Source organism: Hesperophylax consimilis, chromosome 19 (genome assembly GCF_061612785.1).
Source record: "Hesperophylax consimilis isolate HC1 chromosome 19, BYU_Hcon_1.0, whole genome shotgun sequence".
Classification (NCBI taxonomy): Eukaryota; Metazoa; Arthropoda; class Insecta; order Trichoptera; family Limnephilidae; genus Hesperophylax; species Hesperophylax consimilis.
The window spans coordinates 28,445,165-28,589,343 of record NC_142854.1 but is presented as its reverse complement, the minus strand read 5'-3'; the positions used below and the strand labels follow the sequence as shown (position 1 = coordinate 28,589,343).

The 144,179-nt window shown below is 34.7% G+C and overlaps 5 protein-coding genes across 8 annotated transcripts; 4 read left to right on the top strand and 1 right to left on the bottom strand.

Annotated features, from left to right (window-relative positions):
* Positions 1–20,922: 20,922 nt before the first annotated feature.
* LOC149415073 (differentially expressed in FDCP 8 homolog) lies at positions 20,923–25,007 on the top strand. The gene has a single exon (XM_089643080.1). The coding sequence runs from the start codon at positions 21,250–21,252 to the stop codon at positions 22,615–22,617; it is 1,368 nt and encodes a 455-aa protein (XP_089499206.1). The 5' UTR covers positions 20,923–21,249; the 3' UTR covers positions 22,618–25,007.
* An 11,631-nt stretch (positions 25,008–36,638) lies between these two features.
* On the top strand, positions 36,639–38,369 carry LOC149415072 (uncharacterized). Its single transcript, XM_089642923.1, has 5 exons — positions 36,639–37,116; positions 37,205–37,418; positions 37,511–37,594; positions 37,684–37,761; positions 38,119–38,369. Exons 1-5 carry the CDS (start codon positions 36,946–36,948, stop codon positions 38,367–38,369), a joined length of 798 nt encoding a protein of 265 aa, XP_089499049.1. The 5' UTR covers positions 36,639–36,945.
* A 42,250-nt stretch (positions 38,370–80,619) lies between these two features.
* LOC149415071 (glucose dehydrogenase [FAD, quinone]-like) lies at positions 80,620–125,497 on the top strand. Its single transcript, XM_089642880.1, has 5 exons — positions 80,620–80,859; positions 110,430–111,940; positions 116,915–117,117; positions 121,979–122,128; positions 123,161–125,497. The coding sequence occupies exons 2-5, from the start codon at positions 110,632–110,634 to the stop codon at positions 123,371–123,373; spliced, it is 1,875 nt and encodes a 624-aa protein (XP_089499006.1). The 5' UTR covers positions 80,620–80,859; positions 110,430–110,631; the 3' UTR covers positions 123,374–125,497.
* A 6,801-nt stretch (positions 125,498–132,298) lies between these two features.
* Positions 132,299–136,651, bottom strand: LOC149415070 (large ribosomal subunit protein mL51-like). Its single transcript, XM_089643225.1, has 4 exons — positions 136,439–136,651; positions 136,127–136,255; positions 135,484–135,631; positions 132,299–132,487 (listed from the first exon to the last, which is right to left on the bottom strand). Exons 1-4 carry the CDS (start codon positions 136,498–136,500, stop codon positions 132,344–132,346), a joined length of 483 nt encoding a protein of 160 aa, XP_089499351.1. The 5' UTR covers positions 136,501–136,651; the 3' UTR covers positions 132,299–132,343.
* A 1,398-nt stretch (positions 136,652–138,049) lies between these two features.
* Positions 138,050–143,742, top strand: LOC149415069 (uncharacterized). Of its 4 annotated transcripts, none has more exons than XM_089642886.1 (2): positions 138,050–138,135; positions 142,027–143,742. In XM_089642886.1, exon 2 carries the CDS (start codon positions 142,060–142,062, stop codon positions 143,233–143,235), a length of 1,176 nt encoding a protein of 391 aa, XP_089499012.1. In that variant the 5' UTR covers positions 138,050–138,135; positions 142,027–142,059; the 3' UTR covers positions 143,236–143,742. The 4 variants fall into 4 exon arrangements, with proteins under 4 accessions (XP_089499012.1, XP_089499014.1, XP_089499015.1 ...); XM_089642888.1 differs by having other exon boundaries at positions 138,062–138,135; positions 142,012–143,742; XM_089642889.1 differs by lacking the exon at positions 138,050–138,135 and adding an exon at positions 138,154–138,620.
* Positions 143,743–144,179: the final 437 nt, after the last annotated feature.

Genomic DNA, 144,179 nt, shown 5'->3' with positions numbered 1-144,179 from the left:
CCAGAACACTTTCGAAGATTCCTCTTCCTTGGGTCAACCCACCGTAGGTTTTCATGGATCGCATCAGTTTCTGCTCAATTGTTAAGTCTGACCACAACCCAGACCAAAACTTGTCAGACCGGCAAACGATGAAGGATCCTTTTGTGAACATGTCGTATTCACTTTTATCCATTCGATCTTATAGAGCCATCATATCCTGAAGATAGAGGTGCGCGCTCTTAGCATACAAAAAATGTCCAGCTGCGTGGAAAAAAGGTAGCATCTTGTGGACAGTGTACAAATGAAGGTTCCAATCACCAGCACGCTTTGCCTGGAAGAATAGTTTTATCAAAGTGGTCATACGAAAGTATTGGACCCACAACTGTGATGTTGGACCATTCGCTTTAATTTTCTCCAAGGCACTTTTAAATTTTGCCTTTAGTATTTGGTAGGTATCAATTTCTTCTGCTGATATAGTGAGAGACCTTTCAGTGTCTCGCAGCAATTTTTCAGTCTCGTCTCGCTCCTCAGGAGTTATGTCAACCTCATAAAAAACAATGCTGGCCAGTGTGAGGTTTGCCAAAATGTGGGCTCGAACAGCTCGTGAATATGCGTGCCCATTCATATGGGTACCCATGGGTATAGGTACTAATGGGTACTTGAAATTTGAAATAATTATATTATAACCCTAGGATAAACCCACGATGATTAATGGATTTACTTCACAGCACAATAAAACCATTAAAAGACGCGAGAACAGTTTATTTGCATTTCACCCAAAACCCACTTATGACTGTTTTTGGTTATTTGCCATTTTTGAGAGAACCGTTTAGTTTACAGATATAAATTTAGTCTCAAATAAAAGCTTATTAAATTTACAACAACTTTATTTCATACAATATTTGACGTGAGATGCGTATTTTAGAAATTATTTTACAAAATAAGTGACCATTTCGAAAAAATTTCATTTTTTGGAAAAAATTGCCTATTTTTGAAAAACTGTATCTTGAAAACCAATTGCTTTATATAGCTTGCTTTGGTCTCAAATTATAGCAAATTTAGTCTACTTTAAAAGTATGTATACAGACTACACCAGTCAGACCCTTTCTTTACTGAGATATTGAGCAAAAACTGAAAAAAATCCGAAAATTTCCTGGTTTTTTAGGTCCACCGCCGCTCGCACAGCACTTTCGAAGTTGCAAAATTTTTTTTTTAATACTGGTTTAGGTCCTAACAACATATAAAAAATTCAGAATGACTGGACCTTTTGCAAGCACGGATGTACATCTTGACTGGACTATTATACCTAGCTCTCTCATTCAAAATTTAGTCGTATTAGATCTATCAAAAAAATTATGTATAAAAATTCAGAAATCAGTCATTTTAAATACATGTAGGATTACGGAAGATTTTTTAAATATTTATATTGAGGAATCAGTAGGATTTATAGGCCCTGTTAGAAGTTCTACCGAGCCGAACCCTCTGATATGAAAATATCTGGAGTCGGTGAATTATTTTCCCATTTGATCTCTGGTGATTTGACGTGTTGTTTTTGTATTTATTATGCTTATATAATGCACTTGCATGATGTTGATCGACTAGATGATCATTTGTGGAAAAGTGTGTGGAAGGGTTTAGTTTTTCCTGTGGGGATGATTTAACTCGGACATAAAGTCTGAAAAATCATAATAGTGAATTATTTTCCCATTTGATTTCTGGTGAGTTGACGTGTTGTTCTTGTATTGTTTTGTATTTATTATGCTTATATAATGCACTTGCATAAGGTGGATTGACTAGATGATCATTCGGGGAAAAGTGTGTGGAAGGGTTTAGTTTTTCTTGTGGGGAAGATTTAACCCAAACATAAAATTATATGGGAAAAAAATATATATTTAGACTATATGGGAATGCCATGGTCTCGCTGGTGCAAGGTGGTCGGGAGTAGTTAGAGTCCCATAAAGTCTTGTGCCAAAAGATTGCAATAAAAAATGTTCCAGCGTATTCCGCGATATTAGAAGCCTTTTTTTATTGGCTACTGATACGAAACCATTGAAAGCGATTAAGTGCTAAGATTTATTGAAGTACACACTTAATCCGCAAATACCTATCCACTTATCTCCATTATCTACTGGCCTGATCATTTTACTGCTATGCCCCCTAGCTACATAATCTGCTACTCCAACCAAATACAAGCAAGTACAGTCTGTCAACTAATTCTAGAAATGTACTCAAGTCGAACTAAAAATTTCTTCATAAATAATTTCAAACTAAATTTCCCTTTGTCGCGTCATTTTAATAATAATAATAATAATAATAATAAATAAAAGTGCTTCTTCCGGTATGTGGGGAGGTTAGTGCAGTCCCACACATTCCATATAGAGATACAAAAAAATATATGATCAAAAACTAAAAAATAGAACAGAAAAACAAAGAAGAAAACAAAAAACTTTTTATAAAACCCAAGAAACATTGTGCAAATGGGTTGTTTTTTCAAAATCCGTTTATTTTTATTCTCAAGTCACTAAGTTCTAGTTTTGTAAATAAAACGCAATGTGCTGGGCATGTTCTTTATTTTTAAGATTTTACAATAAATTTAAATAGTTCTCTCAAAATGTAGTAACGAAATCAACTGTCTTTTTTTAGGGGCACACATAATTACATAAATACTTAGACGCTTTGAGTTTTTTAAGTGCTTTTAAGAGGAAGCTACAAGCCAAAAATGTGTCTATTTTTGGCATACTTTATATCGTAGGTAATAGGCATTACAATTGCTTGACAAACGGAGTCTAGAAACGTTCGATTTCAAGCACAAAACTGTTTTATATTTATTTTGTAATTAATTTATAAGAAAGCCAAAAAGTTAATCAAATGAAACTGTCACAGATAATCTTAGCTATAATAATGTATTTTTTAAAGTTGTTTCCTTTACGCGTTCATACACTTCTATTGATAAAATAATTTTTTTAGTAGTTTAAATTTATATTTTTTATTGAGTAAATTATTTTTTATTTGTATTTTAGTCAAGCGAAACGATAGTAAAACCTTCAATTTACATATAGCATATTTTTGGTATTGATAATGTACACCAATTCGTTATAAAGATTAATCAAAATAGTGAATTGGCATCAAGCTTCGCCTTAATGAAATGATATTTTGATGTTATTCAAGATCATTTTTGTCAAAATTTTTATTGGCAGACTGTACATTGAAACATTTGATTGTAAGTGAATCACATAAATATAAAAATATTTTTAAGAACACTATTTGTCCATACAATTGGCGAATGGAGTTATGATTGCTACAGTAATTATCTTTGTGTATGGACTATTAAAGATTAAAAAATATCTGATAGACCTTTGAGCATTTAGTGTGCTTGAATATCAACATGTTAGATGAACACTAGACGGCCACTATGCATAATATATATTTATTTAAATCCTGACTATTACCTACATGGTAAAAGTGGGTTATTCACATTCCTAGGGATCCCTATTCCGTGGCGGACTGTAGGTAGTTGTGTTTTTTTTAATTTTATTTATTTATTTATTGGCTCGCCAACAGAATACATCACATAATTTTAACAGTAATTTACATTTATACATGGTTATAATGATGTTTCTAATAATAGGTGAGCACAACATTCATCTCAATATTATTTGTGTAATAGTGATTGGTTAGTTACAGTAATAATAAATTTAATTACAAGAGTGTATATAAAAACAAGGAGGATCGAAATCAATTATTAGGAAGAAACTTATATACTTATTAATATATTATACATATATATATATACATGCATACATCTAAATACACATACATACATATATACACACATACATAGATGCGTACATACACATTTAAATACAAACACACTCATAAGTGTGTACACTGTACGCATATTGTATGCAAACATATATACACTTATGCACGCATGAATCATATATAGTGGAGCTAATGCATAAGTAGGTGATTGGTAAAGAAAATGAAATAATAAAATGGCTCTAAGTGAGGAGATCATCAGATATAAGTATGTGTAAGTTCTTTCTGAAGGTATTAATTGAGTTTGAAAATATATCTAAATCTAGAAGATTGCAGTATCTATTATACAATCGAGTCATTCTCGATGTTGGTTTGAAAAAACTTGTATTACTACGACAAGTATCTATCCAAAAGGTTACAGGGTTTCTTGTGGATTTCGGTCTTATATTGAGGTTGATTTGATTAATTAAAGATGAATCATACACATTGTTAATGATTTTAAACAGAGAGATTATATCTGATATGTTTCTTCTTTTGGCGAGTGAGACTTCTTTAAAGTGAGTAAGTCTTTCAGCATAGTTACTGAGATTACGATGTACTCCAGATTTGTAAGCTAGTATTCTTAAGTATTTTTTTTGAACGGACTCCACTTTCCTGCTATGAATTGCATAATGTGGTGACCAAATCACAGAGCCGTACTCTAAGATGCTTCTTACATATGAGTAGTACAAGATTCTGAAGCTACTGGTGTTCTTAAATGTTTTAGTGACTCTGGTGATGAAACCGAGCATTTTATTAGCCTGATTGACAATGTTTTGGTAATGGTTTCTGAAGGTTAGCTTCGAGTCAAGTAAGATTCCCAGATCTCTAATGGAGTCTACTCGTTTTAGGATTTCATCACAGATCGTGTAAGGGAAATCAATTTTACGGACATTTCTCGTGAACGAGATGATATTACATTTGCTAATATTTAATTCCATGTTATTATCTACACACCATTGAGACAATGTGAGGAGGTCTTTTTGCAAAGTTTTGCAGTCTTCTTGTGAATTCACGGGATGAAAAATTTTTAAGTCATCCGCATATAGTAAACATTTACAAAAAAGTTTTGCCGTTAGATCATTTATGAATATAATAAAGAGTAGTGGTCCTAAATGGGATCCTTGAGGGACACCAGATGTGACAAGTTTGGGAGAGGACTCATAACTATTAACTTGTACATATTGACTCCTGTTAGAAATATACGATATAATCCATCTCAGGAGGTTGCCATGGAAACCTGTTCTTTTTAGTTTTTGGATCAGAAGAGGATGACTGACTTTATCGAAAGCCTTTCGGAAATCAGTATAGACTGCATCTACTTGTGTTCTTTTGTCAAAATTGGTACATAAAAAATCTACATATTCAATTAAATTTGTGGTAGTGGATCTTTTGCATACGAATCCATGCTGAACAGAACTTAAAATATGTTTAAAATGTGTAAAAATGCTTTTATAGATTAAGGATTCGAAAATTTTCCCAAAACATGAGAGTATACTTATTGGGCGATAATTAGAGATGTCACTTTTATTCCCAGATTTGAAGATAGGAGTGATACGTGCTATTTTCCAAAGATCAGGAAAAACACCTTCTTTAAGAGATTTACGAAATATAACATGAAGAGGATAAACAAGAGATTTAGCACAGTTTGATATAAATAATGGTGGAATGGCATCTGGACCTGGGCCTTTGTTTGAGTTTAGTGATTTCATAGCGTTTAATATTTCAGTCTTTGAAATTTCGACATGACTGAGCGCGTAGGTACTTTCTTGAGAATCACAATTTACATGTTGATTTGATACATCATTTGTATTAAAAACAGAGCAGAAGTAATTTGAGAAAAGTTCACTAATTTCATGACCATTGTTTGCTACAGTTTCATTTAAGTGCATTATTTTAGGAATTAAGTGAGTCATACCTTTTGATTTTGCATAAGTCCATAGTGGTTTTGTACTATGATGTAAAGTGTCTTCGATAGAATTAATATAAGATTGGAAGCATTTGTGAATTCCAGTTTTGACCCTTGATCGTAGGATTGTGAAACTATCATAGTCTCTAGGATTCCCAAACTTTTTGAATTTTTTTCTAAGTTTGTCTTTTTCTTTGATTTGATGGATAACAACACTGGAATACCAGATAGGATATTTGTTTTTATTCACTTTTTTTGGTGTGTGTTTCTCTATAATTGGCCAGATGCTATTATATAGGAATTGAAGAGACTCATTGCAATTTAGTGTTACCATTGGGGTCCAGTCGATTAGGGATAATTCTTTGGTACAATTAAGATAATCAGTTTTTTTGAAATTGAATAAAGGACGTTCAACGTTATCATTAAGATTGTGCATTGTATTAATAGTTAGATCCATTTCAATTGGTGGATGGTGCACGTCAATTTTAGAAAGAGCGAGGGCAGGTTGAACATTGAGCGTAAAATCAGAGAGAGCTAGATCAAGTATTCTACCGTTAACATTTTTTGTATAGTTATACTGATGTAAGTTAGAGAAATGTAGAAATTCTAATAACAATGAAGATTTTTGATTACCAAATGATTCAAAATAATTACTATCATTGTTGGCGTTAACTGACCATTCAATGGAAGGAATATTAAAGTCTCCCAGTATTAATGTATGAGAATTGATGTGTGATTTAATACAGATATCTTGGCACTTGTTGATGAAATTAGTAAATGCGTCAGTTGCAATATCTGGTGGAAGATAAGCTATACAAATATTTATAAATTTTTTATTTGATCCGTTTGATTTAATTCTTACCCAAATATGTTCAATATTAGAGGGTTCATCATATATTTGATAGGCTACAATGTTTTTCTTGATAGCTATTAAAACTCCCCCTCCGTCTTTCTTTCTGGATGTTAGTTTTTCTCGGTCTTGTCTGAAAATAGTGTATCGTTTATCCAATATCTCTGCATCTTGAATTGAGGAATTTAGCCATGTTTCTGTTAAACATATAACATCATAGTTTGAGGAGAGAGTGTTTATAGAGATTTGATCTAATTTGCTTCTCATGCCTCTTATATTCTGATAATATAAAGACATTTCCATTGTGATTGTCAGAGGGATGTAGAAATGTGTATATGTATGCAGAAATTAGATTTTCTCTAACACGTCTTTGCTACTTGCCCATATTGCCGGGGAATTCTCATTTTTTCGAATAAATATTTTCCCATTCCGTACCCAAATGAATTTAATGTTTTTTTCCTTGGCTGCGTGACGTACTGCGGCATGAAGTTCTTTATTGTTGGGAGTAAGTTGTTCCGATACATATACAGGGGTTTTTCCAGTAATCTCCAGATGTTCACTGTTGAGTTTGCAATTTGGGTATTTCTTATTGTAGTTTTTTACTGCAGACAGTAAAGCATCTCGGGTATAGCTGCTAGGTAGTTCCACTACAATATTTTTAGGTCGAATGGAATTTTTGTTTGATTGAGGGACACGATGACAAGCTAATATCTCTTCCGTCCGAATTGGGAATGAAACTGCTGAACAAAGTTTTTTAAACAGGTTTACTGGATTTTCATTAGATTTCTCAGGAACCATTTGTATTTCTATATTATTTTTCCGATTAAATTGTTCAAGAGAATCAGTTTTCTTCGTAAGAATATCATTGTTTGTTTGGAGACGTTGGTTATCAACACATAATTTATTTATTGTTGCGGAATTTTCTTTGGCTTCTTTGCATAAGCGATCATATTCTGTAGATAGGAAATCCAGTGAGGTCTTTATTTCGTCGAGCATGACAAATTTTTCTTTTATTGAGTTCAATTCCATTGTCACTTTACTTGAAATTATATCACTAAATTTTTGAATTAGGTTATGTTCCAGAGCTGCCGTCAGTTTTTCGAGTTTATCATCGATGTACTTGGTGTATTGCTGAAAGTCATCTTTATTGAGTGGTTCGACATTGATATTGATATTCTGATCGGCTTTTGTAGAGCACGCATCTGAACTTTGCTTCGCCCTTGTGTTTTTCATGTTGATGTTTTTAAAAGTTGTCAAAAGTGACAACACTATTGACCAATCACGAGGCAGATGACGACACTATTAACCAATCACGAGGCAGATTACAGTGTTGGTATTACTTCACGATTTCCTCAGCTTCGTGTTTGCTGATTTCTTCATCTTCATGTTTGAAGTAAACCAACAAACATGAAGATGAGAAAATCATGATGTAATAACAAAATTTGTGCTGATTTCTACATGTTCATGTTTGTTGACTAAGTTTGTTTATTTGATTTCCTCACCTTCGTGTTTGTTGACTTCTTCATCTTCGTGTTTTATACTATGTTTATTGATTTATTCGTTGATTTCCTGATCTTCAAGTTTGTTTGGAAGGGCTTTATATAATCTTGTAGCATGGAATTGATAGTTTTCTGGCCAAAATATGTTTTTAATTTTGGGATATTCAGTATCTTTGAAGTTTTTGACATTGTTTATGTTTAGGTATGTAGGTCAGTAAGGTACTCACTTATTAGAAAAATTTTGAGTAGAGCATTTTTCGAGTAGATTTTTAAGCAACCGTACACCCAATTGTGCAAAAACTGTTTTGGACAAATTAGCAAAAGCTCAAAAATCACTACTAAGGGTAATCCTCAAAAAACCATTTAGATATCCTAGCGATGCACTATTTGAAGAATTCCGAGTTCTGGATGTTAGACAACTATACATGAGAAAATTAATTTTAAACACCCATCAAAAACGCCACCTCTACCCATCTATTAACAACTCTCACGACACCTGCCACTCACGGAGAAATCCAATTGTACCACTCACAACTAAAACATCTCTCGCTCAAAGACACTTCTCATTCTTAGGTCCAAAACTATACAACTTCATGCCTGATGCTTGGAAAAAGTAAAACACAGCTATTCTTCATTTTTTTATCAAAAAAAAAAACGTTACCGGACAGCAAAGTGCCCATAATATAAGTGCCCATAACATTTTTTACTCCAAATGTGCTAAGGAATAGCTGGTTAAAGTTTGTCGGGTTAGTGCCGATACATCCTGTATATATATATAAATATATAAAATAAATATTATAGTTGCTAAACTATATACATATATTCGCCGCAAACGGAATTTAGCTTTTTTATGAAAATACCGGACAAGAGTCCCAATTGCTCCCAACCGTCTGGAGCCAGTGAGACTACGGCATCCCAAATTCGGGTATGTTGTGAGACTGAAGGTAGCGGGGAGGCGAATGAGTTGTGGAAGAGGAAGTTGGGGGAGCATCTGGGGCTCGGAAAACCCAAGAGTTATTGTTTAAAAGCCTCTCTATCCTCAACGTGTGACTGTTTGGTGCGGTTTATGGTCCGGCGGAGCCATTGGACCTTACTTTTTCGAAAATGAGGCTGGAGCAACAGTTACTGTGAATGGATTGCGCTATCGAGAGATGATTAATAGTGTTTTATGGCCGTTATTGGATGGTATTGATCTGGACAACGTTAACTTTCAGCAAGACGGCGCTACGTGCCACACATGCAACGATTGTCTATCTTTTACGACTGAATATCAAAATAACACCTCTTATTGGAAAATCCTGTATAAAGTGATGAAAAGTGAGTTACATAGGTTAAAATATTATGTTAGTTTTTATATGGTTTTTAATGACTCTTTTTAGGTGTGTTGAGTTAGCATGGAACCGAAAAAACCATGCATAAAAACATTGGTACAGTGTTAAAGTCATGTTTGGGGTATTATGCCGTGTTACGCTACCTGCTTCTTTAGCCAACCTTTCGGAAAGCACTACAGTGTCCATCGTCAAGGCCAAATGCCGGTCGGATAGGATCGACATTTATATCGTATGTTAACTGCTGTAATGTCACCCAAATTTCAGAGAAATGCGTTAATGTCTCGTGTGCGAGCGTGACTGCCACCAAAAGTTTACAGAATGTATTGTCATCAAAAAAAAATCTGCCGAGTTTCAGTTTTTTTTAATATTTTTTTTATACGTAATTCGCACAAGAGTCCCAACTGCTCCCAACCCTCTGGAACCAGTGAGACTATGGCATCCCCAATTGGGGTATGTTGTGAGGCTGAAGGTACTGGGGAGGGGTAGGAGATGGGGAAGAGGAAGGTGGGGAAGTACCTGGGTATTAAGATCTGGTTACCAAACACGGCTAAAGCCATTTCAAGCAACGTTTCTTATTATACCAGGGCGATGCCGAGAGTATCTTCCACTCTGGAACTTATTTTTGGGGTATTATGCCGTGTTGGGCTACCTCCTTCTTTAGCCAACGTTTCGGACAGCATTATAGTGTCGATCATCACATCTGCCCTAATGTGAACTACAGTCCCTGATGATGGACACTGCAATGCTGTCCGAAACGTTGGCTAAAGAATGAGTTAGCGCAACACGGCATAACACCCCAAAAACAAATAACAATAATACTTTTGGCCGTGAAAATCTTAAATCATATTTATATAAATACATTCTTAATTTGGCATTTCTGCGAATAGCGCCATCTACTGAAGTATATTTACTTTAATGTTATTTTAGACGCAAACCAACACCATTGATTTGACCCAATAACCTGTCACACACACGACATGTCAAAAAGAACATTCATAAACTGCTCGTTCATAGATGGTGCTATTTTCGATATTTTATATTTAAAAAAATATATTTTTTCTGTTATTATTGTTTTTTGGAGGGTGTACAGTGTGTACACACAGAATATGAATATAAATAAATAGATTTGTCACTACAAACCACAATTCTATCAAGAAAAATACAAAAAAATTATATTTTATTGAATCAACAACGTTTAAACGATATAATTTAGTCTATAATAATATCACAGCATTTATATAGCGCAGTTTAGTGTTATTTCAAATCAAATGCGATTTACTATAACAAAATTAAAAATAGTACTTTATTATTCGTGGTCATGTTATTTAAAACAGTGTCAGAATCAGATGCCAAATAATGTTCGCCATCTTAAACTCTATGAAAATCGTTAGTAAAATAGGGTTATAACAAAATGATTGTAATCAAATGATCGTAAGCCAAATGATCGTAAGCAAAATGATTGTAATCAATTGATCGTAAGCAAAATTATCGTAAGCAAAATGATTGTAATCAATTGATCGTAAGCAAAATGATCGTAAGCTAAACGATCCTAAGCGAAACGATCGTAATCAAAATGATCGTAAGCAAAAATCTAGAAAACAGTTATTATTATTATTTATTGGATAATTTGTATAGCGCCACTTTTGTGAAATATCACCTCAGGGCGCTTTACAGTTGGTGCAGGTATTACAAAAAATATAAATATTACAAAAATAGAGTGAAGTTAAGTTAAGTAAAATGAAGTATAGGAACAGGTGACACGAAGATAGAAGATGGAGACTCTGCAGCAAGAATCCTAACAATAAATAGTTAACCTAGTTAACTAGTTATCCTAGTTAACAATAAATAGTTAACCTAGTTAACAATAAATATTTTTTTTTAAATGTAAAAAAAACATTATACGTATTGCTTGTTGTTATAGTGATTTGTTTTTGGGGTAATATGCCGTTTTACGCTAAACCCTTCTGTAGCCAACGTTTCGGACAGCATTGCAGTGTCCATCATCAGGGCAGATGTCAGAATACACATTTGCCCTGATGATGGAAACTGCAATGCTGTACGAAACGTCGGCTAAAGAAGGAGGTAGCGCAACACGGCATAATACCCCAAAAACAAATCACTATATTACTTTTGGCTGTGAAAATCTCAAATCATACCACATTGCTTGGTTTTTATAATTGCAATAAGTTTTTTTTTTGTATTTTTTTATTAAAATTCGTTTAATTTACATAATTTCAATACAGTCCATTCTATTTACATACATAATATTGTAAAATGGGGGCCTCAGCACTGGTAAAGCACTTAGTGAAGCTCACACTATCAAATGATATTTTATTTTTTAAAATACTTAAAATACCATAACAGTAAACAGCCTTTGAATGTTTACAATAAAAGAAAGATTGGAGTTGTTCTCATTGTTCTCAAGGGCATTGCTGCCACAATATTCACTTGACAAAAGTACATGTTAAGAATTCTGCACTGTGCGAATGTTGTCTTGATGAAAAGAACCTCAATCACATTTTTTCAACAATTTATATAAATATTTTATCCCTGATAAGATCTATAAGCACTTTGCCCCTCTACAACATGGCATATTTGCTGTCCTCTCTCGACAAACGTGTATATAAAGTAATATCTATCATATTCCATATTTGTATTAAGCATTTACTTTGTGTCTCGTCATAATCTGGCACAAAAATTTCAAAGAGAGCAACTCTATCTCAGACTACAAAATATTTCATAAATATAGAACTGACTGTAAAAAACTCTCCAAAAAATTATATCAAACATACATACTCAACACAGAAAAGTCTATTCCTTCAAATACCAAAAACTTTTTTACACATGTAAACTCACTAATAAAAAACAAACCTAGCCTACCAACATACATGTATTTCGAAGGGAAAAGTAGTAGTGATACTAATGACATCGTTAATTTGTTTGCCGACTTCTTCAAAAATGTTTACGATAATGATATCCCAAATGTTCAACTTCCACCCTTTCATCCAAAGGAATCGGTCCACATTCCCGCTTTACATATAAATGTTCCTGATGTTATACGCAAAATAAAAACACTCGACTTAAAGAAAAAAGCGGGTCCTGACAAAATTAGTCCTGCCTTTCTAATTAACTGTGCATCAATAATAGCCAATCCACTATGTCATATATTTAACCAATCATTAAATTCTGGCTGCTTCCCCGACCTATGGAAAAATTGCTATCCAACACCTGTATTTAAAAAAGGCGATATTCATGATGTCACTAATTACCAACCCATCTGCATGCTCTCAACTATCCCCAAACTGTTTGAAAAACTTACCCTCGATAAAATCTCCATACATATTAACAACATCATTGTAACTAATCAACATGGATTTATGCCAGGCAGATCCACACTAACAAATCTCTCCTTATATGAAAATTTTATAGCATGTTCACTCGAAAACAAAACCCAAGTCGACTCAATATATACAGACTTTGTAAAAGCGTTTGACAAAGTTAACCATAAAATTCTTCTCAATAAACTTAGTCAAATCGGAATTGAGGGTAAACTATTGGAATGGATAAAAAGCTACTTAACAAATAGAAATCTACAAGTAAAAAATAATTCTAACCTTTCACACAAATTCATAGCTACTAGCGGTGTACCCCAAGGGTCACATTTAGGCCCAATACTGTTTCTCCTTTTCATAAACGATATTGTTACTGTATTTGATAAAAATGTTGAAGTGCTACTTTTTGCCGATGACCTTAAACTATTTAAAATTATAAAAACAATAAATGACTGTATTCAAATTCAATTAAATTTAAATAAACTTCAAGATTGGTGCAAAACTAACAAACTTTATCTCAATATTAGTAAATGCCACATTATAAGATTTTTTAGAACAACACAACCCCTTAACTATCAATACAAAATTAATAATGTTTCTCTCGCCTCTGTAAGTGAAATTAACGATCTCGGCATTATTTTCGATTCAAAATTTAACTTTCTTTCACATGTAGAAACAGTCACCAACAAAGGATTAAAAATGCTCGGCTTCATTTTCCGAAATGGCAGAGACTTTAAAAATATTTCAACACTAAAAATCTTATATTCCTCACTTGTTCGAAGTCAAATCGAATATAATTCTCCTATTTGGTGTCCTTACTTTAAAATCCACTCCGACTCTATTGAAAAAATTCAGCATAAATTCCTTAGATACATTAACTATAAACTCGGTCTACCTATAGAATCAATAAATTACAATCACTTGATGAAAGAATTAAACTTACTTAAACTCTCAGATAGACGACTTATTTCCGATTTGACTTTTATTTTTAAAATTGTCAATGGTATTATAGACAGCCCTGATATATTAAGCCTAATTACCTTCCATATACCCACTAGAACCACTCGATCCAAAATTCTTTTTAATTTCAATAACAATATCAGGACTGAGTCATTTAGAAACTCGCTTATACTTAGATTGCATGCAGTTGGCAATGCTTTCTCAGAAGTAGTAGATGTGTTCAACTGCACGGAATATAGTTATAAGAAGGCTATAATAACATACCTCTGTCGTAATTATCAATGTTATTAGGCATAATACCATTCTATTCATAAGTTATCACAGAACCTAAACTATGCACTTACATCAGATATCAGACAGAAGTGTGTTATCTAATAATTTTATATACTTAATCAAAACTATAATTTTTCCCAAAATTGTTATGAGATGTCTTACTGACAGCCCTGTTTCAATAGAGCTAACTCTTAGTTCTCAGCAAATTCAACCAAATTCAATATTGAAGGTAACAATAACCTCAATACTAAACTACTGTACGGATTGAAAATAAAAATGCTATTGTACCTATGTATACCAGATGTTATTCTTGTTTAATTTTCAACATAATTTCTCAGTAATTATTCTGTTTAACATAATACTGTTTCGCTCCTGTGAACCACTGTAATCATAAATCATGTATATTGTAAAAGCCTTTTACGGCGTCTAAATAAATAAATAAATAAATAAATAAATAAATTTACAGTAAAAATGTAAAAATTTGTTTCAGACCACTTTAATTCGAAAACAAAATTAAAATGGTCTAAAACAAATTAATGTATTTTTATTGTCTATCATATTCATTTAGTATGCTTAGTTTCATGCTTTTATTTTATTTGTTTGTATATTTTATATGTTCAACGAATTATATCAACATTCATTATTGCTTCAACTTATACATAACCACAATCGTGAGATTTCCAAAACAATTGTAATATTACCTCTAAATTTAAAATAAAATGACATCCGTATTTTGTGTGTTTAGCGTATTTTAGATATATCATGTAATGTATTTATTAATTTGTAAATACTTATAAATTTAAACCTGCACTTACAAACATTCCACAAACACCTTAACTTGACACTGGGGTCAAAATTGTATGGGCCATTACACGTCAATCTTTTTAAAACGTAAAAGTACAACCAATTTCATATAACATTATTTTCTCATTTATAAACTAATTATACCTCTCCACGCGCACCTGTTGCTCAGTCTGTGTACAGTACAGTACATTAATAGAGAAACAATAGCGCGTGTTGATTTACGACCAACAGATGACAGCAATAATATTTGGCTGATTTATATGGCGCCGTTTTCGTAAAAAAATCACATCAAAGGCGCTGTTTTTTAAAAAAAAGGGTGTTTGACCTATAGATGGCGCTGTTTTCCAAAAAAAAGCATGTTTGTCCAACACGTACATCGCTATTTTTTTTTGAAAAGCAAGTTTTTACCTGTCACTGGTGAACTTTTATGATATATGTATATAAAAACACACGCGTATTCGAATGCAACGTAGTGTCAAAATTTCAAAGCAATCTGTGAAGAACTTTCAAAGATTTAAGATTTTGAACAAACGAACATTTTATAGATATAGATAGATAGAAGATGATCGTTAATTACGATCAAATTTTAATTTACAATTAAATGCGCTTACGATCAAATGACAATCACGATCTTTTTTGCTTACGATCATAACGTCAGGATACCCTAAAATAGACCCGAATCAGTAATGGAAAATGTACGAACAAGCATCGTTGATATGACGTCCATTAATAGGTGCGTCATCTGTACCTACTCGATAGAGAGGTAGTGTCATGTCAAGTAGATATATTATGTGATGCGGGCACTCCTCGATTCCTAAGGTCCTTAAGCCATCTCATAAAATCGGTGTTGCAAAACCATATTAAAAAGTAGCCAAGTAGGTACCAACTTATCTGGCATTATAGTAAGGTGAACACTCACACTGGATTTTCCAGTAAAGTACTGGTTTTTTGTTCTCTTTTTTTATTTTACAGGAGGCCCTGGAGAAAATAATTTCCCCCGAAGCTTATGTCATCTTTGGGGTGATTCTGGAAAGGAAAAAGAATGAGTGGTGTGGAGGTTTCTCAGGGCCATTTTAATGTGTTCAGGTGTGATGAATAAATGCATCCTTTCCACTGCGGTGCAAAGGATGCCTGGCAAGGCCAAACCGCCGCGATCATTTAGCGTCCGCGATGGCGTGCACGGTGAGCGTCCTGTGTGCGTGCAGAACCGTTCACCGTTAGATAGTTGATTTATGCCGTTCACACCAAACTAGCGATCAACTAGCGATCAGCTGGCGTCCGTGGCACTCGTACGTTCGTGTCGGTTGTGTGGTAGGTATAGCTCGGAGCGGGAACCATTTAAATAATCATAATCATGTTTGGAGACGAATCTGAAGAAGAATTATTACTTCTAGCGGCTATTGCAGATGATGAAGATAGTAATGCACGGTATGATTGTGTCAGAATATTATATTTATTTATACTTAATATATGGGCAATTTTCAAATATTTTGTACAATGTATGTCCTATAAAAATAAATATATTTTTTCTAAAACTTACCACTTAATCCCAATAATTCTCCTATTTCTTTCCAAACTTGATACTTCTTTCTATTATTTGTATATTCTGGATGTGAAGTGTCATAAAGTAAACGATGCTTGCTAATTTCGTTGATCATTCTCTCTGTATTTGTATCCGACATCATGAGAAATACCACAAACTCAGAGATAATTACGTTGCGTGCAGCGTGTAGATCATAAATGAACCACTCACTAGATCAATATCTTCGGGTTTTTAGTACTGAGCCCATGGGTCCTAATGTTTGCCATAGATAAAAGTCTGTAACTGAAAAATATACGTCACTACCAGGGCCGCCGAGAGGGCACGTTAGCCAAGTCCGAAACTTGGGGCCCGGGCCTAAGGGGGGCCCGGGACGGGGCCCGGATATTTTACTAAAAAATGCCAATGACACTAGGAACGGACGTGGGCCGGGCGCCCAGGCCCGCACGCTCCGTAGGCCCAACTGTCAGAGCGTGTTCACACACAGCACACAGCTATAATATGCGAGGGATAGCGTATTTCGGCATAACGTTCGCCGTACATTCCAAATTGGAATATATGGCGAGCGATATGCTGAATTACGTCATCCCACGCATGTGTGTGAACACGCTCTCAGAGCGTGCCACTCACAGCTCAAGCTACATAGCCGAAAATTATTTAAAAAAAAGAACGTTTTCCACACGAATGACACAGCAGAATAACGAGGCATACCAAAAATATTACATCTCATAAATATTTTTTTCCTTGATCCATCTTATTGATCATAAATCATTATAATGTACAACGTCTATATTAATAAATCCAATGTAATATACTTGTACTTGTAAATTATAATAATAATAAGAATATTATAAAATTTGATTTTGATAAAATCAGCACCATAACCATTATACCTCTAAAACACGTACCGACATCTAAATTATACGGGGTTCTCTTCACATCTGTCAAAAATTCAAACCAAATGAAAAGTTCGCAAAGAACAAACAATAAATCTAGTGAACGAATTCAAAAATTCGCCTGAAATCAAAGTGATGCCATATAAAAAAATTAAATCAGTGTGGAATTTTACAAAATTAATAGGAACATTTTCAGTAGACGGGACATTTTCATGTAGTGACGACACGAGCCCAAATAATGGATTTATTTATTTAAAAATAAAAATAAATGTACATTTCTACAAAATTTTACTAACATTTTCGTAATCTTAGTAAAAAGATCTATCCACACGATTTTTTCCAAGTCGTTATGAAATCCATGCAAGTGGCCTATTGAATTGTAAATGGTGATGGCGATTTTTCTGGAAATTTTAGGCCGGATTCTTCCCAAAAAAGATATCTTTTTGCCAATTTTCTTTTGGGTATATTCGGCATGTCTATTGAAGTTTAGTTTGGAATCTAATATAACTCCTACATACATAAAGTATTTGATTTCAGTAACATTTTCAATAATTTCACCATCAATTTTAATTTTGCTTTCACTGAATGTCTTCTTATTTCCAATCACCATACATTTTGTTTTTAATTTAAGCTTATTTATTTTTAGCCATCTTGATACATCATCTAGTTCATTATTTAAAATATTTATTAGTTCTTTATAGTTATCTCCAATTAAGTATATAAGTGTATCATCGGCAAATAGTCGTACTTTGCATTTTGAAAATATTTTCACCATGTTATTAATATAGACTTATAGAGTATGAACAATAGGGGTCCAAGGATCGATCACTGCGGTACTCCTAATTTATTTTCCATTGGTTTTGAAAATTGATTATTTATTTTTGTTACCTGTTTTCTGTCTTTCAAATATAATAATTTAATTTAGCCTCAAGATATCTTGATTAACGAAGAATATGTAAATACACACAAACAAGAAACACAAGTATTTTATTTTGAGTATTCACCATAACTTTTTAAACATTTCCATTGAATAATTATGCTAAATTCGAATGATTGGTATAATGGTATAAGAAAAGGTAATGAAGTAGTATTCCTAGCAGTAGCAGGTAAGCATGAACTTATTAATTGTTATCTCACCCCCCCCCCCCCCCCGGTAAGTTGTGGGGAGGGGGCCCGGTATAGTCTACTAGACTTGGGGCCCAGATTAGCTGTCGGCGGGCCTGGTCACTACTACACATACTCACCATCGACTAGGATAGAAACTATAAAAAAGGCGTAACCATAGACAATATAATTCTCATTCGGAGCCAACCCATTGGCTAGCCTAAAATCGGTCAATGACAGCGGCCTATAAACATGCATGAAGTTCGTATAGGAATGTGGAAAATATACGTCACAAGTCACCCATAGAGATTACCGTGTCTTTTTTTCTGACCCACCTTTTTCTCGGAGTTATACCCCCCTGGTGTAGATCCTGCAAGCAGCAACTGATCGCGGACGCGAGTGATCGCCGCGTCCAGACGCTGCACAGGACGCCGCGGCCAATCAGAGAACGCTTCGATGTGAACACGTTGCTACAAGTTCATACACAACATCTGATCGCCACCGTGCACGGGATCGCGGACGCGCTTTGATCGCGGCGGTTTGTTCGGGCCTTTAAGAAATCTAACAAAAAAATGTGATTTTCAAATTTCTTTTTTTTTATTGTTCTTTAGTTTCTTTCCGTTAAACCACAATTAAGCAATTTGTCAAAAGGATGTACATGTTCAATTACAATGTAAATATGTATACATAATATTATTTGTAATTAAAAATATACATAATGTTCTTGCCACGAATGAGATATTCAGATTATTATTATTGGTACACATAATCTAAAAAAAACTAAATCTACACGCTAATTATAACAAATATTGATTGATACAAAAAGTATTTCTACTTATGAGCAATGTTTTCAGCATAGGTGTGTCTGAATCTATTTGGGAATTTACCATTTTTATGTTACTTGGCAACATGTTATTTCATTTATTTTTTCTATCAAAAAATTACAAAGTTAGGGTTGCTCTTGACAGTTAAAACTATTGCGCGACATTGACAAACCAGATATGTGCAAAATGGGTACCAAAAACCATTTGAAATGCAAAATGGAAATGGGTCAAAACTTTTCCATTTGAAAATGCAAAATGCAAAATGGTTTTTAGAAAAGCATTTCAAATGCAAAAGCAAAATACCTATTTTCAAAATGCATTGAAAATGCAAAATGGTTTCTCAGGTCAAACAGTTAAAATAATTATAGAATTTTTTCATTTAATAATGGACATCATTGTAGAACAAACATATTACATGATGGTAAATCCAAAAACACCACGACTACAGATTATGAAACCACAAAAAAATTGCGCGGGACTAATGTTGCCTACGTAAAAACATAGAAGCTGCTATCTAACATTTAATATTACAGCGTCATGGCCCCATGTTCAGTACTTGAATCAGTATTTTTTGTAATGGTATCACTCAATTGCCAGGGCTCCTACCAGGGAGCAACTAGACAAATGAAATTATCTCTCATAGCGAGGTTGAGGACCGACTGATATTTGGGGCTTATGAAAAACAGATGAGTGGATATAGTAGGAAGAATGTTGCAAAAAAGCATTTAAAATGGAAAATGGATTGAGAAAAGCATTTTAAATGCAAAATGGTTTTTAGAAAAGCTTTTAAAATGCAAAATGGAAAATACCCATTTTGCATTTCCATTTGAAATGGATTTATTTGAAATAAGCACATCTCTGCAAACAACGACGAACAAACAAACATCAAAATTGTCGTCTTTGGTTCTTCTTATGTCTGCCTGCAAAGTTGTACACATAAATAAACCAATAACGCTTTACACGTCTAACCATAAATCACGTGTCTAACTAAACTAGGTACATATTTATATCTTCATTATTGTAAAAGAACTTAGTTCCTCTTTTGACCGCATATAAAAGTAACAATTCGGCACTGGTTAATTCTGTAATAAATAATTAAGTACTTACCTACCATGAAATGCGTTTTGTTACAGCAAGAATGCAATACCCTCACGGCTAGCAGGATTAACTACCATATTGTGAAACAATCAATGCGTCGTAAACAATGTATTTCACAGTGCAGCAATTACAACTTACCATTGTTATTAATTCGCTAATAACACTAATAAATTGTACATATTAACATACTCAATTATTATGCGGTCAATGGTGTCGCCACTGGAGATGATATGAAAACCGGTGCTTATTTATCGTGGACTAAAACGCCCTGGACAGAGCATTACTACGTTTTTGTATGAATAGCATTGAAGCCAAATCTGTGTTGATGGGGAAATTGCCTGACAGCCATCTTGCATGACTAACTTTTGAACTAATTTGTTTGCAAAGTGGTGCATAATGAACTATTATTATTTTTTTGTGTTGTTGATGCAGTTATCACGGCTTATGATTTTTGTGGTTTTTGATGAGACAAAAAATTGGATACCTCATTCAAAAAATTATGTAGCCTTTGGCCTTTTCTATATAACTTCTCCCTCACCCCGCTGCTTCAAATTGTTCTCGAATTGCTTCGTCCAGGGTTTTTTAGATCCATGTTATTTATAGAATATGTCCAACACTATCGAGTATGTAAACGATTATCTTAATTTATCTGTGGTTAAAAGCAATCTGCTCATTTGCACAACACTAAAGAAAATATATTTATTTATTTGTCTGTGGTTAAATATGTCGCTAATGTCAGAATGACAAATGACATTCTGCGAATAACAAAACGTCGCAGAAGTTAATAATAGTAATATTTGGATAATTTAAATAGTGTTATGTGATATTTGTGACATGAGACAGCATTTGACAGCTGTTTATTTTACAGTTATAACCTTCACAAAACTATTCTACGAAAGTTTCAAGTTTGTGAATTTGTTTTCAACTTTTTTTAGCAGTTTTGCACTTTTTAATAACAAATACACATCGTTGTAGCGAAAATATACAATATTGTCGTTCCGATTTCCCGTCAACTGAATAATTTTGAACTGATTTTTAAGACATCATAAAAAATGGCTTCCATTACCGGAGAAGTAGAATGCGTCGAATCGATGATAAACTCGACACATATAAGTATCAGTGAATTACCTTCCATAGCATCGTCTTCTACATCTTCCACGTCAGGCTGTTTGTCCGGAGACATCTCCCTGTGCGAGTCATCCCAAATGCCCGTCGGTCTTCGGAGCAGACAGTTGATAGTCAGCCCCGACGCCTCGCTGAAAACCGTTCTAGAAGCCATCGAAAAGTGCAAGGAACTCGTGCTGAGCTGCGACCAATGGTCCGACGAAAGGAAGTGGCTAGTTCGCTACCTAGTTGAGCTCCGTTACCGAGCGCAGGAGCTTCAAGACCCTGAAGATGCTCCCACCGTGTTGATATTCCCGATTGCTGGCCACCATTTTCAGAATCAACCTCACGTCAACACAAACGTGAGGCAGTACTGCGATCACTGTAGCGGAGTTATCTGGAGCGTTGTCCAAGGCTCTTACAAATGCCAAGATTGCGGATCCATCTGCCACAGCAAGTGTATCAGAAAAGTGTCACGTGTTTGCGCGCACGTATTGTCCACGGAAGGCCGTCTGAACACCGCCATCTGCCCGCAGAAAGGATTAGCCGCCCAGTTCTACAAATGCGCCGAATGTCAAAGCGATCTGAGCTTCAAAGGCTGCAGTAGCAGATGGAGCGAACCGCGTCTGTGCGATTACTCCGGCCTTTATTTCTGCACGACGTGTCACTGGAACAATACTGTCGAAATCCCGGCGAGAATCGTTCACAACTGGGATTGGGACAAGCAATCCGTATCCCAATCGGCTTACCAATTGCTCATGCTTACGAAGAAACGACCGCTTATCAATCTGGAAGAAGTGAACAACAAACTGTTTGGATTCGTTGCGGAATTAGATTTTGTGCGCAAGATGCGCGGAGATCTGAAGCTGATGCATCGCTATCTTGTGGCGTGCGGTGACGGGAGACTCCTGGTCACCGGAGACTTGCAGCACATGGTGGAAACTGGTAACCTGTACAGCGTGGCAGACTTGGAGATGGCGCGAGACGGTTTGTTAGTCTCGCACTTGAGTAAGCTGGTCGAGAAGTTCCGTAGTCACATAATGGGTTGTGCCGTGTGCTACGGAAAAGGATATCTATGCGAACTATGCGGAAACAATGAAGTGATCTTCCCTTTCGATTCGGGATCCATCGACTGCGAGAAGTGCAACTCGCTGTTCCACCGCGTGTGCTGGACCAAGAACCTGAAGGCATGCCCCAAGTGCAAACGCATCGAGCGCAGAACTCAGACCCTGTGCTCGCTCCCGGCTCCGGGAGAAGCGAATGAAGAATTGTCCGCCCGAAGTGACAATGAAGACGAATGGATGCCGGTTGTGTAAATGTAGAATAAACTATTTACTGATAATATTAATATTGTTACAAGATCTGAGGATTTGCAAAAATATATATTAAGGACATATTGCCGTATTTGTTTTTATGACAGAGAGGAATACGGAGGGGTCATTTTTTTAATGCTTTCTACTCAAGAATAAGGAATTGTCCTTATCATTAAAATTAGCAACGTTTTCACTGTCATTCGAGAGAACTGGAATCGTAATTAACGAAAAACTCTTTAATAAGGGTTAGGACAATTCTTTATCCTTACTCCCCCGCATTCTGAATTTCTATCGAGTTATAACATATTGCTCCTAACCTTTCCTTATCTGTGGTGTGTATTTACTACACATTGCTTCTAATAACTTAAATAACTCTATAAATATAATAAATTCTGGGTTAAGATTTTAGGTATTCCTCCGTTACACATTTATGCACTGAATTAAAAAATAAAATTTTACATAGTTTTCAAATTTAATTAAAAATCAGAGATTTTTGTTAAAAATCGGAAACAAATACACCAATAAATCAACCGTGTGATACTGCTACGCGAAGAGTGAGGAAATGACACGCTATTGATGTCCCGCTTTAATTCGCTACGCGGGAACATGAGAAATCCACACGTCCGCAGTTGTATTTTGATTTAGACCATCGATACCTACGACCGCACAGCTGTATGTGTGCCAGCCGCCAGCCATTCGGACGCGGACCGTCGTTAGATGTGGACCTCTCGCACGTTTTTTTAGCATCTGCCGATGGTTTTTTCATGTTTTCAGCAATTAAATTACAATTATTTTCACTTTTGATATAAAATATAATAAAAATAAGCGATTAGTTATGAATATTCATATTTTTCCGATATTAAATCGCTTATTTTGAGATGTGTATTGACTACACAGCACCGGAACGCGTGGATTTTTTTAGCACAGTAAAGGAAAGGTTAAACACTTAAAATTTTTAATTTACTGAAAAATATAATTATGTTATTTTTGAAGATAATATCTATACCTTTGTAGAGTCGAACGGTATTTATATGAAATTGAATTGCCTCGAAAATTCTTAAAAATACATTTGTTCTGTTATTTAACATGTTACAGGTATGAAAAAAATCACAGTGTATCTTTAAATGTTGCTTTCGACATTAGTCGAGAAATTTTTACTTAATTTTTAACGAGTCATGTTTTATTAAATATTATAACAATTTTCATTTAATTAATATCGTTTTTAATATTAGCATCCACCCTCTACCATTTGTATTTACATAACTCCATTTCAAATCATTTTCTATATAGTTGCACTCCCACTGGCCATTAGATAGAAGACAAATTATTATAAATTTAAATTGGACCTCAAGTCGTGTATTGTCAGTCAAGACAGATCAAAATCAACATTTTTTTTAAAACCTGTTTATAAGTATATTTTGACGGTCTTCGTGGTCAAGGAGTAAGACTCTCAACTAGCAAGCTGAAGGATGCGGGTTCAAATTCCGGCGTGCGCAAGCAAATTTTATTTGATTGTTTTGTGTTATTTCACAAGTTACTCATTTAAAATAATATATATTATATTTGCGGCACGTTCTAGAGTGGAAGATACTCTCGGTATGCGATGTGGTTTGTTTGGTGACCAGATCTGAATAGCCAGGTACTTCCCATCTCCTTCCCCTCCCCTCTACCTTCAGCCTCACATTGGGGATGCCATATCCTCACTGGCTCCAGACGGTCAGGAGCAGTTAGGGACTTTTGTGAGGCTTCAACCAATTTTCAACTAATGTATGTTGAAAATTATTTAAAAAATAAATGATCTCTTCGGGAAAGTTAAAACTCTAGCTTTAACAATTTTTATGAGCCAGGGTTTTAGCAGCAAATCAGCGTTTCTACATCAACAGTCGACTGTTTGCTCAGTCGAGCTGTGTTACCAGTTGGCACCACTTGTGTGTAGCCATTTCAAATGACTAGTCCATATCCATAGATAACAAAAACAAAGGATGATACAAATAAAGACAAAAGAAGTGTTATTTACCTACCAAAGTCATCGTCGCTCCCTTATCAGGAACTAGAGCTCTTCTTTTCTGATAAGATAACATGACCGAGGATGTCCTTAAATGTCATAATTGTGTAAAATGTAATTCGTATTTATATTACAACTAGCTGAAGTCTCCGGTGTTGCCGCGCTTTACAGTGTTGCTTACTGAATCGATTGGTACTCGACGAATGCACTGTAATTTTTAACAAGAAAATAAAAATTAACAACTGTGTTTATCACAACAAAAAATAAGAGTGGGAAGAAGGGCTTTACCTTGTGAATTTCGCTGCTTCAATTGAAAGTTCTGATGTTGATCTTGAAAGTTTTGTGGGCACTATCTCTAAATAGAGGGTTTTCCAATAAGAGGTGTTATTTTGATGCTTGTGTGGCACGTAGCGCCGTCTTGTTAAAAGCAAACGTTGTCCAGATCAATACCATCCAATTCCGGCCATAAAAAATCTTTAATCATCTCTCGATAGCGCAATCCATTCACCGTAACTGTTGCTCAAGCCTCATTTTCGAAAAAGCAAGGTCCAATGACTCCGCGGACCATAAACCGCACCAAACAGTCACACGTTGAGGATAGAGAGGCTTTTCAACAATAACTCTTGGGTTTTCCGAGCCCCAGATGTGACAATTTTGCTTGTTGACGAAGCCACTGAGGTGGAAATGGGCCTCATCACTTAAGATGATTTGCATTTGATTCACTCAAGTGAATTTTAATAATTTCAATGCGTCGTTGAAGCGTGTATCGTTCCATTTTTATTAATGGCGTAGTTTCTACTTGTCAAATGTCAAAAAATGACAGCTTCAAAAGTAACATCTACCGAAATAGCGGGCTATTCAAAATAACACCTCTTATTGGAAAACCCTGTAGTACAAAACAAAGTCACTATCCGCATCTATCTGTCGTGCGCTTAGTTCTTCTAAACAATGCAACGGAGTTTGATAGGGTTTTCACAATCATTTAGAGATTTTCTTCCGGAAGGTTTATATATATATTATACATGGATATTATATTTATTGAAAGTAGAGAAAAGTTGAGAAACGCCGGGTACAATAGATGTACATCTAGTATTGCTTCACCACATGACCGTTCTTTGATCTTTCTCGATAACATACAATATTTATTAAATGGGAACAAATATGCAACGACGAAAATAACATCAATCAACAAAAAAACACTTGCTTTTGGCCTTCAATTTTTCAAATCTTTTTGCTTCGTTAATCAAAGGTTTTTTCGACTGCAATTTAGGTAGGAACCGATCTTTGGAACAACCACAAAAGTGTTTCAATATTAAACACACAGTTTTTCGAAATCAGATGTAAACATTGATTTTCATCTTTTTTGAACGTGAAGTGTTTACAATTTCAAAATTCTGTTTTAACGCCTGTTGTGTCGCTGCAAAATTTTCGCCATGCGCCATCTGATTCTATTTTCATAATAACTAATTTTTTGCAAAATTATGTTTTTTGAAATTGTACCGTCTTACTAGATAATGTGTTTATATGTTAAGGTGATGCTATACGTAGTAATGCAAAATCATGCGTTTTTGGTTTGAATATTTGGTCGCCTAGAAATGTTTCAGATGCTTTAATTAAATACTGCGAGTAGAATACATCTTTGCCTTTGAAATAATCGAGTATTTTTTACATGAGTATTTTTTTAGCCCAGAAAAAAATAATTTAAAGGCCTATGAAATCTGCTTTAAAGTTCAAAATCTCCTACTTACGAACCCATTTTCGGTTATGATTTTATTGTATAATGTGGCAAATTAAGTTATTTATAAAATGATCGAAAAAAAATTAAATATTTATGCGTGAACACCCACAAAATAAAATAAAAGGCACTTTTTGGCCATGTTTTTTTCTTGCATAAATCAAAACAGCCGGATGGTGTTAAGCGGGAATTTAAACCTTATCGCCATCTACGTAAGAGTTGTTATTGATAGCGGCTCAATTTAAAATATTACACGACGTAGTGCATCGCCTTAATTAAAAAAATTATATATTCTATCTTAAATAATTTCTCCAGAATATCTATTTGTATTCAGAGAAATGATTTTTTAAACATGTCCTTATGGATATGCTTGTGTTTAAAAGGTTAAGGAGTTGGGGTTTTTTTTAAATCTCATATATACAGTTACCTTCCACCTCTTTTGAAGATCAAGTGTGCGAAATTTCATCAATCTCGGAATAAAACTGTAGATTTGTTTAACCCATTCACTAACACAACATTTGTTGACATCGTTTCAGAGGAGACGTGACATAAAGACGTATGTATATGCAACGTGCATATACGTCTTTTATCAGGGATGCGATACGACACATAAGACTGGGAAGTCAAATAGGTAGCCAGTCTATTTGCAGGTGGTTACATGATAACTCAATATAATGAGAATTGAACACACCTTTGAAAATTGATATAAAGTCATTAAAAGCGATTGAAAAAACTAATCTATTTACCTTAACTGAGTAACCTTACCTAGTTTTTGTTTCATCGCTTTTCATGACTTTATACCACTTTTTAAAGGTGTGTTGAATTGTTATTTCCATGAATTATGCAGAAAACCTATTTCAGTCACAATACGAACAATTCTATACTTAATAGTGTCACACCAGAAGATTTTTATTGAGTTAACAATGTGTTAAAGCAAAAAATCACACTCTTCTTAACGCCAGGATCACACTATGACAATGCAATATTGTCGTGTCCCTGCTCCGTAAACAGCCTTGACCGCGTAGGGCAGAACAATGGGACAATACAACAATTCTACAGTAAAGTTAAAGTTCAAACGTGGAATGCTGCGAAAATGGATAAAAAACAACGCTCGTTTATACCAAGATGATACAACATTTTTAAGCTGAAATGTGAGATTCGAGTGCTGTAATATGTACGCGTAGAGCGACAGGCTATTGTCCAAAAGTGTTTACACTCAGACAATGCGACCGCGCGAAATGGTAGGGATTAGAAACTATCCTCGGGAAATAGCTTGCAAGTCTATCTCTGGTTTATTATCCAGTCCTCCAAAATACTGTTCACACTAAGGCAATAGGTCCGGAACGGGTAAAAAACAGTATTGTATTGTCGTTGTGTGATCCCTGCATTATGTTTGTAGGTATGTGTTTACAATCTCATTAATTCTATGTTATACAATAATAATAAATAAATCAAATATGCCATAGAATTGTGCCGGCTGTTGCGGAGTTAAAACCAAACTGCACGGATTATCAAAATGGCAGAGCCAAAGAAATATACGCATTTGGTGTATAGGTAGAAACGAAGGCGAAGTGAACGATGTTAGCGACAAGTGTCACACTAGTAATGGTTCATGGCCAAACTACCTTTCTATTTCGATATATAATTTTATTCATCTATGATTATTAACACACTGTAGTCGGGCGCTTCAAACAATAGACTCTAGCATTTAGCGGGTGTTTTTCACGAATAGCGCAAAAATATATCGCTTCAGCTAAATCTTCACCAGAATGGGCAGACAAATTATCGGTGAATATTTCCTCATGACTTTCGTTATTATCTGAAGACATTTTTGAAGGGTAAAAGAAAATATCAATTAAATAAATTCCACTAAAAAAACACGTCTGTTTTGTAACTCTGTATATCATAACTAAAGCACGTGTATATTAGCGCCACTCTATCTTCACAAGTAACGAGTGCCGGGAAAAGTCATTCAGGAAATGATTATTGTAATAACATCCTCGGGATTATCTCATAAGAGAGGTCCAATGAATTTATAACACGTCATAAAAATATAATAGGTACTCATATTCCCAGTACAACTAACAAACAATCTTTGAAATTTAACACGATAAAATTTCCTAATTATTGCAAGAGTATGTGTGTACATAAAAGAAACAACGGCTTTTTTTTTTTGTTATATGAATGTGTGTGTAGTTTGTAATGTCTTCAAGCGTTTAGATTAAATAGTCACGGGAAATAATAATAATAATTTTCCTTCCTCGCCTTTGAAGTGGAGCCGGCGTAAAGGGTATTTTTACCCGTCCCGCGGATAAGCACCAGTCGGCCGCGCGGGTAAAAATACCATTCCCGCTCATAGTGTGTTAAGATACTTAGAATATGTTTTGCTGGAACAAAAAATTAATAATAAATTATACAGTAATGTTAATAATTACCTAAGTTAATAGATTTTTCCTCTTAGTGACATTTGTTGTTTAGATTTTATATATGTATTTTTTAAATTAAATATATTATTAATTTATTAAAAGAGTTTTCAATATTACTCCTGACTACCTAGATTTTTTGTATATGTATTAAAATATTTATTTTCATTTATTTATTTTTGTTGCTCTGGGACTTAACCAGTGGAGCATTTTTGGACAGATTTTAGCCAATAAGCAAACACTTAACTGGGTAACATTTAACTGGGTGGTAACATTTAACTGGGTGCATTTTAAAAATAGAAATTTATTTATTTATTTTAAAGAACATAAACAATCTTAATATTAATTTAATATACAAAAGAGGATGGAAAAGAAGCAGACCAATTATAAATGTTCACAGATGGTTGAATTGGTAATATACAACTAAATAATTAGTGAATGTAGGCTAAAATATAAAAAGCAGAACTAAGTAACAAATTTAAAAGTCGAACTAAGTAACAAGTATAAAAATGAAAGCAGAACAAATGTAATAAACTTATTGTTAAAAATGTACGAACTATTAGCAAAGTTCACCACCAATTACTTTACAGGCTCTTGCATAGCACCTAGCGGTCAGAGGTAAAACTAGGGCTACCAGATAAAACAGATGTTTTGCCTTATCAATTGGCTTTCTTTGACAGTGTTTGTTTACAATTAGCTTGTCAATGTGTTTTACTTGGTTAGATTATAAAAAGCCTCGCCGACTGGATTCCTTCTTCTCTCCTATAAAATAGTAACAAGCAGTCATTATGGTCTACAGACCATTAGTAAAAGTGTTTTGTCCGAGTCGGGAATAATTTAACTCTTTGTAACATTAAATAAAGTGAAATGCAGTTTTGTGCAGTAAAAACAATAAAACCATGCGTCTGTTATTGAAGACTTCATCAAGCCCAAACAAATCTTAACACTTATATAATGCATTATACAAGAATATATGTGTTTATAAGTATACAAGATGGATGTGGAAGTGGGAGACAGGTTTTGGTGTTGTGGCGGGATGGGGGAGTAAATGGAAAAGGGAATGTTGCCGCGCAATTAAAAAAATAATGAATTAACAATTTAAAGAAAAGATACAATTAATTTAATCATCATGATTTTGTGCTATTTACACCTAAAATGTGATACAATCAGAGATGTGCTTTATTTCAAATAAATCCATTTCAAATGGAAATGCAAAATGCAAAATGGGTATTTTCCACAGACATAGGAATTAATAGACGAGAAGATAATGGCGAGGAGTAAAATCAACTGTTGAAGAACGAAGGGAGTGAAGCTAACTGTGATTCGTCAATAAATCAATCTGACAGTAAATAGGCATCTCGCATTATAATATCACCATTTACTTCTTAAAAGTAAAATCTGCTTTTGAATGAATAGACATTTTTACATGGGAGCGCAAATTACTCGCCACGTTATGAACAAATTTGCGAAGTCCAAATTCGGCAAAAAAATTCGGTTCTATGTTCAGAGTAGAATATTTCGTTTAAGTATTTAGTTAAGACACTTTTATAAATGTTCATAATTTACTTCCCAGCAACCAACCAGCTTTGTGTTTCGCGTCCAGACGTTTCTCGATGTGATAGTAACAACTGATTCATATTATACGATGTGAATATGCTTAAAATAAAGTACAATAATGCTTATATATGGAATGTTATACGACAATTGGGTTTATTCTCTTTTTCACATCTATTTTTACAAGTTTTCATAGTACAAGTCAACATTTTGCCGTGTTATTTCGTAAAATGAACCGATGATGCCTCGACCATAGTTCGCACAAGAATGATGACGTCACGTTTTCAAATTTCACTTGAGGCCATACGCGAGCACAGCCGGCTCCAATGGAACCGGTATGGGGAGTGGGGATAATACGCTTTTAATCACTTAGGGCAGGTCTACTAATATTCATATGTCTATGATTATAATAAGTATTTATTTATTTATTCAAACGCCATAAAATGGCTTTTACAATACAGCGATAATTGAATTACAAGCGTACAGTGGCACACAGAATAATAATAGCAATAAATTAAAGAACAATGTACACAAAAACACTATTGCAAGTGATGCAGTTATTAATATAAGTGCAGTAAGACAATGCGTAATTCAAAATAAATATATACCAGTGTAACAATAGTTGAACTAATTTATACTAGGATTGTTCAAGACCTGTCATAAATCGAAGTATGAGGTGTCTATGATAATAGTCAGTAGTGAGTTTATTGTTACCCACTAAATTAATTGTACTTGGAATAGCTGAGAAGGCATCGCAACTTGGTATTAACAATTCAGGGCTGTCAGCGATTCAATGATACTTATGGATAAGAAATAATAATTTTTAATAAATATTTTTTTTAGTATTTGTTCTTCGACTTATTCAAACATTAACTCATACATTGTCCTCACACCTCTTTCTCTGTTCATTACGTACGTCTGTTTACCACAAATAATTATTTGATTTGTTTCTTTTATACAATTTTTTTTAAATGTAATATCATGAAATCTACATGTTTACTGTTAAAAAATGACATTTTATCATATATATGTATTTACAGCATATATAATTAAACTCTATATTTCATTCCAGTGCAGAAATAGGAGGCGAAGCTTAGTGCTAAATCACTATTTTGATTAATATTTATAACGAATTGGTGTACATTATGAATACCAAAAAATATGCTTTATATAAATTGAAAGTTTAGCTATCGTTTCGCTTGAGTAGAATACAAATAAAAAAAATAAGTTACTCGATAAAAATATAAATGTAAACTACTAAAAAAAACATTTTTTCAATAGAAATGTATGAACGCATAAAGGAAATTACTTTAAAAAATACAGTATTATAGCTAAGATTATCTGTGACAGTTTCACTTGATTAAATTTTTTCCTTTCTTATGAAATTATTTACAAAATAAATAAAAACCAGTTTTGTGCTTGAAATCGAACTTTCTAGACTCCGTTTGTCAAGCGATTTTAATGCCTATTACCTACAATGTAAGGTATACCACGAATTTACACATTTTTGGCTTGTAGCTTCCTCTTAAGTCTTCTTTGGACGTCCCCGACTTCTTTTACAATTTAAACTACTCTCTAAACACTTCTGGCACTAATAAGAACAAACTTTGAGATTTTCAGCGATATCGGTTGAATACTTTCCGGATAACGATAAGCGATTGACTTAAACAATTTATTATTTATTTACCATTGTCTTCATAAAACAGTTAAAAACCAATTTAAATTACAGAGAAGATTACAAATTAAAATCACAGAAAGGTGCAGTAAACATATTAAAAAATCATTTTGTGTGGCGGGTATGGGTACCGTCGCCCCGGGAATTCATTCTATAACCAACACCTCTGCCGTAGATCACCCCAAGTGGCAAGCATTCATGGGTGAGGTTTGTCCAGGTCTTGGTGGCGGATGTTTCTGCCCATCAGCTGCATGGTGGGAGATGCCAGATCGGGAGATGCCGGTTGAGGGAGTCCCTTCTACTCTCACCACATCGTGCATCGCCTTGTACCGCAGTGGAAGGGATGGATTTATATAGTAACTCCTGAATAACTACCCACCCCTCAAACCATCTTCCTTCCCAGAAATTCCTCTCCTTTATTTCCTTAAAAAGGTCCCCCATATCCCCAAAGATGACATCCACCAAGAGCGCGGTTGTTTTCATCAAGGCCTAAAGGTAAATAACATGTAAATTGAAGATTAAAAACAAAATGAAATGAACATGCAAGGGGTAACATTATTGGGTTGTTACGTTGGTACAACTTGAAAAGACAAAGAGAAATAGAACAAAACTTAGAAGTATAAAAAGGTCATTGGGAGCAACTTGAAAAGACAAAGAGAAATAGAACAAAACTTAGAAGTATAAAAAGGTCATTGGGAGCAACTTGAAAAGACAAAGAGAAATAGAACAAAACTTAGAAGTATAAAAAGGTCATTGGGAGCAACTTGAAAAGACAAAGAGAAATAGAACAAAAATTACAAGTATAAAAAGGTCATTGTGGACAGTTTTACTATTTTGTGATATATGTCAAAAGAACTGTCTGTAAGTGAGTCTGTCTGTAAGCCAATGCAGCATCATTAAATTGTTGATTATCGTGTTCTGATAGGCAGTTGTCCTCGCTTTTAAAACAAACAAAAAATGCACAGGATCTCCCAGGTGAGGCATGTTAAATGCGACGTTCGTTATAATCAACGAGTTCATAGATGGCGTTAATTTAATTATTTAATTACTTTTGCGAGATGTTGTTTACAATATTAAGACGAATTATTTGTTTGTGCCCGTATATACCTACGCAATATTAATATGAATAAATAGTTTTTTCCTTATAAAAGTTGATTCTTTCAAGAAAGGCATACAAATACAATATTGGATTGAATCACCGCTACAATATTGAATTTGTTTTCCTTTCTTGAAATAATTGAGGTCCGTATTAATATTGCGTGTGTACCGGCGCACACTAATAAATAATTAATCAGTATTTTGATTAATTTCTATAACGGATTGGTGTACATTATGAATACCAAAAAATATGCTTTAGATAAATTGAAGGTTTTCCTGTTGTTTCGCTTGACTAGAATACAAATAAAATAATAAATTACTCAATAAAAAATACAAATGTAAACTACTAAACAAAAATTTATTTCAATAAATATATGAACGCGTAAAGGAAACAACTTTAAAAAATACATTATTATAGCTAAGATTATCTGTGACAGTTTCATTTGATTAACTTTTTTGCTTTCTTATAAAATTATTTACAAAATAAATAAAAACCAGTTCTATGCTTGAAATCGAACGTTTCTAGACTCCGTTTTTAAGCGATTTTAATGCCTATTACATACAATATAAGGTATAACCAAGAATATAAACATTTTTGGCTTGTGCTTCCTCTTAACGCTATCCATAAACACGTTCTTTCTCGACCTCTTGACAGACTGTAGGAATCACAGACATAGGAATTAATAGACGAGAAGATAATGGCGAGGGGTAAAATCAACTGTTGAAGAACGAAGGGGGTGAAGCTGACTGTGATTCGTCAATAAATCAATCTGACAGTAAATAGGCATCTCGCATTATAATATCACCATTTACTTCTTAAAAGTAAAATCTGCTTTTGAATGAATAGACATTTTTACATGGGAGCGCAAATTACTCGCCACGTTATGAACAAATTTGCGAAGTCCAAATTCGGCAAAAAAATTCGGTTCTATTTTTAGAGTCGAATATTTCGTTTAAGTATTTAGTTAAGACACTTTTATAAATGTTCATAATTTACTTCCCAGCAACCAACCAGCTTTGTGTTTCGCGTCCAGACGTTTCTCGATGTGATAGTAACAACTGATTCATATTATACGATGTGAATATGCTTAAAATAAAGTAAAATAATGCTTATATATGATATGTAATACGACAATTGGGTTTATTCTCTTTTTCACATCTATTTTTACAAGTTTTCATAGTACAAGTCAACATTTTGCCGTGTTATTTCGTAAAATGAACCGATGATGCCTCGACCATAGTTCGCACAAGAATGATGACGTCACGTTTTCAAATTTCACTTGAGGCCATATGCGAGCCCAGCCGGCTCCAATGGAACCGGTATGGGGAGTGGGGATAATACGCTTTCAATCACTTAGGGCAGGTCTACTAATATTCATATGTCTATGGTAGGAATCCATTTTTTTCCTATTCCTATTAACTAAATATTCCTGTTAACTAAAAAATATATAATATAGTTAGCGACGCATTTACTGCACAGATAAACTTGTAGACCTCTAAATATCGGTGTGTCCGATGTACCAATTTCAATATTTAAGTTAAAATTAGCATTTAGAAGCAATAAACGCACGCTCTTTAAAACTATTAACATTGACTTGAAAAACTTGACCTAATATTTATTTCAACAAAGAATTACATCGAATCGTATTTCTGTATTGGTTTTATAGCGGCTAGTTTCACAATAGATCGATTGTACGGCCTTCGCAGTAGCAATCTTATCTTCTTATAAATTCTACATCATAAACCTAAAGTCCATGTTCTACATAATGCATAAGTACTTACTATTTATACTCGTAGTAGCGATGAGTCGTTTAGGAGCGAGCCGCACAATAAGGAATTTGAGAAAAAAATATATTCATGTAGATCAGAGGTTCCCAAAGTGGCCTATATGGACCCCCAGGGGTCGATATCGGCATGCTGGGGGTCTATGTCAGCAAGATAAAAAAATGGGGGTCCACGAGATTCAAATGGGGGTACATACAAGCGGATTCCCATTTACCTCAACTCAATATTTAGGAGTTCCGTAAATGACACAATAATAATAGTTTAATATATTACTTATTTGATATTTGTATGTTTATATATCTTAAGTTGTTTATTGGTGTATGAATAGAGTCTACGTTCCTTTTCTCGTCAGAATTAATATATTCAAGCAAAACATTGCACATTGGAAGCCGCGAATTTCGTAGTTCCCCAACTTGTTTTTGAAAAATGTCCAGCGTAATAGTGACACTCAACATTTAGATGTACTTCACACAGACTTCAAAATTAAATTTGAGGACATTTTGACCGTGGAAATGGAATGTTGAAGAATCGGATATCATACGACAAGAATAACTGATCGGAATAATCGCTAACAAAGAACTTAAGGGGCAGTTCTGTAGGGCCAGATAAAGAAAGAAATTCCCGTTGCTTATCCTGCTTCATTCTCATTTGGTGTAATACCTCACAAGGGTGCCCCTGTCTGTATAATGCAAAAACAGAGGAACTATACCGCCACCCGGTTGTTGGGCAGGCAAGGGTAGGGAATCTTTTTACGAAAAAAATAAATGATTATCACATGGGGCGTTAATAGTTTTAGGAAAATTCAATATTCGGCAGACAGGGGGGTCTACAGAAAAAATAATATTTGGCAAGTGGTCTACGGGGCAAAAAAGTTTGGAAAGGAACCTCCGATGTAGATCAAAGAACACCGATTGTGAATATAATTATACTGGCTTACATGTACCCGGCGTTACTGAAGATAATCTTTAGGGGATAGACATATACCATTGCGGACGTTTCTGTATGCCTTTTTAAGATATACAATTCTGTAGTACATTATTTTGATGTATCTCATAAGGTTTAGCCAGCATTACAATGTACATAAGCGCCCGAAAAGAAATTTTACGACTCGATTACAAAACATCGACTTTTCTCGTACTTTTTATAAATAAAGTATGCATGTATTGTATATATAAACCTTCAGAAAGAAATTATCTAAATGATAGTAAAAACCCTATCAAGATACGTTGCGTAGTTTAGAAGGACTAAGCGCATAAACAGGCAGACGCGGAATGCGAATTAGTCGCAATATTTTTACTCTCATCGTTCTTTAAAAATAATTTAAAAGCTTTACTATGTATACGCTCCATGATTGGTCGAATGAAATCTGATGTCAAATGTACTCCGTGTTAAGTTAGTAAACATCTCCTTCTGTTACATGTATACTTTGCTAATAAGAGGGAGAGATCGCTATACAATTTTGTATTGTTTAGTTAGGTATATTGATCTAAGTTTTTAAGATGATTTGTGGGTGTCTTTTTAGTTTTATCGATTGTTTTAACTTACACCGTATATCTTCTGACATTTTAGAAGGTTTTGTTGGCTAGTTCTGATTGATTGAATTGATCAATTGAAATACACCTAATAACTACCAAGCATCATATTTATCTCGTGTTATACGAGGCGGCGTATTGGTACTAACACCCATATGCATAGTCGGTTCCTCGAGACCTCCTCCACTCGACCTTAGTCGAGGTCACCTCAAGGAAATCTTAAAAACTCCCTCGAAATCAGTATGTTCAGTTACGGCTTCACCCTCCAGTGAGGAACCTCCAGTAAGTCGAGTTGAGGTTGAGTGAAGGAATGACGTCATTAAATTTCTTATTTTTATGTTGGCAAACTGTAGAGAATATGTTTATGGTTCACTTTTTTTATCTATGGGCTGTCTTCCTCTGAGATTGTGTTCTGTTTCTGTGGTGCTATCTGTCAATTCTGTTATTCAACTCAACGAACTCAACTGTCGAGTGCGAAGATAATTTGGTTAATTTGATTTCGTTCGTTTAGTGAGACAATTGTTATGGCCGGGAGGCAAGTTTTTAGTGAAATGGAAAAGGCGTGCTTGAGGGAATTAATTATTAAGTATAAATTGAACACCACGGGAACAATCGGGGCAGGAAATCCGAATGCAAACAAAGTAGCATGGGTCCGGCTTACCGAAGAATACAATTCTATTGAAAATAACAGCAAAGTAAGTAGAATACTTTACAATTTTATTTATATATTTAACTACTACCTATAATCTTATAGCCTAACCTAAATAATGTTGTTTATTTTAGAGAACAGAAGTCCAACTTAAAAAATGCTGGGATAATTTGAAGACAAGGAGGAAGCAAGTCCTAGCCCTAGAAAAAAGGGAACGAATGAAAACTGGAGGCGGGGCATACATACCTACACCGAGTTCCCAGGACATTGACGATGCCCTTCAAGACCAGACTGATGTGGAGATGCAGTTTGTCCGTGACAGTGACTCTGTGCTAGATGAAAGTCAATGTAATTTGTGTTACTTTTCTCCCTGTAGAGTTATTAGTTCCCTTGAGATAAACAAATTTTAGCTTCAATACAATATCATTAAAATATTTCAGGTATTGAAGTGGTGGATGAAATGCAAGATTTCCATCATGTTCAAGCTGCAGGTCAAAGTCTTGAGCAAGAAAGCATCGAACTTGGTTAGTTTATTTATGCTTATATTTGTCATTAGTACCTAATACATAAATTTTTAAACTTTTGGATAAACATGAGATATATCTTTTGACAGGACGATCTGTGGAATCTCCTCCTCGTCGACCAGAGTCACAATTACCTGACCATGGTGCTCAGGCAACTCAAAGACAAGGTGAGGTTTTGGATTTTATTTTATATTATACAGTGTGTAACAAAAAGGTAGTCATATTTGAGGGCATGATCCTGCTAGGGTCATATGTTTGTATGATGAATACTGACATTTTTACCTGACTTATGGATGTTTATATTTATAATGTGTTTATATCAAAGAAAAAGTATTTATGTAGAAGGTATATTAACCATCCAGAATCTACAACACAAGCATGTAGTTGTTACAGTAGAACTGATGGCGCTCTGTGTACAATTTCCAAAATAAAAAAAGTATTATTTATTTATTAATGTACATTAGTAATTAAGGGAAACTCATTGGTACGTGATCAATCTGCAATTGTGTATTTACTCATTTCAGGTGCAACAAATACACGTGCCCGTGTTATTACGGAAGAGTTCAACCTTAGAAAAGCTCAATATGATAAAAATCAGCGAATGGATGAAGAGCTACATAAATTGAAGGTTGCTGAACAAGAGTGGTTAGTAAAGGCGGCACAAGAAAGGTACAATAAGGCTCGCCTGGAGAGAGAATGTGCAGAAGAGCTTCTCCGTTTAAACCAGGTCCAACGGGAGGAGGCTGAACTTAGGTTACAAAAGTTAAAAAAATGATTTTTAAAATTTTATTTATGTTTTTGTGTTCTACAGAAAAAATAAAAAAATAAAACACAAACCATTGTGTTTAAATTTTATTAAAAATAATTAAGTAAAATGTCTTATAATAAAGTTATTTCTAATAATGCTACCACGTTCATTTTCCTGTACCACAGGTAAGGCAATCTCTGGTTCTCTTAGTGGCTCTGGCAATTCTTCATTCGTTTGTATACTAATATTATGCAAAATAGCACAAGAAACAATAATATTTGGAACAGTTGTGATTTTGTTTTGCAGTTTCCTGCTTAGGCATGCAAATCGCCTTTTCAAAACACCATTAACCCTCTCTATGATGTTTCTTGTGCTGATATGTGATCTATTATAACGCTGTTGTGGTGGTGTTTGAGGATTGAGAATCGGGGTAAACATGTAAGATGTTTGGGCATATCCATTGTCACCTAACAGTATACCACTATTTCTTAGGTCACCCTCTTCAAATCGCATCCTGCATCGACTGTTGGTAAATATACGCGAATCATGTACAGAACCTGGCCATCTTGTCACTATGTCATATATTTCCATATGTGGGCCGCACACAATCTGAACATTTAAAGAAAAAAATCCTTTTCTGTTTCGATAAACTTCTCCATTTTCCCTCCTTGGGTTCTTGATTGGTACATGTGTACAATCTATAGTACCAACAACGCCAGGAAATCCAGCCTGTTGATAAAATTTTCTTTTAACATCTGACCTCTCGTCTACATTGGGAAATTTAATGTAGTGTCCGATTTTCAATGCAAGTGCTTTAGATATTTTAGTAACTATTCGAGATACCACAGCTTGACTCAGTTTGTGGAGATCTCCACATACAATCTGCAAACCAAACAAACAAAATCATATAAATTGTTTGTGTTAAAAATAGATTATTAGAAGGTAGGTATACATATATTTGCTTGCATCACAATACCTAGGTAAATAAATAAAGTTGTACCTAGCCATGTGTATTGTGTACTCACCTGAAAGTTCCCTGTGGCATAAAATCTCACTGCTATGAGAAGCTGCAACAGAGGTGGTATTGGAAGACCTCGGTTATTGGCACTCGGTGTTAAATTCAAAAGTGGCAAGAGGACATTTATGATTGTATCTTTTCTAAATCGAAATCTTCTTCGGAATTCCACATCATCAAAATATTCCAGCGGATTTTCTGCATCCCGTAAATACCGCTTTGTAGGACGATATTGGTACAAATCTTCATAAATGTAGTCAATAAAATCATGGAAATTATTCATTATGCTAATTAACCTCAGAAATAATGTGGTTGCGCGCTGTTAACAAGCTTTGAGGAGGCCTCAAGGTAGATCGCGATGTACCTTGAGTTTGACAGTTCATTACTCGACTCGACTGAGGAATTTGCTCAAGTCGAGGATAGTTTTTTCAATTCTGCATACCAACTTTATCCTTGAGGTTGAGTCGAGTCACAGTCGAGTGGAGGAAATCTCGAGGAACCGACTATGCATATGGGTGTAAGAGTCGTACGATCATTCATACCCTGGGAGCAGTATCGGGCGAGCACAGTATTATCATTGCTCATACGCTCTGACCTCACGGATCCCGATCAATCGAGCGGTCGTTCAATTGAGCCGTCGTTCAATTTAGCCGTAGTTCAATTGAGTCGTCGTTCAATTAAACCGTCGTTTAATTAAACCGTCGTTCAATTGAGCCGTCGTTCCATTGAGCCGTCGTTCAATTGAGCCGTCGTTCAATTGAGCCGTCGTTCAATTGAGCAGTCGTTCAATTGAGCCGTCGTTCAATTGATCCGTTGTTCAATTAAACCGTCGTTCAATTAAACCGTTATTCAATTAAGCCGTCGTTCAATTGTTCCGTCGTTCAATTGTTCCGTCGTTCAATTGAGGCGTCGTTCAATTGTGCCGTTGTTCAATTGAGCCGTCGTTCAATTGAGCCGTCGTTCAATAGAACCATCGTTCAATTGATCCGTCTTTCCATTGAGCCGTCGTTCAATTGAGCCGTCGTTCAATTAAACTGTCGTTCAATTGAGCCGTCGTTAAATTGAGCCGTCGTTCAATTGAGGCGTCGTTCAATTTTGCCGTTGTTCAATTGAGCCGTCGTTCAATTAAGTCGACTCCCGTTCTAAATATAATAAGTCAAGACCTGTCGCTACTGGTATGAGTCTTGTATTGCAGTTTGTTACTTGTTGCGTTACTAGTTTAGCACTGAACATTGGTTTTTTTAAAATAATAAATACTATAAAACCATCATTCAATTTCAATGTAGCGTTGGGCAGAAAAGATGGGCCGCCATGCTTTTTTTGTGGAAAATATCCACGTTTTCTATGACGTAGTTAATAAGGTAATTTTCATTAGGTTTAGGAATCAAACAGTTCTTTACAAGATAACTAGCTGAAGTCCCCGGCCTAGCCCGGGCTTTATACAGAGTTTATCGAAATCAGACTTAGACAGTGACCTTCCTCTTAGCTTTTTTTAAATAAACAAATTACGCATAGGTACCTTGCATTATAATATCTTATCAAGTACCCATCGATAGGTAGATAAATACCCGTGGATATGTGGTTGACGCAAATACCCTATAGTAATAATAATGACATTTCATTAGATTTAAAGAATTTGGCATCTCAGACTATACAGTATACTATACTATATACTATATACTATACTATACAGACGGCCGGCATAGTCCAGTGGTAACGCATTGGACTGCCATTCCGAAGGTCGCGGGTTCGAACCCGGCGTGCGCAAATAAATTTTATTTGATTGATTTGTGTTATTTCACAATTAATTAATTAAAATAATATATAGTATATTTGCGGCACGTTCCAGAGTGGAAGATACTACCAGTATCGCCCTGGTGTAAGACCACCATTCAGAATTGAAAAGTTGCTCCAAATGGCTTTAGCCGTGTTTAGTGACTAGATCTGAATAGCCAGGTACTTCCCCTCCTTCCTCTTTCCCTTCCCCACTTACCTTCAGCCTCACAACATCCCCCGATTGGGGATGCCATAGTCTCACTGGCTCCAGACGGGAGCAGTTGGGACTCTTGTGAGGTATTCACTATAAAAAAAAATACAAATATTACCGTTCGTTATTTCGGCTACTGGCACTATACCTAGCTCTCTCACTAAAAATTTAGGCGTATTAGATCTGTCGAAGAATTTGTATATAAAAATGCATTGAGTCATTATAAATACATGTAGGATTACGAAAGATTTTTTAAATATTTATGTTGAGGGATCAGTAGGATTTATAGGCCCTGTTAGAAGTTCTACCGAGCCGAACCCTCTGATATGAAAATATCTGGAGTCGTTGAATTATTTTCCCATTTGATCTCTGGTGAGTTGACGTGTTGTTCTTGTTTTGTTTTGTATTTATTTTGCTTGCATAATGTGGATTGACTAGATGATCATTTGTGGAAAAGTGTGTGGAAGGGTTTAGTTTTTCCTTTAGGGAAGATTTAACCCGGACATAAAGTCGGAAAAAATTCGTCCAACTCCAGTGAAATAGGACAATATCAACAATTCAAGCCGCTAGAGGCGCCAGTGAAACATACGCCTTTGACATTCCTTTCAATGGCGGCAAATTGAATTTATTTAGTACTTAGCGATTTCTAATTTGCATTTTTAATAAAAAATTCTCAAAAAGTAAGTTTTATTAGTGTAGTTTACAGATGTAACAATTACAAACAACAAAATCACTCCGTTGTCGAATCAAATCGTTTTCAGGATGAAAAAAAACGTTGTTTTGTTAGTTGGTGAAATATAATATGAATTCATTAAACCCTTCCAAATAAAATAACATAAAAAGTTCTTGATTACGTAAAAAGTGGATTATACAATGAAAAATATATATTTTAAAATGTAAGGTTAATAAAGGCGGTGACAGATTACGCAAGTTCAAAGCGTTCAAATCCCATACAGACCTGTCACACCTAAAAAGATGATGTGTTATAAGTGTGGGCGTGGTGTCGATACGCGTTGTGATCTGCTAGCCAGGATATATTTGAAAATTATGCGACCCCCTCTCCTACCTACAGCCTGAGAAAGTGTCAGAACAATTTACGGAGCGCCGTAATTACGCGACTTTCATCTGTCAAAGTGACAGATCCCATACAAAGAAATCCGTTTAAAATCTCAATTCATTCGAGAAAAGCATACAAATACAATAATATTGGATTAAATCATCGGCAAAATATTGTATTTGTAAAAAATTGTATACCTTTCTCAAAAGAATTGAGTTTTTAATCGGAGAAAACTATTTTTTCATATTAATATTAAAGTAATTGTAAAGCAATACCTTACAAAAAGCGTATTTTACTAAAATTAATTAATTAACGCCATCTATCTAACGCGTAGAATATAACGAGCGTCACGTTTAACCTTAAGGCGATACACCACGTCGTGTGATATTTTAAATTGAGCCGCTATCAATAACAACCCTTACGTAGATGGCGATAAGGTTTAAATTCGAGCTTAACACCATCCGTCTGTTTTTATTTATGCAAGAAAAAAACATGGCCAAAAGTGCCTTTTATTATTTTGTGGATGTTCAGGCATAAATATTTATTTTTTTTTCGATCATTTTATAAATAACTTAATTTGCCACATTATACAATAAAAAACATAACCAAAAATGGGTTCGTAAGTAGGAGATTTTAAACTCTAAAGCAGTTTTCATAGGCCTATACATTATTTTTTTCTGGGCTTATAAAAAGACTTATCTAAAAAATACTCGATTATTTCAAAGGCCAAGATGTATTCTACTCGCAGTATTTAATTAAAGCATCTGAAACATTTCTAGGCGACCAAATTTTCAAACCAAAAACACATGATTTTAAATTACTACGTAGTGCATTGACTTAAGGCATTGTATTTTTAGGAGCGATGAACCAGAATTGTCGTTGAGCGAATGTGGTTCTAGTTTTAAGAAGCAAGCATCCCAGGTTTGATGCAAAGCAGGTGTGTGCTTGATGTTGTGGAGACACTGGCAGGTTATTTTTCCCCTATGTAGCACAAGCTTGTCTTAGTAAATAATTTTTGCAAAAACATTTTGATCGATCACTTGCCACAATTTACCAAATTTATAGAACCTTAACTTCTGAGATAAACGGTGAAATCTAAGTGGATAAATTGACTTTAAACCGCAGAAAGTATATTTCCCATATTAATTAAATAATATGTTAAAAGTATGTACAGGGTGTCGGGGGTAAAGTGCGCTAACTTATGGAGTGTTTCAAAATTATTTTAAAAGTAAAAAAGATTAATAACTTTTTAGAAATTCCAATGTTTTAAGGTAGTTTTTAGGTTAAAAATTTGATTGTTTTGTATGGGAAAATAAATATAAAACATTAGAATTACATACGTTAGGGCACTTTACCCCCGGAGACCCTCTATATGTCAAAAATCTAAGACTAAACAGCTGATTGATTAGTATAGATTACCAACACAAACAGATTATTACATTTTTTTATGTTAAACCGCACAAGAGCCTTAACTGTCCGCCTGGAGCCAGTGAGACTCTGGCATCCTCAGGTAGCGGGGAGGAGAAAGAGATGAGCAAGAGGAAGGTGAGGAAGTAGCTGGCTATTCAGATCTGGTCACCAAACGTGGCCAAAGCCATTTCAAGTAACGTTTCAAAACTGAATGGTGGTCTTAAACCAGGGCGATACAAAATGAGTTAATTAATGAGTAATTAGTAGATAAACGGTGAAATCTAAGTGGATAAATTGACTTTAAACCGCAGAAAGTATATTTCCCATATTAATTAAATAATATGTTAAAAGTATGTACAGGGTGTCGGGGGTAAAGTGCGCTAACTTATGGAGTGTTTCAAAATTATTTTAAAAGTAAAAAAGATAAATAACTTTTTAGAAATTCCAATGTTTTAAGGTAGTTTTAAGATTAAAAATTTGATTGGTTTGTATGGGAAAATAAATATAAAACATTAGAATTACCTACGTTAGGGCACTTCTACCCCGGACACCCTGTATATGTCAAAAATCTAAGACTAAACAGCTGATTGATTAGTATAGATTACCAACACAAACAGATTATTACATTTTTTTTATGTTAAACCGCACAAGAGTCTTAACTGTCCGCCTGGAGCCAGTGAGACTCTGGCATCCTCAGGTAGCGGGGAGGAGAAAGAGATGAGCAAGAGGAAGGTGAGGAAGTAGCTGGCTATTCAGATCTGGTCACCAAACGTGGCCAAAGCCATTTCAAGTAACGTTTCAAAACTGAATGGTGGTCTTAAACCAGGGCGATACAAAATGAGTTAATTAATGAGTAATTAGTAGATAAACGGTGAAATCTAAGTGGATAAATTGACTTTAAACCGCAGAAAGTATATTTCCCATATTAATTAAATAATATGTTAAAAGTATGTACAGGGTGTCGGGGGTAAAGTGCGCTAACTTATGGAGTGTTTCAAAATTATTTTAAAAGTAAAAAAGATAAATAACTTTTTAGAAATTCCAATGTTTTAAGGTAGTTTTAAGATTAAAAATTTGATTGGTTTGTATGGGAAAATAAATATAAAACATTAGAATTACCTACGTTAGGGCACTTCTACCCCGGACACCCTGTATATGTCAAAAATCTAAGACTAAACAGCTGATTGATTAGTATAGATTACCAACACAAACAGATTATTACATTTTTTTTATGTTAAACCGCACAAGAGTCTTAACTGTCCGCCTGGAGCCAGTGAGACTCTGGCATCCTCAGGTAGCGGGGAGGAGAAAGAGATGAGCAAGAGGAAGGTGAGGAAGTAGCTGGCTATTCAGATCTGGTCACCAAACGTGGCCAAAGCCATTTCAAGTAACGTTTCAAAACTGAATGGTGGTCTTAAACCAGGGCGATACAAAATGAGTTAATTAATGAGTAATTAGTAGATAAACGGTGAAATCTAAGTGGATAAATTGACTTTAAACCGCAGAAAGTATATTTCCCATATTAATTAAATAATATGTTAAAAGTATGTACAGGGTGTCGGGGGTAAAGTGCGCTAACTTATGGAGTGTTTCAAAATTATTTTAAAAGTAAAAAAGATAAATAACTTTTTAGAAATTCCAATGTTTTAAGGTAGTTTTAAGATTAAAAATTTGATTGGTTTGTATGGGAAAATAAATATAAAACATTAGAATTACCTACGTTAGGGCACTTCTACCCCGGACACCCTGTATATGTCAAAAATCTAAGACTAAACAGCTGATTGATTAGTATAGATTACCAACACAAACAGATTATTACATTTTTTTTATGTTAAACCGCACAAGAGTCTTAACTGTCCGCCTGGAGCCAGTGAGACTCTGGCATCCTCAGGTAGCGGGGAGGAGAAAGAGATGAGCAAGAGGAAGGTGAGGAAGTAGCTGGCTATTCAGATCTGGTCACCAAACGTGGCCAAAGCCATTTCAAGTAACGTTTCAAAACTGAATGGTGGTCTTAAACCAGGGCGATACAAAATGAGTTAATTAATGAGTAATTAGTAGATAAACGGTGAAATCTAAGTGGATAAATTGACTTTAAACCGCAGAAAGTATATTTCCCATATTAATTAAATAATATGTTAAAAGTATGTACAGGGTGTCGGGGGTAAAGTGCGCTAACTTATGGAGTGTTTCAAAATTATTTTAAAAGTAAAAAAGATAAATAACTTTTTAGAAATTCCAATGTTTTAAGGTAGTTTTAAGATTAAAAATTTGATTGGTTTGTATGGGAAAATAAATATAAAACATTAGAATTACCTACGTTAGGGCACTTCTACCCCGGACACCCTGTATATGTCAAAAATCTAAGACTAAACAGCTGATTGATTAGTATAGATTACCAACACAAACAGATTATTACATTTTTTTTATGTTAAACCGCACAAGAGTCTTAACTGTCCGCCTGGAGCCAGTGAGACTCTGGCATCCTCAGGTAGCGGGGAGGAGAAAGAGATGAGCAAGAGGAAGGTGAGGAAGTAGCTGGCTATTCAGATCTGGTCACCAAACGTGGCCAAAGCCATTTCAAGTAACGTTTCAAAACTGAATGGTGGTCTTAAACCAGGGCGATACAAAATGAGTTAATTAATGAGTAATTAGTGAAATAACACAATTTAAAAAAAAAAATTATTTGCGCACGCCGGAATTTGAACCCGCGACCTCTAGCTTGCTAGTCGAGAGCCTTACCCCTCAACCACGGAGGGCGTCAACAATTACCGGTATTTAGACACATGAGATCTGGCTGCAATGTTATCTGTGTCAACCTGTAATCCAGTAAGTAGGTACAGTCTGCCCAGCGAGTTTACAATTCCTAGGAATATGTTGATGCGATTAACACTTACCAGTTTGGCTTGCACTTGCGGATTTGCCCTATCGGTGTTTAACCCAGATACTATGAAGGCCTTCAGCTCTCGGCGCTAGAGACAAAATATAGTAACAATACAGGGTGTATCGGCACGTACCCGACAAACTTTAACCAGCTATTCCTTAGCACATTTGGAGTAAAAAATGTTATGGGCACTTTGCTGTCCGGTAGCATTTTTTATTCAATTAAGAACAAAAAAATTAAAAATTTCCACACTACATCACTGTCATTGGCATTGCTTTTCGTGTTCAACAGCTGTTATAAGCAAGTATGTCGAAAAACGTCTTCGCTCTTTCGCACACACTAAATAATAATAAGGTGAGTTGGGGTAAGTGAATTTTTGGGGGAAGTTCATCCAGGCCTTCTACCTTCTTTGAATACCATATTCAAGCGCTGTCATCTGTGAGAATGTAATATAATTAGCTAAATCCTCATTCTGACATATATATAGAGCTGCTTCATAAACACAGAGATTTGTTAGAGCGCTTCAAATTTTGGCAGTTGGTTTTAGTCTGCGTGCGAGTTGTGGGCGCTGCCTTCATTTATCTATAACTTGACAAAAACTTGTGCTAGGAAGTTACAAATTGGTGAGTACTCTATAATTGAATTGAGGTTTGATGTGTATATATTTGCATTATGAATATCTTAAAGAATTGTGATTTATGAGACTAGATTCACTTCCCCCATAAATTATCATGATGGGGTAAGTGCTACTAAACTGTAGATCCACTTCCCCCTGATATTTTTGTATGGACACAAATGTTACTAGTGATGTGCATACTACTTTAAAAAAACGAAACATAGGATCAGACATAGAAATAATAACTACTACTGATTTTGAAATGTGTATTGATGAGGAACACATAAAAATAGATAAACCAAGTCACAATTGGAATGTGCAACCAACAAAAACATTACCTGAAAATCCACTATCATCAATAGAAAATATTGAGAAATTTTATGCCATACCTTCCACATCTAAAGAAGTTAAACCTTTTATAAAACAATTTGTATCACATGTTGGAAATGACCCAATTCAGTATTCCGAGTCTTCTACTTGTACTACCAAAAATCACTCCCTTGACCCTTTGAAGAAGATTACAATTTTAGAAGACCGAATAATTAAAACAGCTAATTCAGATTTTCTGTGTTCTGTAAAGGTCAAACAGTCATTTGAAGAGCTTATGCTGAGATCTATACAAAAAAAACGAGCCTGTTAAAGTAAAAAAGACGAAAGTTGCACTTGGTGCGGAGGTTATAACATATGATGATGTCGTAGAGCGTTTAAAAAATAAACTAAATGATTCGAAGAAGAAAATTTGTTCAAGCAAGAAGTCTAAAGTGATTAATAAAAAATTGAATAAAAAAAAACACAAAAAAACGCCTAGCCTGGCGTCCGAAACATCTGTCAGCGAATATGATTGGGAGTCTAGTTCTGAAGATGAATGCGACTATTTCCAAAATCTATTAATGGAAGACGTGGAAGACAATCAAAATAACGTACCTTTAGATGATGTTCTGTCTATTGACATTAATGGCATTTTGCAAGAACTGGATGTACAACCAAATTTAAACGTTGAGACAAAAGTTGGTGATTGGATACTTTATACTAAATTTATAGCGAAGAAGAGCCTCAAACATTACATAGGAAATATTATAAAACATGATGAATATAAGAAGACAGTCAAAAATGTACGAAGGGTTTCACATTTAACCAGAGAAAATCGTAACGTATTTTCATTCCCGAAAGTTGATGACGTATCCGATATTTATAATGCAGATATTATATCTGTTTTGCCAAACCCCTTAACTGGGAGAAGAGGAGAATTCGTTTTCAAAATGTCCTTTAATGGTTTTAATATTCAATAAGGGATTTTGTATGAGATAAACTCTTACCTGTAAAAGAAATGTTATGTTTTTATTTTTTATCATTTTAATGTCGGAAACAAAAGGTTCCGCAAAGGCATTATTATTTCCATATATTGTGTATTTTTTTAAATCTAGTAAACAAAATATTAGTTCCTATAAAAACATATTAAGTTCAGTTATTAGTAGTAAATATATATTATTATAATAAAATTGTTATTAAATATTGTGAAAAATAATACTAATACATATAAAAAAAGTTTGTGTTCGTTGCCCCATCACTAGTCATAAAATGTTGCACTTACCCCAATCTGACAAATAATGTTTGATTTATGATGTATATTCCACTATATTCAATATTTTTAAATGGCGAAATTGTGTGTTTAGTGCGTTTGATTGGATTGGCAATTAAACATTTTTATTCGTTTAGCCAAAAATCAAAATATTGAGGTTAGATCCACTTACCCCGCCTCCGGGGTAAGTGGATCTATCAAGACCTTTTTTTTTTGAATACTTAAAAATCTAATAAAAACAGCAGATTAACTTCTTGCGATAAAACAATTTGATTAAGGAATAGTTGATATTCCTTGTGTAAAAATTTGAATGCGATGGGATAATGCTGTGACGTATGGGATTACTTTAAACTTCATCTATTCATTTTATATAGTGCTCTTACCCCAACTCACCTTAGTTAAAAATGAGACGATTTCGTTGTGATTGTAAAAGCGCGCCAATATAGGTACACACGTACATTATTCAACGGAATTCGAATAAAATATTGCCAGATGGGTTTTCAAACTTTGACAAAGGATAAAACAGTGGTGACATGTGGTGAAAATATGAATAATATTTTTTTTATTAAAAAAAACGTTACCGGACAGCAAAGTGCACATAAGATTTTTTACTCCAAATATGCTAAGGAATAGCTGGTTAAAGTTTGTCGGGTACGTACCGATACACCCTGTATAGTGAGTTCTAAAACACAAACTCACATATCTAATATGAACTAATTAGTGTTTAATTTTTAAAAAAAATAGTTTATTTAAGTACTTAGATAGAAAAAATATAATAGCGTTGATAATATTATGTTAAATTTTATTTTTTATCTTCCAAAAGGCTGTTTTATACTTATGAGAGATAACGATCTAAAGTCACTTTTTATCTAAATCAGTTATTGCACGAATGCAATGTTCGAGCGTCTGAGTTGAAACAAGAACATTTGCAACATTCAATGTACCTACCAAGAGCTAATGCAGAACAAACTGAATGCATTATCGGAAGAATGAAAAATTCAAAGACACCGGGCGTGGATCTAATTCGCATGTATGATCTAAAAAAACATGTTAAATTATTTAGTCCTATAATTACTCACCTAATTAACAGAATTATTGACACAAGTCACATTCCAGCTGAACTAAAATGCAGCATCATAAGGCCCATTTTTAAAAATGGAGATCACACCGTAATAAATAATTATAGGCCTATTTCCTTATTACCCGCATTAGAAAAAATATTAGAAAAATATATATCTATAAATTTGGATAAATATTTAAATAATTTGGGCATTATTGATGAATGTCAGTATGGCTTCCAAAAACAAAAAAGCTGTGATAAACGGCTCGAAAAATTTTCCAATTATATAAATTCAGAGCTTAACTAAAAAAAACGATACACTCAGCCATACACAATTAATCAAGGTACTCGAAATCATAGGAATCCGTGGTAAACTCCTATCATTTTTCAAAAACTATTTAACAAATAGAAAAATGTATGTAAAGATTTTGAATGTAATGAGTAATTTTAGATTTATTAAATCAGGGGTGCCACAAGGGTCAATTTTAGGACCAAAATTATACAATATTATATGTAATTGCCATGTCTAAACTTTTTAAAATAGCCCGTAGATTTATTTTTGCTGATGATACTGCACTAGTTGTCTCTAATGAAAACCCTGAAATAGCTATTCAAGAATTACAAATTGACTTTAACGAGCTTGTATCAGACGTAATGTGTGACACACAAGACTGTAAACAGGGCGGTGATCCCAATCCGTGGAGGCGTGAGATGTCTTCCTTCAGTGGCGTGGAGGGGTAGAACGGGGCCGTCTCTGAAGCCGTTGTAGCTGGTCCGATGCTGATTCTGGTCCTTGTCGTAGAGTCCGGGTCTTGTTGTAGAGGCAGAGAGGTCCGGGGTGCAGTACGTCCGTAACAGAGCTACTTAAATGGTCTCATGATGTAGGATTAATTATTAATGTCAAAAAAACTAAATTCATGTATATAAGATCACCGAGCTTGAAAATGTGGAACTTACCTAAAATAACTGCACATAATTTTGATTGTATACATAAAAAAATTGATAATATTTGCTGCTGTGAAAAAATTGATTTTGCAAACGAATATACTTACCTTGGCATAATCGTAGACAATAACTTTAAATGGGACAAAAGTGTGATCAAAATTTGTAACCAGCTCCGATGTTTGGCGAGTAATTTTTATAAATTAAAATTTGTATTGCCTCGATGTACTCTCAAACTTATATATCATTCTATGGTCGAATCAATACTTAGATATGGAATTCGAACTTGGGGACACTCGAGTAATATTAATATTAAATACATTCAAAATTTACAAACTGCTATAATTAAAAAAATTGTTAAATCTTGCATTTACAAACAAAGAAACAACTTAAAATTACTGTATGGCTCTGAGGGCCTACTCCCAATTAAAGGGCTTCTCTGGTTTATTATAATTATGGATAATGCGGGAGAAAATGCGTACAAAAAGCCATTGGTGCATAGTCACAAAACAAGATTTACTGAAAGAAAGGCCTAAAAATTCCACTAATATCAAATAAGTATGGTAGCAGAAGACTTGACTATTTGATACCTGTGATTTATAACAAATTTAACGAAAACTTTAACTTGAAAAATAATGAGGAACCCTGCCCTAAACTGACAAAAAAGTGGTTAATAAATGAACAAAACGTTTATCTATCCTAAACATTATATTTGGTATTAATATTTAAACTTAAGCTAATGTTTATTAGGTTATAACATTAAATGGTAGAACCTACAGACAAGCTGATTGTCACAGCTTTGTGGGACTACCCATATCTTATATTGTATTAAATGTAATTATATTAAATTTAATAAATAAAAAATAAATAAATAAAATAAAATTTCATGTTTAAAAATGGTTATTTTTGTTCCTAATAATTGATCTTCATTGTTGTTATTATTTAAATTTACGAATCTGTATAATACGATTACGGTATAATAATGACTAGCCATTTAATAAATAAAAATTCGAAATTTTAAAATTGGAAATTCATATGTCATACGGCATATATTCTGGTCTAGTAATGTTTAATTTCTATCACCTAAGAAATTCTAAAAATATAGTACTATAGGATTCATATGTATTATACTGATTTATAAATGTGGAAATTAGAACTATACAATTGTCAATGTTCACCAAAATGGCCTGGAAAGAATCTCAGACTTGTGATGTCCCGAAAGAAACCATTCACCTGTTCTGAATGCAATTACTAATGTTATTCAAATTGACCCTGGTAATAAATTACATTTTTGCGATTCTTTCAAGGATAATGAAACCATCCTGTCACTTCGAATGCAATCAACAACGTTCCCAAAATTCGTTTTGACAACATCGCTATTCCATTGTAAGAATATTATGTACTAAATACATAATTTGGCTGTCCTGAAACGGGAATCCTTCCCAGTTGGACAGACAAAGGTTCATTTTGTTATGTATTGTTTGTTATTTACATATATAAAAATAAATTTAAAAAAAATAAAAATACAATCAAGGATCTGTGAGAAGTCTCAAACACATTGTAATACCGCTCTGCATTTCGACAGATTTTTATTTTTTATTTTTTTATTGATTAACTTATAACATTGTTACATTGTACAAAAAATTAGGTAATAATAGGTAATAGTGAAAAACATATGTTATTGAATTTCTACTCCAATGAAGAGTGCTAGCTCTTGAGCTTGGCGTAGGAGTTATTTCACAATTATTTCATGTTTATATCAGTAATTAACATAATACAGTACAATAAATATAAACTTAAAAGAGGATTGTGACGTTAATTTTGGTTGTAACATGAATTTGAAGTTATAACATTTGAAAGGTGATATTAATTTTTTTTAAAGATAAATTTGACCTTTTTTTTAATAAAATAAAATCTGGTATTTTTTTCACTTCTTCGGGAAGACTATTAAAATATCTTATGCCTTTGTAAATGTAATTATTGTGCATTTGTTGAGTTGAAAATATGTAGATGTTTGCTCTATTTCAAACGAGACATGTTATTTTAAATTTCTCCCTTTCAAACCATATTTGAACACTTACTACGGGCCTTACGGCGACATAAGACTCTAATAACCTGGGTTTGCTCGACGCTCATATTTTAATTATTTCTGATGAACGTATTACTAAAATCTCAAATGTTTCTAGAGGGAACACTACGGATGTAAGTTACTTATATTTAAGATTAAAAAAAACATGACCTTACCTTTAAAATGTTTTATGTAAAACGGATTGAAAATTTTATAAAACTTTTTTAACTATAAAATAAGAGGTAAGCACGAGATTTTATTATTCTAAACAATGAATTATTAATTTCCCGAGGGATCCCTCTAGAAACATTTGAGGTTTTAGTAATGCGTTCATTAGAAATAGTAAAAATAAACCTCACGGAAAGATACATTTTCTAGGCCTGCTAGGGCAAAGTCGACCGTAGGTGCTTCATTACTCTGTTAATTTACATGACCTCATCACTTATGGCGTTACGATTCAAGGGAATTCATGTTTATAAAGCATATTTCTTCACCTTTCAAAAACAGTTTTTAATTTTCGGATACGTTCAGAAAATATTCCATTTATTTGTATTTTATTGCTAAGCGGAAATACTCCGACAGAATATGCCAGAGGCCTGAGAGGTTAAAACGTTAAAAATAAGGCCAAAACATCGATATTTTATTAACATACTTAAGTGTTTTCTTGTAAGGTAAGAACTGTGGTCATAAAAATATATTTAAGCCTGTTTTAAAGATTTTTAGAATAATGTTGTTTGATAAAATCAATACACCTATGACATTTTGCAATATACCCACTTCTTATATGAGAACATGGTCCTAAGTCAGCATGCAGTTTGCGCGGAAAATATGTTCACATTTCATTCGATTTTAAATAAATTCGCAGATTTTAAACGTATTTCAAAATAATACTGTTCTTGTAAGCCTTTGGTATTACAAATCTCTTAGTATAAAAAAGGTCGCTTTCCGCGTCTGTCTGTTTGCTCGCTTAGTTCTTCTAAACTACCCAACGGATTTTGATAAGGTTTTAACTACAATTTAGAGAATTTCTTACGAAAGGTTTACATATATAATGCTAGCATATTATAATTATCGTAAGTAGAGAAAAGTCGATGTTTTGTAATCAAGTCGTAAAAAAAATATTTTCGGGCGCTTATCTTGCTAACGTTGGCTAAACCTTATGAGATACATCAAAATAATGTACTAAGGAATTGTATATCTTAAAAGGGTCTACAGAAAAGTAGAAGATGGTATATGTCTATCTCTTAAGGATAACCCACAGCAACCCCGGGTACACGTCAGCTAGTCGACAAATAAATTTCTTTCCAGCAAGGTGATAGTTGGGTGAAATTTAAGAACCAAGCATATTCTCACTTCAAGACCAAATCCATTCGTACACATTTTTCGCAAATAATAATTAATTATTAATTTATTTAATATCAACGGTATAAATATACCATAATAATAAATCATATACAATGACACCAGAAAGTATAAAATGAACAAAAATGCTACTTGGAAATAAAAGTAAAATATACTAGTAAGTACATACAAAACACTAACACTTGGTTAAATTAATTTAGTTATTTTATAAGCAATAATTATTAGCCTGAAACCACAGACATATGAATATATAGACTAGAAATTAAAGATGAGGGGTAAAATCAACTGTTGAAGAACGAAGGGGGTAAAGCTGACTGTGATTCGTCAATAAATCAATCTGACAGTATATAGGCATCTCGCATTATAATATCACCATTTAGTTCTTAAAAGTAAAATCTGCTTTTGAATGAATAGACATTTTTACATGGGTGCGCAAATTACTCGCCACGTTATGAACAAATTTGCGAAGTCCAAATTCGGCAAAATAAATTTCTTCTATTTTCAGAGTCGAATATTTCGTTTACGTATTTAGTTAAGACACTTTTATAAATGTTTATAATTTACTTCCCAGCAACCAACCAGCTTTGTGTTTCGCGTCCAGACGTATCTCGATGTGATAGTATATGTTTCTACAACTGATCCATATTATACGATGTGAATATGCTTAAAATAAAGTAAAATAATGCTTATATATGGAATGTAATACGACAATTGGGTTTATTCTCTTTTCACATCTATTTTTACAAGTTTTCATACCACAAGCCACCATTTTGCCGTGTTATTTCGTAAAATGAACCGATGATGCCTCGACCATAGTTCGCACAAGAATGATGACGTCACGTTTTCTAAATTCACTTGAGGCCATACGCGAGCACAGCCGGCTCCAATGGAACCGGTATGGGGAGTGGGGAATAATACGCTTTTAATCACTTAGGGCAGGTCTACTAATATTCGTATGTCTATGCCTGAAACACTCATCCACATTGAAAAATCTCCTTATAAAAGATACATGACGCCAACGGGACTTTAGGGACGGGAAAAGATATCATCGATATTTTTTACAAAAATATACCCCAAACAAGAAAATAATTTCCCTCAGGAACGGTATCATTTTTTGGGATGCTGTGTGGAGGATTTCTTTAAGGAAAGGAAGGAGGGGAATTTCAGGGAAGGTAAAAGGTATCAGGGTTGAAGGATCAGTGTGTCCAGGAGTGAAGGACATATGAATATATCCTTCCCACTAGTTGGAGAGGTCAAGAGTCTTGCCAAAGCAGCCTCTCTAGATCTGGCACCCCACGCAGCTGGCGGGCAGCCGCATGCTGAACACACCTCACCCGATTTACCATAATCAGCAAACGTAGCTTGCAAATTGGGGTGACTTATAACAGAGGTGTTCATCCAATAAATTGTTCCAGGGGCGGCAGTGTCCCTACCCTCCTTCCAAATTGAATTGTATAGCCTTTTTGTACGTAAATTCCGCCACATCTGCGTATCTATTAATAATCTATGAATCTTCTATCTTATCTATGAATATTCCATAAACAATACAGCTTTAGAAAGAGTCACTGAAATGAGAGATCTCGGAATTATATTGAATGAAAAACTAAGTTTCGCCAATCATATCCATCAAATTGTAAACAAAGGCATGAAAACACTAGACTTCGTATTAAGAACAATAAAAACTTTAACTCCATACAAGCCATTAAACTGTTATACATATCTCTAGTTAGAAGCATAATTGAATACGACTCAGTAGTTTGGTCTCCCTCTTACAAATTAAATATCACACTAGAAGACTTATAATATCATTTTTTTTATTAAATACTCTAAAAGTACACACATTGGAAGTCAGGGCGTAAAATAAACGACTTAACTTTTTTATCCAAGATTCTAAACTCTAAATTCGACTGTTGCGAACTTCTGCAACTCATAAACTTACGAATACCTACAATAACAACACGACAAAATACACTATTCCACTGCAACACACATAAGTGCAATTACATTGCGAACTTCCCAATACAACGGTTTCATACTATGGGAAACCAATACTTAGGTGATGTCGATATAATATTTAATATTAACTTTGCGAATTTTGTGGATTAGGTAAAAGACTTATTTAAAGACTATTCCTAAATGGAAGTTATATGTTTGTAAGCCATTTAAATTGCTGTATTTTTAATTTTAATATTTCTTTCTCATGTTTCAAAACTGTCATTAAAATTGTACCACCTACATGTAAAAGCCCTCTGGGCGTTAAATAAATGAATAAATAAATAAATCTCTAATGCATATTTCGAGACGGACAGGTGTCTTGTGATGGATTTTCTAGATAGTCTGTCAAAGAGTGCCTCGCCTTAAAAATAATATAAACATTGTCTAGATATTATATTTTTGTATTCAGCTAAAAAAATAACAGGAAATTAAATTGCTTCTACCAGGATGCGAATAAGGAAAATGTAATTTGAGTCGTAAGGAAAATAAATATTATAGATTGAAAACGAGTAATTTGAATTATGACTATTATTGAGCGGTTGACATTATATCAATTCGTAAATATCTTAATTCTTGTTAGATATTTCCGGATATAATATTATTATAAAAAACAAATCTTCATGCACTAATAAAACGATACAATAATTATTAACAATGGACACAGCTTATCGCCTTGAGTAACCCCGGAGAGATATTCTCGTAATGTACGTTATAATCCACGCGTTCATAGATGGTGTTAAACGAATTATTTTATTAAAATACGCTTTTGTAATGATTTACAATATTAAGACGAATCATTTGTTTGCGCCCTTACATAAGCAATATAAATATGAATAAATAGTTTTGTTCGTATAATCACTCAATTCTGTGAAGAAACAAATACAATATGTTAGCGGTGATTCAATCCAATATTGTATTTGTATGCCTTTTTTGAAAGAATTGAGTTTTTATACGAACAAAATTATGTATTCTTATTCATATTGCTTATGTACAGCCGCAAACAAATAATTCATCTTCATATTTTAAACCATAACTTCTAAATAGTCTATTTTCGTTAAAATAATTCAACTAATGACATCTATGAAAGCGTAGATTGTAACGTACGTTACTTTAACCTTTAGGTAATCCACTGTTTTGACGTGTACAGCGAAGTGCAGAATGCGTTGAATAGTATATTTTTCAAGTTTGTACTGCAAAGTTTAAAACGCCTCGATACCTGCTCTAATGGATATTGCTCTTCTTGGCCTTTCCATATCCTCTGTAGCGGTGCTACTGGAATATTCTGGAACGATCCCAAACGCATTGTTGCGGGAACACTGTAGATGCAATGTAGATGGCGTTTCTAACTACAAGTCTGAATGTTCTCGATGCATTCATCATGCTGTTGCTTCACCGCGCCGCTACAGGACCTTATCTACCTACTCACCCGGCTCTGCACGGACTAAAAATTATTATGGACTCCTCGGGATCACATCAGCGCCCTGGCCCCGGCTATCATCTCTGGCCAGCGCTCCTCACGCGCCTAGACCCTGCGACACCTTCGCCGGTCTGTACATCTGCCGACCAGGTCCATCGCACCTTCGGCTACCATGTTCACATTGGAGTACCCGGAAGACTGCGCGTCTTCACCAGTGCTGAACACAACCACGTTTCCGGTCTCCACCAACGCGGTACCGAATCACTGACCACCGCTTCGACCATTCTAACTCCGTCATCGCTGCCTATACCTGGTGTCATCATCATCGGTCCGGAGTCATCTCCCAACCACGCAATTCTACTGACTCAAAATAAACACTGTGACACAACACAATCATTATCTTTCATTGTCTCACTACCAGATCCCCAAACCTCGATTTCTTTCAGGTCGTCGGTGATAATAGGTGAGGTATTTGACGCTACGACTGACTTCCATTTTTCATTCCGTCTAGCCATACTGAAGGTGTTAATTGCACGGCTCAACTCAAAAATACTGAAAAATCGTTAATAGATCAAGATTTTTTATATGGATATTGTTCATAAATACATTAGTACCTATCCATTATATGCCTTACCTGTGAGTATGTGCGTTATATATCTATCTGTCTATGTATTTTATGTCTTCATATTGTTGTCACATAAATGTTATTCTTCTATATGTATTTTCTATTTTGTGATGTGTGATTTACGGCCGTTGTTCCCAACATTTCGAACGATCAATCTCAGGCTCCGATCAGCCGAGTGATTTGTTCAGTAACGTTCGATTCGCCTGTTTCCAAGCATCTTTACTGTTGATTATCTTAAGTGGCCCCGCCAACTTTCATAGACAATAAAATCACATCAAAATAAAAACTTTCAATGTTAAATTAATATTCACGAATTAATTATTGCATATATATTTTTAAATACTGTAATGCATAAACCGATATTATGTATTTTTTTCAAACAAAATGTTAAAAATAAATTGTTACCTTGACTTTATGCCACCATGTCACGACATGTTTTATAACTAGTCATTTACTGAGGCAAGTTTTATCCAGTAATATGGCTTCCTTAAGTTGGCTAATCGCTCACTCGTCACCTTTACGTTGAAAAGAGCGAAGTTGTTCGTTTGAGCTGTGTTGAGCCAAACATTCGGCTCAACAGTTGATCAGTAGGATTGGGAACAACGGCCGTTTGTGTTATAATTAATATCGTAAAATTGATCTCATGACAAACTGCTTTGGCAGTTTAGCGGGTTGAATAGTAAATAAACTTAGTATAAAAATCCCGGGCAATGTCGGATTCGACATGAAGTCCAAAATAAAGTGCAGTCACCAAAATTAATTATATAAAATCACACATTGCGTGACGTTATTAAAATAATCATCAGCTTCCGGAAGTGTGACAAGGACATAAAAAGAAGGAATGTATTATGTCTGTTATGGTGAATCATTTATCGTTTCGAGTGATACGCCATGTCTATTACGTTCCACAGTGGAAAACACTCTCAGTATCACCCTGGTAAAAGACCACACCGATAAAAATAAGTATGGCTGATTTTTTTAAATTTTAAAAACGAGCTATTCAATTTGAGATGCGGGTTTGCGTAATGCCGCCCCAGCAACCATTTATTGGATACCAACACCTCTGCCATATGTCACCCTGGGGGTTTGTTAAGTTTGGTGACTTAGCAGGGGTGCCCGGGTTCATCGGGTGAGACCCTTTGACCTCTCCTGGACACACTGATCCTTAGATTCCTGCCCACCTCTCATACCTTTCTTCTTTCTTTCTTTCTTAAAAAATACCCTCCACACAGCATCCCCAAAGATGACATTGGCCCTGAAATTATTTTTCTCAGCGCCTCCTGTCTGGGGGTTTGTAAAAAAAAGAGAAAAACTTGATGACAATCCATTTCCTGATAAAACATGAGTCCATTTAAAATATATCGGAACACGTGTTCACGCAGGTGTTCTTTTCCTTATAAATATAATGAGGTAATGCGACAATTTTAGTATTTTTTTGAACACGTATACCGCCGTCCTCATAACACTTTCGCGTTTTACTGATACTTTGTTAGTAAATCGGTCAATTCATTGGTTAAAGGAATGATTTGACTAGATTCTTAAAAAAATAGCATTCTTTTATTTCAGTAAGTTTTCTCCGTGCGCCGTTCATAAATGAAACATTGCTAGTAGTGAATTAAGCAGTACATCCCAACCTTCCTCTTCCCCATCTCCCTCCCCTCCCTACTTACGATGTCTTCAGCCTCACAACATGCGCCAATTGGGGATGCCATAGTCTCACTGGCTCCAACCGGTTTTAAATTTGCATTTCGATCAAGTATAATGACGATATATGATGTCAGGCAGTAAGAGAGACAGAGCGTGTGCTAAATGGTCTAGAACCAAAATGTACTAAGTCTACTTGGAAGATATTTCTAGTGGAATATCTATTATATGTAGATATACAAGCTATTGAAAGAATGCAAAATAAATTCTCAAATTTTAAAATGGGTATTCCAGCAATATCATTGAACTACAAAACTGAATATGCTTAAATTGTCTGACAGAAGGATTTTCACTGACATATTTACTTTGATTGTATAATTATTGGCCAGTTGTTTCGCAAAACAAGATAAAACAGAACTTGAATAGAACCTTCACAGAACTCGAATAAAAATTAATAAAAGAGCGGTGTCCCGGAAAGACAAGGGTCCTGGGTTCGATTCCTAGATGTGACCGTATCCTTTTCTGATTTTTCTGTTTCAGATTTTTGTTTAGAAATCGCTAATATTGTCTTGAATAATTAAATATTTTGATGATTTGTTTGTTTGTTTTCGTCTAAAATCACCTCAAGGGTGCTCAACAAATATATAATATATTTCTATGATGATTCATCTTATAACTAATTACAGACTAGACAAAACTGTTTTTAAACTTATGGCTAATAGATTGCATCCATCGCTTTGTCGATCACTAATACGAAACTATATGCACAACACATTTGACGAATGAATGTGATACTGCGTTAGAACTTACATATATTATTATTCATTTATATTACTTACAGTCAGATAATATACACTACCATAGTTACCTGGAAGGTCACTTGAGATAAACACTGTTTATTGTATATTACTGAAACTTGGATACAACTGAGAACAACTGGAAACGCATGTAATTGGATATGGAATTAATAATTCTGGTATTTATTTTAGAGTAAGATTTATCCACAACAGTGAAAACGCCACCGACTGCAAAGTGTGTCGATCTGTAAACAGTATAAAATAAAGTCACTATCCGCGTCTGTCTGTTTGTGCGCTTAGTGCTTCTAAACTACGAAACGGATTTTGGTAAGATTTGCATCATAATTTAGAGAATTTCTTCCGGAAGGTTTACATATATAAAACATGCATATTATATTTATAAAAAGTAGAGAAAATTCGATGTTTTATAAACAAGTCGTAAAAATATATTAGTCGGGCACTACATTGTTAACGCTGGCTAAACCTTATGAGATGCATCAAAATAATGTACTACGGAATTGTAAATCTTAAAATAGCCTACATAAAAGTCTGTCATGGTATATGTCTATGTCCTAAGGATAACCCCCAGCAACAGCTAGTACATAATATTTTTCTGAAAATTTACACCGTATTTAAATTAATATTTTTAATTTGACATCAATCTTTCGAAAAGTATTCAACTTATGTCAACCATCTTAATAAATGAACTTTCGCTCGCCAGTGATTATGAAACTTGGTAATCATTTATTTATTTTATTCGGGTGTACATAATAATTACAACATTATGGATTACACAACACTTCTTACCTATTTTTTTGTAAAAGTCCCTACCATTGAATCAGTTATTACTTAGTGCCAAAAGCCTTGTAAACTTACTGCTGTATGTTTCAAAGAACACGTAGGATTTGTGATGTACCGTATTCTGAAAGCGGTTCGCTCTCCCTATGAGTGTAAACAAAGATTTGAACGACTCGCTCGATAATCTAACAAATTGTTGCGACGCACAGTGGGCTAAAAATCGACTTATGGTGTCAATAAAATATTGTAAACTAGACAAAGCATACTCCTATGTAAAGCATTTAATTTTTGAGGATTTAAAAAAAAATCGCAAGTTGCGCCACAATACGAAGTATGTCAAAAAATACAAATAAATAGTAGTATATCTGTGTGTAAGGATATAATGGCCAACCTTATGATTCCAGAGATAGCCTCATTTTTAATATCTGTGCCATACAAATTTTTCTTTAAAAAATGATAACTCCTCCATTTGTACACGCAATTGCTTCATACGAAATTTTAAAGCATAGCAATGATCAGCAAAATCCATTTCAGGCCAAAAAAAATACCCTTGAAAATTCAAGTCTCTATGTCTATGAAAGGCGATTTTCAGCCCACTGTGCGACGTCCCCGATTGAAAGACTCCGACACAAATAGGTTGATCTCTGCCAGAATATCACTACTGTTTGATACGTGGCAGTTACATGAGAAGGGAAAACAGCTTTAAATAGTTTAAAGATATATTTGAAAACCTCCAATTAACATCCTTCTAGCATTAAAAGCGTGTAATGCTGCTTGTGCAGTGATTGAAACTAAGAAAGGAGAGGATCAAGATTAAACCCACGACGCCCCATAGTTTTGGATGACACAGCAGCTGGAGAAGCAGTAAACTTAAAATTAGTTAACTTAAAATTTGAAAATTAAAATTAAAAATAGTGGACAGGATAGACATCTCTGGTCAGTTATTGTAAAGATTTTGCTCTGCAGTTAAGTGACAATGAAATTCAGTCATCTGTGCAAAGCAGCTGGATTCATCTGAATTATGTTGTTTGACAAAAGAGGGCACCACTATTCCTGTTTGGTCGATTTACGACTAAAATATTTAAATATTTTTGTCAAAAGAAAGTGACAGATTTTGAAATACAATGTGTTAATTCTAAATTCTACTCTCTTGAGAGCTTGTCGTGACAGATCATTATTTCATGGTGCGAATGCGAGTTTTATTGTGCTGATTGCCATCCGCTGCCAAATTTGGAGATTAAGGAATTGCTGCCTATCTCAATGCGAGTGATATATTCGGTGAGTTCTCTGTTTTATGTATTTGGTGGCTGGATGATAATTTGTTACGCTGCCTGCAGAGTGAATTTTGTAATTAACCTTTTTTTCATGGGGAATTAATTATTCCCTGATGGCCAGTGTGGCTTACAATCCAGACCATCACCAGCAGCTAAACGGAAGTCAAGGCCGGCTCTGAGCCAAACGGCGCTTGGCGCATACAAAATTTTGGCGCCCCTTGTCAAAACCTGTAGACGCCTATTGTAACACGCCTAGATGTAATCAATTATATTGGGATGATTTGTATTTTTGTGTAGCACCATTTTTATAAAAAATAAAAATATTCTCAATCCAGAATCTTAACGACGTAAGTGAAGCAGCCGTGCACAAAAATATGCGACGCGCGGCCCTTGTGTATTGGACAGACCCAAGGTTGAATTTGCCTTATCAAATCTCTAAAATAAAATGAAAATCTTAGCGACATAAGTGATGAAGTCGCGTAAAAACAATATTCGGCGCGCGGCTCAGTGTAATAAATGGACCTACGGTCGATATTGCCCTAGCAGGCCTAGAAAATCAATCTTTCCATCGGGTTTATTTTAATTATTTCTGATTAATGTATCACTAATCTAAAATGTTTCTAGAGCGATCCATCGGGAAATTACTAATTCATCGTATAGAAAAATAATATCTGGTAAGCACCGCTAATTTTGTAGTTAAAAACGTTTTATAAAATTTTAAAACCGTCTTACATAAAATATTTCAATGTTAAGGTCCTGTTTTTATTAATCTTAAATATAAATAACTTACATCCGTAGGGATCCCTCTAGAAAAAAATGAGATTTTAGTAATACGTTCATTAGAAATAATTAAAATGCGAGCGTCGAGCAAATCCCCGTTATTAGAGTCTTATGTCGCTGTAGGGCCTCGTAGTAAGCGTTCAAAGATGGTTTGAAAGGGAGATATTTAAATACGAATGTTAGAGGGAGCGCGCTAATATTAAAAAAAAAACGATAATAATTAAGTGAAAAAGATAAAAATATTTAATTAAACACGATTCGTTTGAATTAGAGCGAAAATCTCTTGACAGATGCTAAAGTTGCATTTAAAGATACACGGTGAATTTTTCTTGCCTATAGCATATTAAATAACAGAACAATACGTGTTTTTAATAATTTTTGTAGCGTACTTTGTGATTTTTTCCTTCGAGGAAATTTCGTCATATCAAATGTATAGATATTATCTTTAAAAACAACGAAGTGTTTAAAATTAGGTGAAATTTTAGAAGTTATTCCAAGACGTGTTCTAAATTGATAAAAAATAATTGAATTTTACAAGAAATTAACAAAAATATACAGGATTTTCCGATAAGAGGTGTTATTTTGAATAGCCCGCTATTTCAGTAGATGTTACTTTTCAAGCTGTCATTTTTTGATATTTGACAAATAGAAACTACGCCATTAATAAAAATTGATGAGGCCCATTTCCACCTCGGTGGCTTCGTCAATAAGCTAAATTGTCGCATCTGGGGCTCGGAAAACCCAAGAGTTATTGTTGAAAAGCCTCTCTATCCTCAACGTGTGACTGTTTGGTGCGGTTTATGGTCCGGCGGATTCATTGGATCTTACTTTTTCGAAAATGAGGCTGGAGCAACAGTTACGGTGAACGGATTGCGCTATCGAGAGATGATAATGATTTTTTTATGGCTGAAATTGGATGGTATTGATCTGGACAACGTTTACTTTCAACAAGATGGTGCTAAGTGCCACACAAGCAACGAAACCATTGATATTTTACGATTGATTATCAAAATAACACCTCTTATTGGAAAACCCTGTATTTAAATTCATTATATAAATGCCTCAGGAATATATGAAGCGTAAAGTTTTATATATGAATCAGGTGTTAAAAATATACTATATTCGTTACCAAATATTTTTATGTGAAAAAAGTGACTATTTAATGCGTAATGTGTTTTCAAAATGCGAAGTTTCAAAGATATTCCATACGTTTTCCGGATTAATATACAGGTATGTTTTTTTAAACTCAAAATACATTTTAAATTCCAAAATCTATGTACTGAAAAGAAAATATTTATTTCTAATAAACACGTCTGAAAGATTATTTTATCTAGATTTTAGTACAGTTTTTGTTTTTGCAAAAATATCAAAATTAATTAATATAAGACAACATAACACACGGAAACAATTGGTAATTTTGCGCACGAAAGAACCTTTGCCAAAGACTTCCTAATTAATAAAACCATCATGTTACGGGTTAGTAATCTTTTTATGTTATTGAAGCAAATTAACTTTGTATTACGGTTACTTAGTTAAAATTAATTAATACTGCACTCTGCTGTTGTTAATATTTTTTACACAGAAATAAAATTAAGTAGGAAATTAACTAAACAATTTCTTAATAATTTTACTGCATTTCATCTCCTAGACCTTTTTATGGTAATTCATCAATCACAAACTACACACCGTGAAGGCCGTTAAATTCAATCAATGCAAAATGTTATTATATATTCCATAATTTTGTATTATTGTTAAATGTGGGTCAAACCACATTTCGCACTCTCACAACAATACTGCCATAAATGAAAAATATTAATATTTCTATTTACTTTTGAAATATCACCAAGCAAAATAATAATATTATTTTGATGATTTTTATAGCGCCGTATTTGTGCAAAATAACCTCAAAGACACTGTTTATATATATTTATGTTACATTTCAACAATTATGTATCTTATTACTAACTATAGACTAGTCACAATGGAGTGCTGATACCCACCCTGATGTATGGAAGTGAGGCATGGAACTGGATGAGAAAGGATGAAAGTAGACTGAATGCTGTAGAAATGAGATCCCTGAGGCGTATGTGTGCTAAAACCATGTATGATCGTGTTCAAAATGTGGAGATCCGCAATGATTGCAAGGCTGATGTAAGCGTAGTGAGTAAGATTAAGAAAGGAACCCTTAGATGGATTGGGCATGAAGAGCGAATGAGCGAAGAAAGAAGTGAAAGGAGAATATATGATGCAAATTTGAATGGTAGCAGAAGTCAGAGACGCCCGAGGAAGACAAAAGTAGCGAACCATTTGGGGTAATCCATGGTAGAGGTGTTAGTTATTCAATTAATTGTACCCTGAGCGGCGATACAAATGCCAGCCTCCCGAATTATAAATCTCTAAATGTTATAAAACAAAAGTGCTATCCGCGTCCGTCTGTTTGTGCGCTTATTTCTTCTAAACTACGCAACGGATTTTAATAGGGTTTTCACTATCATTTAGATATTTGGTAAAGGTTACAAATTCCGCTTCACGTTAAATATGGAATGTTTACTTTTAATTAATACTTGAATTTAGTTATATTATTACTAAAAGTTACTATAAATGTTGGGGAACCTTTAATAACGCCTGCTCGCGTCTCCTTTAGAGTTACATCCCAGTTTTCAAGTAGTTTGTGGGCTACGCTAGGTTTGTATAGACTGGTTTGAGATTTAATTCTAATACGATATTATGAATATAATCCAACTCTTGATATGAACATAGTCGCCGTCGGCTGCGACTATAACGGCGCCGCATACTAATTGACATATCGCGTAAGTAACTTAATAAACGAAATTAAAATTAAAAGTGCGTATTTTTCCGTCTCCCCGACATAATAAATCATGTTTTGAATTAATAAAGCTAAATCATAAAGCTCCCCGTAAGGACGCCAACTACTGATATTTTTAATCTGTTTGATGTTCCAAGTTTACAAAAAATCTATGCTAAAAATATTCTAGTTCATCACTTAAAAAATAAACCAGAGGCAAACCCCTCTCACGATCATAAAACCAGAGCTAAGCAAACAGACATGCTAAATATTCCTAAATGGAATTCTACCTTTGGACAAAGAAACTCTGCATTTTTAGCAATAAAATTATACAATAAACTCCTTCTCAACATAAAACAAAGGAAAACGAAAAATCACTACATTAAGGACATCAAATCTTGGCTTAAGGAAATATCGGAAGAAGAACTAGCTAATATATTTAAAACATCATCTTAGTTGCTGAAAACGTAAACTAACATATATAGTCCCCTTCAGCACAGGATCTCCTAGTGCGGAGGACTTCAATGATCTGTTTTAATTTTATATATATATTTTATTTCATGTGCCATACAAAAATGTACCTAATTATTTAAAAAAGTAAGGTTTCATTATGTTGTTGTTAAAAGGGTCATAAACTCTGTAAAAATTGCCGGATATAAATACTTACAATATTTACATGTAGATAACAATAGATAAACTGCGTAACCTTCGTTTTGTTTGAGCTAACCCGCCACTGGTTTGCGAAGTCAATTAAATTAATGAGGTTGTTAAGTCAGAACCTACTAACTGCTAACTGGTTCTAATGTACTTGACACCATACGCTGACGAACTGCAGTCAGTCATTATTTGTAAACTAAGTGACAAACTAAACATCGCGCAGTTTACCGCAGGGTAGGCAGAGAAGATGACAAACTCATTGCTTCATTCACGTTTATACAATAACTACATACTCGTTCATTCGTGTAGTAACCATAGAGCTATAATTGATTACTCGTCGAAACTTGTTCCACTATTAGGCAGGATTCGGCAGTTTTAGTTAAAGCGTTGGGAGAGTTGGAGGTAAAAATTGTAACCTGTTTTTTCGCTTCATGTCTCATCTAAATATGATACATCAATGGCAATAACCAGTGAACTCACCCAATTTTAGCAAATTTCGTTTTTTTGTCTTTTATGTCAATTCCGCACAAGGGTCCTGAAGAGGTTGAAAGTAGTGGTGAGGGGAACTTGGGGGAGAACTTGGTCAGATCTTGTCAACAAACACGGCTAAAGCTTAATAATTATAATCGCGTATTATCAAAGGTTGATATTTTCAATTGCGAACTTACCAAATACAAGAGGTCCATAAAAGAATATTTCTCTGATGGTTTGTGAATAATGTTTATGTCTCTATTGTTTATATCTCTATTATGATTATTATATCTACAACCTCTCTCCATGGCTATAAATGTATTGTTTTGTAAATTTTTCTAATTCATATTCCTTTCTCACAAATTTAAATATCTTATTCCATATTATGCTGTCTCAGTAGAGGTAAAGTCACAAGGAGTAAATCCATAATTGGTTTCATTTTAGCTATACAATACTTTATGTACAAACTAATTAAATGTAAACTGTCGATTTCACGAAAATGAATAAATAAATAAAGCCTAAATAAATAAATTCAAGCGACGCACACTGGGGCCAAATACCAAAAGTTGATACAGTAAACAAAAAAAAAAAATTCAATAGTACGATTTCGCTTCATTTGTTTCGAGGTATCTCGATAGTTGTAGCATTATTATAAAGTAGGTAGAAACCTTTGACCATACCCTTCTAGCTGTGACACCGCTCAGTACAGAGCGAACACTCGTGCAGATAATACGCCGTTTACAAGTGCCAGCATAAGCCTCAAGTTCAAGTATTTATTTCGGAAGACACCTATTACGAATCCCAAAAGTGGGTATGGAACCATCATGTTCAGGTATTTATCTTATTTTTTCACATTATATTTTGAACATTATTCATTATTTTAATAGATAAAATTGTTTATCAAATATATACAAAAATTTAGTCGTGATTTTAAAAAAAATTATATTCTTTTAGAGATTAGTTGAGCTCCGGGCACCTCCGGGCTATCATTCAAACACTTTTAGGACCAATAACTATTGTTATTTACGAATCACTTTTAAAATCTTGCACATATGTACACTTTTTTAAGTAATGAATTATTTTAATGTGATCGGGAGCTATAATTAAAATGAACAGTTTTTTTAAAAACTCGGGATCAGACAATTTAATATCATGTTAGTAACAAAACCTGTCAGAATAGAGATTTATTTCAAAATAATCGTTACCGACATTCAATTTCCATTTTTTGGACGTAAGGTAGTAAAGTGTAACTCAAAGATAAAACTTCAAGGTGTCCCTTCCTAAAACTGTTTATACCACATATCTGGTCATAATAGAACAAAGATAGAACGCGTTTTCTGAGAGAAAGAGTCGTGTCAGTTGGTGACAGATACAGCACAACGAAATTCAGCGGTTTTTTATGCTTCGTGACAAATGCAGCACTACGTGAACCGAGCGGAGAAATTATTCATTTTCTTTTCTTCACACAGGTGTGAATTCTGATACCTTATTCATGACAAGACGACAATTATTCACAATAATGAAGAACTCTGGATACCTACACATTCCAGATCAGCTAAATTCGCTGCAAAAGGAAATGGAGTTGAGGACAGGATGCATCGGTGATCCCAGAAAACATATTTCGAGAAATCGGAACACTATTCACGATGGGTAGCAGCGCACCGGATTGAAGTAAGATTTCTGGAGAAAAATAAAACATTGCTGGATTCATCGATTTATTTTCCGAATCTTACACTAAAACGCGGTGGTCCCGCTCGCCCGAAAATTACTTTTGATCAGAGTACAAAACGAATGAAACGACAAAAGACTCTGGTTTTGAGAAAATCTACTCCTCTAACTGAATTAGTTTATGCCACACATATGGAACTTAGAACTACAGGACAGACAGAGGCGTCTATAGTTATCACTGATATTTTATCGGATTCATCAAGTCCCAGTAAAAGTAACTTATAGAAAGTCTCTTGAAACAGTTACTATGTCAGGAGAGGATGCTGTAGCACTCGTAGTGGAAGCGGAATTATCTCGACACCAATACAATGTAATAAGATCAAATGCTCCAAAACTATACCCGTCTTATAAAATTGTACAGGCCGCATAAAAGGAATGTTACCCAGTGACTGCAAAAATCAATGTTTGTGATATTTCAGTTCATGATGATTTGCAGACAATACTCAATCGTTTGGTCTTCGCTCAGGGCAATGTAATACGTACACTCAATTCTAAGGAATTATAAAATATGTTTTCAATTTGTTGTTTTTCCTCTGCGAGCAAAAGGAAGCAGCCAAAAAAGTTGACCACACTCCCCATAGAAGCGGTAGATCTGCTAATGGCTCCATCATTACAGCCGACAGGTGAAAATTATTCAAGTACTCAGGATGATGATGATGATAGTGACGATTACGATTATTTTGATGATCGTGATGATGGTAGTGTTGATGATGGTGATGATGATAATGATTTTGACTCAATCAAGTCGGATAAAGAGAATTGATTTTTTTGTTTTGTTATTTATTTATTTAAATCGTGAATATAAAATATGTACATAATAAAGTTTACATATATTATGTATTTAAATTTTTTGTTTTTTTATAACCTTCCTTTCCACATTCAAATTTTCTCTTAAAAACGTCCCTGTGAATAAAGGGCGTTTTTCATCACTCTTGCCCCAGTGTGCGACGCACAGTGGGCTGAAAATCGGCTTTCATAGACATAGAGACTTGAATTTTCAAGGGTATTTTTTTGGCTAGAAATGGATTCTGCTGATCATTACTATGCTATAAAATGTCGTACGAAGCAATTGCGTGTACAAATGAAGGAGTTATAATTTTTTTAAGAAAAATTTGTATGGCGCTGACATTAAAAATGAGGCTATCTCTGGAATCATAAGGTTGGCCGTTCTATCCTTACATACAGATAATACTACTATTTATTTGTATTTTTTTGACATACTTCATATTGTGGCGCAAGGTGCGATTTTTTTTTTTAAAATCCTAAAGTTGAAAAAAAATGTTTTTTTTTGTTGATGATTCATTTTAATGCTTAAATGCTTTACATATGAGTATGCTTTGTCTAGTTTACAAAAAACTTTTTTATGTTGAAGATTCATTTTAATGCTTAAATGCTTTACATATGAGTATGCTTTGTCTAGTTTACAATATTTTATTTACACTGCAAGCCTAAAAGCATTTAAGCATTAAAATGAATCATCAACATTAAAAAGGGTTTTTTTCAACTTTGAGGATTTTTTAAAAAAAAATCGCACCTTGCGCCACAATATGAAGTATGTCAAAAAAATACAAATAAATAGTAGTATTATCTGTATGTAAGGATAGAACGGCCAACCTTATGATTCCAGAGATAGCCTCATTTTTAATGTCAGCGCCATACAAATTTTTCTTAAAAAAATTATAACTCCTTCATTTGTACACGCAATTGCTTCGTACGACATTTTATAGCATAGTAATGATCAGCAGAATCCATTTCTAGCCAAAAAAAATACCCTTGAAAATTCAAGTTTCTATGTCTATGAGAGGCGATTTTCAGCCCACCGTGCGACGTTTCAATTCTGAACGGTGGTCTTACACAAGAGCGATACTCGGAGTATCTGGAACGTGCCACAAGTATACTACAGGGTTTTCCAATAAGAGGTGTTATTTTTAATAGCCCGCTATTTCAGTAGATATTACTTTTGAAGCTGTCATTTTTTAACATTTGACAAGTAAAAACTACGTCATTGATAAAAATGGAACGGTACACGCTTCAACAACGCATAGAAATTATTAAAATTCACTTGAGTGAATCAAATGCAAATCATCTTGAGTGATGAGGCCCAATATCACCTCGGCGGCTTCGTCAACAAGCAAAATTGTCGCATCTGGTAAACCCAAGAGTTATTGTTGAAAAGCCTATTTATCCTCAACGTGTGACTGTTTGGTGCGGTTTATGGTCCAGCGGAGTCATTGGACCTTACTTTTATTTAAATGAGGCTGGAGCAACAGTTACGGTGAATGGATTGCGCTATCGAGAGATGATTAATGATTTTTTATGGCCGGAATTGGATGGTATTGATCTGGTCAACGTTTACTTTCAACAAGACGGCGCTACGTGCCACACAAGCAACGAAACCATTGATCTTTTACGATTGAATATCAAAATAACACCCCTTATTGGAAAATCCTGTATAATTATAAGAACTTAAAAAATATAAAATTTAATTTTCTTTTATTTGAAATTACAGAAATATACAACACTACCCATTTCATCAAATTAGACAAGTACAACACTTCCCATTCCATCATTTTGTATATATACAACACTTCCCATTTCATCATTTTAGACATATACAGAGATGTGCAAAATGGATACCCAAAACCATTTGAAATGCAAAATGGAAATGGGTCAAAACTTTTCCATTTGAAAATGCAAAATGCAAAATGGTTTTTAGAAAAGCATTTCAAATGCAAAATGCAAAATACCTATTTTCAAAATGCATTGAAAATGCAAAATGGTTTCTCAGGTCAAACAATTAAAATAATTATAGAATTTTTAAACAATTTTGTCATTTAATAATGGACATCAATGTAGAACAAACATATTACATGATTATTTTATAAGCAATAATTATTAGCCTGAAACACTCGTCCACATTGAAAAATCTCCTGATAAAAGATACATGACGCCAACGGGACTTGAACCCGTGTCCTTTCGATTTCCGGTCGGCTCTGACCACTGAGCTATGGCGGTTTATCTCTTATCCGCGAAATAATTCAATATATACTAGTGTTTCATTCAACAATTACTGCTTATTACACGCCATAGCTCAGTGGTCAGAGCTGTCGACCGGAAATCGAAAGGACACGGGTTCAAGTCCCGTTGGCGTCATGTATCTTCTATCAGGAGATTTTTCAATGTGGATGAGTGTTTCAGGCTAATAATTATTGCTTATATATAATAATTGTTACCCTTTGTGCTATGCATAAAAAATCTTGTCTTAAACATTAGTTTACCAAAAAAATAATATTTTATATTACATGATGGTAAATCCAAAAACACCACGACTACAGATTATGAAACCACGAAAAAATTTCGCGGGACTAATTTTGCCAACGTAAAAACATAGAAACTGCTATCTAACATTTAATATTACAGCGTCATGGCCCCATGTTCAGTATTTGAATCAGTATTTTTTGCAATGGTATCACTCAATTGCCAGGACTCCTACCAGGGAGCAACTTGACAAATGTAAATTATCTCTCATAGCGAGGTTGAGGACCGACTGATATTTGGGGCTTATGAAAAAAAGATGAGTGGAGATAGTAGGAAGAATGTTGCAAAAAAGCATTTGAAATGGAAAATGCATTGAGAAAAGCATTTAAAATGCAAAATGCAAAATGGTTTTTAGAAAAGCATTTAAAATGCAAAATGGAAAATACCCATTTTGCATTTCCATTTGAAATGGATTTATTTGAAATAAAGCACATCTCTGGACATATACAACACTTCCCAGTATGCATTGATTTGCTAATTTAAAAAAAAAACTCAAATTTCCAAGTAGGTATCCATTATAGATGTTAAATTGTTAAATGTACATCACTATTCGCGAATTAAGGATGTGTGGAATTCGAAGTACCTACCTGTTTGTTGAGTGCTGGGATATATTTATAGCTAACCATCTGATACATCTCACGTTCCGTTACACTGAATACTTATTCTCTGGAAGTGTCATAACTATTTATTTATTTAATTATTTGAATATTACATTTAATAATAATAATGACGTATTGCCCATCTCACTAGGTGTGTAACGCCTAGGTTGAGATGGCAATTTACAGAGTGGTTGTTAACTAGGTTTTAGCTAATACAATATTGTGAAAATGCCAGATAAAATAAAATCAGTCTATTATTTTATTTTTTAATTATACAATTCAAGAATTAATGTAGAAGATGAAGACAAAGCGAGAATAATTTTAAGTAACTAATTAATTAAATTTCCGTTTGACCAAAAGGCATAGTATACATATATAATATATATATATACACAGTAGGCACAATTTTTTAATATGAAATACTTCTAACATATGTGTTTATTGGAGGTAATCTATGAATTTAATATTAAATGAAGTTTTGGTTTGTGTGTTTCTAATGTCAATAGGTAGAGAATTGAATGGCTTAATAGCATTTATTTAAAACTTTTTTGTCCATAGAAGGTTTGACAAACTGGGATGTGAAAAGATTTTACATGTGACTGTCTCAAGGCTCTAGTGCTTATTCGTTCTTCATACATATCGGTATTTTTAAATTGATGAAGCAGGATATTTTTGAATACAATTCTTTTAGGTTAGGATCATTTAGTGTCTTAAAAATAAAATCAGTACTCGTTCTTAACGGAACTTTTAGAATAAAAGAAGATAGACTAACCAGAAACTTAGTAACAATATAAAGTGTATTAAATTTTCATATTTTGCCTATGTAAGAAGTCAACTTGAGTACAATTCTCCTGTCGGAACCCATATTATAATATACATGTAAAAGCTGTTGAAAGAATACAAAACAAATTCTTACGTTTTATAAAGTTTAAAATGGGTATTCCAGCAATTATATTGAACTACAACACTCTGTTAAATTATATGAATATGCTTAAATTGTCAGACGGAAGAATTTTCACTGACTTAAAATTCTAAATGATTTAGTTGGTAGTCCGGTATTGCTAGAATTGATAAGCTTCCGGATTCCACAACGTAATACTAGAAGTATTACTATTTCAGTGCACAAATTCTGTGACTAACTACCATATGTATTCCTCTTTGACCAGAATACTAATGGAGGGAAACAATTATACCAAGTCAGTGGACATCGTCAATTTATCTTTAAACAAATATAAAATGTTGTCAATGAAGCAATACAATTTTGTACAATAAATAATGTATAATTCTCATAGACATATGAATATTAGTAGACCTGCCCTAAGTGATTAAAAGCGTATTATCCCCACTCCCCATACCGGTTCCATTGAGCCGGCTGGGCTCGCATATGGCCTCAAGTGAAATTTGAAAACGTGACGTCATCATTCTTGTGCGAACTATGGTCGAGGCATCATCGGTTCATTTTACGAAATAACACGGCAAAATGTTGACTTGTGATATGAAAACTTGTAAAAATAGATGTGAAAAAGAGAATAAACCCAATTGTCGTATTACATTCCATAAGTAAGCATTATTTTACTTTATTTTAAGCTTATTCACACCGTATTATATATTTTTTTTTTTTTATATTTACTCCACACAGGAGGCCCTGAAGAAAATAATTTCCCTCAGGGCCTATGTCATCTTTGGGGATGCTGTGTGGAGGGTCTTTTTGTGGAGAGGAAGGAGTGAACATGGGTCTTGAAGAGTCCCATGTTGTAGGAGGGAGGAAACACAGAGGCCGGCAGTTCGTTCCACAGCCGAGCTGTTGAACTTAAGAACGAATCGTAGAAGCGACCCGTTCTCATGTGACAAGTGTCAACTGTGTACAAATGTTGGGCGCGCGTTTGGCGTGTATCCCGACTACGCACCGGTGCCGAAGGGATCAATGACGCTAGTTCCTCAGAGCATCTTCCATTGTAATACCGATAGAACAAGGACAGCATACCTACCTGACGCCTGTGCTCTAAAGATTGCAGTCCGTTTGTTAAGATTGGGGAATCTATCAAACGGACCGCCCGTTTCTGCACAGAGTCAAGGGTTTTTTTCAGGTATTTTGGGGCTCCAGACCAGAGATGGCTGCCAAATTCGACAGTAGGGCGCACTTGCGATTTGTACAGGGTGAGCAGTTGTGTACTATTAAAGTATCTGCGGGCCCTGTACAGTACGCCCAGCTTCTGAGAGGCCAACTTTACTCTAGCTTCGATGGAGCCCCCGTACCTGAGCTGGTCACTTATAGTTACACCAAGCATATCAATGGAAGGCCTGTTCGGAAGATTGCTTCCGTTGAAGGAGACTAGATTATCATTTGGATCCCTTTTAGACGTAATCAGACAGGATTGGGTCTTTGAAACATTAAATTCGACGAGATTATTTTTACCCCAGGAGGAAATACTCTCGAGATAACCGTCCATTCTCTGCTTCAAAGCCCTCCGAGCCGTTGGAGTTTGTGTGCCCTTTGGGGGCTTGTCAAACAAAAAGCTATCATGAACTGTACTGTCATCCGCGTAACAGTGAATCGGTGCACATGTCAAAAGGTCATTGATGTGCAACAAAAACAAAGTCGGAGACAGAACCGATCCCTGTGGGACGCCAGCATTTATGGAGTGCGAGGAAGAGGTGAAACCGTCAGCAACCGCCTGAATCGACCTATCCCTTAAAAAGTCAGCAATCCACGTACACAGGGATGCGGGAAGTCCGTAAGAATGCAATTTGTTGACAAGTCCTCGGTGCCAGACCCGGTCAAAGGCCTTGGATATGTCTAGTGCGACCGTTTGGGTCTCACCGTGACGTTCCAGACACCGCCCCCAAACATGCGTCACATAAGCGAGAAGATCACCGCACGAGCGGTTCCGCCGGAATCCGTATTGACGGTCGTTGATAATTTTGTTCTTCTCGAGGTATGTGAGCAGTTTGTCGTTGATCACACGTTCCATCACTTTGGACAGAACTGATGTGATCGCTATGGGGCGGTAGTTGGCCGGGTTGGAGCGGTCACCTTTCTTGGGAATAGGGTGAATGACCGCTTTTTTCCAACCAGAGGGCACAGTGCCACACTTCAGGGACATTTTGAAGAGCTTTGTCAAAACTGGAACTATTTCCGCAGCACACCTCTGCAATACCAGGGCAGGTATTCCATCAGGTCCACTAGCTTTGTTAACATCGAGCCCCCGTATGACGCGGAGTACATCCCGATGCCGGATCCTCAGCTTTTTCATATAGAAGCCGCAGTGAGGAACCGACGGCGGAACAGCACCCCCGTCGTCGAGGGTCGAGTTTTCCGCAAACATTTTCCCTAAAAGGTTTGCCTTTTCGGTGGCGGTGTTTGCTAGTGAGCCGTCAGGTCTGGTAAGAGGTGGCAAACTGGGTTTGCAAAAATTTCGACCTATTGAGCCCGCAAGCGACCAGAATGCTCTGCTGCCATGCGGGCAGGCAGCCAGCTTTTTGCTGATCTGCAGGTCGTGTTCGAATTTTGACCTATTGATGATTCTCTTGCATTCCTTTGCCGATTTGTTGTATGCTGATCTGCTTTCGGGCGTTCGAGATGTGTTGTAGGCTCGGTAAGCCGCGTTTTTTCGTCGAACTGCTTCGGAGCATTGTCGACTGAACCACGGCTTTGAGCCCACACCAGTTTCTTTAGTAGTCGATTGTATGAAGCCATCCATCGCCGATTTGATGACTTCACCAATCTCCTGGGCACATCTTGAAGGGTCCGAAGTCCGAAAACAAACAGCTGACCACGGAAAAGCATTGAAATGGGCCCGCATACCGAACCAATCTGCTGACCTATAGTGCCACACTTTTCTCCTCAGCCTCTCATTGGTTGGTCTGAGGCTAACGGGGATTGATGTCGTCACTAGGCAGTGGTCAGATGATCCCAGAGGCGCTGTGACGTCAATCTTATAACCGTGTGGCACAGTAGTTAAGAATAGGTCTAACAGATTGGAGCGGTGAGTCTGGACATCAGGAACCCTTGTAGGCTCCTGAACCAATTGCTCTAATCCGTAGCAAATGGCAAAGGATTCCGCCTGTCGGCCAGCCGAGTCCGTTGGGCCTGAGAACTTCAACCATGGTTCGTTATGAACGTTGAAGTCCCCCAGAACAACAAACTCGGCCGAAGGGTAGCGGGGCAAGAGATCATCAATAGTATCGCTCAAATGTTTGAAGAGCTCGGAAGTGTCTGATTCGCTATGGTTCGGTGAGCGGTATAGACATGCGTAGAATCTTGCCGTACTGGCAAGATTGACGCGCACCCACATTACGTCGAATCTGGAGTTTTCCAGACTCAATAGTCGCACACAGTTGACGTCAGCTCGACTATAGAGGCAGACTCCTCCTTTCAGTCGGAATTTGCTTGCGAGGGTAAAGCCCGGGCAGTCCAGATAGGAGGAGTCTGGCGGCTCGGCTATCTGAGTTTCGGATAGGAAAAGAAGGTTGGGACGTTGGGACAAAAGATGGTGATGGACGGAATTTAAATTTGTGTGCAGGCCGCGAATGTTGGCAAAATTTACCAACAGTTTTGGCCCGCACCGGGGACGCCTGCTACTCGCCGCTGTAAAGATGTTATGTTTGTTTTTATGTATATTCATGATTTTAATTTTTTTTTTTTTTTTTTGTTTTTTTTTGTTTTTAAGGGTATGAAGTGAAAGGAAGGTCTGGAATGGAAAGGTGTGAGGGGTGGGTAGGAATATGGGGTTCAGGCTGTCCAGGAGTGATGAGCGTTTGGTTCCAGCCCACCCACTGCGGTGCTAGGCGATAGGCTGGGAGAGTCCGGCTGGAGAGGGCATCCAATGCGCCCCAAACGCTGCTGCTGGGTCCCCTCCGGTCACGAACCGGCACAATAGCATTGGCGGGGTTCTTACACTCGCTGATGGGGCAGCCCACCCTTAGTCGTGAGCCTGAGGGTCGGGCCCCTGTACTATCGAGCGGCCCGGACAGCGGTAACCGGTTGTAAAGGGTCTCCCTCAACCAGCATCTCCCAACCGGCCCGCCACGCAGAAGGTGGGCCGACGCACCCGCCACCAAGACCTGGGCAAACCTTAACCCATGAACCCGGGCACCCCTGCTAAGTCACCAAACGTAGCGAACCACTTGGGGTGACCTGTGGCAGAGGTGTTGGTCATCCAATAAATGGTTCCCAGGGCGGCGGTACCCATTCCCGCCTACCAAAATGGATCAGTTTTAGAAACATATACTATCACATCACAATGTAGCGATTCTCAAGTGTGCTCATCGTTGTTTACTGGGGTAAGTAAATTATGAGACATTTGTAAAAGTGTCTTAACTAAATACTCTGAAACTAACTACGACTCTGAAAATAGAAGCTGCCTTACTTTGCCGAATTTGGACTTCGCAAATTAGTTCATAACGTGGCGAGTAATTTGCGCTCCCATGTAGAAATGTCTATTCATTCAAAAGCAGATTTTACTTTTAAGAACTAAATGGTGATATTATAATGCGAGATGCCTATTTACTGTCAGATTGATTTATTGACGAATCACAGTCAGCCTTACTCCCTTCGTTCTTCAACAGTTGATTTTACCCCTCGCCATTATCTTCTCGTCTATTAATTCCTATGTCTGTGATAATTCTTAATATTCACATGTAAAAGCCCCGAAAAAGGGCGTTAATAAATAAATAAATATTAAATAACAGAACAAAACGAGTTTTAATTAATTTTCGGAGCTTATTTGCGATTTTTTTCTATCGAGGGAATTTCATATAATTAACGTTCCGACATAACAAATGTATAGATATTATCTTCATTTATATATTTGGAACTTAAAAAATTAAAGAGTTAACGAGAAACTTGTTAAATAATTATAATTAAATTTATACCTTACTTTTGTAGATAGAAATATGATTTAAAAGGTGTTAGAAAGAGATAATACCACGCTTTATATTCAAATCTAGAAATCAATCACGGTACAAATAAAATATACACCTTAATAAAACCAAAGGTACAGACCGCAATTTGAAAAAATTTATGATACTTCAAAATTTTTTTATTAATTATTTTTTTATGAAACCACTATTAAGTGAGGTTACTTTAACGTTTTTAAAACATTTCTCTAATAAAATTAGTGTTTTTCTTATATATTTTATCGTTATCAGTAATTTTAGTTACAAAAAACGCAAGTGAGATATTCGAATTTTTTCATATTTATTAAAAATAATATATGTTAATTTCTAACAAAAAAATATGACAGTATATTTTATCACCATTAAAACACAGTTATTTTATTTTTCTGATACGTTCATAAATAATATTCAATGCCCAGAGTTGCTAAATAAGATTCAATTCAATGTACCTGCGCGTTCAACACGCTCTTGTATCCTGTTCAGGGTGGATCAATGCAAAACGAACTCTAAGCAGAATTTTTGCCTGAACAGACTATGCAATAATTACAATAGTGTATTATTCAAGGTGGATATTTTCAGTTGCGAACTTACCAAATACAAGATGTCCATAAAATAATATTTCTCTGATGGTTTGTGAATAATGTTATGTCTCTATTGTTTATATTTCTATTATGATTTGATTTATATCTACAACGACGGCCGGCATAGTCCAGTGGTAACGCATTGGACTGCCATTCCGAAGGTCGCGGGTTCGAACCCGGCGTGCGCAAATAAATTTTATTTGATTAATTTGTGTTATTTCACAATTAATTAATTAAAATAATATATAGTATATTTGCGGCACGTTCCAGAGTGGAAGATACTACCAGTATCGCCCTGGTGTAAGACCACCATTCAGAATTGAAACGTTGCTCCAAATGGCTTTAGCCGTGTTTAGTGACTAGATCTGAATAGCCAGGTACTTCCCCACCTTCCTCTTTCCCTTCCCCACTTACCTTCAGCCTCACAACATCCCCCAATTGGGGATGCCATAGTCTCACTGGCTCCAGACGGGAGCAGTTGGGACTCTTGTGAGGTATTCACTATAAAAAAAAACCTCTCTCCATGTTTATATGATCTTTTGTTTTGTATAATTTTTTAAATTCATATTCTGTCTCAGTAGAGGTAAAGTCACAAAGAAGAAATCCATAATTGGTTTTATTTTGGCCATATAATACTTTTGTACAAATGGTATATATGTAAATAATATGTATATAAATTTTTAAAAAATCATAAATAATCCTTATATTTGTATTCTATTGCAAAGTGGAAATACTAAGATCTTCTAAAATTTCACAAGAAATGATGGAAAAATGAACTGAATTCAGACGCAAAGACATGTCCAAAATACACTTCTAGCCGTGCGTAACTTCAGTGGTTATTGCAGTGTGTAGTTTATTTAAATCGGCACAGTCGAGAATCGCATTTAGTTTCATTTGAGGTTGTATCGGATTAACATAACATACCTGCTGTTACGTTTCGATTAATGCGTACACCACAAACTCTCGATTAATTTATTGGAAGTTTTTTAAAATATTTTTAAGAGTGGATGTTTTTTGGGGTTGTTTTTTTAATAACATTTATTAAGAACTGTTTGCTACGTAAAACTATAATGTGTGTTAAGTGTTACTGACATTAATTTATTGATATTGTATTTTTGGATACTGTACTAATATCAACAACAGCAACAAAAGGTATTTCATATTTATTTAAAACATTTATTTTTTTTATCATTTTTGTTAATTAATAACGCTTTCTTTAAAAGGTAAAAATTACAAACTCAAACCATCAAAGTGTCTCTTTCTTAATCTCTTTCTTGATCTCCACATTTCTCACATGATCATACATGCTTTTACACACATACGTCTTAGGGATCTCAAGCATAATAAATCTCCGGGATAATAAATTTAAACAAAAGAAATACACATTTCATAAAATTTTCTAGTTAAAAAAATGATATTATAAGTAGGTACTTTATATGTTGTCAGAATTCTACACACATCAGTTCCAATTTTGAAAATGAAACAAAATAATTTTGCGGAAAATATTGCTATATAGCTAGGCACTTTATCGCTTGTCTGAATTCTTGACACAATCAATTAGTTCAAATTTTCAAAGTGCCACTTATATTCAAAACAAATCTGAATTCATTAACGAAAGTTACATCACAGACAGACTCATAACCTAAAATAGCATGTCTGACGATGATCGTTTTTTGTTGATAACCCATTATTTGTGTAAAAACAAAACAATTAAGGATTTTTTTATGTCAGTATCGCCCTGTTGATAAGAACAAAATAAGAATTTAAACAAACGTTACTTGAATATTATCGACATCAGCTGTTTTATAGCAGAATAAATCATTTACAGTACCTACGCATCCATAAAATAAAGAATAACTCAAAAAAAGTGCCTTATGGGTGTCTTCCATGATCCAAATATTTGCCTATTAGAGGCTTAAATTTCCAATACAGCACTGTGTTTACGAAAATCAAATAGGATGGAGATCTACTACGATGTCAGAGTGTAAATGAGGCGTAGCGCTGGGCTATCGGGTAAAATGGAACATTTTTTTCCTTCATTTTGATTAGTTCGCTTTTGGAAATAACTCATATGGTCCCACAGAAATCGTTATGTCTTCCTTAAAGTTGAAGTTAAAAATATGATCTAAATAGTGTTAGAAAGAAAAAACACCACGCTTTATATTCGAATCTAAAAATTTAGCACAGAACAATCTAATTGTGCATCTTTATGAAACCAAAAGTAACGACCGCAAATAGAAAATAAAATTAAATTGAGACATCGTGAATATTTAATTAAATATTTTTATGTAAAACGACAATAAAGTGATATATGATCTAAATAGTGTTTGAAAGAGAGAACACCACGCTTTATATTCAAATCTATAAATTAACCACAGAACAATTGAAATGTGCACATTTATGAAACCAAAGGTACTGAACGCAATTAGAAAAAAAAAACGAATTGACACATCGTGAATTTTTAATTAATTATTTTTATATAAAACGACAAAAAATCGTTTGTTTGTTATATTTGTTTAGTGAAATAATTGTGTTTTTATATATTATTTCATTATCACTAATTTTAGTTTCAAAAAACGTAAAGTGAGTCATTTTTTTATGTTTGCAATAAAATTTTAATATTACAAAAAACACTTTCAAAAACAGTTTTTAATTTTCGGAAATATTCCATTTATTTGGATTTTATCGCAAAGCGGAAATGCTCTGACCGTCTGACAGAATTTAAATGAACTAATTTTCTTTTTTTTCTATGTAAACATCATTCTTAATTACACTACACACAATAAATTATATATCAGGGTGTCTAGCACAGTGAGATCGATAACTTTGTTTCTCGATACTGAAACAGAATCAATTGATCGCGTCTGAGATGAATTAATTAAGTCTACAGATCGTGTACATGATTTCTTTCAGTTCTAAGAGCTTAGTTAGTTCACCTCCATCAATTTAAGTCACTTATTTTGCATAACGAACGATATTATCCAAAAAGTTGTGTAAATTGACAGCCTATCCGAAATCTTGGATTCCGAGCTAAAATGAAAAAGTTTTATGTACCGACTGTCGAAATCATGTTTTGGCCGTGCTCGCAAATATCGCTATCTGACCATAGATGATGGGTTTCTTCAATATAGTATTGCTTCTGCGATCCAAACCTCCAGGTGATGCCAAAAGTCATTACTCTATGTGAAAATGCTCTCATTCTTGCAAATGGTTCATATTTCATCAAGACTTTGACATTTTTTGTTATGTAAACAGAAACAGCACACACAACTCATGGTTTGCTGTACTCCTCTGGGAAGGGAGGAATATCAAGTGATTAAGTGAACCAGAGTCAGGCCATTTCAAGAGTTGGAATAATAGAAAAGTATTTATTTATTTATTAATTTTCGGGAAATCGACAGTATACATTTATTTCAGTTTGTACATAAGTATTATGCATCCAAAATAAAAGCAATAATGGATTTCCTCCTTGTGATTTTACCTCTACTGAGACAGCATAATAAGGAATAAGTAAACTAAATTTGTAAGAAATTAATATGAATTCAAAGATTATATAAAACGAAAAATTTACAAATCAAAACAATTATAGCCATGGAGAGAGGTTGTAGATATAAATCAAATCATAATAGAAATATAAACAATAGAGACATAACATTATTCACAAACCATCAGAGAAATATTTTTTATAGACCTGTTGTATTTGGTAAGTTTGCAACTGAAAATATCGACCTTGGATAATCATGACAGATTGTATCAGACGATGTTATTAGTTCAACACAGGAGGCCCTAAGGAAAATAATTGCCCTTAGGGCCTAAGTCATCTTTGTTATGGCGCGTGGAACGCTTTTTAGGAAAGGAAGGAGAGGAGTTCTGGGAAGAAAAAAGGTATTGGGGGTGGGTAGAAATCTGGGGGTCTGTGTGTCCAGGAGTGACGTACCTAGGAATCAATCCTCCCCACTGCAATGCAAGGCGATGTTCCGAGAGAGTCCTGATGAAGAGTTCAAAAGATCTCCCTCAAACTGTAGTATGCATCTGGTGAGACCTGAACACACCTCATCCCATGAAGTCCTGCTAAGTACCCAAACGAAGCTAACCACTTGGGGTGACCTATGGTAGATGTGTTGATTATCCAATACCCGCCTCCCAAATTGAATATATAAATGTGAATGAAGCAAGGAAGGCGTGCCAAGACAAGTTGTTTGGCGTTCTGTTCTCTCTGACTACCCCTGCGGAGAAACGGTGTAATGTTTAGTTAGTTAATTTAACAGCAACATAAAAATAAATTAATTAAAATTTGGAGACACGGTACAACAAGTCGATGAACAAAATAGATTGCTTTATCATTAATTGACCTTTGAACATGCATATTGATAATGAATTCATATTTGTTAAACATTACATCATTTTATAAATCGCTGCATTTTGGGTACGGACATTGTTCGTTCGAATTCCCCCAAAATCCAATTCAAAAATTGCCATCAAGTATAATATTTTAGACGGGATGTATAATAACGCTAAATCATGTGTTTTTGGTTTAAAATTTGGCTTTGAATTGTCAAAATTTAAATCTATAATATCAGGGACATTTTTTAATAGTTCATTGTCCAGTCTATGTACAGGGTTTACCAATAAGAGGTGTTATTTTGAATAGCCGGCTATTTCGGTAGATGTTACTTTTGAAGCTGTCATTTTTTGATATTTGACAAGTAGAAACTACGCCATTGATAAAAATGGAACGATACACGCTTCAACAACGCATTGAAATTATCAAAATTCACTTGAGTGAATCAAATGCAAATCATCTTGAGTGATGAGGCCCATTTCCACCTCGGTGGCTTCGTCAACAAGCAAAATTGTCGCATCTGGGGCTCGGAAAACCCAAGAGTTATTGTTGAAAAGCCTCTCTATCCTCAACGTGTGACTTTTTGGTGCGATTTATGGTCCGGCTGAGTCATTGGACCTTACTTTTTCGAAAATGAGGCTGGAGCAACAGTTACGGTTAATGGATTGCGCTATCGAGAGATGATTTATGATTTTTTATGACTGAAATTGGATGGACAACGTTTACTTTCAAGCAACGAAACCATTGATCTTTTACGATTGAATATCAAAATAACACCTCTTATTGGAAAACCCTTTATTATGTATATAACAAAATTGAACAAGTTATTCTTGTAAAATAATATATTCCATCTAGCATTTATAGAGGTATGTGTAAAAGATAACAAATTTATAGCGTCAGGGCAGTCATATCTTGAATAAAAAAATTTATACAATAAAATGAGATCAAATGATATATTCATCTATGTAAATGAATGTTTCTTTATCTGTTTTATCTGTTTTATTTTTTTTCTATTTTCATTTTCGCTGAAAACTTATTCTTATTAGTGCCAGAAGTGTTAAGATAGTGATTTGAACGGTAGAAGAAGGGGTGGACGCTCGAGAAAGACTTAACGCATCATCTTTGCAATAGAATAAGATACGGATCGTTTTAAATGTAGTTTTTTTAACAATAACAACGTGGATTTCATGATACTACATGAAACGAATGGTATAAAAACTCGGGGATTCCCGAGGAAGGCATGAATCAAATAATTATTTAGAAGAATGCATTACTTGGATGTGAATAATAGTTGAAAGACATGGCATGATCAAGTGAAACAATTACTTATTACAATTTAATAATATTATTTCCACTTTAAAAATTCACCCAGTTGTCAGGTACTCAAAATTCAAAACCTTAAAATTTCACCCGAAACTGTTTATAAGTCACCGAAAAACGCCGGCTACACCTCAGCTAGAAGATGTTCATACAATTTACATTACTAAGATAGAGATTACTAGAACAGTATATATGTGTATTTTATTTTTCTTTTCATGCGTCGAAAAATAGCCAATATAAATGCAGAATAGAAAAATCAAATATGTAAAAATAATTGTCCCACGCCTGACATTGAGTCAGTATTTGAAGTTGACTTTGGCTCTATGTCATTACCACGGTTTTAATGTTGTCTTATGAAATTATCTCATCTCGTAATAGGCAATAAACGTTAGGATAATATTACGTTTTTTTTTAAACAGCCATAATTCATAATATTAAAGAAGTAATTATGATAAAATTTTATAAAATGAGGAAAATTGTGCATTTATTTTGACACTAGCATTGATGGCCGTGTTCGTGGAGTGAGATTTTTCAATGTCTTGGAGGGGATGCATATGCCCGTCCAGTGGTTCTTTCGAACCATCGCCTTGCACTATAGTGGGAGGGATGGGTTCATACGTACGTAACTCCGAGACACATTGACTGACCTCAGATTCCTATCCTACCCTCATACATATTGCCTTCCCAAAACATCTGCTCCTTTCTTTACTTAGAAATACCCCTCTTGGCTTTTTTCTATTTAAATGGGGGTCAGCTTGCGTGTACCCCCATTTAAATCTCTTGGACCCCCAGCTAGCCGAAATCGACCCCTGCGGGTATTTATTTATTTTAATATCAACGGTATAAAATATACCATATGCAGTAAATTATAAATAGTGACATCAGAAAATATACAATTAACAGAAACTCTAGATCTGAGGTTCCCAAACTTTTTTGCCCCGTAGACCACTTGCCAAAAAAAAATTTCTTTAGACCCCCTGCCTGCTGAATATTGAATTTTCCTAAAACTATTAACGTCCCATGTGATAATCATTTATTTTTTTCGTAAAAAGATTCCCATCCCTTGCCTGTCCAACAACCGGGTGGCGGTAAAGTTGATCTGTCTTTACATTGTGCAGACAGGGGCACCCTTGTTAGGTATTACACCAAATGAAAATGAAGCAGGATATGCAACGGGAATTTCATTCTGTAGCTGGCCCTACAGAACTGCCCCTCAAGTTCTTTGTCAGTGCTTATTCCGGTCAGTTCTTCTTGTCACATGATATCCGATTCTTCAACGTTCCATTTCCACAGTCAAAATGTCCTCAAACTTAGTTTTGAAGTCTGTGTGAAGTGCATTTAAATGTTGAACGTCATTATTACCCTGGACATTTTTCAAAAACAAGCTGGGGAACTAGGAAAATTTGCGGCTTCCAATGTGCAATAATTTGCTTGAATATATTGATTCTGAAAAGGAACGTAGACTCTATTTATATACCTCAATTAAGAACTTTACGAAATATAAAAATATGAAATAAGTAATTTCTCAGTCTATTATATTTGTGTTAGGACTATTGTGTCATTTACGGAACTCCTAAATGTTGACTTGAGGTAAATGGGGGTCCGCTTGTATGTACCCCCATTTGAATCTCGTGGACCCCCAAATTTTTTTCTTGTTGACATAGAACCCCAGCAAGCCGATATCGACCCCTGGGGGTCCATATAGACCACTTTGGGAACCTCTGCTCTAGATGGATATAAAAAGTTAGAGATGCAAGTACATGCAAAACTTATAGGTAGACTAGGTTAGATTAGTATTGATTGAAATATATAATAGTATAGATACATGATATAATATATTACAATTGCTAAAATATATGCATTTATTTTTAGGTTTTGGTTGAAAGTAGTTCCTCAGTTGCCCCAGGCAGTTCATTTTATATACATATTTATTTGACTTTTTACGTAAGTATGAGTAGACTTACATTTTATTGGTCATGATTTAAAAGATATGATATTAAAGCCTTTTTGTACCTAGCTTCTGTGCAGTTAAACAGATCCGCTACATCTGCGTACCTATTACTAATTTCATGTAATCTAGGTACAAGCGAGTGTTTGAAATGTTCAGTCTTAGAATCGTTACAATTAAACAGGGTTTTAGAGCGACTAGCTCTTATGGGTACATGAAATTCAATGAGGTTAATTAAATCAAGGCTGTCTACACTACCATTTACAATTCTGAGTATACAGGGTGTCCGAAAACTCGTAGTACAAGCGGGAAACTGGAGAATCTACACCACATGGGGAACCCAAATAAACATAAAGTTTTTTGATTTGAGCATTTTCACAAAAAAAAAAAAAAATTTTTTTCGGCTATTTTAGGGTTAAAGTTTTTTCTGGTGTTTAGGGTTGAACAACAGATGTTTTAACCCTGCAGAGCAGAAATATTTTATGATTACACCGGATTAAATGAAGGGTGATTTCAAAATAATGCTTCAAATCCGAGTTTCTTCATTTGTTTTACTTTCAAATAGTTTTAATTAGTTGGGTACTTTGATCTTCAGTAATATAAGAATAATAATAATATAAGAATTTGATTTAAAAAAATCAACTTCTAACTCGATTTACTCGAAAACGAAAGCTCAAATCAAAAAAAATATACTACAAAATCGACTCCAAATGTGATGTAGATTCACCAGTTTCCCGCTTGTACTACGAGTTTCCGGACACCGTGTATATAGTCTTTGATTAAACAGACGGTGAGCTCTGGCTTCATGCAATTTACATAACTTTTTGTTTTCTCACCCAAGTCACCATCTATGTATTTTCAACTCACAACGTGATTTCAACACAGTAATCTACGTAGGTATCACTCAGTGACTGAGTTGTGCGTTCAATTATTTTGCTGGCTAAGCACTCAATCATTGCCTCACCGTGGTGGAGACGTAAGGTTCTCGACTAGCAAGCCGAAAGTCGCAGGTTCAAATCTCGGCGTGCGCAAGTAAATTTTTTTTTATTTATTTTGTATTATTTCACAATTTATTGATTTAAAATAATATAAAGTATTCTTGCGGCAGGTTTCAGAGTTGAAGATGCTCTCAGTATCGCCCTGTTGTAAGCCAATGTACTACCATCCAGAATTGAAACTTTGCTTGAAATGGCTTAAGCCATGTTTGGTGACTAAACTTGAATAGCCAGGTACTACCAGGTCAGATTATTTCTAACCATGGAGATTTTTTTTTTCTTTTTTTTAAAGGCGAAGCTTAGTGCTAAATCACTATTTTGATTAATCTTGATAACGAATTGGTGTACATTAAGAATACCTACCAAAAAAATTTTTTTAGATAAATTGAAGGTTTTTCTATCGTTTCGTTTGAGTGGAATACAAATAAAATAATAAATTACTCAATAAAAAATATAAATGTAATCTACTAAAAAAAAAATTTTTTTCAATAGAAATGTATGGATGCGTAAAGGAAACAACTTTTTAAAAATACAGTGTTATAGCTAAGATTATCTGTGACAGTTTCACTTGATTAACTTTTTTGCTTTCATATAAAATTATTTACAAAATAAATAAAAACAAGTTTTGTGCTTGAAATCGAACGTTTCTGTTTCCGTTTTTCAAGCGATTTTAATGCCTATTACCTACAATATAAGTTATACCAAGAATATACACATGTTTGGCTTGTAGCTTCCTCTCAAGTAGTTTTAAATATGCTAGAAATTCATTTATCAACAACCAATTTAAACTCGCGTAAACAAAGAATGTAATAAATTATGAATTATTACATATTATGTAAACCGGAAATTATAACATTTCAACAATTCAAGGAAACCATATTTAATTCGTTAAATCATCTTTTTAGAATGTATGACCTCCAATATAATACATGGCCAAAGGTTAAATTGTGTAAGAATCCTTGCGGGGTTTCCTTGTGATCAGAATAATTTAATCAATGACGCTTACTCAAGAATAAAGTGTTGTTTTATTGACAAAATATCAATAATTATTAATTACTACTAGTTCTGTGAACTAATATTCAAATTTTCTCTCAATTATCTATAAGTAGTGTAAAACAAATCTTAAAAAATTATCTAAATATCTCCCAAAAAATATAATAAGCAGAATTTTTTTTTTTTTAATATTAAAGGAAAAAGTACATATAATTAATAAGGTTTATTTTTATTTTTAATGATACACTAACGTTTATAAGACAAGGTTTTATGCATAGCATAAAGGATAACAAATAATTATAAGCAATAATTAGTCATCCGAAATTCTAATACAAATTGAAAAAATCTCCCGAGTAAAAATTCCCGTTGGCGGCATTTATTTTTACTCAGGAATTTTTTTCAATTAGTATTAGTATTTCGGATGACTAATTATTGCTTATAATTATTTATAAGGTTTACAATTTACATTGACAATATTTAATACCACTCTTCCAGAGAAGCATTCGCTTGTGGTTGGAAGAGGAGTGTACATTATATTATTGTAGATATACATATAGAATCAAGAGAAGTAGGAAAAAATATATATTGTAAGTAAAATGTACTACTAGTAGCTATAATATATATTTTAAAAAAATCATGATGTTATTAGTTTCTGGAATAAAGACCATTATTATTATAATTTTTTTATTAATATGTATACCATATTTGGAGAAGAAGTTGCTTCTTAACCCCTCCGACTTTTCGCGAACTTGAAGCTAAGATGTCTTTACCGAAATGTCAATTTCACGAAAACGTTGTGTTATTACCGCCTCACAATCAAAGCTCTATAAATGAAACATTACTGAACGGAGCCGAATAGTAAAAACTGTTTTAGAAAGGTTACAAAATAGGCTTTCAAATTGTTGTATCATAAATAAATATTAACATTTGTAAATATTTAAATTTAGAATGGAAACATGAAAAAATTGTAAAAATGACTCACCTGTAATGTTTTATGTAAAAACGATACTAAAATCACGGATAATGTAAAAAAAAAACACTTATTTCATCGTACAAATGTACAATAAACAATTCTGTCACTTCACTTTTTGACCATTTCATACAAAATATATTTTTAAAAAAATAATTAAACTTGCGAGGCGGGTCGGCACGTCAAACGGCTTTCTTGGCGTCGTTTTACGATTTGGCGGGTAAAATTTGCTTCCACTGAGTAGGTCTTTTTACGGGTTTCTATGGATAACTTTGAATAGAGATGTGAAGCTTCATTCAATACGAATATTTTACTTTTGTTTTAGGGATGTCACTAGAAGAATAACGGAGTTATGGCGATTTTTGTGGAAACACACGCGTTGACGTGTAAACACGCTTATTGTACTTGACTGCTATCGTTATTTTATCGTGTATATCTGCTTACGTTGCTGACCGGTGTAGAATATTTACTACTTATTCATTTTATCTTTAAAATATTTTTTCATTCATGATTCTGATTTCCTCATGGAGTTGATTGAAAAAGGTATGTATAGTAATTTTGTGCAAAGGAAGAGTTTAATTTTGGACATGGAAAAATGTATTTAAGTCAAGTGCGGTTTTCAGTTAGAAATTGGTACTTTTCTTTTTCTTGTACGATTTGAATTAATTATTTTTTTAATGTACAGATCTTTAAAAGAAGGTACTTGAAATTCTTTCAATAAGCGGTCTGTTGGGTTGTCCGAAGGTTTTTTTTTAAATTATTTAATAATTATTTTAATAATTATTCTCTGCACGACTTCTATTGGAAGGAGACGTGTAAAACTGTTGTTTGAAGTACTAGTACATATTAAATTATTTGGCGTGTTGGAAATACGCCGAAGTAGCTCAATGGTCCAGAGGACCTGACCGGACATCAAAAGGTTCGGGTTCAATTCCCGTTGGCGGCATTTATTTTTCCTCTGGAGATATTTTCAATTTGTATGGTTATTTCGGGCGAGTAATTGATGCTTATATTAATTTGTTATCCTTTGTGCTATGCATAAAAACTAATAATTTATTACCGTTTTATTTTGATTGGCACCTTATCCAAATGCCTGACCTCTATTACCAGAAGTGACCACAGACAATATAATTACAATTCCTATGCGTTACTTCAAGGCAATATAAATAATAATATAATGTATTTTAACTCGGAACGTTGACGCCAAACTAATTAAGACTTATTGACTGTTTTAACATAATCGTTTTTCATTTCTTATGTCTGTAAATTGGTTTTTTCGTTTCGTTTCCGTTTTAAGATGGTTCAGAAAAGATTATTTTTCTAATTTCTTCCTAAGCCGACTGCATATATAAGTATATCTATGTGTCCCTTCAGAGACACGGCATTATTGTGGGGAAACATACACGTATAGCGGATTTCTTCTCAAAATGCCTGCAGATCAAAAACTATTAACTTTTGTTATCCAGGAGTATACACTGTCTGCATGATTTCTTTAGAAATGAGCACGTATAGCAGAAATATTACTTCGGGAGATCAACTGTCCGAGGGACAACTGGCAGAGGGATCAATTGACAGAGGGATTAAATGTCTGGGATCAACTGGCAAAGAGATTAACTATCCGGGGGATCAACCGAAAGGGGGGTTAAAGGATCCAATGGATCAACTGGCAAAAGGATCTAATGTCCAGGAATCAATTTTCTGGAGGATAAAGTTTCCGAGGCACCAAATTCTGAGGAGCAACTTTCCGGAGGATCCAATACGGATCCAGGGTATTTAAGGATGATGGGTTCAAGGGATCAACTGGCAAAGGAATCAAGTTGGGGGAACAACTTTTTAGGGAATAGCTGTCCGGGGGTGTCAACTATGCGGGGATCAAGGATTGGTCAACTCGCAGAGGGAATAACTGTCCGGGGGGTCAACTGTCCTATTGATCAATTGTTGGAAGGATCAACTGGCAGTGGGATCAACTATCAAGGAGGTTAACCATCTAAGGGATGAAGTGTCCGGGGATCAACCGGCAGAGGGGTCAACTTGTACAGGGATCAAATGTGCACGGGATCAACTGTCCGGAGTAACAAGTGTCTGGGGCCTAGTATAGACGGATCAAGAATCGGATCAAGAGTCGGATCATCTGTCTGTAGTATGTACCTATCATAGACATATGAATATTAGTAGACCTGCCCTAAGTGATTAAAAGCGTATTATCCCCACTCCCCATACCGGTTCCATTGGAGCCGGCTGGGCTCGCGTATGGCCTCAAGTGAAATTTGAAAACGTGACGTCATCATTCTTGTGCGAACTATGATCGAGGCATCATCGGTTCATTTTACGAAATAACACGGCAAAATGTTGACTTGTGATATGAAAACTTGTAAAAATAGATGTGAAAAAGAGAATAAACCCAATTGTCGTATTACATTCCATAAGTAAGCATTATTTTACTTTATTTTAAGCTTATTCACACCGTATTATATGGATCAGTTTTAGAAACATATACTATCACATCACAATGTAGCGATTCTCAAGTGTGCTCATCGTTGTTTACTGGGGTAAGTAAATTATGAAACATTTGTAAAAGTGTCTTAACTAAATACTCTGAAACTAACTACGACTCTGCAAACAGAAGAAATTTACTTTGCCGAATTTGGACTTCGCAAATTAGTTCATAACGTGGCGAGTAATTTGCGCTCCCATGTAAAAATGTCTATTCATTCAAAAGCAGATTTTACTTTTAAGAACTAAATGGTGATATTATAATGCGAGATGCCTATTTACTGTCAGATTGATTTATTGACGAATCACAGTCAGCTTAACCCCCTTCGTTCTTCAACAGTTGATTTTACCCCTCGCCATTATCTTCTCGTCTATTTATTCCTATGTCTGTGGTACCTATGGTCGTTAGACGTTATGTCTATCATGGTGCACACGACCTACGTCAATGTAAAAACATCAACTAGTGGTTAACAACAAAACCCAAGAAAATATAAAAAAATATTAATTTATTATAATTGAATATTTAAATTATTTTCCTCGTGGCCTCCTGAATAATGCCGTGTCACACTAAAAAAATCATGAACCGTAAGCTCTAACGTCATGAAATTTGTACAGTTTTATCTGTCCTACTACGAGTTCATTTATTTACATTACAGTAATATTTTTTTAGCTATGGTAAACCGGTATTTTAGGCGATACGTGCCGTTCAAATTTAGGCTAAGGTTAGATTTAAAATAATTCGGGGCCAAGGTCAGATAACCTGGTATGATCAAGTCAAACGGGACGGGTAGCTTGGAATGAGTTTATTGTCAATGTTTTTGACAGTAACATGTTGATAATTAAAATTTTATGTATGGTTTTTATCGCCGCCTTAGATTTGTAGTGGGACAAATCTCCAAACACAGTTTTGAGATATTTATTTACTATTTATTTATTAATTTATTTATTACACGCCCTAGTGGGCTTTTCTTAAAAAAATACAAGCATTTTGTATCAGAGTATACACTTAAAAATTAATACAATAAAGAAGAATGTAAACATAATGGCAAAAATGAATCCTCACGCATATAATTGAATTTAAAAGATTCAACAAAACAAAATAGTAGAAGCGGAGAAGTTATTTGGGTACATAGGTCTATTTGTGTCTAGAAGAATAAAAGTGATAGAATATACAACATTTATACTGATTAGTTTTAAGATGAAATATATCACCCAGATCAGAAAGACTGTGAAGTCTCGGAATGGGAGAATTTTGGTAAGCTAGTGTCGTGGTGTTATTGAAGTAAAAAGGTAAGAAATGTCGGCATGATTTTTTGGGAACATGGATATTGATACATTGAAGTAATTGGGGACAGTCAATTTTAAAATGTGGTATTCTTTGTAACAGTATTAAATCTGTGTTTATTCTTTTTTCTGAAAGTTTATATTGAGGTTTATAGAAATTAAATTGATTTAATTGTTTAATTAAAACATGTTAATCATTTTATATATTTATAAAGGCAACATTTTTTGATACTTCAAATGATTTCAGCAATAAAAAATTAGTCCTATTGTTATGGCTGAAATTAAAAGGAAAAAACATATAATTGACAAAATGTATAAAAAATTAATAAAAATAAAGTTTTTTTTTACATTAACCCCATACAAAAGGCTCTGAGGAAAGTAATTTCTCTCAGGCAGGTGTAGGAATCTAGGGATTTGTGTGTCAGGAGTGACGGACATATGTATATAACCTTTCCACTGTGGCGCAAGGCGATGGTTCGTTAGACCAGTTGGAGAGGTCAAAGGGTCTCCACAAACCAGCCTCTCCTGATCTGGCACCCCACGCAGCTGGTGGGCAGACGCAACCTGTCGCCAAACGTAGCTTGCCACTTGGGTGTCCTATGGCAGAGATGTTATCCAATTATTGGTTCCCGGGGCGACGCTACCCAAACCCACCTCTCAAATTGAAAATAAAATAACAATGACGGAAAAATTCCGAACCTTGAAGAATTAAAATCTAAAAATTATCGAAAGTATTAATAAATTTAAGCTTAAATTAAAAATTTACCTGAAACTGCTATTACAGTCCATATTAGTAATTATATATTTTTATTATCTATAAATCTTACATTTCTCTTATTTTTTATTATTGACATGACTTTATCATTGAACACTTAATTTTTTATAAATATCTCAAAGCCAAATATAATATTAAAAATTATATTTGAAATAATTGACACGCGTCCACAATGTCAACGTTTTACTTAGAAATTTTCATAGACAGTATTGAAATGTTCAAAACTTTTGAAACCTAGTTCTACACACTGCACATTGCACTGTACCTGAAGGTAGTCAAGATTTCATTGAACTGCTATTGTAGTTGGTCGGATCCTAAAGGTTTTAAGCATGAATTCTCTCAATAAACATTAGAGTCTTCACGTTTGTTCTTTGTCATAGTGTAACATGTAATAATTTGTATAGTTATTGTAAAAAAACACATAACCATAGATATTTTTTACAAAATTCTAGTGAGAACTATTCTCATACTCTATGTTACCTAATATCTCACTTTTGTACTGGCATCAGTGTGATATTAATTAAATTATGTATGTATTACACTGAGCGGACTGAGCCATGTATGTTAGTTACCCCAGTCTTATATTTGACAAGGTAGATTTTGTATTGAACACTTAGTAGATAGTACATTTCTTTACAGAAATATTTTACTATTAAGAGGAGACAATACCCTAAAATAAAGCAGTCGCAGTGAAGCAGTCGTGCTGAATTAGACAGATCTGCGGTTGACTTTGCTCTATCAAATCTCTAAAATAAAGTGGGAATTGTAACGACATAAGTGATGAAGTCGTGTAAAAACAATATTCGGCGCGCGGATACGCTCGTACGGACCTACGATCGACTTTGCCCTGGCAGGCCTATAACATCGATCTTTTAGTGAGATTTATTTTAATTATTTCTGATGAACGTGTTACTAAATCCTTTCATTTTTCTATAGGTCCTATTTTATTAATATTAAATATAAATAACTTACATCCGTAGGGATCCCTGTAGAAAAAAATGAGATTTTAGTAATACGTTCATCAGAAATTATTTAAATGTGAGCGTCTAGCAGACCCCGTTATTATGTCGTCTTATGTCGCCTTAAAAGAAAGCTAAATCACTATTTTGATTAATCTTTAAAACGAATTGGTTAACATTATGAACAACAAAAAATGCGCTTTAGATAAATTGAAGGTTTTACTATCGTTTCCCTTGAGTAGAATAAAAATAAAAAATTTAATTACTCAATAAAAAACATAAATGTAAACTACTAAAAAAAAAAAATAGAAATGGATGAACGCGTAAAGGAAACAACTTTAAAAAAATGCTATATTATAGATAAGATAATCTGTGACAGTTTCCCTTGATTAACTTTTTTGCTTTCTTATAAAATTATTTACAAAATAAATAAAAACCACTTTTGTGCTTGAAATCGAGCGTTTCTAGACTCCGTTTGTCAAGCGATTTTAATGCCTATTACCTATATTCGTGACGATATAAGGCATACCAAGAATATACACATTTTTGGCTTTGTAGCTTCTTGTTAAGATCAAATATCCTAGAACAGCACTCAACACTATGCACTATTAATAGTTTGCGAATTTTATTAGCAGAGAACCCATAAACCAAAACCAAAAAAACGTTTTGCAGAACGATCAAGCGTTTATTGTGCAATGTTCAAGGACAAATAGGAACCTGAAGTATTAAAATAATAACTGCGGACATTTTTTATTTCTAATTTGTTTCAAATCCACCTTGAAAATTTCGACTATATCAGGTTGTAAAATAATAATCTCTCAATAAATCTAAAGTCATTCTTACTGATAACAGTTACTTATTTAATGAGGCCATTTTATTGATCTTAACTGGCCTAGAAAGGTCATTATTATAACTCGTTCTTACACTATTGATAAAGCAATTTTATAATCAACAAATATTCGTTCAGATAAAGTCAGATTTTCTTTCTCCGAGATCTTTTTTTACACTATCTTCACACAGGAGGTCCGGTAGAAAATAATTTCCCTTAGGGCCTGTGTCATCTCTGGGGATGCTGTGTGGAGGGTCTTTATTATGAGAGGAAGGAGTGAGAAAACACAGAGCCCATCTAATCATGCTACCCGTACTCATGTGACTAATGTCAATTGTGAACATATGTTGGGCGCGCGTTTGGCGTGTTTCTCGATTATGCACCAGTGCCGAAGGGATCGATGACGCTAGTTCCTCAGAGCATCTTCCATTGTAATACCGATAGAACAAGGACAGCATACCTACCTGACGCCTGTGCTCTAAAGATTGCAGTCCGTTTGTTAAGATTGGGGAATCTATCAAACGGACCACTCGTTTCTGCACAGAGTCAAGGGTTTTTTTTTCAGGTATTTAGGGGCTCCGGACCAGAGATGGCTGCCAAATTCGACAGTAGGGCGCACTTGCGATTTGTACAGGGTCAGCAGTTGTGTACTATTAAAGTATCTGCGGGCCCTGTACAGTACGCCCAGCTTCTGAGAGGCCAACTTTACTCTGGCTTCGATGGAGCCCCCGTACCTGAGCTGGTCACTTATAGTTACACCAAGCATATCAATGGAAGGCCTGTTCGGAAGATTGCTTCCGTTGAAGGATACTAGATTATCATTTGGATCCCTTTTAGACGTAATCAGACAGGATTGGGTCTTTGAAACATTAAATTCGACGAGATTAAAATTAGGGCCTATTTCATCTCTGGGGATGCTGTGTGGAGGGTCTTTATGATGAGAGGAAGGAGTGAGGAAACACAGAACCCGTCTAATCGTTCCACAGTTGTAGAAGTCGTAGAAGCGAACATATGTACATATATATAAATATCTCTCTTGATAGCAAGCTTTCTTTTCGGGATCACATAACTGCAATCGTTAATAAATCCCTCAAACTACATGGTTTCATTACTAGAATCACTTTGGACTTCAAAAACGTAAAAACCCTTAGAACTCTTTACTGCTCCTTGGTTCGCCCCATCTTGAATATGCTTGTGTTATTTGGTCTCCTTTTTATGCTGTCCACATTCGACGCATTGAATCTGTTCAACATCGGTTCTTAAAAGGGATTGCTAGGAGGCTAGGTTTAGAAAAAGGCAAATACTCACATGATGAAATTGAACTAACTCTAAACCTCTCTCCTTTGGAAGTCCGTCGGGAAAGAAATGACCTCATTTGCTTCTTCAAAATTATAAATGGTATTATTGATTCACCTACTCTACTGCAACTCATTCCCTTCAATATCCCCTCGCACAGACTCAGAAATAATGAACTGCTCTTCCTCAACCATCATTCGACAAATTATGGATATTATTCACCATTGTCCAGAATGTGTAGACTGGTCAACTCAAGTCAAAACCTTAACTTTTTTGGGATAAGTCTGAATGATTTTTGCCAGTCGCTAAACAAGTGACGGAATATTATAAGTGTCCTGTGGTCCTGACCCACGGCGTATTCTTGACTTGATTCGTCTTGTCACTTTATTTTCTTATATTATATCTACCATATGTCTTTGCTTTCATGTACCTTTGTCTACTCCTGTATTTTGCATTTTACTGTATTCGTGTTATTATTTTGTAATTTGGACGATGTCCGTTAATAAATAAATAAAAATGTTGGGCGCGTGTTTGGCGTGTTTCTCGATTATGCACCAGTGCCGAAGGGATCGATGACGCTAGTTCCTCGGAGCATCTTCCATTGTAATACCTGTAGAACAAGGACAGCATACCTACCTGACGACTGTGCTCTAAACATTTCAATCCACCTGTTAATGTAAGGGAATCTATCAAACGGACCACCCGTTTCTGCACAAAGTCGAGGGTTTTTCAGGTGGCTGTCGAATTCAACAGTGGAGCAGCAGTTGTGTACTATTAACATCTTACATTGATCATGACCATAGACATATGAATATTAGTAGACCTGCCCTAAGTAAATAAAAGCGTATTATCCCCACTCCCCATACCGGTTCCATTGGAGCCGGCTGTGCTCGCGTATGGCCTCAAGTGAATTTTGAAAACGTGACGTCATCATTCTTGTGCGAACTATGGTCGAGGCATCATCGGTTCATTTTACGAAATAACACGGCAAAATGTTGACTTGTGATATGAAAACTTGTAAAAATAGACGTGAAAAAGAGAATAAACCCAATTGTCGTATTACATTCCATAAGTAAGCATTATTTTACTTTATTTTAAGCTTATTCACACCGTATTATATGGATCAGTTTTAAAAACATATACTATCACATCACAATGTAGCGATTCTCAAGTGTGCTCATCGTTGTTTACTGGGGTAAGTAAATTATGAAACATTTGTAAAAGTGTCTTAACTAAATACTCTGAAACTAACTACGACTCTGCAAACAGAAGAAATTTACTTTGCCGAATTTGGACTTCGCAAATTAGTTCATAACGTGGCGAGTAATTTGCGCTCCCATGTAAAAATGTCTATTCATTCAAAAGCAGATTTTACTTTTAAGAACTAAATGGTGATATTATAATGCGAGATGCCTATTTACTGTCAGATTGATTTATTGACGAATCACAGTCAGCTTAACCCCCTTCGTTCTTCAACAGTTGATTTTACCCCTCGCCATTATCTTCTCGTCTATTAATTCCTATGTCTGTGATCATGACAAAAGTGTTACTATTATCATATTTGCACCTCATTGAAATATACAAAGTACGTCAAAAATAGGGCCAATAAACTACTATTTTTAGGTCCTATTAAAAGTTTATAGTTGGAAATTTCTCTGGTACATTATTTAGTTTAAGAGATATAGTGGCTTCAGTAGAACAATACAATTTCAATGTTCAAGGGGGCACATGGAGGTGGGAAGCAAGCGGGGGAGGAGTTATTCTGAAAATACTTCCCTTGGTAGGTACTATTCACCTGCGAAAAATTAGCTTTCCCCATATTTATTTCAGTGCAATACGTTCATTGACTGGACTCTACTTTATAGTAGTTAGTGCAGTTTCACATTATACGCATTAATGCATTGTGTTTATTATAAAAAATATGCGTTAAGGATCTGTAGCAAGCGTTAAAAAAGAAGAAGAAGACTATTTGAAAGGCAGACATGTATATACGAATGTTTAAAATTGTGAAAATATTTAATTAAACACCACTTGTTTAAAATAGAGCTAAAGTAGCATTCAAAGATACGCTCTAAATTTGTTCATATCTTTATCATGTTAACCCTCCGATGGGCGATGTGGCCTGACCAGGTCGTTTTGATTTTTTATGGTATCAATATACATACATACAACTCGACAAGCTTTTTTTTTTTTATAGTGAATACCTCACAAGAGTCCCAACTGCTCCCGTCTGGAGCCAGTGAGACTATGGCATCCCCGATTGGGAAATGTTGTGAGGCTGAAGGTAAGTGGGGAAAGGAAAGAGGAAGGTGGGGAAGTACCTGGCTATTCAGATCTAGTCACTAAACACGACTAAAGCCATTTGGAGCAACGTTTCAATTCTGAATGGTGGTCTTACACCAGGGCGATACTGGTAGTATCTTCCACTCTGGAACGTGCCGCAAATATACTATATATTATTTTAATTAATTAATTGTGAAATAACACAAATTAATCAAATAAAATTTATTTGCGCACGCCGGGTTCGAACCCGCGACCTTCGGAATGGCAGTCCAATGCGTTACCACTGGACTATGCCGGCCGTCTACGGCTACGTCGAATGGTGCGATTGTCGTTATTTTAGCAGGATTTTTAGCAAAATTAAGGCGATGCACTACATAGTAATTTAAAATCACGTGTTTTTGGTTTGAAAATTTGGTCGCCTAGAAATGTTTCAGATGCTTTAATTAAATACTGCGAGTAGAATACATCGTGGCCTTTGAAATAATCGAGTATTTTTTAGGTAAGTCTTTTTATAAGCCCAGAAAAAAATAATGTATAAGGCCTATGAAAACTGCTTTATGGTTCAAAATCTCCTACTTACAAACCCATTTTTGGTTATGTTTTTATTGTATAATGTGGAAAATTAAGTTATTTATAAAATGATCGAAAAACATTTAAATATTTGTGACTGAACATCCACAAAATAACATAAAAGGCACTTTTTGGCCATGTTTTTTTCTTGCATAAATCAAAACAGGTGGATGGTGTTAAGCGGGAATTTAAGCCTTATCGCCATCTACGTAAGGTGGGTTATTGATAGCGGCTCGATTCAAAATATTACACAAGGTAGTGCATCGCCTTAAGACAAAAACTTCAAGGACGGTACCACATGACCTGAACAGTATTATATACTGTGATTACTTTTTTTATGTCACTTGACTTGGCATGAATTCTGGTGGGAAAATGACCTGCCAACGTTGGTATTGTACGTACAAAAGGGTATTTGTCCCATTACGTAAACATATATAACATATTGACACATTCATGCACACTATTTGCACACCGGTTTTTAAGTAAAGCTAGTTTGATAGCCCACACCTCTTTTATGGCCTGGCCAGGCCACATTGATGTCAAGTTTGGTAATTATTTGTGACTTAAGGGTAAATACTACAAAATAATCTTACCTTTTCTAATACGCAAATATAATGAAATGTAAAATTTAAAAAATATTAATCTTTAAAAATCATAAATTTAGTTTTTGAACGACTGATTTACATCGGAACACAAATTTGTCGTGTATAAATTTTAAATTCGAACACAAAAAACATCTTCTTTGAGATGTTTTAGTTTTTTAATTTATATTTCATTGTATTCACATTGGATTGGAATTTTTTTAACAATAACCATTAAGGCGATGCACTACGTCGTGTAATATTTTTAATTCAGCTGCTATCAATAAGAACCCTTACGTAGATGGTGATAAGGTGGTGATAAGGTTTAAATTCCCGCTTAACACCATCCGCCTGTTTTAATTTATGCAAGAAAAATACATGGCCAAAAAGTGCCTTTTATTTTATTTTGTGGATGTTCAGACATAAATGTTTTTTTCGATCATTTTATAAATAACTTAATTTGCCACACTATACAATAAAAATATAACAGAAATGGGTTCGTAAGTAGGAGATTTTGAACTTTAAAGCAGTTTTCATAGGACTTATATATTATTTTTTCTGGGCTTATAAAAAGACTTATCTAAAAAATACTCGATTATTTCAAAGGCCAAGATGTATTCTACTCGCAGTTTTTAATCAAAGCATCTGAAACATTTCTAGGCGACCAAATTATCAAACCAAAAACACATGATTTTTCATTACTACATATGGCATCGCCTTAACAAAAAAATTTCAAAGTTGCATCTAAAATCGGGAAAAATTGAATTCTTTAATAGCCTATATTTCATAATTTAAAACACAAATAAATATAACAGCATATATCCGTACTTGGTATGTATATACCTTTTGATTAAAAAAACAATTTTTCGGTTTTGTCAAGTATTTTGGTCTCCAATCCAGATGTAAGTTCTGTATGAAAAATGACGCAATAAGCAATGATGACTATTATATAGGATATATATTTTTACATTATTTAAATTGATTATAAATGTATAATTCAATTAGTGTAAGTACTACGTTTCTTTTATATCAACTATTACTTGCAAACTTGCATTAAACATTTAACTATATTGCCTACATACTCTATAACTCTCTTCCAGATATGTATAAAAATAGCTAGCGTATACAAAAAATTCAAAGTAATGCTTTAAAATAATATTTTTTTGAAACATATATAATCAAAAATACGTAAATCTTGTCTTGTTGTATTTTGTCTTGTTTATCTCTCTCTCCTTTCCTATCCCCTGTATTAGTATCGAGCATAATCTATTTTTAAAAATGTATTAGTGGGTTACTTTCTTGTAAATTCTTACCTTGACTTTGTGCTTATGTGTATATCCCTGTCTGTTTTCTTTTTTTATTTCTTCTTGTTTTTTCTACGAACCTCCTCTTGTCTGTTTTTGTACTGTTTTGTATGTGAAACTTATAATGTTGATATCAAAATATCAATGTAAAATTGTACTTATTAACTCCCACCTATGCTTTGTAAGTTCCTCTCGTCCTACAATGAGTTTTGTAACTCATCGGGATTGCTCTAGCAAGTAATAAAAATAATGCAAATATTCATGCATAATTTGATGTTTTTATCATGCTGTTACGCTGTTGAAATTCCTGTAATTTAATCGTTATAAAATAAAATAAATCCCATCACGAAAGATGAAGTTTGCGACACTTGCCAGGGGCCAGAAAACCAACTGAAAGTTCAATAAATTTACATAATTATGAAGCGGTTACACAAATTATCGTATTTTAAATAAATAAATAAAGCATGACAGTTAGAGTCAGTGAAAGAAGACAACAAAATTTAAAAAAATACATTTTAATTTTTAAATATGATATGACGTTTAATGTGTCCTGGGTTCGATTGATTCCTGGTTGTGTCTTTTCTGTGTCTTGTACTGTTTCACGTTTTTCGTTAAGATTTATTAGTATTTTCTTCTTATTCAATGATTTGTTACAATATATTTTTTTTATTATTAATTATTGGAGAAACTACAGATACAGACAGTAAACAAACTCGCCTGCATCCTAACCATTTCTCACAAATTAACATAACAGCTGATAAAAAAAATACTACTAAGCCTTTAATCCAAATGTTTTTTAAATCAATTTGTTCCGTCACGCCGATTTGCTTTTGACAGGCCGTCTGCTGACCAATAGTATGGTCAGATTTCACACACGTCAACTATAATCATGCAGTGCCGTGAGCCGTACGTCGAAATGTTCGTCTTTTCAAAACCAATGTGTGTACTATCGCCGGTTATTATTCGGAATAATCCCTTAAACGTATTTTATCGCAACTGTCGCAATCCAATTCAACATAACGAGTGCTACCGTACAGCGATCACCGTTCCAGTGCTGACAGATAATTCTCGAGATACAGATTTCGTTCGCCACCCGGTAAGCTGACTGTGAATTAACCTTACAAATTGTGTTATCGCATTCGCCTGTCATAAGCCATAGGTTTTATCCATGCTTTATCTGTGTGGAATAGCACTTTAAAGTACGGCTATCCCAACCCTTGTTCGTTCCTCGAACACAATTATTATTATAGAAATGATGCAACGAGCAAAAAAAACTACATTTCAAAAAGGACCACACTACATGGCCATTAAATTCCTCCTAAAATAACATTGATTATTTTATAAGTATTAATAATTTTCCATCAACGCATTAATGCATTTAAAAAAAAACGTAAACACGATCTAAAACCGCACATTCCTAAACGTTTCCAATTGGCTACAACGTCATTTTAAGTAACAACCTTCCACGTAGCATCAAACAAATAACCGACATACTTAAATTTAAATCATCACTAAAAACATTTCTTTTAAACAAATGTCACTACACCTTAAATGAATACCTTACACAAATTAAATACCTCTGTTTTTTTTATTTACATACATTTGTAAACATGTAATTGTTGGGTTATGTAATATAATGTGTATTTGTTGGGTTAGCTGGAAAAAAAGGATGTAACCTATAAGCTATACCCTTTGTACTCTGTATTTTTGCGCACTAAATATAGCTTTTTTTGAATTTGAATTAAACAATAATTAAAAATGACATGAAAACCTTCGCGGTCAACACACGCACAATACGACATTTAAAATATTTATGGATTAATAGTGTTGTGCTGTCTTCTGTAGTAAATGTTTCGAAACCGATTATTTATTATCGAAATGAGATTATTGCACTGCAAGTAGGTAATTATGTAAACGAGATGTATTTTTAACTAAAATAGATATTACAACATATCTCATGAATTTTCCTCTGTGGTCGAGCTGTATAGCTCTCGACTTTAATCCGGACGTCGCGGACTCAAACCAGTGGCGGCTCGTGACTTCTGGGTTACTAGAGTGCTAATATTACAAAAAATGGCATTGTTGATGTTTTTGTAGCTGAAAACGATTTTTAATTGACATTTTTATCAATATTTTCAGGCTAAACTGAAATTTCCTGAAATCATCATTAAAAAAATCGATTTTTAAGAAATTAAAAATCGTTTCAGCTACATTAACGTCAAAAATTCCATTTTTAATAAAAATCCGACGCTAAACACATTCTTCGGACAAGGATACCACATATACCAGGCTATAAAAGCATCCAAAAAAAATTAAAGATACAAAAAACATTTCATATACAAAATTAAAAGATGTATTATAGAACAAAAAATATACTTTATACAATACACACATCGTTATACACAACCGTACCTCAAAATATTTGCAGTTATTTTTTTGTTTTTCATTACCGTCTTTATTGTTTTATTTTATTTTAGTTTTTCTCGGTTTATTTTATTTTATTTCAATTTATTATTTAATATTATCTTTTAATTGAATTTTATTAAATTGTTAAATGGGGGCTTCGGAACAAGAAATGTACCCAGTAAGGCCCACGGCATCATATAATCTTTTAAAATACATTGTATTACTGTAACAATAAAAAATAAATTCACAATTTTTTCAAACTAGTTTTAGTCCCCTGATTTGCCCAGGATTTACGCAGAGTTTTCGAAATGAAATGTAGATAGTAACTTTCTTATTATTTTGAACGTCAAGTGTTCAAAATTTCATCATGAAATGTCAAAATACTGTTTTAAAATGTAGGAAAATCGAATGTGGATGATTTTTTATCTCATGCAGACAGTGATCTCCCTCTTGTTTTGAAGGTCAAGTGTAAGAAATTTCATCGAGAAATGTCCAAATACTGTTTTAAAATGTAGGAAAATCGAATGTGGATGATTTTTTATCTCATGCAGATAGTGATCTCCCTCTTGTTTTGAAGGTCAAGTGTAAGAAATGTCAAAATACTGTTTTTAGGTGTAGGAAAAGATAATGTGGAAGATTTTTCATCTCATGCAGACAGTGATCTCCCTCTTCTTTTGAAGGTCAAGTGTAAGAAATTTCATCGAGAAATGTCAAAATACTGTTTTTAGGTGTAGGAAAAGATAATGTGGAAGATTTTTCATCTCATGCAGACAGTGATCTCCCTCTTCTTTTGAAGGTCAAGTGTGAGAAATTTCATCGAGAAATGTCAAAATACTGTTTTTAGGTGTAGGAAAAGATAATGTGGAAGATTTTTATCTCATGCAGATAGTGATCTCCCTCTTGTTTTGAAGGTCAAGTGTAAGAAATGTCAAAATACTGTTTTTAGGTGTAGGAAAAGATAATGTGGAAGATTTTTCATCTCATGCAGACAGTGATCTCCCTCTTCTTTTGAAGGTCAAGTGTAAGAAATTTCATCGAGAAATGTCAAAATACTGTTTTTAGGTGTAGGAAAAGATAATGTGGAAGATTTTTCATCTCATGCAGACAGTGATCACCCTCTTCTTTTGAAGGTCAAGTGTGAGAAATTTCATCGAGAAATGTCAAAATACTGTTTTTAGGTGTAGGAAAAGATAATGTGGAAGATTTTTATCTCATGCAGATAGTGATCTCCCTCTTGTTTTGAAGGTCAAGTGTAAGAAATGTCAAAATACTGTTTTTAGGTGTAGGAAAAGAGAATGTGGATGATTTTTCATCTCATGCAGACATTGATCTCCCTCTTGTTTGAAGGTCAAGTGTGCGAAATTTCATCAAGGAATCACAAAATACTGTTTTTAGGTGTAGGAAAAGAGAGTGTGGATGATTTTTCATCTCATGCAGACAGTGATCTCCCTCTTCTTTTGAAGGTCAAGTGTAAGAAATTTCATCGAGAAATGTCAAAATACTGTTTTTAGGTGTAGGAAAAGATAATGTGGAAGATTTTTCATCTCATGCAGACAGTGATCTCCCTCTTCTTTTGAAGGTCAAGTGTGAGAAATTTCATCGAGAAATGTCAAAATACTGTTTTTAGGTGTAGGAAAAGATAATGTGGAAGATTTTTATCTCATGCAGATAGTGATCTCCCTCTTGTTTTGAAGGTCAAGTGTAAGAAATGTCAAAATACTGTTTTTAGGTGTAGGAAAAGATAATGTGGAAGATTTTTCATCTCATGCAGACAGTGATCTCCCTCTTCTTTTGAAGGTCAAGTGTAAGAAATTTCATCGAGAAATGTCAAAATACTGTTTTTAGGTGTAGGAAAAGATAATGTGGAAGATTTTTCATCTCATGCAGACAGTGATCTCCCTCTTCTTTTGAAGGTCAAGTGTGAGAAATTTCATCGAGAAATGTCAAAATACTGTTTTTAGGTGTAGGAAAAGATAATGTGGAAGATTTTTATCTCATGCAGATAGTGATCTCCCTCTTGTTTTGAAGGTCAAGTGTAAGAAATGTCAAAATACTGTTTTTAGGTGTAGGAAAAGATAATGTGGAAGATTTTTCATCTCATGCAGACAGTGATCTCCCTCTTCTTTTGAAGGTCAAGTGTGAGAAATTTCATCGAGAAATGTCAAAATACTGTTTTTAGGTGTAGGAAAAGATAATGTGGAAGATTTTTATCTCATGCAGATAGTGATCTCCCTCTTGTTTTGAAGGTCAAGTGTAAGAAATGTCAAAATACTGTTTTTAGGTGTAGGAAAAGAGAATGTGGATGATTTTTCATCTCATGCAGACATTGATCTCCCTCTTGTTTGAAGGTCAAGTGTGCGAAATTTCATCAAGAAATCACAAAATACTGTTTTTAGGTGTAGGAAAAGAGAGTGTGGATGATTTTTCATCTCATGCAGACAGTGATCTCCCTCTTGTCTTGAACATCAAGTGTGCGAAATTTCATCATTCTCGGAATAAAAATCAAATAAATGCCGCACGCCCGGTGTTTGCCCCCCATATACAATCTTCTTCATATAAAAAGATAGAAGATAATCTATATTATATTTCTTGCTCATTTTAGAGTGGAAGATAACATCAGTATTGCCATGTACTATAAGATCGCTATTCAGAATCGAAACAATGATATAGCTTTAGCCCTGTTTGTTTACCAGAACTGGATAGCCAGGTACTTCCCCTCCTTTTCTTCTTCACTACCTTCAGCCTCACAATATATCTTCACGGGGATGCCGTAGCCTCACTGGAGACCAGACGGTTAACAGGATCGCTAATTTCGATTAATATTACTAATATTCAATCGAATATCGATATTTGAATTAATCCCATCACTACATTATCACCATCCTTTTCATGGCTCCTAACTATAAATATAAATAATCTAAATTGTCATTCTCATCACACTCCTACCCGGACTATTCCCCTTAAGTTCGTACTATAAAGCTGGACACACACGGCGGAACCATTTGACTCAATCTCGGGAACACACAAGACCGAGCCTAGCAACGCCGAGCAGGGCCATTTCGATCTACGTCACCATCGAGTAAACAAATCGAAGTCAACTGAAATCATACATGAGTGATTTTTGGGTGTGTTTTGACTGTTAAATTTTAAAAATTAACATTATTGATGTCGTTGTAGCCGAAAATTTTTTTTTTTTGATAATTCGGTTTTTTGTATGAAGATTTTCAGTGATAAACATCATTAATAATGTCGAATTTTTCAAACTTAACACTCTATCATGCTCAAAAGTCACGAGCCGCCACTGATATGAGTAAAAAAATTGGTTAATTGTAAGTACTAGGAATCCAGAGAAAAGTCGCGTCAGCTTGAAGACATCGTACTTTTATGACTCGAGGACTGATTTTCCTGATTTGGATTTCAGATCAAAATTTCAAATACAAATGAGTTACTCAAATACGAAATATTTTCGTATCCTGAGGAGAGGGGTTTGTTATATTTCGGAGCAAAAATTTCACCAAAATAATTTCGGGTCCTTGATGGAGGGGGGTGGCTGTAGAATTTGGAACAAAAATTTCATCGTAATATTTAGAAATTTCCCTAGATTTTTAAGCTTTTTTTTTCTTTTCCCTAAAAATTTTTTTCCCCTAGTTCTAGGGAAACTTCCCTAGACAAACCATCACTGTACTGAGCGGAAGAGTTTCCAATTTCTAAGATTTTTCAAGAATTGGTTATTTTGCGGGAGGATCCTTTTTGAAGGGAAATGCGGGGATTCTGGGCATTCCTTGATATCCAACTATATTAAAAAGTAATATTTACAATAATTATGAGATGTACCATACTTTTTTTGCCACGTAAATTTACAAAAAATTCTATTTTTAAGCCGTGAACGAAAGGAATAACCACAAAATGATCAAATAACACAAAATACGGTTCCATGATAACTCATCACAGTGACAATTCAACACACATTTAAAAAGTGATATAAAGTCATTAGAAATGATGGAAAAAAAATTAATCCTAACCTAACCTACTATTTAATAAAGTTTTTGTTTCATCACTTTCCATGACTTTATATAGCTTTTTAAAGATGTGATGAATTATCATTTTGATGATTTATCCGGTCACCCAAAATAGATTCTAATTTAAATAGAATTTGGGTCATTATGGAGGTAAATTTAAATCCGTGGGGAATTTAGAATTTTAATTTTAGGTATTTTAGAACATATGCATTGGCAATTCTGTTGAGCGGATTTAGGCTCGATGATAGTACACACATGTCATGGCAGAACCGGCGAGGCATTGGCTCCATTTGGCTCGATGACTCTGCCGTATGTGGCCAGCTTAACATGTTACATCACGTATTCCCAAGAAGGTGTCGTGCATATATGGAGATTAAATAAATATACCATTAACCTTTTCAATGCCACTGGCTTGACACAACACACAACCCAAACGTGATGTGTTTACGGCACAGGTTAATTAGTTGCAGATTTGTCGTGTGTTCAGGATTCAGATGTCCTAGTCGAGCTTGACAATGATAATTTTTTGTCAATGAATACAAGAAAATAATATTAAGGACTCTCAAATGAGAAACATGAAATACAAATGACAGAATAAGATTCTGTCGCAACTACAGGGTTTTCCAATAAGAGGTGTTATTCTGATATTCAATCGTAAAAGATCAATGTTTTCGTTGCTTGTGTGGCACGTAGCGCCGTCTTGTTGAAAGTAAACGTTTCCCAGATCAATACCATCCAATTTCGGCCATAAAAAATCATTAATCATCTCTCAATAGCGCAATCCATTCACCGTAACTGTTGCTCCAGCCTCATTTTCGAAAAAGTAAGGTCCAAGACTCCGCCGGACCATAAACTGCACCAAACAGTCACACGTTGAGAATAAAGAGGCTTTTTAACAATAACTCTTGGGTTTTCCAAACCCCAGATGCGACAATTTTTGCTTGTTGACGAAGCCACCGAGGTGAAAATTGGCCTCATCACTCAAGATGATTTGCATTTGATTCACTCAAGTGAATTTTAATAATTTCAATGCGTTGTTGAAGCGTGTACCGTTCAATTTTTATTAATGACGTAGTTTCTACTTGTCAAATGTCAAAAAATGAGAGCTTCAAAAGTAACATCTACCGAAATAGCGGGCTATTCAAAATAACACCTCTTATTAGAAAACCCTGTATTATATATTATATAAATCATTTAAATGCAATCCATTTCATGTACACGTTCTTTGGGGAAAAAATTGTGTACCCATTGATATATTTGTGTACCTAAGATGCACGGTATCCCATTCAAATTCTCTCATAGTATCTATGACCGCTATAAGAGCCCATTTTACAATGATTGTATTTTTGTTTCAGGGTTACCCCCAGTCGTCATGAAAGTGGTGAACTTTGATTGTACAAGTCAAAGTAAAGCCTTGAAAACGAAATGATGTTCCGATCTGACAAGGCCAAATCAAACTGGATGCAAGAGTATTCAAACAATCCAGATAATTAATGATCCCGGCGTAATCACTATTACATCAGTCAAATTCATGATTCTCTATAGTTGTTATTCAAAATGGCATTAGTTTTTATCATATGTGTTATTCTTGGTGCGGTTATTGCCCAGCCAACAGAGTCCACATTTTCAACAGCATACGACCTGTTTAATTCTGTATACCAATCTGCAACCATTAATCCTCACGAAGGCGTCATCAGAGATACGAAAGTCTTCAAGACTGAATATGATTTTATTGTCGTTGGAGCTGGTTCCGGGGGAAGCGTTGTTGCTAACAGACTAACTGAAGAACGCAATTGGGAGGTATTGCTTTTAGAAGCAGGCAAAGATGAAACTTTTTTATCTGATGTACCATTAACGGCTGCTTTGAACCAAATTACAGAGTTGAATTGGGGGTATAAAACAGATCCTGTTCCAGGAGCTTGTCTAGGACTTAAAGGAGGAGTCTGCAATTGGCCACGAGGTAGAGTGCTCGGAGGAACTAGTGTCATTAACTTTTTGGTGTACACAAGAGGAAATAAACTGGACTACGACGGTTGGGAAGCTCTTGGGAATAAAGGTTGGAGTTATAAAGACATCTTGCCTTACTTCACAAAGTCTGAAAATGTTGGAATCCCGAATTTAAGAGATTCTAAGTATCATGGAAACGGTGGATATCTTAATGTCGAGAATTCTCCTTATATTTCTGGTTTGTACAGGCCGTTTTTACAGGCTGGTAGAGAGCTAGGTTACAAGATAACAGACCCAAACGGTAAGGACAATCTAGGCTTTTCAAGAGTACAAGCAACAATGCGAAAAGGTCGAAGATGCAGCGCTTCAAGAGCGTTCTTAGAACCGATCAGAAATCGAAGAAATCTTCACATATCTAAACTAAGCAGAGTTTTAAAGGTGTTGATAGATCCAGCCACAAAACGCGCGTATGGCGTAGAATTTACAAAAGGACGTAAAACATACATAGTCATAGCTAAAAAGGAGGTTATCCTTGCAGCAGGAGCTATTGGATCACCTCATCTTTTGATGCTTTCAGGAGTTGGACCAAGAGAAAACCTGGAATCATACGGAATACCTGTAATAAAAGACGCAAAAGTCGGATATAATCTGCAAGATCACGTGTGCCTCTCAGGGTTGGTTTTCTTGGTAAATGACACTGTGACTGTTAATGAAAAAAAGGTAACAGGTCCAAAGGCTATATTTGAGTACATGGTGAATAGAGCAGGACCCTTCACTTTGCCTGGTGGGGCGGAAGGTATGGCCTTCGTAAAAACCAAGTTTACTGCCATGGATAAGGACGATTATCCTGACATAGAACTGGTGATGGGAACGGGAGGTTTGAACGGGGATGCTTCCGGCACGCTCAGAGAACTATTAGGTAAGAATCAACAACTGTTCAATTAAAATGAGGATCATATATTTAAGTCTCCTGAAATCAAAATTTATTAAAATTAAAAATTGACAAATTTGTCATGTTCACTTGGTGAAATGGTTCATTAGGAATGTTTAGACCACCAAGCTAGGCACATGCCCGTCTTGTTGTGGTTGATTATATAATGATGTGTATATTTGTAGCATATTTCTCTTGAAGTTAAGTTCTTTTAAAAAATATATGTTATATTTTAAGATAATATCTACCAAGCCGAAATCATTGAGGTATATAAGAGCAAACTTGTTCAAAGTTTGGACCAGAATTTTTGGTTAGGGAGGTACCATAGAATAAAAACGAAAACAAGAATGTCATGTATTTCGTGATCTAAGAAGAACGTTCAAAAATAAGATGAAGATGGTTTGAAAGGAATAGTATTTTTCTTTTTTTTATATTAACTCCACACAGGAGGCCCTGAAGAAAATAATTTCCCTCAGGGCCTATGTCATCTTTGGGGATGCTTTGTGGTGGGTCTTTTTTTGGAGAGGAAGGAGTGAACATGGGTCTTGAAGAGTCCCATGTTGTAGGAGGGAGGAAACACAGAGGCCGGCAGTTCGTTCCACAGCCGAGCTGTTGAACTTAAGAACGAATCGTAGAAGCGACCCGTTCTCATGTGACAAATGTCAACCGTGTACAAATGTTGGGCGCGCGTTTGGCGTGTATCCCGACTACGCACCGGTGCCGAAGGGATCAATGACCCTAGTTCCTCAGAGCATCTTCCATTGTAATACCGATAGAACAAGGACAGCATACCTACCTGACGCCTGTGCTCTAAAGATTGCAGTCCGTTTGTTAAGATTGGGGAATCTATCAAACGGACCGCCCGTTTCTGCACAGAGTCAAGGGTTTTTTTCAGGTATTTAGGGGCTCCGGACCAGAGATGGCTGCCAAATTCGACAGTAGGGTATATACAAAAAATACAATGATAATTATGCGAAAATTGTGAAAATATTTACGAAAACACGACTCGGATAAAATAGAGCTAAAAATCTCTCGTCAAATGTCAAAAGTAGCATTTAAAGAAATGCCTATGACATGTCAAATAACAGAACAAAATGTAATTTTAACGTTGCATTCCAACACGCGTGTGTTTTTATATACCTATATTATATAGATGTCACGTGTGACATGTAAGAACATGCTTTTTTTTAAAACAGTACCATCCTTTGGAGGTAAAAACAACTACACAGATCTTTCTAGCCTTTCTTTCTATCTTTCTAGTCTTATAGCCATAGCAACGCGTGACGGAGTACAGCTAGTTAAAAGTAAAAATATTGTACACTGCACTTGGCATATCTGCAAATGTCATTTATTGCTTTTACTGTGTTGTATACCGGATTTGTTATTTTCCGCTTTTACTATGTTGTATACCGGATTTTTTATTTTCTGCTTTTATTGTGTTGTATACCGGATTTTTTATTTTCTGCTTTTATTGTGTTGTATACCGGATTTTTTATTCTCTGCTTTTACTGTGTTGTATATATCGTATTTTTTTTATTTTCTGCTTTTACTGTGTTGTATATTGGATTTGTCATTTTCTGCTTTAACTGTGTTGTACACCGAATTTGTTATTTTCTGCTTTTACTGTGCTGTATACCGGATTTATTATTTTCGGGTTTTAATTTGTTGTTCTTGTTAAAAATATTTTAAATGATAATATTTTACATTGTTAGCTCCATCGTAAATATCCGTTTATAAACTTTTATTTGTTTAAAGATCAGGGCCTAGAGCATTTCAGGGACAAAGTACAAATGAAACTATTCTTTTTTTGCAATCGATGCAATCGATGCAATCGGCGGTACGGTATAACTTTCAGAAATGAAGATAAATTTAAGAAGTCGAACAAACGAATGTTAGCTTTATTTTTTTATTCATATACATAGATAATTAGATAATAAAGGTGACAAGTTTTGTTAATGTGAATACCGCACAAAAGTCCAACTGCTGGAGCCAGTGAGGCTATGGCATCCCCAATTGAGGTGCGTTGTAAGGCTTAAGCTGAGGTGGTTAGGGGAAGGAGATGGGGAAGTACCTGACTGTTCAGATCTGGTCATTGGAGTAGACCCAACCTTTCCCTAGGCCCGAGAGGCCCCGGTCAGTGACCGATTTTTATTTTATTTTTTAACATTAACTTCGTACAGGAAGACACTTATTTAAGGTATAACATGTCATACTCTGGGTGGGAATCTGGCGCATTTGTCCACTCGGCTACTAGCCTGCTTATGTTTTAAAGAGTTTCATTTTAAACAATACAAAAATATTTCCGTTCAAGAAAATACTAAAGGATTTTGTTCAAAATATTGATGGGTTACTGACTCGAAAAATAAAAATCGAATGCATTAATTTGTTTGTTTGCCATTAGACGAAAAATTTTCGCCTGGGGCGCTTTTTCCTTGTGTTTGTGTTTGTAATATTTCCCATTAACTCCCTTCACCCACATCTACCTCAATAATAGAGAGAAAGCCATATTAATAAATAAAATCATTTGGTATCTCTAAATATTAATAATATATTATAAATAGTATAAAATAAGTCGCTATCCGCGTCTGTCTGTTTGTGCGCTTAGTTCTTTTAAAGTATGTAACTGATTCTGATAGGGTTTTCACTGTCATTTAGAGAATTTCTTCCGAAAGGTTTATATATATTTATATATTTTTTTTTTTATTAGTAAAAAAAAGATACACGAATTGCATAATATAACAATTACGTAATATAATTACACAATATAGTACAGTTATTAATTACATAATATTAGTATTTGATGTACCCCCATAAATAAGCAGGGCTTGTGTGTATGGGGGTGTTGTTATATTGGTTTATATTTGGTACGATTCAGTTCAACTGTTCGGAATACTTTTTAAGGTGGTTTTTGAATTTGCATTCATGTTTCTAATTTTTTCTGGTAATGAGTTAAAAAATTTAACTCCGAGATATTCATGGTTGAACTGTCCTATTGTTTTTTTACATTTAGGAGTAGGAAGTATTGACGTTTGTCTAAGATTTCTGTTATTTTTAAAGGGTGCAATTTTATTTTGAATATAGTTTTTATAAATTTGTAATGTTGCATGGTAGAAGTATAATGCACTTAATTTTCTGACCTTAAATTGTTTGAATAAAAGTTCGGACGAATATGAATAGGGTTTTTTTAAAATGGTTTTTATTATTAGTTTTTGTGATATGTAAATTGTTTGAGTTTGATTTTTATATGTACCGCCCCAGCCTATAATGCCGTATTGTATAATTGATTGACAGAAAGCGAAGTATGTGGTTCTAAGTAATTTTTCGTTTAAAATATCTCTTAAACATCTAAATATATATGTTAGTTTCCTTATTCTGTCGTTCAGAATATTTATATGTGGGGACCATTTTAAACGCTGGTCTATTGTTATGCCTAGGTACTTAATATCGGTCTTGCTTTCTATGTTTGTACATAACATATTGCATTTGTGGTTTTCTGTATTTTTCACAGAGTGGATAATTATGTTTATTTCTTTAGGTGTTTCTTGTTTTTTAATAAAAATATAATTTTTTAATATATATTATACATGCATATTATATTTATTTAAAGTAGAGAAAAATCGAGTAACGACGGGTACTCGTCAGCTAATTCCATCTAAATTAAAATCAGTCTAGTTGACGTGTACCCATGACATTTACCATCGTAAACTTTCTGTAGGAATTTTTAACACATTCTTTAAACGGGAAACGAGAAAACTCGTCATACGCCTTTTTACAATAAGACGCGGGAGACGAATTTACTCGTTTTGTTGCGCAAAGCGGTAAGGAGCAGGAAACTTGTAAACAAGGGTTCTAAATGGGTGCGGGGTCATGTGTTTTCTATTGTCGGCGGTACCCGATCTATCTACCTGCCAATACAATGAGTTTGAAACACAACAAAATAATAAAAATAATAAAATCGCTGTCGCGTATGTTCCGCTCACAAACTACGCAGTGAAACGCGGTACATGTGCAAGTTTTGTAATGTGCCCCTGCGTAAAGGAAAGTGTTTCGAATGCTATCACACATTGAAGCACTATTAGGTTATAGTTTTATTTTATATGTATTGAAAATTTCTAATTAATCTTGTAATTTTGTATGAATAAATTTCGACATGATATTTCGATTGTGATATAGTTACTGTTTTTTCTATGATTCTCAAGAAAGTAGAAAGTTTTTGTTCGTAAAAAAAGGAATTACACATACATTGATAAATAAATAAATAGAGACATCTTTTTAAAGTAAAACATTGAAGGTTTCATCGAAAAATATCAAATAGATCATAAGATATGAATATTTTGCGGAAAGTCTAATTTTGGCGCTAAAATTTTAAAAAAAACACCCGCGCTTCGCCCCCAATTTGGCGGTAAAATGCCCGACCATATAGTGTTAAGATATAAAATTGTTTAGTACATTATTTTAATGTATTTCATGAGGTTTAGACAGCGTTAGCAGTGTAAGCACCCTAAAATATATTTTTTACAACTTGATTACAAAACATCGACTTTTCTCTATTTTCTGTAAACACAATATGCATGTATTATATATAAAAACCTTCCGGAAGATATTCTCTAAATCATGGTGAAAACCCTATCAAAATCCGTTGTGTAGTTTAGAAGAACTAAGCGCACGAACAGACAGACGCGGATAGCGACATTGTTTTATACTCTTTAGAGATATGTTTATCCGAGACACTATCTAGGTTACAAACCATTTTTTAGAACTTTGGAAAAATTTGTTGGAAAATAATATTGTTAATTATGAATTTTTTGGTTGAATGGTTAAATATTTTGTCCCGCTAAGGCAGAAATGAGACCGTTACCTTTTTTTATTTTGCTCTGTCTTGTTCTGTTTCATGTTTCGTTTTGATTTATTAGTATTATCTAATTATTCAATGATTAATCAAAATTGTTCAACCGTTTTCAGGTATAACCTCCGAGTTCACGGACCGTCTGTACGGCGACATACGCGACCGTGAAGCATTCGCGATAAACCCCATACTGCTAAGACCACGCTCTCGAGGTCGGCTCAGTCTGAGATCTGCCAACCCGTACGTCTGGCCCATGATGCAGCCAAACTACCTCGCAGACAGGAGGGACATCGACACGCTGGTGGAGGGAGCCAAGATGGTACGTATCGTAAGGCAGTTCGTACACGGAGATACTTACAAGTGTTGCGAAGGTTGAAGGTGTGTTCGGTGTTGGAAGTAAACCATGTAATATTTTATGTAAGTTGTTTTGATTAGCGCGTTAAAACGTAGCGCGTGGTAGACTGACTGACTACCTTCCCGCTGTCGCTTATATAAGGTGCCAATATGATTCAAGTTGCACCTAAGAACATTCCCGAACAATCTAGTTGCTATGACTACAAACATTGCCACCCGTAACGCTGAGCAACGGCCGAAATTTTTTTAATGTTCTATGGTGGCCTAGGTACCTAGCTGTCCAATACCTGCTGATTTTCTATGTTTTTAGTTGAAAACAAAAAAAAACAGTAACAAAATGTCATTAAAATTTTCTACTCTAAAAAATATCAGAAATCAATATATTTTTATTAAATGATTACCCCCCATATATACCCCTTGTGTATATAGTAGAGGGGTGTTATTTATTTAGTTACAAGAGATAATATTTTTTTTAGATTAGCTTGCACACAGGATAAAATGTCCCTCAGTCATCTTTGGGGATGCTGTGTGGGAGGTTTTTTAGGGAAATGAAGGAGAAGAAGTTTTGGGATAGAAAGGGGTATAAGGGGTGGGAAGGAATCAGAGGTCAATGTGTCCAGGAGCGACGGACGTATGAATCCATCCCTCCCACTGCGGTGCAAGGCGATGGGTCAAGAGAGTCCGGCTGGAGAGGTCAAAGGTATCCCTCAACTAGCCTAATACGATCCGGCCCACCACGCAGTGGTCCCGGACCAAAACTCAACGCCACTAACCCGGGCACCCCTGCTAAGTCACAAAACGTAGCAAACCATTTGGGGTGACCTATAGCAGGTGTGTCGGTAATCCAATAAATGGTTTCTGGGCGGTTTCGTTTGAGTTTTTTTTTTCATAATTTTACAGTATATTTTTTGGTTGTTTTCTTTAAGAGGAAGCTACAATCCAAAAATGTGTATATTCTTGGTATACCTTATATTGTAGGTAATAGGCATTCAAATCGCTTGACAAACGGAGTCTAGAAACGTTCGATTTCAAGCACCAAACTGATTTTTATTTATTTTCTAAATAATTTTATAAGAAAGCAAAAAAGTTAATCAAGTGAAACTGTCACAGATAATCTTGGCTATAATACTATTTTTTTTAAGTTGTTTCCTTTACGCGTTCATACATTTCTATAGAAGAAATATTTTTTTTAGTAGCTTACATTTATATTTTTTATTTGTATTCTACTCAAGCGAAAAGATAGAAAAACCTCCAATTTATCTAAAGCATATTTTTTGGTTAAAGATTAATCAAAATAATGATTTAGAATTAAGCTTCGCCAAAGCTATTTTTATGTGATTTTATATTTTCTCTAATTTATCAAAGAATTTTGTTCGAGGGCAATTATTTTTATTTTCTTGTTATTCAAATAAATACAAAAATAAATAAATGAATCACTGTCACACTCAACCTTGAATAGAAGACCAACACCATTTTCAAGACTGATTGTAAATCATTCATTTTCATTACCTAATAATCCTTGACAACAATAGTTTCAGAAATGTCTTAAATATTCATAATACGGAAATTAGAAGATGGTCGAGTGGGAGCGGAATTATTTAATTGTAAACACTCATCTTCGATTTGGCAGATATTAATGCGTAATCACAAAGGAAAACATTTAACCGATAGTAAATTGATTGCATAAGTATGTACAACGATGTTATTAGCATAAGTTATGATGTGTTAATGTTTTGTGTTGATGAATAAGTTCCTAGTGACGTCGCGTCGGTTTCCTAGGAAAATAGTAAATATTTTACCTGTACACGTATTAATGCTTTGGTTTTGGTGTTTTATTGTTTCATAAAATAATATATTTGATTTTTTATGATAAACTAATGTTTATAAGACGAGGTTTTATGCATAGCATAAAGGATAACAAATAATAATATGTTATTTCGGCTACTGGCATTATACTTAGCTCTCTCATTAAAAATTTAGGCGTATTAGATCTATCAAAAAAATTATAAAAATGCAAAAATCAGTCATTATAAATACATGTAGGATAACGAAAGATTTTTTAAATATTTATGTTGAGGGATCAGTAGGATTTATAGGCCCTGTTAGAAGTTCTACCGAGCCGAACCCTCTGATATGAAAATATCTGGAGTCGGTGAATTATTTTCCCATTTGATCTCTGGTGAGTTGACGTATTGTTTTTGTATTGTTTTGTATTTACTTTGCTTATATAATGCACTTGCATTGTATTGATTGACTAGATCAAGGCTGCCCAACCCCAGGCCCGCGGGCCACAATGTGGCCCGCGAACGAATTATAAGTGGCCCGCGTGAACCATTTTCAAAAAATCCGCCAATTTGAAAATGTGTCGCGGGCCCGCGGTAAAACAAACAATGCAGCTTGCGCGCGGTCACCAGTGTTGCCAACGAAGGCGATTTATCGCTATTTAGGCTACTCAGAACGAGAATCAGCGACGAAAAAATCTAACCTGTTGAACTTACTTTTTAAACAAAAATACACCGGTTTTTGATATAATATTTTTTGCGTCCGAAATGGAATCTTGTAGCCCCCCCCCCCCCCCCCCCCATGGAAATAGGAACCGTCAGGTATTCAGTAGCCCGCCAGTGATTCAAGATCGTCAATTTCGCCCAACTGTTAAAAAGGTTGGGCAGCCTTGGACTAGATCAGGTATGGCGAACCTAGGGCACGCGTGCCCGAGGTGGCACGTTTGATCATTTGGATGGCACACTAACGATTTCCAAGATCATTTTTTTTTTTTAATTTTTAAGTTTAAAAAATATATTTTTTTGATTTGACCAGTTGTTTCAAAAATATCTGAACAATCGTTCATATTCTTCTTTTCTTTTCAAATGTAACAGTCATTCTGTTGATTTTTTTTCAAACCAGAATTGGGTTGTTTCAACTCAAATTTAACTTACGTTGCAAAGCACGGATTTAAGTCACTGGGAGATGTTATGATTCTTGTAACAAAATTGATCAATTTGATATCTGCACGCGGATTAAACAAACGAAAACTTTTAGAATTGTTAAATGAGGTGAACTCAGTATATAAGGGCTTACTTATGTACAACAATGTGCGATGGTTAAGTCGTGGAAAATTTCTTCAAAGATTCGTTGAGTGTTTGGAAGAAGTTAGGCTTTTTTTAATAAATGAGAATCTCATTGAAAAATATTATGAGTTACTAGACCTCGAATGTCTTTCAAAATTAATGTTTTTTACTGATTTGTGCTTACATTCAAATGAATTAAATATTAAAGTGTAAGGCGTTAACAAAACAATTATTGTTATGTTTGATTTAATCAAAGCATTTCAAGCTAAATTACAAAATTTTGATCGTGACGTTGTATATAATACCTTCAAATATTTCCCAAATACAAAAAAACTTTATGCAGAAGAAAAGCCAGATCAAATCAAATTAACACAAGAATTTTTTGTAGTTATTCTATCGATAATCAACGAGTTTTCTTCGAGATTCAAACAATTCAGGAGATTTGAAAAGATATAAAAATTTATTTTATATCCAGATACACTCAGATGACCTCAATTTGGAGATTTTCGAGTGGCTAAATCTAGAAGATTTTGAAATGCAATCGAGTTCGCTATGGAAACAAAAAATTGTTGAAAGCGATCGATTAACGAACATAAATAATAAAAATGCAGAAGAAGAAATAATGAGAACTTGGAAAGCCATTCCAGAAATCTTTAGCGAGTTAAAAAAACTAGCGAGAGCAATATTATCAATTTTCTCTACTACATAATATGCTTGCGAGTCATTATTTTCAGAAATGAATTTCATAAAATGTGATTCAAGAACGAGAATGACTGATGAATCGAGTTGGTCGTGTGTGTCACTAAAAGTGACGAAATATGATCCAGATATAAAGAATTTGTCATCGAGTGTACAACAGCAAAAATCTCATTGATAAATAACAAATATGTATATTTATTGATTATGACTTTATTTTTATGAAACTCTATTGTAATTTTTTATCTTATGAATAAAATTTGAAAAAAAAAACTTTTTTATTTTATCTATTTGGTTAATTATTTTACTGCTTGGGCACGCCTCACAATCTAGAAATAATATTTGAGGATTTTTGGCACGCGGGCCCAAAAAGGTTCGCCACACCTGACCTATACTATTCAGAATCAAAACATTGCTTGAAATTGCTTTTGCTATGTTGTTTTCCCTTCATTATCACAACAATAATTGGGGATGCCGTAGTAGATGCGGGATGGCTCCAAAAAATTATTCTAAAAAATTTACTATCTTAAAAATTCTACTATTTCAAAAGTTCGAACATTAAAAAATATCAAAAATTCTTTCATTTCAAAAATCAAACATTTTAAAAATTCACAAAATTCAAACATTTTAAAAATTCACAAAATTCAAAAAATTATAAAATTTCAAAAATTCAAAAAATTTTAAGAATTCAAACATTTTAAAAATTCACAAAATTCAAAAAATTATAAAATTTCAAAAATTCAAAAAATTTTAAAAATTCATAAAATTCAAAAAATTAAAAAAAAAATTAAATTTAAAAAATGCAAAAAATTTTAAAATTAAAAAAAAAAAAATTCAAAACTTTTAATAAAACAAAAAATTTTGATAACAAAAAATTTCAAAATTTTTATTTTCAAAAATTTTAAAAATTCAAAAATTTTATTTTCAAAAATTTTAAAAATTCTAAAATTTTAAAAATTCTAATTTTTAAAAATTCCATAAATTTTAATAGTCAAAATTTAAAAAAATTCAAACTCAAAAATTCAAATTTCAAAAATTGTTAATAATGTTGATATCTTCTAGGCCGTCGCCGTGAGCCAGACGTCCGGCTTCCGGAGACTGAATACCACCCTGCACCAACGCCACTACCCCGGCTGCGAGACGCACCCCTTTCAGTCTGACCCCTACTGGGAGTGCGCCATCAGGCAGACCACCTCCACTCTCAGTCATATGGTGAGGAACCGATTAGCGTCCATCGTGCGGCCCTCGACACAAGCGATCATTCCTGGGCCTCCCGAACTATCTGTCGGGTTTTGTTTACATTCTGAAATCATAAATAAACCATTCACTAGATTGATAACTTCGATTGATTGTTCTAGGAGTTTCCGGATACAGTCTATATATATTATTTTTTATAATAAAGAATATATATTTACATTACAAAATATATTTATGTTCGCAATCTCACCAATGAAGAAACTGGTTCTTGTGCTTGGTGAGAGAGTTACACTAATTATAAGAAAAATAGAATCATTATGCTATAAAGTAAGTATATATATGATAGGAACAATATATAAAGAGACAAAATCTAAATACAGTGGAGATGAGTATAGACTGATAATAAATATCAATGAAGGGAAAAACAGGCAATTATTTAGTTGATTATTTCTGAAAGAGTAACTTTAGTTTTAGTTTAAGTTTGTTAATATCCTTTAATTTCTTTATTTCAATCGGAAGGTTGTTGAAATACTTTATTCCTAAATTTTTATAGTTATTTTGCATTTGTTTGGTATTACATTTTGGAATTTTGATATCGTATTGATATCTTTTAGATAAGTGGGTTTCAAATTTTTGGATTATATTATCTTTATAAATTTGGATAATTGCATTTTTCTTGAATATATCTTCTACTCGGGGCACCCCGAAATCTTTAAATAGCGTTTTTGTTGGATACGTGGAGGTTTTCAAGGATTACTTTGAGGATTAGCTTCTGGACCACTTTGATCGGGGTCAGAATCTTATTGTATGACCCCCCCATCCAATAATTCTGTATTGAATTAAAGACTGGATTGGTGCGTAGTATACTCTTTTTAGGTTATTTCTTTCTAAAATATTTCTTAATCTTATGAATATGTATACACACTTTCTGATACGCTTGACCAATTCACATATATGTCTTTTCCACTTCATATGTTGTTCTATTATCACTCCAAAAATTTAAAAATATTATATAAATATTTGATGAAACAAAATGTCTGTTTTCAGTCCGGGACGGCGAAGATGGGCCCTGCGAGTGACCCCGGGGCCGTGGTAGACCCCTCCCTGCGCGTGTACGGCGTGGCGGGCCTGCGTGTGGTGGACGCCTCCGTGATACCCGTCATACCGGCTGGGCACACCAACAGCGTAGTGTTTATGATCGGAGAGAAGGCGGCTGACATGATCAAACGCGACTGGGGGGCTGAAGTGGACCCCATATAAACCAGAATCTTATACTGAAACGTTTGCAGACGGTCATTCTCAGCAAATACCAAACATTAAAATTATTCAGTTACATGTATATAAGTCTTATGATGCAAGCCAATAGTCAATAATCAATCAAACTATATTTCTTGAACAAAATGATAGGATGTTAGACAATAGTGGTGATATGGGCATGTTTCAAGTTTCAATCGCATACCAAATTCCAAACAGATATTGTCTTTCGAACACGAGACAGTAAATGTTGACAAGTTTTGCCTACAGCAATATAAAATGCACAAATTGCACAATCAATCCACAATTTTATAGCAGAACGAAGCTCTTCGATGGCTAATTTACAAGCAATTTTATGAGTTCTGATGACAGTTCTTTCTTCCCGCTCAAAACAAAAGAACTCTTGTATGTGCTTGTATGTTTTCATTCAAAATCTTCTGTTCCATTTTTCAAATAATTTAAACTAAGTACCTAGTGATGGTTAGGAGAGGAAGGTAGGTACTGTGGATAAATGACATGACGGTAGGAACCAATTAAAATCCAACAACATCTTATATTATAGAAGTAATTTAAAATTATGTATTAAATGTATAATGCATTACTGCCATAATCTTGATATAAAGTAAAATATTGTAATAATTTATGCATTACTGTTATCTATTGACGTAAGTTAAAACTTTGTAATATTATAATAATTCTTCTTCTTTCGTATGGTGAGAGTGTCAGAGGGGGACATCTAGGTCTGCGAGCAAGTCTAGGGCCTCAGGCGTCGCCATTTGGACCTCATCAATCCCACCGGGGAATGAATGGAGCGGGCATTCGTTGACCACATGTTCGGTGGTCTGCACCGCCCCACATTCACACATCGCCCACTCTTTAAGGCCCCATCTGTGCATCATGTGGGCACAGCGGCTATGGGAGCACCTTAACCTATTGATGGCGGACCAGGTTTTGCGAGGCAATGAGAACCCAGGCTGTCTCTCGGTGGGGTCCTGTATGAGATGGGCATATCCCACGTTAGCCGTTTGCCACTCAAGTTTCCACCTGTCTTCTGGGGTGAGAGGTAATCGGAGGAGCCTCTCTCCTTATAATTATAATAATTTATAAACCCAATAATACTTTCTTAACCGTCGTCCCACGGGGTGGTAAGCAATCGACATAAACCGAATGCTGCAAGACTCTGCACAGAAAATTTTGTCCGCTGTAGTAAGTATAATAGTCTGCAGCGCAGTTCAATGTGGAACTTTTTTGCGCAGGATCTTACAGCATATGGCTTATGACGATTGCTTACACCGTCCCGAATGTGACGGGCTTATTCAATTCGGTGTCAATGCTAATAAATCGGCACAATTGTTCATAATATTTTGTACAATATCTTATTCCAAGTCTAGATTTAATAATAACTTTAAGTGTGTATAAAAATATATATTAAGCAATACTCTTTTTACCTCGATAGGCAAAAAATAGTAGAATCTGAAATTCTGTATAATGATTGGGGGTTCAGATGTTTTTCAACATTAGCTCCACACAGGAGGCACAGAGGCCTATGTCATCTTTGCAGATGCTGTGTGGAGGGTGCTTTTAGATAAAGAAAGGAGAGGACGTTCTGGAAAAGAAAAAGGCATAAGGGGTGTCAGGTTCAGTGTGTTCATGTATAAATCCATCCCTCCCTCTGCAGTACAAGGCGACGGGTCGAGACAGTCCAGTTGGAGAAGTCAAAAGGTCTCCCTCGACCTGTTTCTCCTGATTCGGCCTGCCATGCAGTAGGCGGACAGATGCAACCGACGCCAAGACCTCACTCCCCTGCTCTCCAAACTTAGCGAACCACTTGGGGTGACCTATTGCAGGGGTTATCCAATAAATGGTTCCCGGGGCGGTGGTATCCACACCCTCCCAAATTTAGTTTATCAACTCAACACTTGAAAGCATATTGACAATTCTTTAAACAGAAATCTTGAAATTGAAAAAAATTGAAACGTCTGAACCCGCTAATACGAGTATTTTGTTTTCGATTCAAGGAGGATTTTTAGTCAACTGTACATATTTTGTTAAACTTTTTAATAATATTTTAAAATCGTAGCACTTTAATTTAAAATTATTATTTTTTTAAGAAAATCTAGTCTTAATACATTATCTATGAAGTTAGAATAAGTAATTACATAATTTACTTGCCTGGGTGCGCAAATATTCAGTGTTTGTGAAAATGTTTGATGACATTAAATTAATATTATTTGTGATGTGATAAGTATGATAATTTTCTGACTAATAAATAATAACATACAAATTCAATTCATTATTTTCTTTTACTGCTTAGAACTCTTAAATTATATCTAAAAATAATACAACTAGGAAGAAATCAAGGATCGAATTCGAGAAGAAATCGTCGCTATATCCATTGAGATGTGCCAAAATGCGGCCGAAAATCGCTGTCATCAATGTATCACTGATGGGAGCCATTATCTTTCTGATGTAATCTTCAGGACTTGATGCATAAAGCGACTTGACGTACCAAATAAATCCCATTCTGTAGGTTGTACTGTTCTTTTTAATGGCCCTTCAAAACTGCACTGTCTATTTCGGCACACCCTTTATATTATCATAATGTATTTACAAAACTATTGCATTACATGGGAATCACGTCTCTATATTTCCCTTGACTCCAACAAATCCACGGGCCCAGATAACATTAACTAACTAACTAACTAACCATCACGTCGCTGCTGCAGGGGTAGGCAGAGAGGACGGACCGTTCATTCACATTCATACATCATCTCATACATACTCTTTTATTATTCTGACTCTTGACATGGCCCGACTCGAGTATCTGATTCACTTGATCGTGCCATGTCTTCCTCGGGCGTCCCCGATTTCTGCTACCATTTGCATTTGCATCATATATCCTCCTTACACTCCTTTCTTCGCTCATTCGCTCTATATGCCCAAACCAAAGATATTAGAAGAACGAGATATGCTATGTTGGCCGCCGGACCGTAGCCGGAGTACTAACTAATTAGGGTACTTTGAACGGTATCGGGACGTGTACGCACAGAAATCTGTTCTATGTATTAGTGCGGATACCTTAGCGATGCCTTAGCGTAAGCGAAGGTGTGCAGTAGTATTGGTGAACAAAACCGGCGACACTCGGCAAAACAATTCCACTCAGTACGAACTGCGCATAGCACATCTCGTTCTTCTAATATCTTTGGCCCAAACCATCTAAGCGTCCCTTTCTTAATCTTACTCATTATGCTTACATCAGCCTTGCACTCTTTGCGGATCTCCACATTCATCACATGATCATACACGGTGTTACCACACATACGCCTCAGGGATCTCATTTCAACAGCATTCAATCTACTTTTATCCTTTCTTTGCCAGTTCCATGCCTTACTTCCATACATCAGGGTAGGTACCAGCACTCGATTGTAAACTGCTAACTTCGCTTCTTTGGACAATTTTTTGTTAGCGCCAACTGCGTTCAGTCCTCCATGAATGGAGTTACCTGCATTTACCCTTCTTTCAATATCTCTGTCAGCCTTCCCATCTCTCTAGAACATACTTCCTAAATACACAAACTCATCCACATGCTCCAAGTATTCCTCAGCAACAACTATATTGCTCACTGTTTTCGTACTCTCTCTTTCAAACACCAGATAACATCCCTCCAATATTTCTCAAACAATGCGCCTCTACAATATCAGAACCACTCACAATATTATTTAAAACTGTTAACTGTATTAATTAAGACCGAGAAGCAAGTTGTTGAATTGGTTCTCAAGTTGCTTGTCTAACAGAGCCTTATTCGTCAAAATTGAATTAGCGTCATTGATTGATCCCTTCGCACAGGTCGAAAAAGACATGAAATGCGCGCCCAGTACACGGTTGATATTTATGACATGAGAAATTAGATGACTTAACATGGGGTTACAAATTAACATCATTAACACCCTTAATCTAAGCATCCTAAAAGGCCGATTCCCCGACAAACTAAAACACGGAATCATAATCCCAATATTTTTTAAATTTTTTTATATATACAATAATATTATTATTGGGTTTATAAAAACAGTTTATTTTTAAACAAGTTCTGCTGTGTAATTATTATTACGCGTGACAGCTGTTTCGCCCTCTAAAGGCATTATCAAACTGGCCTTTAGAGGGCGAAACAGCTGTCACGCGTAATAATAATTACACAGCAGAACTTGTTTAAAAATAAACTGTTTTTATAAACCCAATAATAATATTATTGTATATATAAAAAAATTTAAAAAATAAAATGGAGTTCTACAAATTAAACTTAATAACAATAAATAATCCCAATACATAAAGGAGGCTCTAGAGCGGACATAACTAACTATCGTCCAATTACATTACTAAATTCACTATCTAAAGTCTTTGAAAAAACTATTAATAATCAACTAATCGAATACCTTGAACAAAATAACATACTATCACTCAACCAGTTTGGATTCAGGAAAAATAAAGGCACCTCCGAAGCCCTGGCAACAGTTACCGATTTTCTAAATAAAAACTTAGACAAGGGATCAAAATGCATATCAATATTCTTAGACCTGTGCAAAGCATTTGATACTATCTCTCACTCTAAACTTACAAAAACTATCTAATATACCAATATTGAATTTTATACCAATAAATGGTGATGAATTTGCTATTATTAGCGATTACCTGTCAAACCGAAAGCAAAGTGTGAAAATCAACAACTGCAATAGCAATCAATTAGCTACGGCGTGCCTCAAGGAAGTGTTTTAGGTCCTACCCTGTTCGTAATATACATAAATGAATTATGTAATCTTCAAATAGATGCCAAAATTGTAAGTTTCGCTGATGATACGATTCTCCTCTTCAAATCAAGCAATTGGAATGATGTATACATAAAAGCTAACAGGGGCATAACTGTTGTTAAAAGATGGTTAAACAATAATACACTAACAATGAATGTGACCAAAACTAAATACATACATTAAATTTAGTATTAATCCTTCCTTAAGAACCCCTGAAAATCAAATTAAAATATGTGCTTGCAACCTGACAAATACGATAACATGTGATTGCCCTTATTTAGAACAGGCTACTAAAATTAAATACTTAGGTATTATTTTTGACAGCAATTTAAAGTGGAAACAACATATAACCACTACAGCAAACAAACTCATTTACTTTTTTAGACAATCTCGCGACTTTCTCAACCTAAGCCAGCTCAAAACAATCTACTATGGACTTTGTCAATCTTTAATAGAGTATGGTATCATAGCATGGGGAGGAAAATCTGTGTTATGGACATTAGGCAACTTTATGGCAAAAACATACTAACATACCTTTTCAAACACAAAACTACTTTTGACAATGTCCAAACTGTTCGTGATACTAGAACCAAAGGACATAATCTCTTACAAATCCCTTTCGCTAAAAGAACTTTTGGCCAGAGAAATTTTAGATATTTTGCAACAAGGCTATATAATGCTCTCCCACTAGCCATTAGACTGAACGATTTTTTTCGTTAATATATATTTCGAAATATAAAACAGACATCAAGTCTTGGATCATCAGCCAAGACAGATCCAAGATTAAAATTTTTATAAAAATCCCCTCATAAGTAGGTATGTACTAGATGCTGATTAACCAATTAATCATTTATTATTATTATTTTTTTTTTTTTTCATTTTCACATTGTCATTTATGTAATTAAATATTATTTGTATCAAATAATATGTAAATATTAATTTATGTACTCAATACGTCTGTCTCGACACAGGTTTATCCTTGTGAGACAGACACCGAAAAAAAAAAACTGTAAAAAAACTTTATATTGTTAATAAAAAAAAAATTTAAAAATTAAAAGAGAAGATAAGTTACTCATACAACGCGCTTGATTTCACTGAACTAAGTCCAGTGGACATACTTGAGATTTAATATTGCACGTAAGTTCATTGGTCAGGAAAGCTGTCACGAATACGTCGCTCTAGGCTTTTTTTTGCAAAAAATGCCTTCCTGTGCTTTGAGAGGTGCACAAATCATTCTCGAGCAAAAACCAAATCTGATGGAATTTTTTTCCATGCGTATATGCTCAAAAATCAATAGGCCGCCGAATATAGAAATACGGGCGTTCATAATAATAAAGCAATTTCACCCGTATGCTGTGGGCTGTTATGTATAGATATTTCATTTATTTACGCATCGATTGTCTATTCTTTTCTAATGTATTTCGTTATTTCACTTTGCATTTAGAAACTGGAACGTGCTATATTTTTTGTTCGATTAGTATGAACATAACGCATCTTTGTATCTATGTCAATGCATGAGAATGGGTCATGCTATGACTCATTCTTGTAGAAATTATTTGCCGACCTCCGTTTCCACCTAGAACAACATGTTTCTATATACGATCAGGTTCACTGCTTTCTTTTCTCAAAAAACCCTCGACACACATTCCCATAGATGAAATGTGCCCTGAGGGAATTACTTTCACATTATAAACAGGGCTTCCCGTGTGTAATTATAATATCAATCATCAACCCTCAATCATCAATCATCAATCATCAATCATCAATCATCAATCATCAATCATCAATCATCAATCATCAATCATCAATCATCAATCATCAATCATCAATCATCAATCATCAATCATCAATCATCAATCAACAATCATCAATCATCAATCATCAATCAATCAATCAATCAATCATCAATTATCATTCCTAATTTACATTAATGATCTATGCCACATAGAATGTGACGGAGAAATCATCAGTTTTGCGGATGATACTGTTTTCCTTATAAATGGGAATAATTGGACAGAAACATTTAAGAAAGCAGAAGACACACTAAACAGGATTAAAAAATGGCTAGACTACAATTCACTTACACTAAATGCTAATAAAACCAAATTCATCAATTTCAAAATAAAAAATACAAAAAACTCTGAAGAAAACCTTAACTTAAAAATTCATAGCCCGCATCACTTAAAAGAGCATTGTTATTGTCCCTCATTAGAAAACGTTGACCATTTAACGTATCTAGGTCGAAATAGATGGAAATTTAAAATGGACCAATCACATTAGCTATTTAGATAATAATAAAATTAAAAAACTAAGTTATTTTTTCAAAACTATCAGGAATGTGCTCATTAAAAAAGACTTAATCAAAATCTACATGGCTCTCTGCCAATCACTGTTAGAATACGGTATTATCGGATGCGGCAGTGCAAATAAAAATATATTAAATCTACTAATTAAAACTCAAAAAGCCATAATGAAAATTATACTGAAAGTTCCTGTAAGAACTAGCACTAACGAAATCTTCACCAATCTTAACATCATGTCACTTAAACAACTATATTCTAAAACTATACTCATTTACATTCATAAGCACAAAACACAAGAAATAACAACAAACACGTACAATAGAAACACTAGATCTCATGATCAAAAACTAATCCAACAAATAATTACTAATACAACTTTTGGGCAAAAAAGCTTCTTATATCATAGTATTAAACTCTACAATAAAATACCACTCTCACTCAAAAACCTCAACACTTTAACATTTAAATCTCAAATAAAAAGCTGGATACCATAGACATATGAATATTAGTAGACCTGCCCTAAGTGATTAAAAGCGTATTATCCCCACTCCCCATACCGGTTCCATTGGAGCCGGCTGTGCTCGCGTATGGCCTCAAGTGAAATTTGAAAACGTGACGTCATCATTCTTGTGCGAACTATGGTCGAGGCATCATCGGTTCATTTTACGAAATAACACGGCAAAATGTTGACTTGTACTATGAAAACTTGTAAAAATAGATGTGAAAAAGAGAATAAACCCAATTGTCGTATTACATTCCATATATAAGCATTATTTTACTTTATTTTAAGCATATTCACATCGTATAATATGAATCAGTTGTTACTATCACATCGAGAAACGTCTGGACGCGAAACACAAAGCTGGTTGGTTGCTGGGAAGTAAATTATGAACATTTATAAAAGTGTCTTAACTAAATACTTAAACGAAATATTCGACTCTGAAAATAGAACCGAATTTTTTTGCCGAATTTGGACTTCGCAAATTTGTTCATAACGTGGCGAGTAATTTGCGCTCCCATGTAAAAATGTCTATTCATTCAAAAGCAGATTTTACTTTTAAGAAGTAAATGGTGATATTATAATGCGAGATGCCTATTTACTGTCAGATTGATTTATTGACGAATCACAGTCAGCTTCACTCCCTTCGTTCTTCAACAGTTGATTTTACCCCTCGCCATTATCTTCTCGTCTATTAATTCCTATGTCTGTGCTGGATACGTAATATAGGGAGATCTGAAATAGAAAATTTACTGAGATCAAACACAAACTAAAACAGAATCAACTGAACTATACCAAAAAACACTATCTTACAAAAAATATATATATATACTAGGTACATGATATATGTTCATAATTAAATTCATAATATGTAACTTTGATGTAATATTAATTTTCTTATAATTAAATTATACATAATATGTAAATGAAATCCTCAGCACGGGAGATCCCAGTGAGGATATCATTACATATATCTATTTGTCACAAAAAAAAGATAATAAAACACTTATTATTATTATCATTATATTATCAATCAATATAAATAAAAATGTTCATTTGTTCAAAATCTTGAATCTCCGAAAATTCTTCACCGATTGCTTTAAAATTTTGACACAATGTTGCATTCAAATACGCGTGTGTTTTTATGTACTTACATTATAAAAACGTCACCTTTACCAGGTAAAAACAAGCATCTTTTTAAAAACAGCGTCATCTATTTTTTCTCTATCTGCACAGCCAGACTGAGATACAGCAACGCGTGGCGGGGTACAGCTGGTAATAAATAAAATAAAACAAATGAATTAATAATTTTTCATATTCTTTATTAACAAACTAATTAACATGTTTAATAACATCCAAGAGTGGTCGGAGACTACTGGCGGGAAAAGCCCGTCTTGGTCTTCTGGTTGAGGTGTTTGTAGAGGAAGTTGAGTCTCTTCTGTAGCTCCTTCCATCTGGTCGGGCGGAACTGGGGGAACTCTGTGCGGCTGAGGAACTTCTTTCTTCTGATCAGAATCTGAAAGCAAACACAACCAAATCATCAGAGATGTGCAAAATGGGTACCCAAAACCATTTGAAATGCAAAATGGAAATGGGGCAAAACTTTTCCATTTGAAAATGCAAAATGGTTTTTAGAAAAGCATTTCAAATGCAAAATGCACAATACCTATTTTCAAAATGCATTGAAAATGCAAAATGGTTTCTCAGGTCAAACAATTAAAATAATTATAGAATTTTTAAACAATTTTGTCATTTAATAATGGACATCAATGTAGAACAAACATATTACATGATGGTTAATCAAAAAATGCCACGACTACGGATTATGAACCACAAAAAATTTGCGCGGGACAAATGTTGCCAATGTAAAAACATAGAAACTGCTATCTAACATTTGATATTACAGCGTCATGGCCCCATCTTCAGTATTTTTTTGTAATGGTATCACTCAATTGCCAGGGCTCCTACCAGGGAGCAACTTGACAAATGTAAACTATCGCTCATAGCGAGGTTGAGGACCGACTGATATTTGGGGCTTATGAAAAAAAGATGAGTCGAGATAGTAGGAAGAATGTTGCAAAAAAGCATTTAAAATGGAAAATGCATTGAGAAAAGCATTTAAAATGCAAAATGGAAAATACCCATTTTGGATTTATTTGAAATAAAGCACATCTCTGCAAATCATGAAACACCATCAATATATGTATTAATAAATACATAAATGTCTAATCCTCAAGCCATCATCGAAATAGAGTTCTCTTCAGTCATGACACAATAAAAAGATACTGGTTATTAAATAGTTGACATTCGAGAGCGCCACTAATATATTGTTATAATATATTTTTATATAAAACTGCACCAGAGTCCCAACTGCTCCAAGCTGTCTGAAGCCAGTGAGACTAAGACATCCCCAATTGGGGTATGTTGTGAGGCTAAAGGTAGTGCGGAGGGGAAGGGGATTGAGAAGAGGAAGGTGGGGAAATACCTGACTATTCAGATCTGGTCACCACACACGGCCAAGGCCATTCATTACAAGCTACGTTTCAATTCTGAATGGTGGTCTTACACCGGGGCGATATTGAGAGTATCTTCCAGTCATATTATTTTAATTTGTATATTGTGAAATAAAACAAGTTAATCAAATTAAATTTACTTGCGACCTCTGGCTTGCTAATCGAAAGCCTTACCCCTAGACCAAGGCTGCCCAACCCCAGGCCCGCGGGCCACATTGTGGCCCGTGAACGAATTATAAGTGGCCCGCGTGAACCATTTTCAAAAAACCCGCCAATTTGAAAAAGTGTCGCGATCCCGCGGTAAAACAAAAGTGACAGACCATAGATATCAGAAATCAGAACATATTATATGACCGACAGAGAGAGACTTAAAGGAGATGCTTATTACAGTTGTTTGAAAGCAGATTCCAGGACTTTGAAAGTACAAAACAAAATATAATTTTTTTTGTAAATCCTTTCACAATCAGTTTGACTGAAATAATTAGTAATCCTGCCAATATCCAGTTGGAACTCACTGAACTGCAAAATCATTCTGCACTGAAAAACCTTTTTGCAGAAAAAATATTTTCAAAGTCATAAAGTTCTTCAGAAGAATTTGGAGATTTCTGGAAATTGGTGCCAAATGAACACTTTCCCGCTATAACTGACCAGGCCTGCAATTCTGGAGTTAAACGATCAATCGTTTTTGTATGCGCCGTCTTCGAGTGAAAAACTACTAGTCGTCGCGACTAACTTTTTCGAATGTTTCAATTTTACGTATTCTTGAGCGTCGAACAGTCGAAGTTGGTAGAAGAGATGATTATATTGGCACCCCTGTGAATATTGTCTATGTTCCTGATGTTTTTGGGATTTCTATGGTGTGACTGTCAAACAGACAACAGTTATTCGTTATTCAAAACAGAAATGGCTGCGGGACATATTACAAATTGCCAAAAGCAACTCTTAATTGAGCTTGTAAGCTCCGATAAAGACTTAGTAAGTGGGAAATTTTCACCCACTTTTACATTTGCGGAATCCGCGCGGTAAAACAAAAATTGACAGCTAGACTAGATTTTGACAGCCAATTCCATAGAAACGCCAACAACCTACCACTCGCTGCCCTGTTTCTACTGGTTATACCCAGTAGTTGTTGTGTGGAATGACTTTTGACGTTTGGCGTCGAAGTATGTACCTACGACCAATTTCGGGAATAGCAACGACGACCAACGTACGTACTTTCAACGGCGATTACGAGCGCCCTCGATTCAAGAGTAGAGCCCCTGGCCTTTCAATTTTTAAGTAGTTTTGGATCAACGTATGTTTGTAAAATTTTTTTCTAATCTTAATTTTGTAAAAAAATAAATACCGCACATCTCTAACTAAGCAACATATGTCTTGTACAAATTACTTGCATTTAGATTATTGCTACATAAAATTTTGTTTCGTTATTTGGCAGTAGATGCTATTTATTTTATTATTTTGATAAACGGCAATAAAATTTCAATATGTTTACTTGTTTTTTGTATAAAACAAGACTTTAAAAAGCTTAGGTAACAAAAATAGGAACCGTCCGTATTCAGTGGCCCGCCAGTGATTTTTAAATCATCAATTTCGCCCAACTGTTAAAAAGGTTGGGCAGCCCTGCCCTAGACTATGGTGACCGCCAAACTGGTCTCAACTTTTAGTTTTTTTTTTTGCATTAGTCAAAATTATTTTCATCAGGGCCTGTCCTGAGGAAAATAATTTCCCTCGGGGCTATATCACCTTTGCTGTGTGGAGGAGTCTTTCTAAGGAAAGGAAGTTCAAGGAAGGAAAAATATCTGATGGGTCAGTGTGTCCAGGAGTGACAGAAGTATAAATCCATCCCTCCCACTGGGGTGCAAGGCAATGGGTGTAGAGAGACCTGCTGGAGAGGTCAAAACAACTCCCTCAACGGGACTTCCCCGATCTGGCCCGCCATACAGATGGTGGGCAGGCGCATCACCGCCAAGACCTGAACACACCTCACCAGTTAACTTACCTGGAACTCATTCCCCTTGATGCCGCGTATCCAGGAGGGTACGTTGTACAGCGTCTTGGTGGGGTGTAGGTGCCCCTCGTTGCCCAGGATGTCAATGTAGTCGTTCTGTCCAAATAGCGCTCGTTTCTGGTTCCAACTAGGAGAGGGTCTGAAGGGATAGCAAGAACGGTTAACAGACTGTATTTCATGACTCCATACTAAATTCCAATCTTCTTAGCTTCTTCCAATGAACTTAACAGCCTTTTCATCTCTCTTAAACATACTTCCCAATTAGACAAACTTATCCTCTTTCTCCAAGTATCCATCGTTTACAACTAAATATTTTCATGCTAACTACAGCATACGGGAAGTTTGGGCAATCTATTAAATTATTAATGATTTTATACGCCGTCACTGCCAAGGCCCCACTCCTCGACTGGAAACTTTGGTGGCGCGTTTCAAATGAGTGGGTACTCTCCATGCATTCTCATATACATGTATCCGAGGAAGTTTTTTTGAATTTGTTGTAATTTCTCAATGAATTTGTGCTGATATGGAGCCCATCACCTGAGGCGTATTCAATTTTTTATCGTATAATGAAATATTCACGCCTTGAAGGCTTTTACGTGTATACATTGTTGTAAGATGTTCATATTGTACAAACCTGTACTCCGGAAAAGGAATTTTAGTTCCGCTGACTACGTGAGGCAGGAGTCCTTCGCAGTGTATGATTTCTTTATATCCATGCCGCCTCACTCTCTGTTTAGCTAAAGTTTCAGCATAATATCGTGTCCTATAAAGAAAAAAATATGTAGGTTATATTATAGATTTAAGTTTTTGTTTGTGCATAATTCAATTCGAAACTGAATTTGACGAAACTTGCAATCAAAATAATTGAACAGCAATAATAATAAAGGTATCTGTCCTTGTAATGATATATTTCCTTTTCTACAAAAAATAAAATTGAGTTCCTAACCTCACTTGTGACTGGATGGGCCGCCAGAACGCGTTCAATAGGCCTTTCCCAATCCATGACATATTGATTAGAAAATTAATAAATTATTTTACAATTAAGTTTTGATTTATAAAGGCAAGTTGTAATTATGTTAATGGATAACAATTCAAAAAAAGTTTCAATTGATTTGACAGATAAGAGCATAGACATAAAGTTTATTTATGGACATTAGAAACAATCATAGACAAAGAAATACCACCATAAATAAACCAATCATCATACCACAATTTTTTTAAATTATTATTCTTTATTTTGGCTTTCACCCATTAGGGGTGATCTTGGCCATACACAATTAACATTTTTTTCTTATTAACAAATACAACAAATGACAGTTTAATTAAAAATATAGTTGTGAATTGAAATGATACAATAGATTATGCATCATAAACATAACATAAATAAACCTAACATAAACAGTACAGAACTGGTAACAGTAGGTAATCATAAAATTATAAAAATAGGAACCTGTGTACAATATTAATGGACGTTTTTCGTTATTTAACCAGAGATTTTTCAAAAATTAGTAGCGTTTTTTAAAACAGAACTATGAAATTGGCAATCTTATAAACAAATACAGCAAATGGGAGTAAATAAATGTGATTATAAAACATAAAGATAAACAAACATAAACATATCATAACATAACATTCACATAACATGAACATAATATATCATAAACATAAACATAACTTATCAAAAACAATACTGAGCTGGTAATAATAGGTAATTACAAAATTAAAAAAATGGCCAAAATAATAATTTCTACACTCGTCATGTACTCGATGACCAATCAAAATGCCAATGCATGTATTCATCATTTACAATGGTGTGCTCAACAAATGTGTCAGGTAGCTCCACTTAGAAATTGGAATCTCATGAATGCCCGAAAAGGCGGTGCTTTTATTTTTTCTAAGCATCTAGTTAGAATTTATACGCTAGAATTATATTCGTTAGAATCTATATTAAATTAAAAAATAGTTATATTTTACACAAAAATATACAAAACATGATAGTACAATAAAGACGAATTGTTTCAGAGAATTTGAACAATTCTTCAAATTTCAAAGTTAATTTTCAAGATATATGAAAGATTTTTTCAAGCTCAGTCACTATATTAGTTCCGACAAGCAACTAGCATATAATGATATAATATTAGAACTTGAATAGGACTTTCACAGAACCCGAAAAGGAACGTTGAGTTTTATGAATTGTTAAAATTCTGTGAAACAGCCCATCATAAATATGATATAAATTATTGTTAGTGTTGTTTCCGGTTCACCGTGTTTATAATGTATAATTTTTTTTAATAATAAACATGTAAAAATATTATTTTAATATAATGCTGATATACCTACGAATCCAGGATTTTTGCCTACTAGGTAGGTACTCATTTGCTAAACGCCTTTATTTCCATTGAAATTTCTAAATATTAAAATGAACTTAATTTTTAATTACTTCATAAAAAAATTCCGTTTTATTATAAGATTAAAAGGATATTTGTTGCGAAATGACATTAACAGGCTGGAAAGTGAAAATCAAACAATATATTATTTTTCAACGATTTTGTTGTCAAAACAAAATGGCCGTTGCGTGAGTCAATTAATCGATCTGTCGAAGTTTTGTTAGAAATCGTAATTTCCCATGAGAACCCCTATTCTGTGAGTAAATTTGTGATGTGATTTAATTAAAAAATGCTTCAATTCATCACACCCCCCCTTCTCGACACTGCCAGTGTTTTTCACCATTTGTAAACAAAGTGTTTTGAATTATCACCATTGATTTCTCGTAAAAAGGACGCGAACTGCTTGAGTGGTCTTCATGGTGGGCGATTTATGAAATTATCGCCACTCTGTTGATAATACATCCGTAATCCTAATAACAATGATATCTGTGCACCATTTTAAACGAGTTTTCATTTATATTTTACTGAATTAAAACCTGCATTCGGAATATTGTAATATTGTTATTTTTGGTGTTATTGCGCCAGCGAAAGTTGCATTGTTTTCGTTTGCGATGCAACGGCAAATGCATTTTTGTGCACGTTTGTCAAACTCGTTAGTGAATCAAAACCGATTGTAAAGACACTGGGAGCTGCGAGAGAGTGTGCTTTTTTACAAGATAGTAAATATATCAACAATAACAGGTGTGTGAGACACAACATAAACAAATGTGTTTAGGTAGTGCGTAAATGTTGACGGTAGTAAATTGTTGTCTTCATTGAAAGTCATTAAACTCAGTTCGTTAGGTGCGGGTTATCCGTTTTGTTTTTTTTTTTATAAATTCTACGAAAAATTTGCGTAATTGCGCGTCATTTTTATTGTGCGTGCAATATGGTGTAAACGTATAAAATAATATCTTATCGATTTTAAGCTCATAATTACGTCTAATAAAAGTTACCCAACCTCGCTTCCTGTGGTTTTGTGACTCGATCAAAACAAAGAAGTTTTCTCTCCCTTTTTATAACTATTCTCATTACGACGACTTTCTCATTTTAGGGCTTCCGTTGCTAGTAACTAATTATTTTGCAAGAATTACGAACAAACTGATATGATTTATTTACCATTATGAGATTATTTTACGAGAAAATTATGTTTTTCTGTCATAAATTGTGATCTGTGCTAGTACTTATTTCAGTACATATCATTTTAAAGAGACCCTTACATATGGAATGGTGTACTGACTGAATGGATAAAAAACTAATTTAATTTAAAATTCATTTTCTTTTAATTGATAAACGGATTTGCCTGTGCGTCTGTATGTGATAATAATGAACTGACATTTCAAATGGGTGGGTAGTGGAACAGTAATCATGAATTAAAATTTGCTATTCAAATTATATTGAGGTGTGTTATTATAGCCTTCTTGTAACTATGTTCCATGCAATTGAACACATCTTCAATTTCTGCAAAAGTATTGCCAACTGCATGCAATCTAGGTAGAAGGGAGTATCAAAATGACTCAGTCCTGATATTGTTGTTGAAAATTAAACAGAATTTTCGATCGAGTAGTTCTAATTGGTATGTTGAATGTGATTAGGCTCAGTAAATCAGGGCTGTCTATAATTCAATTAACAATTTTAAAAATAAAAGTGAGTGATAGCAGAAGTCGGGTACGCCCGATGAAGGCATGCCGCAACCAAGTGAATCAAATATTTGAATTGGATCATGTCTAGAGTCTGGATCATAAAATAGTATGTATGAGATGATATATGAATGTGAATATAGCAAGGAATGTGTGCCAAGACAGAATGTGGGTCAGTCTGCCCTCGCTGCCTACCCCTGCGTAGAAACGGAGTTATGATTAGTTAGTTAGTCAGGACTACTAGAAGTCGGTAATTTATTTTCAGTGCAGATATTTGGGACTAACTACCATAATATTTGAGGACCGCCGTGTTGGAGAAGTACGTCCTCTCGACTAGCAAGCTGTAGGTTGCGGGTTCAAATCCCGGCGTGCGCAAGTAAATTTTATTTATCTGTGTTATTTCACAATTTACTCATTTAAAATAACATATAGTATACTTGCGACACTTCCAAGAGTGGATGATTCAGAATTGAAACATTGCTTGAAATGGTTTTGGCCGTGCTTGGTGACCAGATCTGAATATCCATCTCCTACCCCTCCTCGCTACCTTCAGCCTCACAACATACCTCGCATCCGGCTCGAAGGACCATCAGTCAGTTGTAGGTAAAAGGCGCGGGACGCGGGCGGGAAACAACCGAACCAAATACTATATGCAACAATTATAACTGGCCCGAGCAGGGATGCCTTAGTCTCACTGGCTCTAGACGCTTGGGAGCAATTGAAACACTTCAATCTGTGACTAACTGCTATAATATTTACTCTGATTGCCCTAAATACTAATGGAGGCTTCTAATGTGGATTCTTCGATGGACATCTTCAATTTATCACTTGATAAATATACAAGATTGTTGCTGGCACACTTCAGTTATGTATAAACAAAACTGTTTGATTGTAATATCATTTTGTAAACTGTTCCTATGTAAAAGCCACTAAAAAGAGTGTTAAAAATAAATAATTACTTCACATAATAGAACTAACTGATTTTTTATCAGAAATTTTAAACTTTATTTATTTTTTTCAATATTGGTCCAAATTGGAGCATATTTTCAAAAACTATATTATGCATTAAGACCCCACAAAATTAATCTTGCTTACCTAAAATTAAATACGAAATAAGACCTTGTTTAATTTAATGTAATTCATGGTAAACAAAACACTTCCTTTTAATTTAAATAATTAATTAAAAATAAATACAGGTTTGACACTTGTTTTTAACTGACTAAATTAATAAATGTTAATGTTAAAAACGTGTAACTTTTCCATATTCTACAATGCGTAACTTACGAAAAAAAACAATCAAAATCGTGGGAAATGACACAAACGAGATGTACAACTTTAAACATTAAAATGGATCAAAATTAAACATAAACATTTATAAAAAAAGTTATTTTTATTCAAACAGAAGTCGGGGACGCCCGAGGAAAACATCGCACAATCAAGTGAATCAGATGCTTGAGTCGGGCCATGTCAAGAGTCAGAATAATAGAAGAGTATGTATGAATGTGAATGAGTCAAGGAGTGTATGGCAAGACCAAGTAGTTGTTAAGTAACATAATTAGTATCTTCGGGTGAAATTACTTACTTTTAGGATCATTTTTACCTTAACCTATGCAAAATAAAATATAGCTAAAAATTAACACGCATTTATGTTTTCACAATCTCCAACACATGTACATACAGTGTTTGTTGTACAGTAACTTTGTACACACTTTTTTGGTCTAGAAGAAAGAGAAAGGAATGAATTACAACATTTACATCAAAACAAGCACAAATACAATAAATATTCAAAACATTCTCATGTATGTGTATAAGTAATTACATTATTTTCCGCCACAAGCGACTCATGGGTAACCCGTTCTTCCAGCAGTCGTCTGCGCACTGACTGTCCTCAAACTTACAACATAGGTAGGTGAGGAACAGGGTCGGCAGCTACTGTGACGCTTGACCTCAAAGAGTGCATATTTTACAAAATAATGACATACATTTGCAGAGGGCGGCAGAATGCTCATAGCACTAGCGCTCTACGGTTAATAATTTTAGACAAAAAGTCTTAATGCTTTACACCTCTTGTTTGTCAATGTATCCTTGAGGATATTCTGTGGAAACAAATAAGTTATTATGAAAATAGAATCAGCTGGCGCACCGCAATAATTTAGTGCCTGCATACCAAGAATTAAATATATCCATTGTTTCGGAAATTTCATTCAATAGTACCGTTCCTCTTGTCATGCTGTCTCATATCTTGAACAAGTCGTGCCGACAACTATGGCTGAAGGATTTTAGAAGAATGTGAATAAAGCAAGGGGTATTCGCCAGGAAATAGTTGTGTAGAATTCTGTCTAAGGGCGCGGGAGTCAGTCAGTAATGGTTTTTTTTTCTCAAATGGTGATAATGTAAACATTAGTGGAATAAATGGATAATTAATTTTTGGAATGATCCATAATAATATTTAGTGTTGTTGATTTCAGATAGCACACGGCCTCCACTGCTGAAGTGGCACAATGTCAACCAAAAAAGAGTTGGAGAGATCTCACCACGGCGACAGAAAGGACCCCAATGATTATGAAAGTCTCATCTCGCCGCACAACATCTACGAGAACGCCAAGGGGCAGAAGATCCAGATCCAGAGCTCTGAGAACATCGCCAGCTTCTCAGGATACACCAACGCGGAGACCCAAACAAAGAATAATGAAGTTTCCACGTTTGCGGCGCACAGAACGCAAGCCGCGCAGCCGAACCTCGCCCCCTGGCACTATAATCCTTGGTGGATGCTGGCCTCTACCTCCCGAGGTTCATCCACGCACTCGGAGTACCAAAATGGTGCCAACAGCGGCGTGGACATTAAGATCAAACAGGAGCAATCTGCTCAGGAACAAGAGGAACAGATCGTCAAGAATGAAGTCATGGATCAGTTGTCCATCATTCCCATCATGGCGGGAATGCCCAAATCATCACCCACGGGAAGCGTGGAAGGCGCTTGCGAAGAATGCTCCGATCCATATTGCGACGCGAGCTCCGTAGTCTGTCGCAAGTTGTTCCATTGCCCGCACTGTCGCAAGAGCTACCCGACCATCTTGGAGTACAACACGCACTTGGCCGGAGTGCACCCGTCGCAGAAGCCCTTCCGTTGCCAGGTCTGTCTGGAGCCCTGGGACAAGAAGGCCCAGCTGCTGCGGCACCTGGAGGCCAGCCACACACGCAAGGACATGAACAAGTGCGCCGTGTGCTCCAAGTACATCAAGGACAAGAGTAATCTGCGCAAGCACATGCAGGTGCACACGGGCCGCGTGCCGCAGAAGCAGTTCAAGTGCGATCTATGCAACAACAAGCGCTACATGTCGCTGGACCGCCTGAACAACCATCGCATCGTGTGCACCGGCGAGAAGGTTCTCAAGTATTGCGACATGTGTTCCAAGGTGTTTGACAACACGCGCTCGCTGAACAGCCACAAGAAGGTGCACGCCAAGGAGCTCAAGTGCGAGCTGTGCGGGGAACAGTTCCGGTCGCTGGAGCACCTCAACAACCACAAGGTGGTGTGCAAGTTCGCCACGCGCTGCTGCAACCAGGCGCCCAACTGCGAGCACGAGAAGGCGTACCTGAACCTGCCGTACGGCGTGGACAGAGCGTCGCGCGCTCTGGACGCCACGCTGTCGGCCCTCAAGAGTCAGATGAACTGATGAAGTGTTCGCGTCTAGCGTCTGCGCTCTGGAGCCAGACAAAGTGGACTGTACACTTTAATATATATATATATATAGTATCTTCGCCTTCCGTCTTGGCAACATACATTATGTCTAGTGTTTTGATACTTTTGAGAAACTATCAAGATCACATAGCTTTATGGGCGCGTCGTCGCCGCACGACTGAAATCCACGGAGGGTGACGCCGCGCCAAATACATTTTATACTTCATTTTAGAATCATATCCATTTGGTTAATTCTAGTTTAGGCTTAAGTTCGCAACATTTATTTATAAGTACATTATTTCTAGAGGTTTCCAAATTTTATTTACGACAAATGCCCTTTGCCACTTTGCACTCGAGAATTTTTCGTTTTTATTTTTCTCAAAAAAATTAAACAAAATTATTTTATACAATAGTAATAATATATACATAAATGTTTTTTGCATAATAATATAATTTCTTTATCATCGTATTTAAATATGATATAAAATGTTCTGCAGTGCAATAACGCAATATTTATATATTTTTTAATATATGGTTTTATATATTTTTTAATATACATTCTCGCAACGGACATTTTTTTTTTTTTTTTACATGAAGTTGGCCAAAATCGTGTTCAATTTTTATCTGTAGGTTCATATTTTATAATTATCGTTCAATTTAAGTGAAAATTATAAATTAATTATACTAAAGTAAAGTCTGCGATTGCAGTGATTCCAAAATGTACAAATTGTCGCTATATTTTTATATTTTATTTTTATTATTTCGTGTTCACGTATATTATTTCTCATCATCGCCTTAGCATGTTTATTGAATTCTTCATTTCGCTGTTATCGATTGCTTAGAATTGATCGCCGAGTCTCGAACCCAAAACCATAGAAAAATGTACAATACAACCCTGGTAATCCAAACAAATTCACAATATCACCGACAGAAGACGCC

Bases quoted from the DNA above. Each gene is read 5' to 3' on its own strand.
- LOC149415073 (XM_089643080.1), top strand. From the start codon at position 21,250: ATGGCTTCCATTACCGGAGAAGTAGAATGCGTCGAATCGATGATAAAC.
- LOC149415069 (XM_089642886.1), top strand. From the start codon at position 142,060: ATGTCAACCAAAAAAGAGTTGGAGAGATCTCACCACGGCGACAGAAAG.
- LOC149415071 (XM_089642880.1), top strand. From the start codon at position 110,632: ATGGCATTAGTTTTTATCATATGTGTTATTCTTGGTGCGGTTATTGCC. The intron at 117,118-121,978 runs GTACGTATCGTA...GATATCTTCTAG, and splicing joins TGGTGGAGGGAGCCAAGATG to GCCGTCGCCGTGAGCCAGAC. The intron at 122,129-123,160 runs GTGAGGAACCGA...GTCTGTTTTCAG, and splicing joins CCTCCACTCTCAGTCATATG to TCCGGGACGGCGAAGATGGG.
- LOC149415070 (XM_089643225.1), bottom strand. From the start codon at position 136,500: ATGTCATGGATTGGGAAAGGCCTATTGAACGCGTTCTGGCGGCCCATC. The intron at 136,256-136,438 runs GTTAGGAACTCA...TTTTCTTTATAG, and splicing joins CCCATCCAGTCACAAGTGAG to GACACGATATTATGCTGAAA. The intron at 135,632-136,126 runs GTTTGTACAATA...CTATCCCTTCAG, and splicing joins ATTCCTTTTCCGGAGTACAG to ACCCTCTCCTAGTTGGAACC.
- LOC149415072 (XM_089642923.1), top strand. From the start codon at position 36,946: ATGGCCGGGAGGCAAGTTTTTAGTGAAATGGAAAAGGCGTGCTTGAGG. The intron at 37,419-37,510 runs GTAATTTGTGTT...AAAATATTTCAG, and splicing joins TGTGCTAGATGAAAGTCAAT to GTATTGAAGTGGTGGATGAA. The intron at 37,762-38,118 runs GTGAGGTTTTGG...TACTCATTTCAG, and splicing joins TCAGGCAACTCAAAGACAAG to GTGCAACAAATACACGTGCC.